The sequence below is a fragment of the Equus quagga genome, chromosome 17 (genome assembly GCF_021613505.1).
Source record: "Equus quagga isolate Etosha38 chromosome 17, UCLA_HA_Equagga_1.0, whole genome shotgun sequence".
Lineage (NCBI taxonomy): Eukaryota > Metazoa > Chordata > Mammalia > Perissodactyla > Equidae > Equus > Equus quagga.
The window spans coordinates 9188055-9321945 of record NC_060283.1 but is presented as its reverse complement, the minus strand read 5'-3'; the positions used below and the strand labels follow the sequence as shown (position 1 = coordinate 9321945).

Below are 133891 nucleotides of genomic sequence, written 5' to 3'. Positions count from 1 at the left end.
AATTCAAAAAGTATAAAAAGGTGTGTGACGAATAGGCCTTTTCCTACTCTTGTATTCTTGCCTTCGCAGGAAATATCTTATGCTTAAACAGGCATGTATGTAATCTGCCCTAACCCTCCAGGGGAAGAGATTTTAAGGCATTGTTGTTCAAGTTTCAGTTCCTACATTGTGACTGAAATAGGATCTAGATTCCAATGAATAAACTTGATAATCCCCATTTCTGCCAGCTCTCCAGCTGGGATCTGGCTTTTGCTTTAACTCTCATTTTATCCTTTAGCTCAGCTAACCCCAGGTATGACCTAGAAAAAAAGGCAAGCCTACTGAGAGAGTATTTGAGACCTGGTACTTTATTTCCAAGGCAAAAAAGGACCTTGTGAAGCAGATGACAGACTAATTCCGCTGAAAATTGTCTTCCTTTTTGCATTCTGGCTTAGAGCAGCTACTAGATGCTAGAAGCAGAGGGTCCCCAAACATATAACAATGCAGTAAAACCTTACTAAATGAATGGGAAAGCCAGTATGAATTGATAAAGATATAAAATGTGAGCCATTTGTTCATGTTTCTGACCTTCAGGTGCATAGATTCACTGCCACCCATGAATAGTATCTGTAGAGATTCTGCTATGACAATAGCTATTTCTCCAAACTGCTTTTCATTATTAAATTAGCAACCAGCCCAGTCCAGTAAAAATTCAAAGTACTATTAATGAATGAGATTTACCATTGCATAGAATAGTTGTGATGTATTCAGATCTTAGAAAGATTTTTAAAAATGGAAGTGTGTTGTTAACACTTATTATCTTCTCCTGCACAGAGGTGCGATTATGGTCTAACTATCTCTACTTGCCTTCTTCACCCTATACTAAGACGCCAATGTCCGGCGGTACCTCCAGCTAACACAGTCGGAACTCAGCAGCTACCACCGGAAAGAGAAGCAGCTCTACCTGGGCATGTTTGGTTAACAGAGAAGAAAGATGCTTCTCCACATGAACTTAGGTAAACCAGTAAAGAACCTGAGCCTCAGCAAGAGAAATTAATCCCATACCTCTGACCCAGGTGGATTTCTGTTTTATTTCTAATTCTGCACAAACTCTTTACCACTTACACAGTCTGTGTCTTTTTTTTTTTGTCCATCTGTGTATTTGTATAGCTTTCAGTAAGTGGTATGGGAGATATCTGCCTTGAGAAATACAACCAGAAAACATTTATCAGCTATGGGTGGAATTAATCATATTTATGACATAGATTTTAATGATAGATGTTGTTAGATGTCTTCATATACAGAGGAGAAGGCCAGCAGAGGATGAGATAATAAGGATAGACAGAAAGGAGTTTCTTCCTTTTTTTCCTCAGATGCCCAAAGCCAAAGCTGGACAGGCCACAAACTAGGAAATATATTTTTTTTGTGAAACTAGAGGATTATAAGTTGGGCCCGCATGGCTTAAAATGAAAGATTTGAGATTAACCATTTTTTTATTAAATTAATTCCTTATTCTTCGTAATAGTCCACCTACATTCAGATTCTTTTTTTCCTACAAAAGTTTCTCTTGGTGATTTCTAGTCTTTGATGGTATTCATATTCAGATCATTAACATGCTTATTTTTTTCATTAAACTCTTCTATCTTAAAACGTCTGGAGTCAAGCATTTTAAGTATTTATTTAATAACCCTTCAGCTCTCATGCCAAAAACCACCCAAGTAAACATTTTAATATTTAATAGGTGTAAATCTATAGTATGCTCGTTTCTCTAAAAAACATAGGGAAAACAGATTGCCAAGCCTTCTAGAAGCAATACCATAAAAGAGCAGGATAAAAACATAAATCTATTCTTTGCCTGTCTCCTTATATTTTGCAAGAGCTCAGTTCCTTATAGAGGAGGGAAATAATGAGGAAGGGTTCTACTTCCTTAGTGCCTTTTAAGCACCTGACAGAACTTTCTGGAAGCTTCGTTGGGCATGGGTGCAGGCTTCAGATCTGGTGCAGTTGTGGCTCAGTAGGAGGCTCCATCAATCAGGAGCTCCTTTGTTATTCTGGGTACTTGTTGTGAATAATGTCCACAGCGTATGAGTTCTACAGAGTAGATGATACCGTGAAGCACTGCCTCTACCTTTATGAATGGAGGTGATAAGAATGTATTATTAGCCATCAGATAACCACAGACAGATTTCGGAAAAGAAAAACACCTTAGTCTTGCCAAGTGCACATGAATTCTGCTCCGTTTGTCAGTAATGCCCCCCTCTCCCAATGAGCTAGACTCCTCTTTATTTCTCTGTACCCTTAAATAATACAACCAACAGCTTACAACAAAAAGTATTTCTGCCAAATAACCCTCTGAAGTCCAAGGACAGAACTAACAAAGTCAAATATTTTATTCCTCTTCCAAGCTTCTTGAATTTCTAAGCCTAGATTGTTGACAAAATTATGTCATGGTTGCATGTTTTGTTTGTTTGGGGCTGGCTTTGCTTTCTAATTTTCTTTTCTTTCAAAGACTTGATGTTATAGTAAGCTATCTTCTGCATCAATGAGTAAAAAATAAAACTGATATTTAAAAACATACTTTAGAAACTTATTGCACAAATCCTTTTATTAGTACTGCTAAGAGACAAAGGCTTACATTTCAGTCTTAATTTTGAAGGCCAGCTCCTAATGGAGATGTTAATGAACAGGAAGGTGGACAAAGATAGGCAGTCAGATGTGGGTCTGGAGGAGGTCTGGCAAGCCCACATCCTGAAGGCATCAGCAGGATGCCTAAATCTCTGTACTCAGAAGTTGGTGGAGGGAGAGGCTGCTCACCTTATCAATCCTTAATGGTTTCCACACAGAATTTGAGGGTTTGATTGAAGAGAAAGCATTCATGGTGAATGTGAAGGTTCATACTTTGGCTCATAAGGGACAGTTTAGAAGAGTGTTTCCTGAACTCATACCCGCCACGTTTACAATTTTGCCAAAACCACACACTACCTATACTACTGTTTCATCAATGTTTTATTTAAATTTATATATATATATTTTAAAGATTGGCACCTGAGCTAATATCTGTTGCCAATCTTTTTTTTTTCTTTCTTCTTCTGCCCAAAGCCACCCAGCACATAGTTGTATATTCTAGTTGTAGGTCCTTCTGGTTGTGCTATTTGGGACGCCACCTCAGCACGGCATGATGAGCGATGCCATGTCCACACCCAGAATTCTAACCGGCGAAACCCTGGGCCACCGAAGCAGAGGGCACAAACTTAACCACTTGGCCACTGGGCTGGCCCCTAAATTTTTATATATATATATATATATATGTATAATTTTTTTAATTATTATATTTTTTAAGATTTTATTTTTCCTTTTTCTCCCCAAAGCCCCCTGGCACATAGTTGCATATCTTTAGTTGTGGGTCCTTCCAGCTGTGGCATGGAGATGCCACCTCAGCATGGCCTTATGAGCGGTGCCATGTCCGCACCCAGGATCCCAACTGGTGAAACCCTGGGCCGCTAAAGTGGAGCATGTGAACCTAACCACTTGGCCACAGGGCCAGCCCCTAAATTTGTATTTTTAGAGGAACCTTTGGACAGAGGAACATGTTAAATGATACCATGGAGATGTAACCAACAAACTCCAGACTGTGAAACCATAAGACGAGTAACCCAATTTCTTCAATAAATAAGTTGAAAGGAAAAAGGGAGGGGAGCCTATAGATTAACAGAGGCTTAGGAGACATCAACCAAATAAATGTGACTCTATTTTAGATTCTGACTTGAGAAAAACAACTAAAAGTTTATGAGACAAGCAGGGTAATTTGAAAAGGAATTATTGTCAGTTTTCTTGAGTATGATAATGGTATTTGGTCTTTTTTTTTTTCCCCCAAGAGTTCTTTTAGTAGTGCTTACTGAAATTGCTTAGTGATAAAATTGGGGAGGGGACTTTAGAGCACTTCGTTACCATTTGCCAAAAAGACCCATAAAAATAAATGTATTTTATGATAAAATAGTATTAGTATATGTCCAAGTAAATCATCTTTGGAAACACTGGCTTTGGAGAAATTAAAATTGAAGTCCAGTGTGAAGGCCTGAAATGGTGAGTTCCGTGAAGCTAAGCTTGGTCAAATGTTTGGCAATTGAAGAGGTATTAGACGCCAAGTGAAGAATAGCCAATTAAGAAAAGAAATCCTAAACTAGAAATACATCTCTAGAGCTGAGAGCAGGGGCCCACCCGATGGCCAAGTGGCTAAGTTTGGTGCTCCGCTTCGGTGGCCCAGGGTTTCGCCTTTGGTGATAAAAAGGAAAAATAAAATCTTTAAATCACCAATCCCTAAATCTACCCTCTTTCTAAAAAAATAAAAATAAAAAAGCTGAGAGCAAAGGGTGGTTGTCTGAAAACTAAGTCAACTTATAGCTCAAAAGCAAATAAGCTCTCAGGGTGAAATTCTTGGCCCATGCCCCCCATATAGGGAGACCGATTTTGGCTCAGTCGAAGGAAGCGTTAGCCAACACTTAGGGCCGTCCAACAAGAGAACAGGTTGCCTTTGGGGGTAGTGAGTTCTCTTTCAAGCAGAGGTTTAACAACTGGCAAAAGGAGGATTCAGTGCTGGACTAGAAGTTAGATGAACTGACCTGTGGTTCCTTGAATCCCTGGATGGGACCACCAAGAGCAGCGGAAACTAGAGAAAATTCTCTATTGATCACACTTGTACAGACTGGCATAAACTGTTCCTGGTGTCCAGTAGATAAAGTGAGGCAACTGTGGCCTTAGTTGTGTTGGCTGCTGCTGCTTTTTTTTTTTTTCCCAAAGATTTTATTTTTTTCCTTTTTCTCCCCAAAGCCCCCCGGTACATAGTTGTATATTCTTCGTTGTGGGTCCTTCTAGTTGTGGCATGTGGGACACTGCCTCAGCGTGGTTTGATGAGCAGTGCCATGTTCGCGCCCAGGAATCGAACCAACGAAATACTGGGCTGCCTGCAGCGGAGTGTGTGAACTTAACCACTTGGCCACGGCCATGGGGCCAGCCCCTGGCTGCTTCTTTAAACATCTTGCAAATTCCTAACTGCCACCTCCACTGAAGAATGCATCTCCTGCTGGGAACTGAAAGCAAATGTTTGCCCGCTCTTCAGGAGAATCTCACCAAGTAACAGATCCTCTTCAGTTAGTAATTGCATGTGGCCCAGACAAACAATGGTTATCATGTTCTCCAGACTGTCTAAAGAAATTATATACATTATATATACATTTAGACACAGATATGATGCCTTGCTTTAAGGAACTGATGTTCTGAGGCAACTGATTTCTTTTTTTCCTTTATCTTTTTTTTGTTTATATATATAATCCACATACCATAAAATTCACCCTTTTAAAGGCAACCGATTCTTTTTTGACATTTTCTTTCTTCTCCCCAAAGCCCCCCACTACATAGTTGTGTATTCTAGTTGTGAGTGCCTCTGGTTGTGCTATGTGGGACGTCGCCTCAGCATGGCCTGATGAGTGGTGCCATGTCCATGCCCAGGATCCGAACTGGCAAAACCCTGGGCCACCAAAGCAGAGTCTGTGGACGTAACCACTTGGCCACGGTGCTGGCCCCTAGGCATTTTGATTTGATATTTACTCTAGGAAGCCTTTGGAAAAGTGCTCCACTCAGCTAGAATAGCTCTTATTGGATGTAGGTATATCTTGCCTTGTTTTACCAAGGAGTTAAGGCAGTAATGTATTTGCATAAATAAAATTAGCCACATGAAAGATAAACTAAAAGGTTATTCCAACACAAGGAAAGTGAAAGCCATAAAAGTCACTCTTTCAGCCATGAAAATGTTAAGCATCAATCTTAGCTTCCCATAATGCCCCAGGTAAGCTTTCTTTGGCCAATTTTTCGATGCTCAGCTCTGTCTCCTTTGTATAACTCAAAAACAGTAAAAGTAACAGCTAGTACAAGTTAACAGTGCTGAATATAACAGACAAATCCAAAAGGAAGAGAAATTCAGAAACTCATATTTTCACCTTTTTCTGTATTTTCCTTCCTGAGTTTTTTGTACTCAGTTCCTATGTGCCAAAAAGAGAAGGGTTTGTAGGGAGCTTTCTAGTCCATTCTACAGCACTACTCCTTTTCCCCACAGACTGGGCCAGACCCCTCTCATACATTCCTAGAACTCCTTTTATCCCCCAGCCCACATCAACACCCCAAACTCCCATTTCTCTGCTACCTCTAGTTAATAACCGCCTGTGTGACTGTAGAGAAGTAATTTGACCTCTCTAGGCTGTCGTCACACTTTTTAAGGGAGGGAGTTGGACTAGATGAACTATAAGATTCTCTCGTCTTGAGTTTCTTGCTCTAGTTTTCCCAAGCACCCATCATTTCCACACCACTGGCCCTCAACCCACCCCACAAACCGACCACCAGGAGCTTAGTATTTTCTGCCTTTCAATTCCTCCTCTTCAGAGACCTCAATTCATGTTTATGACATGTAGGCAAAAATTTCAAATCGTCAAGATGGTATCTGTTGTTGAAATAGTCAACCAAAGGTCTTTCTACATGGAAAGCAGAGGTAAAGGGGTCAGAGAGCAAAGCCCAACACCCAGAGGACGAAAAAGGAAACACCTTCTAGTCCTTGGTTAACCAGCTTCAACAATGTTTTAAACCAGCATAACACACACGGTGTTTGGAGTCACAAGCTATGGTTCAAATTCTGGCTTGCCCCTTGACTAGCTCTGTGACCTAGAACGAGTTAACTTTTTGAGTCTAACAAGTTGATTTTTGAGTCTCAAGTTTCCTTGTCAGTGGGGAAAAAAGGGGAGGGGGCTAATACATCATAAGGTTCTTAAGGATTAAATGAGTATTTATATGAAGTTCCCAATACAGCCCAGTACAATAAGCCATAATTGTGTAAGATTCCCTAATTTGTATACATTTCCTCAGTAAAATCTACATGGCCTTCTGCCTATCTCACTTTTCCCCTCATAAGCACCCTGACCCACCCCTACCCCAAGCACAGATGTCAGATTCCTAAAAGATCTGGAGGAGGGGTATGAAAGAATCAGGAGGTCTGAAGGTTTGCGGAAGAAACCAGCCAACACCAGTTCAAAGAGAGAACTTTCACTGCTGGCTTTATGGTGCAGAACGAGGGATGAGAAGCAACTACACCTCAGGAAAATTCCCAGTGCCCTTGGAGAGATGCTGACTGAGATGCTCTACCCCATAAAGTCCTGCTATCTGGCCGGATAAAGAAAAGGGTAGGAACCTTCAGCAGGGGCAGAATCTTCATTCTGTCGCCCAGCAGGGGAAACGAGATGCTTCCAGCCTTCTGTGCTGCCCCCTATCGATGGGAAGAGCAGGCCTAGCATCAGCTCATGCTCCCCCAGATGTTAGTTTTTGGGGCCAAGCAGAAAATCTTTTGGTGGCCCTCTATCACTGCTGTTCTGTCTGACTGCTGTAGGGGAGCCAGGGAGGGGCTGCACTCCTAGCAGGGGCTGGCCTCTGGATCCGGTTTGCTGCGTTTGGCCAGGTCCTCATTGTGAGCCTTGCGGATGTGGCGGTACAGGTCCCCTGACTGCGTGTAGCTGCGCAGGCAGTAGCGGCACTCATAGGGTCGCTCACGTGTGTGCACTGTGGCATGTCGCCGTAGCGTGTACGAGCATGAGAATGTCTTCCCACATGTCTTACAAGTGGGAACGTCTTCAATAGAAATGCCAAAGCTTCCTGGGGCTGCTTCATACTCAGAAGGCAGGTAAACTGGCTCATGCAGGGCCGGGGGAGCAGGCAGAGGTGAGGTCACCAGTCCTCGATGATACTGCCCTAGACCTGGCAGCAAATGGTAGGGCAGGTGAGGATCTGAGGGCAGGAAGTGGTCACTTGGCCCCACCTCCTCCAGTCCTGCTGCCCTTGGCTCCTCAAAAGCCTCTGGCTGGGGGGGCTGTCCACCATACATTGCTCCTGCAGGTGGGAACGGTCCTTCGGGACCCTGAGGCTGTTCCTCTGACACATCAGTCTCCTCGTCGGAAATCACAATAGCTTCTACTTTCACCTGGACCAGCTCAGCTTCCGCTGGGGCTGGGCCTGGGGCTGCAGCCGAAGTTGCAGGATAGAAGGCTTGCAATGGTCCTCCAGTACCCCTCGGTTCCACCACCCTCAGACCCTCAGAACCCACATCAAGGGGAGCCAGTGGTTCCACTGAAATTGTTGGGAGGCCAGAAGAAAAGTAGTTTGCAGGTATAGTCTCTGTGGAGCTACTGGGGCTAGCAAGAGAGACAGCAGCCACTGGTGGAGGCGGCGCCCGTAGATGAGGTGAATCAACCTCCACACCAGGCTGTGTAGTGTCTGCCCCACCGGGGACTGGTGGCTCATCTGGAGGACAGACAGTAGGTGAGGGAGCAGCAGGGCCTTTCCATTCCCCTTTGCCCCAAGGGCCTGATGTCTCAGGAGATGCCAGCGAAGGGTGGGGCCCACGGGAAATGGTGGAGAAAAACTCCAAACTAGGGGGCTGTGAGTTGGTTTCCTCCTCCTTCTTGGTACTGTCCGCTTCTGCTAGGGCCCGGGCTTGCAGCCGCCGCTTGCACACCTTGACGATGTCGTTCATATGCAAGTAGCTGGCAGCTGCCAGCACATCCTCCACAGGGGTATCCTCCCTCAGGACCAGCTGTCCAGCGTACATAAAGTCCAGAAGCAAGCCAAAAGCTGGGGCCGTGACAATCTCATTGTGGATACACACCAGATCCCTCTTGTCTAGTTCCCGCTCCTTGTAGAAAAGCTGGAAGAATGGGCTGCAGGAGGCCAACACAGCCCGATGGGCCAAGAACTGGGTGTTACCCACCATCACAGTACAGTCACAAAGGAAACCCTGGGACCGCTGCTCGCGGAGGCTCTGCAACAGCTGCTGGCTGTGCTCTGGGAACTCCATAGCACCCCACGAGGGGACCTAGAAAGGTCCCCACCAATGGCTCCCTGAGAAGAGAGGACAGTGAGTTAGGGCAGGTAACCTCCCCAGCAACCTTAATGTCAGCCCTGAGTTATCACTTGCCATCCCAAAGCCTCTGGCAACACCATCCCGACCTCAAGACGCTAGGTTAAATCACTATCCTTCGTTCTCCTAGGTCACACCCAGCGGTCTCCTTTTAGACCCGCCCCTCGCCCTAACCTTAGCAGTAGGCCCCGCCCATACGGCGAAGCCCTGCCCCCGGAAGTTCCGCCCCCTAGCCAGCCTCCGCTTCCTCGATGCCCACCGGATAGCTCCTAGCAGCTCCTCCAACTAGAAGTCTCTTTCGCTCCCAGGCCTTCCCGAGCGATACCTCTACGCCCTATTCCGGGAACTCCCTAAGCCTCTGTCTCTCGCATTCCAGGGGCTAAGAAGCCCCAGGGTGGGAACTAGCAGAGAAAGCTGATCCTTACCCACCACCGATCAGCCAACGAGCGAGCTCCGCCCCTTCCCACCTTCTCAGTTTTAATTGGTTCAAGTTTGCCGTCCCCCGTCCCGGATTGGTCCACTGCCCAGTAACCATCCCCCGCGCTCTGAGCGGCGTCCCCAGTGGGTGCTCGTGGCCGTCGCTCAGGCAGCTAGGCGTCGGATTGGTTGGCACTCCTGTCCTAAACTTTTCCTCCTCGTCCCGCCTTCTTTGCCTCAGAGCCCTGTGGATTGGCTGAGATTCTCCATCTACCTGGGGCCGGTTGTAGGACGGGGACAGGCTCTAGGGAGCAGAGCGCGAGGTACGCCAGCGCTCACAGTGTGTGCCTCGTCTGATAGCACGTCGCCTTCGCTGCAGGGTAACCGGGAAAAGGAGAACCAAAGAAGTGATGTGGTACCCGGGAGGCTCAGGTCCTAGACCGGGCTCTGCACTGTCCGTGAGCAATAGCCACAACTCTCTCAACTGCGGTTCTCTTTAAGGTCCCTTCCTTCCTCAAAAATTCCAGCATTCCCTACTGCTTCACTCTCCCCAGTCTGATGGTTCCGGGGTCCTGCTCAGTAATGGTGGTGTCAGAAAGTAGCTGCAGCCCCAATGCTGTGTAGTGTCTGTGCACTGAAATAAAGAGTCTAGGGGCCCGCCCCGTGGCCGAGTGGTTAAGTTCCCGCACTCCTCTTGGGTGGCCTGAGGTTTCGCTGGTGCGGATCCCGGGTGCGGACATGGCATCCCTCATCAGGCCATGCTGAGGCGGTGTCCCACATAGCACAACCAGAAGGACCTACAACTAGAATATACAACTATGTACTGGAGGGCTTTGGGGAGAATAAGAAGATTGCCAACAGGTGTTAGCTCAGGCGCCTATCTTAAAAAAAAAAAAAAAAGAGTCTAGGTGATGTTAGTGAAGGAGTTTGTTCACTAATCAGCGTGAGAAGTTCAAACCCCTGGGATACAATTCAACAAAGTGCTCTGATGAAACTGCTCCAAGGTGTGTGAGTTTAAATGCAGTTTCTCTCTCTTTCACAAAACAGTGTAGGTACAGGGAAGAGGAAAAGAAAAAAACTTACAACTAGATTTCATGTGTGTCAAAAAATAAGGGATAGAGTACATCTGGTCTTTTCTCTAGATTATACACTGAAGGTAACGTAAACAAAAATTTCTTGGTTCTACATCAAACAAGTTCAGAGATGCCCAGGTTATCTATGTGTGGAGGGAGGCAAGGCACAATGATTCCCTCAATCTCTAAGAAATGCAGCTGAGAAATATGGGAGCGAGCCACTCTTTATCTTTTCCTATTGTGGATCTATCCAGCTGGTGTCTTCAATCATGAGGTATGGGATTGCAAGGTCATTTTGACACAGGCTGAAGATTGCCTGCATGGCTGCCTCACAGCACAGCATGGATTTTATTGTACTGACTTAAAGCCTATGCAGTTTGCTTGTTAGATTCTCCTGTTAGGCCAGGCAGAGGGATCCCAAAAATCTGTCTACATGTCCTTAGCCTGAACCCTATAGTCAACTTCTATGACTGGAGCATACTGGGCACATGCTGATAGGAAGGGAGGGGATGGGATCAAGGGCCTCAAGTATGCTAGAACAGGAAAGTAAAGAGTATGGCTACTGCTGAAGAAATCTTTGAGAGTCCCTAGGCAACCAGAGGAAAGGACTATAAAGTGGGAGTCAGTGATAGCTGCCTCTTACCTGATCTGGGCAGTGTGTCGTCAGGGTTGCCAGAGGAGTAACTCCGTGCCCACTTATTCACCCCTTCACCCACCACCACACTAAGCATCTCCCCTTGTTCTGCAGTGAAGCCCACCAGTCAGACCTAACCAGAACTAGGGACAGTTCATCTACCTTCCATCCTTACCCTAGAGACATGCAGGCCACACTGGCCTCGGCTTGAAGGTGCCTACATCTTCAAGGTGGTCTTCCAAGCCATACAATATTTATGGTATAGAAATTAAAACTAATTTAAATAACATTTTCATATTTTATTAAAAATAACTGTATTTTCCCAAAAAAGTGTAGTGAAAATAGTGGCATTGTTTTACTTTTTTTCCTTAATATCTGGCTTAGTAGAAGACAGCTGGATTCTCGCCTCTTCTGTTTTCAATTTATTATGATACATTGCTTTGATTATGTGAAGACAGTCTGGCCTCACACAGATGAGTAGGCGTGGAATCCATTGGCCATGGTGAGGAGTTTGTATTTTATTCTAAGTGTAACGGGAAGCCATTTAAGCAGGGGAGTGTTCTGATATGATTCTTGTTTTTAAAGATTTTATTTTATTTTTCTTTTTCTCCCCAAAGCCCCCCAGTACATAGTTGTATATTCTTTGTGTGGGTCCTTCTAGTTGTGGCATGTGGGACGCTGCCTCAGTGTGGTTTGACGAGCAGTGCCATGTCTGCGCCCAGGATTCGAACCAACGAAACACTGGGCTGCCTGCAGGGGAGCGCGCAAACTTAACCACTCAGCCATGGGGCCAGACCCTGATTCTTGTTTTTAAAGGCTTATCATGGCTACTCTGTGGAGAAGGGACAGTGGGGATCAAAGTGGGAGCAGGGAGGAGGGTATGGAAATGTTCCAGCAAGATATGATGGTGGCTAGACAAGGGTAGTGGTGGTGGAGCTGGAGAGAAGTGCTGGGTCAACAGAATTTGCTAAAATTCAGGTAGGAGATGAGGGAAAGAGAAACAAGAAGTCAAAGATGGCCAGAATTTTAGCATGAGCAATGGTGTGGCTGACAGAGCCATTTTCTGAGATGTGGACAATGGGGAGGAAAATTGAGAGTTCTGTTTCTGACCCTTTAAGTGGAGCTTCTCCTCAGCCCGTTAGACTTGTGAGCCTGAAGATCAGCAAACGCTGGGGCTAGAGATATCATCAGCTCATAGATTATGTTTAAAGCTAAGGAACTGGAAGGAAAACCACCTGTAGGAGAGAAGGCTGCTGGAGTTGCTAAGCAGTAAGGAGCATAGGCTGTTTGGGAAGCTTAAGCAATTCTGTTTCTACAGGTTCAGAAGAGATCAGAATGAAGATGAGTCTGAGTTTGGGCACGAAGACTATGTGTGTGGCACACTCTGGGATGGCCGTGCAAAATTGACCTAGACTTCTTCAATTACAGTTCTTTTAACCTCTGTGCAAGTGTGAAAAAGGTGTCCTTTCTGGTCAGTGCAGCCTAGTAGCCACAAGAGCTTAATAAGCCAAGGATGTGCTATGCCGCGGTCCCGCCCCGGCGGAGTCCAGGTTCCCGAGGGATGGACGGCGTCGGCGCAATGAGGGAGGGGGAAAATAAGGGGACGTGAGACTTGGGTTGGTGTTAGCAAGTCCGACTTTACTGTGCACAAGTGTCGTTTATATATTTTTCAGGATTAGTACAGAAATGGTTCTACAAATATTCTCAGAGAGATAAGGAAGTAAAAAACGAGCACAAGAATATTTATTAGCATTCTATTCTATAGAGCATAAGGTTAATGGTAGTCTTCTCCGCAATTAACTAGTGTTTGTTGTCTCTAAGCTAAAGGAGATAGGTACCTAGGCATCTGTTGTAATTCATGGTAAAGTTAAATCAAAGAGAGAAGGTCCAGGCCTCCGGACAGGACAGCAGTCCATCTGGTTACATCCTGGTGGAGCCATCCCTGCCTCCCTCAATCATTTACGCCATTAGTGTAGATGGTTAATGGGAACAAAAGGCGACTCCAGGGTGTCTTATCCCCAGGGCTATCTGCATTCTCAGTGGGCAGTTAAACATCTTTACATTTTCGCGCCCTTTAGGGGGTGAAAGCATTCCTTTGTCTTTTAGATTGTGGAGCTAACAGTCCCTTAAACACACTGCCGGAGAAAGTATCACTTTGTTAGTAAAGTAAAGGGCTGAAAAGCTAAGCTAAACTATATATCTTCAAGAATGAAAAACAGAAATAAGTATAGACATAACCTTGCTAGAAAGCATGCATATAATTCAGAAAATATCAGGGGTGTCGGCCGGCCATTCTTCACCGAGGGGCATCCCTGCACGCCTCGGCCCTTCTACTCATCAATTATTTATTATTTATTGCTTTTGGGAGAAAACCTCTATAACATTTTAACAGAAAGCAGAAGGTCAAGAATAATATATAGATACTTCTTGATCATCCAATTAACCAGCAAACTTAGAAAGACGATGCATATGTATATTTAGACAAAAGAACTGGAGGGAGAAGGAAACATTAACCAGATGGAGGCTACGAACCTAATTCGACATCTTATCTGGGCAGGATTCCTTTCTGCTTGTCTCAAATGGGACTGTGTGCTCCTCCAATAAGTAACTGAAAAATATCTTGAAAGTTACCTGCAGGTGGTCACATTCTCTTACTATATCTAATTTTCCCAGGAGGTAGTGCCTCCCAAGCAGCCACCCAAAGGAGTGAAAACTGGAGGTTAAGAAAGGAAAAGGAATGAAGGGCAATTAGAAGCAGCACAGGTTTCAGAACTATGTGAGGGGCTGGCCGGTTATTCTTCACCAAGGGGCGACCCTGCACCCCTCAGCGTTAATCGGCTGGACCCTGTCAAACAGCCGATCAAATGATGTAGCCACGGCTCCCAGCATCGCTAGATTTCAGCCTCTCGAAACGTTCAGCTTCTTGAAACTGGGGTACGCATACGCCTACCCTGGGGTATACAGACTACAGGATAGCAGGACACATCTTTCTAGAGCATAATCCAAATTGTTGTTTTGGGGTTTTTTTGTTTGTTTTTTCTCCCCAAATCCCCCCAGTACATAGTTGTATACTCTAGTTGTGGGTCCTTCTAGCTGTGGCATGTGGGATGCCGCCTCAGCCTGGCCTGATGAGTGGTGCCATGTCCGTGCCCAGGATCTGAACCGGCGAAACCCCGGGCTGCTCAAGCAGAGTGCATGAACTTAACCACTCAGCCACAGGGCCGGCCCCCAAATTGTTTCGATAAAAGCTTTTATTTGGGGAATATGCTAGCGTTAAACTAGCACAGATAGATTATGGCACGTGAAAAAAATGTAGGTGAAATTTAAAGCTAAAACAAAAGTAATTTTGCACTTACAGCAGTAACTTTCCCTCAAGGAAAAAAATTGAAAGCTTTGCTTCTTAGCCTATTTATTTATTTATTTATTTATTTATTATGTTTTTGCTGAGGAAGACTCACTCTGAGCTAACATCTATTGCCAATCTTCCTCTTTTTTTTTTTTTTTTTTTTTGAGGAAGATTAGCCCTGAGTTCACATCCGCTGCCAATCCTTCTCTTTTTGCTGAGGAGGATTGACCCAGAGCTAACATCTATGCCCATCTTCCTCTATTTTATATGTGGGACACCTGCCACAGCATAGCTTGACAAGTGGTGCATAGGTCCATTCCTGGGATCTGATCCTGTGAACCCCGGGCTGCCGAAGCAGAGCATGCAAACCTGACTGCTATACTACCAGGCTGGCCCCAGTCTTCCTCTTTTTTTTTGCTTGAGGAACATTAGCCCTGAGCTAAGATCTGTGCCAATCTTCCTCCACTTTATATGTAGGTCACTGCCTCGGCATGGCTGATGAGTGGTGTAGGTCCATGCCCGGGATCCAAACCCATGAACCTAGGCCACTAAAGTGGAGTGCCCCAAACTTAACCACTACACCATAGGGCCAGTCCCTGAAAAGCTTTGCTTCTGTGTATCTGTGTATTAGTAGAAGTTAGAAAAATATCTACCATTTATTTAGCATTTGCTAAGTGCTAGCAATATGCTAAAGATATAGCCTCTAATTCCATAATAGCCTTTCTTAACCCCATTACACAGAAGAGACTGAGTTCAGCTTGGTTAAGTAACTTGGCCAAGGTCATACAGCTAATAAAAAGCAGAGCTGAGATAGAATCTAGGTCTGTCTATCTTCAAAGCCACACCCCTAGCCACTGTGTAGATCTGTCTTCCCAGAGTGGCCCCAAGGTGGCCCTTGGGCTTGTTGTAGGACCCGTGGCTAGAGCAGGATTATCCTAGCTGATGGAAGAGCTGATGGCACAGAAGGAGAAGCCCAGAATCAGGAAGAGGGGCAGCTGGGATGGATGATCCTTGCTCAGAGATTGCCCTCCAGGGAGTGGACCTCCTGCTTGTGTATGAATCTTTGGGACACAAGTGACAGATATTACACAGGGCTCCTCTCTATTGTATGTTGGCAAGACTATATTCTTGTGGCAGTGTTTTCTTTTCTTTTCTTTTCTTTTCTTTTGAGGAAGATTAGCCCTGAGCTAACTGCTGTGAATCCTCCTCTTTTTGCTGAGGAAGACTGGCCCTGAGCTAACATCTATGCCCATCTTCGTCTACTTTATATGTGGGACGCCAACCACAACATGGCATGCCAAGCGGTGCCATGTCCGCACCCAGGATTGGAACTGGCGAACCCCAGGCCGCTGAAGCGGAACGTGCACACTTAGCTGCTGCACCACTGGGCCAGCCCCTTGTGGCAGTATTTTCCAAGATGGCCTTCACAACCTCTTCCCTCCCACATACTCATCTTACAATATGACACTGATGCTTCTCCATCAGTGTCGACAAAAATAATCCATAACCAATCTATAAATGAAAATTTGGGTGAGTTTATTCTGAGCTGAAATCTGAGGATTATAACCCGGGAGAGTCTTTCCACAAAGGAACAGAGCACTCCAAAGAAGTGGGGGTATACAGGGTGGTTATACACCGTCAAAGAGTATGTTTCACATATGATTGAAATGTCCCTTTTACAATAGTCACGAGGCTGCTCTGTGAGCACAGCGGTTGATGGAAACGGCAGATAGGTCTGCTGTCTCAGTGAACGCCGCTGGGTGGCAGGAGTGTTGCCCTGGGCTAGGGGGTCACAGATGAGCGCTGCAATCAGTTCCCAGCCTAAAGAAAGATGCTTAATCTTTAAAGAGATGCCAAGGTTGGGAGGGGGAGAGAAGTTGCACCTTTATCTCAAGGGCCTTTGCTCTTGCCATAGGGAATCTCTAAAGCAGATATACAATGCATGCTCAACGGCCTCGGTCAGGCCCTTTTGGAAAGACAAGGTCAGGTCGAATTAGGTTTACGCAAAATGGCTTCCTCATATACTCCAATATATCCTATTGCTTGCCATTTTTATTTGTCAATCAGGTAAAGTCTCTCTCCTTGAATCTGGGAGGGATTGTGACCCCCAGGGGGATGTGATGCTATGTGACTTTCCAGGCTGTCATAAAAAGGGATGTAGCTTCCACGTGGTCTTCTTGGGATGCTTGCTCTTAGAACCCAGCCACTCTGCTGTGAAGACACCCAGGCCACATGAAGAGGCCATGTGTAAAGCTTCCAGCCACAGCCACCTCTGGAGTTCCAGCTAACAGCCAACTTGCCAGCCCTGTGACTGAGCCGTCTTGGAAGTGGATCCACTAGTCCCCAGTTGAGCTGCCCCAGCTGATGCTGCATGGAGCTGGAATGAGCCTTCCCCGCCGAGCTTTGCCCAAATTGTAGATTTGTGAGCTATATAAATTATCTTGGCTGTCTTAAGCCGCTAAGTTTTGGGATGGTTTATTATGCAGCCCAAGATAACAGAAGCAATCCTCTGATAAACTTTCTTTGCACTCTAAGTCTCAATAGATTATTCTCCATTGCTATTTTCTCTTTCTGTTCTAGCTTGTCTCCAATCCTGAAGCTTTGGAAGCAAGGGGATCAGGGCTTGGGGAGAATTTATCATGGCCAACCCATGCCTGGGGAGCTCGAAGAGATCATAATAGGTTCATTAGGAGACTGAAGTTCAATGGACCCATATTTGTTAAACTCCATCATTTGCTGAGCACTCTAATTAAGTGCGAGAGATTCCTTCACTGATGCAAATAGATACTGAGCATCTCTTGTGTGTGAGGGACTATTCTAGGCATTGGGGATACAGAAGAACACAACAGACAAGAATCCCTGCTTTCCTTGATGGGACACAGGCAATGTACACATATATAAATTAATAAGATGATTCCAAATAGGCTTAAGTTCTATGAGGAACATAAAACAAGGCAATGCAATAGCGAAGGGACTGGGGTGTGGCTACTTGAGCCAGGGTAGTTCATGGAAGGCCTCTGAGGTGGTGATATTGAGCTTATACCTGAAGGATGAGAAGGTGCCCACTAGGTGTGGATCAGAGCCAAGAGCATTTTTAGGCACCGGAAACAGCAAGTACATAGGTCCTGAGGTGGGAGAGGAGGCCAGTGTGGCTGGAGTGGAGAAAGCAAGAGGAAGAGAGGTGGAAGATGGAATTGGCTGGATCTGTCCCCTGCCTGGTAGGCCAGGGTGATGACTTTATTCTAGTGCCCCGGGAAGCTATTGGGTTCTTTTTTTTTTTTTATTAAAAGATTGGGGGGCCAGCACTGTGGCCAAGTGGTTAAGATTGTTCACTCCACTTCGGCGGCCTAGGGTTTTGCCCCTTCAGATCCTGGGCGTGGACATGGCACCACTCATCAAGCCATGCTGCGGCAGCGTCCCACATGCCACAAGTAGAAGGACCCACAACTAAAATATACAACCGGGGCCGGCCCTGTGGCTGAGTGGTTAAATTCTCGCGCTCCGCTCTGGCAGCCCAGCGTTTCATCGGTTCGAATCCTGGGCGTGGACATGGCACCGCTCATCAAGCCATGCTGAGGCGGCATCCCACATGCCACAACTAGAAGGACCCACAACGAACAATATACAACTATGTACCGGGGGGCTTTGGGGAGAAAAAGGAAAAAAATAAAATCTTTAAAAAATAATAATAAATAAAATAAAATAAAATATACAACCATGTACTGGGAGGATTTGGGGAGAAAAAGCAGAAAATAAATAAATAAATAAATAAAGATTGGCACCTGAGCTAACATCTGTTGCCAATTTTTTTCTTCTTCTTCTCCCCAAAGCCGCCCAGTACGTAGTCGTGTATTCTAATCATAGGTCCCTCTAGTTCTCCTCTGTGGGACACCACCTCAGCGTGGCTTGATGAGCGCTACTAGGTCTGCGCCCAGGATCCGAACCAGCAAAACCTTGGGCCTCTGAAGCTGAGAGTGCAAACTTAACCACTCAGCCACGGGGCTGGCCCCAGCTACTGGGTTCTAAGTAGGGGAGTGACATGATTTGACTTCAGTTTTGAAAAGATCACACTTGGCAAATAAGCACATGAAAAGATGTTCAACATCATTAGTCATTAGGGAAATGAAAAATTAAAACCTGGGGCTGGCCCCATGACCGAGTGGTTAAGTTCATGCACTCCGCTGCAGGTGGCCCAGTGTTTCGTTGGTTCGAATCCTGGGCGCGGACATGGCACTGCTCATCAAGCCACACTGACGCGGCGTCCCACATGCCACAACTAGAAGGACCCACAAAGAAGAATATACAACTATGTACCGGGGGGCTTTGGGGGGAAAAAAAAATAAAATCTAAAAAAAAAAAAATTAAGACCATAATGAGAGGGGCCAGCCCAGTGGAACAGCAGTTGAGTTCGCACGTTCTGCTTCCACTTCAGCGGCCTGGGGTTCACTGGTTCAGATCCCGGGTGCGGACATGGCACCACTTGGCAAGCCATGCTGTGGTAGGTGTCCCACATATAAAAAAAGTAGAGAAAGATGGGCACGGATGTTAGCTCAGGGCCAGTCTTCCTCAGCAAAGAGAGGAGGATTGGCGGCAGATGTTAGCTCAGGGCTAATCTTCCTCTAAAAATAAATAAATGAATAAAACAAAATAAAATTTATTTTGTTTTGTTAGCTATTCTAATAGCCAGGTAGTAGTATCTCATTGTGGTTTTGTTTGTTTGTTTTTTTTTTTGAGGAAGACTGGCCCTGAGCTAACATCCGTGCCCATCTTCCTCTACTTTTTTTATATATGGGACGCCTACCACAACATAGCATGCTCCCCAAATTTCCACGTGCTCACCAACCCAAAAGTTCTCCGAATATTACCCTTTTGGGTTTTTATAGAGACTTCATTATGTAGGCATGATTGATTAAATCATTGACTATTGACCAGCGATTCAACCTCTGGCCCCTCTATCCTCCCTGGAGGTCGGGGGCGGGGGGGTGAGACTGAAAGTTCCAATCACACACTGTTGGTCCCCTGGCAACCAGCCCCCATCCTAAGGTTCTTAGCAAAAGTCACCTCTTTAACATAAACTCAGGTATGGTTGAAAGGGGTTTGTTATGAATATCAAGACATCTTTATTGCTCTTATCACTGTTGACTCGAAAAGCCTCAAAACAAATCTATTCAGCAATAGCTAAAAGAATTGCAATTTGGGAAGTGCATGCTATGGCAAACCATAGGCAAATCCAACAGAGGGCAGGCCCCATGGCCAAGTGGTTAAGTTTGCACGCTCTGCTTCCGCAGCCCAGGGTTTCACCAGTTGGGATCCTGGGCGCAGACCTAGCGCTGCTCATCAGGCCATGCTGAGATGGCTGTCCCACATAGCACAACCAGAAGGACCTACAACTAGAATATACAACTATGTACTGGGGGGCTTTGGGGAGAAGAAAAAAAAAGAGGAAGATTGGCAACAGATGTTAGCTCAGAGACAATCTTTTTTTTTTAGATTGGCCCTGAGCTAACATCTGTTGCCAATCTTTTTTATTTTCCTTTTTCTTCTTCTTCTTCTCCCCAAAGCCCTCCAGTACATAGTTGTATATTCTAGTTGTAGGTCCTTCTGGTTGTGCTATGTGGGACAGCCATCTCAGCAAGGCCTGATGAGCGGTGCCATGTGGTGCCTGGGATCTGGACCAGGGAAATTCCAGGCCGCCCAAGCAAAGAGCATGAACTTAATCACTCAGCCACGTGGTGGTCCCAGGGCCAATCTGTAAGAAAAAAAAAAATCCAACCCAGAGGAGCAGCCTTTATAGAGAAAAAGGGAGTAGGGAGGGGCTATTCCAAAGAAAAGTCCATTGGGGGAAAGAAACAGCTCAGGGCAGCAAGGGCTTCTCAGTGGCTCTTCTAATTGGCATTTCTCATTGGCTGAGCAGCAGCATTTCTCTTTTGAGGGTTGTTGCTGGGTAGGGAGAGAAATCTCCCTTCAGTAGTAAGGTAGTTTTACTTCCTGTCTGTCTTTTCCTGCTTGGTGTCTCTGAGATGTGCGATAGGGTGTGAGAGCTCCCCCTACAGGCCTTCCTGACTCCAATTTAGTTAAGGTTTCTTTCGTGTCTTTCATTCCACATCTTGTGGAAATTAATGTCACTTAGGAAATTTCAAGGATTTCCTAAATTTTTCCTAAATTTCAGGAGCTCTGTGCCAGGAACAGAGACAAAGACCAAATATATGTTTCTTATTATAAATCACAATATCACAATTACCTTTGTTTTCTCCCAGCTTTTTATTATGAACAATTTCAAACACACAAAAGTAGAAGGAAAAGCGTAATAAACCACCATTATCCATCATCTGGCTTCAAAAATTATCAGTATATTGCCAAACTTGTTTCGTTTATATCTCTTTGTTTTTTCATATAATTCACTTCATTGTAAGTTAAAATAATTACAATTTTAATAATGGCTGTGTTTAACCACTGCCTTGGAAAATTCCTGAAATATTAACAATGGGTTCTTGTAGTCAGCTCCAGCACACTACTGTCAGCAGGTAAGGTTGCCCTTGCGGGGACACTGACTGGAAAAGAGGGGAGCAGGTAGTCAGGGGTATTGAGGCCCACTCATCTTCTTCCTTGCCTGGTCATGGGCAGAGGGGATCCTGATGGGGTCTGAGCCACTGAATGATGGCCTCAACCACTCTAGGAGACGGGCAGCATCAATGGGAGCTGGAGAGTGTCAGCTCTGAGGAAGCATGAGGTCTCTGTTCTTGCAGGAGGGGAGGACAGGCTCTTTTACTTACAACATACAAAAACTTACTCAGGCAACAAGGAGTTTGCTCAAGGCCACATAGACTGCCCTGGCTCTAGAACCAGCTGCTCTTCCCGAGCCTTTCTCACAGGTCTGTGTCTCATGGTGTTTCTGCCTCTCTCTGCACGGCCCTTTTATAAGTCAGAGTCTCAGGCGGGAACAGTTGCATACTCACTCTTGTTAATTGAGGTGAGTTTAATAAAGGGACTATCTACAAAAATGTGGGCAGAGTTGAAGGAATAAACAAGGGCTTACAGGTTCTCTAGATCCCTTGTGTGTGTGTGTGTGTGTGTGACAGGGGGCCTGGGAGGAGGAGGAGGAGCATAATGACGTGGTTCTCACACGGGGAGGGAGCACTACCCTCTGGGCTCTGACTTTGGCTGCTTCATCTCCAAACTACCAGCGCCCTGACAAGGAATGGATGCTAAATAAATGTTTGTTGAACAAATTAGTGCATGCATAGTATCTGGTGATGGGGTCCAGGCAGGCCACCCCAAGATGCGCCACTGTGGTATGCGGATTATTTCGAGCTGAAGACAATAAAGGCTCAGACTCAGCAAGAACATTCGACCTTTCCCTCCTAACTGCCTAAAATAAATTTAAAATAAAGGCCTGTCTCCAGGGCAGGCTGTCACCATAGATAACTCTGGGTTTTGGTAGACTGGGAGGATCCTTGCTAAGACCACTGTTATCAAAGTTCTATTTACCAAACATTTGCTTTTCCCTTTCCACGTCGGTTGCCTTCCTCCCCTTTGAAGCCCCAAATCACTACCCCACATGTCCTCCTTGTCTGTAGCTGAAGATACTTAAACAGGCAGCCTCAGCCAGTTGGCTGAGTTACTCAGTGTCCCCTGAGTTTCTTCCATGTATACACGCTATTAAACTTTGTTTGATTTTCTCCTGCTAACCTTCTTTTTAAATTGTTTGACCAGCCATAAGAACCTTAAGGAAAAGGTGGGGGGAATTCTCCCGCTTCCCTGGCACCGGAATGCCTGAGTATGCAAGAGTCTTGGAGTTAGACATCCTGAATCTGAATCCCGGCCCTGAGTGACCTCAGCCCTCTGACGCAGCGCGCGACCTCCTGTGTAAATGGGAATAACAGTAAAGCCTGCCTCATGAAGTTGCTGGATGGACTAAAGGAGGTAAGAGCGGCTACTTACTATTCTTACTTGTGAAAGCAGTCTGCAAATATTTGCTGAATGAATGCACTGTGCTAAAGCGCTTTACTTATGCCAGCTTCCATTAATTAACTAATTCTGTTTGAAAGTATCTACTGAGCATCTATTCTAGGGCAGGCACTGTTAATTTATGGGAGTTGGGCTCTTCGACCGCGGGTGGGCGGGGAGAAGGGGGCGGGGCTTCGTGGATTCCCCGCCCACGACAGCGAGGCCCAATTGCGTCCGCAGAGGGGGCAGACCCGGAAGTGGGGATGGGGAGGCTGCGTGTGTTTCCGGTTGGTCTGGAGGCACCGCTGCCGCGGCAGTTACAGGTGCTGCTGCTTTCCCGCCTTGTCCGGGAAGATGTTCTACCACGTGAGCAGGGCGCGGGGTGGCGGCGAGGGCAGGGTCGAGGGGAGGAGCGAGTCGGGGCGCCGGGATGAGGGGCCACTTCTTCCCCCATATCCCTGCCGAGCCTGGCTTGGTCTCTATCCCCCTTTCTCCGCAGATCTCCTTGGAGCACGAGATCCTGTTGCACCCGCGCTACTTCGGCCCCAACCTGCTCAACACGGTGAAGCAGAAGCTCTTCACCGAGGTGGAGGGGACCTGCACCGGCAAGTAAGTGCGGCGCCCTCCGTGCCGCCTGATCACTGCGCACACGGAGCCCTATGCCTGCAGCCCCTCCCCAACTCCTACTCATCCTGCAAGGGCCTGCCACCTACTCTGGGGAACCCTCTCACCCTCCCAGGCGCCCCACGCAGTCAATTGCTTCCTTCTTTGGGTTCCCACTATGGCCTTTGCAAAGCTGGATTACAGGACGTCCTTCCCTCAGCTGAGATTGGTCATTCATTTACTCTGCAAACATTCCTAAAGCTCCTGCTGCGTGCCAGGTTTTGTGCTGGGCCCTGGGAACAGTGCAGCGAATAAGACAATGAGGGCAGCCCTCCTGGAGCTCACAGTCTAACAATGTTCCTGTGTTTGCTCTCTCTCTGTGATTCTGCTGATTTTCTCCATCCCCCGCGCCCAGGGACCTGGCATGGCAGTCTCTGGGCTCTGCACAGAGGTGCCTCTGACACTGTGATGTGAGTGAGCTGCGATGAGCCCAGGGCTATGGAGTACTTGGGCCTCCATCATCAGAATAACCTGGGGTGTTTCTTGAACATGCGGGTTCTTGAGCCTCATCTCACCCCTACAGAATCGAGACTGTCTGCCGACAGGCCTGGGAATATGCATTTTATTAAGTTCCTGCCAGGTGATTCTGAGGCATCCCAAAGATTGTGGTCTCTTGGCTCGAGGACTGCCGCCTTCTTGTACATTTATCATGAAATTACTACAGCAGCATTTGGCAGCATAGATACTGATCAGTGTCCGGTCTTCTGCCTTGGTCATCAAGCTCTCTGGGGGCAGGGGTACCCCTACTTCCCTTTTGTGCTGTCCCCCAACCCTCAGGCTCACTGACTCTTGTTGTAGATGGTTTTTAGAGGCTCTTCACACACAGTGCCTTTCTCTCTCTCATCCTCCTTGCAGATATGGCTTCGTAATTGCTGTCACCACCATCGACAATATCGGTGCTGGTGTGATCCAGCCAGGCCGAGGCTTTGTCCTTTATCCAGTGAAGTACAAGGCCATTGTTTTCCGGCCCTTTAAAGGGGAGGTTGTGGATGCTGTTGTCACTCAGGTCAACAAGGTGAGACCACACACAGGGGAGGCAGTGGGGTGGTCCCTCAGAAGATGTGGGATGGGTCCCAACTGCACTTGCTAACTCTGTGTCCTTGGCCAAGTCACTTCTTTGGGCTTCAGTTTCCTCACCTGTCAAATGGTGTGGTAATCTCGCCCTGCCTCACTCAGGGGTATGTAAGTCAGTATTCATAGTCATAACGACAGTAACCTCCATTGCTTGAGTAGCTACTGTGGGCCGAGTATTGTGCAAAGCTTCATAATGACTCTGTGAGGTGGTTGGTTTTATCCCTTTTTATAGATACTTAAGCTTAGAGAAATTAAGTCTACTGGCCAAGGTCATGTGACAATTTGTTCACATCCCAGACTGACAAGTGCCAGGCCTCAGCTCTTTACTACTACCCTGTATTTGTGTAACGTAAAGTGAAAGCTTGAAAAAAGAGAGAAATAAAACAAATGCTACAATTCAGAGTGGTTTAAAAACAGGAAGAATATTATTAGAAATCAGATAAAGATGGGAAGCTTAGAGGACTTTAGGGGCAAAGGAAAAAGCAAGGTCACTCATTTTCTTTTTTTATTTTATTTTATTTATTTATTTTTTTAAAGATTTTATTTTTTCCTCTTTCTCCCCAAAGCCCCCCAGTACATAGTTGTATATTGTTCGTTGTGGGTCCTTCTAGTTGTGGCACGTGGGACGCTGCCTCAGCGTGGTTTGATGAGCGGTGCCATGTCCGCGCCCAGGATTCGAACCAACAAAACACTGGGCCGCCTGCAGCAGAGCGTGCGAACTTAACCACTCGGCCACGGGGCCAGCCCCTAGGTCACTCACTTTCCTTGCAGGTTGGACTCTTCACAGAAATTGGACCTATGTCCTGTTTTATCTCTCGACATGTAAGTCTGGACATGCTGGGTGGGGCCAAGGAGGAGAGACACCCATGCATGACCATCTGTGGAAGCATCTATTTAAAATGCTGACCCAGTCCCCCTTTCCTTTTAGTCCATCCCGTCAGAAATGGAGTTTGATCCTAACTCCAACCCACCATGTTACAAGACAATGGATGAGGTGAGTGGGGAGGAAGAACTCAGCGAGAGGGAGGAGGGAATGAGCCACTCTCGGGAGAGTATTGGCCTGGGGGTGTCTGAGTACACTGTTCCCTCATCCCCAGGACATTGTGATTCAGCAGGATGATGAGATCCGCTTGAAGATTGTGGGGACACGTGTGGACAAGAATGACATTGTGAGTCTCTTGCCTGCCTCCCTGTCTGTACCAGGCAGAGCTGGGAGTTCCAGGAGGGTTTGTGCTCTTCTGCCAGGAAAAGGGGTTGGGTGGGCAGAAGGCCTATGGCTGGGGGTTAGAGGACAGTTCTGTGCTTGCTTTGGCTTCATTTCCTTTTTACCTTCCCTTGTGCAGTTTGCTATTGGCTCCCTGATGGACGATTACTTGGGTGAGTGCCCAATCACATGTGCCAGGGTTGTTGCTTGGAAAAGGGCTTTGTTCGTGGCGGTGGGTGGATGTGGGCTTTAATACCTGAGTCACAGGTGAAAGAAACTCGCTGTCTGCTTGGAAGATCCAGGCCATGCGCCCCTTGGGATGGGAGGTACGTGGTTATGGCTGCCCCAAGCTCTGAGTCTAACTGATGTGCTTTTCCTGTTCTCACAGGGCTTGTGAGCTGAGCCCAGGGCCTCCTACCTTGTTTGGTCCTTATCTAGAAGATCTGACTGTCACACTTCCATGTTGTCCAGAGGCCCCATGTCGCTGGTGTGGGGGAGACAAGGAAGGTTCCTTGTCCCCAGAAGACATCTGGCTTTTCTTGCAGCTTAGCAGCCACTGCCAGACTTTTGACTCTATGTCCTAACCATAAAAGGTCCTTGATTTTCATGGAAGTGTTAGCTCCTTTTTTCTTTGGTGAGAACAACTCTTTTTTTAAAAGGCTGGGGGCCAGGTGCTCACTAACTAGCCCCTCTTTTCTTGGCCTGATGCCTCAGCTAGCCACAGCCATCCACGGGTCTCACTAACCCTTTTGCCAACGTCTAAAGTTGACGTCATTGAACCAAAGGCACTAATGTTGGATCTTTGGCTTCTAGCAAATGATAACTATCATTGAGCCACTCTGAGGCCCAATCTTGTTTCAAAGTATTCGCCCTTCCCCCACCCTGAAAAATAACCAAGGGTACAGCTGGGAAAGAGGGGAGAGGAAACAGCAGATGGGAGAGGTGAACAAGGGGAGAGTAATGACACGATTTGTGGGGTCCCAACGCAGTTCTTCCTAGGATGGGTATATAAACAACAGAGGCCTTTATTTGCTAATCAATCACTATGCTAAGCTCAGCTGAAGATGTGAAAAGCTCATAATCTTGTGAAGGTAACACAACAAAAATACATAAAATGTCTATAAGATTGAACACACATTACCCTCCTCACACTATGCCTTCGCAATACTATTTGTCTACCTTGGAATGCACTTTCCCAGCCTGTGTGCTTCTGCCTAGCAATCTGTCACATCTCAGTCAATTCTTTTTTTTTGTTGTTCCAGCTTTCCTGACTTCCTTGGGAAGCAGGGCTATGTAGTGGAAAGCATGGTATTTGGACTGATACAGAACTGAGTTTCAGTCCCAGCGGGGCGACCTTATGCTCCCTCATCGTAAAATGGGCATACAGCCCTCTTTGCATAGTTGCTGCTGGGTTCAGATCCTTTTTTTAAAAATCCTTTAAAGATTTTTTTATTTTTTCCATTTTCTCCCCAAAGCCTCCCGGTATGTAGTTGTACATTCTTCGTTGTGGGTCCTTCTAGTTGTGGCATGTGGGACGCTGCCTCAGCGTGGTTTGACGAGCAGTGCCATGTCAGCGCCCAGGATTCGAACCAACGAAACACTGGGCCGCCTGCAGCGGAGCGCACGAACTTAACCACTCAGCCATGGGGCCAGCCCCTGGGTTCAGATCCTTATGTGCAAGTGGCTGGTATAGAACCTGGCCCATGCTAGACACTCAACTGTTAATTATAATCAGGTAATTTCTATAATGTATATAAAGCAGTGATTATCAACTGGTGGTTTTGGTCCCCTGGGGACATTTGGCACTGACATTTTTGGTTGTCACAACTGGGTGGCGGATGCTACTGCTTTCTCGTGCGTAGAGATCAGGGATGCTGCTAAACATCCCACAGTGTCTAGCTCCCCACAACCAAGAATTATTTCGCCCCAAATGTCATTGTGCTGAGGTCCAGAAACCCCCATATGAAGCATCCAGAATAGTACCTGGAACATGGTAAGAAAAAGGCGCTTGAGGGGCCAGCCTGGTGGTGCAGTGGTTAAGTTCGCACATTTTGCTTCTTGGTGGCCCGGGGTTCGCCGGCTCGGATCCCAGGTGCAGACATGGCACCGCTTGGCAAGCCATGCTGTGGTAGGCGTCCCACATATAAAGTAGAGGAAGATGGGCACGGATGTTAGCTCAGGGCCAGTCTTCTTCAGCAAAAAGAGGAGGATTGGCAGTAGTTCGCTTAGGGTTAATCTTCCTCAAAAAAAAAAAGGCACTTGAATGTGGTTCCTTTCTCCTCACTGTCACCACTCCTGGGCAGACAGGCTCTTCCACTCACACCTCTAGAGTGTTTCACAAACATGCTATTTTGTTATTGTCCCTTTTGATTTTTTTTTTTTTTTTAAAGATTTTATTTTTTCCTTTTTCTCCCCAAAGCCCCCCAGTACATAGTTGTATATTCTTCGTTTTGGGTCCTTCTAGTTGTGGCATATGGGACGCTGCCTCAGCGTGGTTTGATGAGCAGTGCCATGTCCGCGCCCAGGATTCGAACCAACGAAACACTGGGCCGCCTGCAGCGGAGCGCGCGAACTTAACCACTCGGCCACGGGGCCAGCCCCCCTTTTGATTTTCTTATTATGTAGTTTCAAGTATTTTATTGAGATAATTATAGATTCACATGCATCCCCTTTCACTTTTGTATCTCCAGCTCTCAGCACTGTGCCAGGTTTTCCAAATTTGTTGAATCCAGGAAAGTTTCTTTGCTGGATTTGCAATGAATTTTCCAATGGAAACAAAGTGCGATATCACTTCACCATACTGTGAGTTGATTAAATAGCTTGTAGGAATTTCCTTGAGGCCATAAACACCATGTGTTTCACCAAGAGTAAAACTCTTTCCAAGTTCTCAAATGGAACCACCCATCTGTAAATTATGTCAGGATAACCTGGAAGTAACACCAGGCCTAGAAGGCAGAGATGGATAGAGAAACAGCTCATGGAACAGCATATGGATGCTGGTGAGGATGTAGAGTGTGGCACCCACCAAGAGTGTGGCACTGGGGGCTGGCCCTGTGGCCTAGTGGTTAAGTTTGCTGCCCTCCTCTTTGGCGACCCAGGTTCAGTTCCTGGGCACGGACCTACACCACTCATCAGTGGCCGTGCTGTGGCAGCAACCCACATACAAAATAGAGGAAGATTGGCACAGATGGTAGCACACACACACACGGTGAATTTTCCTCAGGCAAAAAGAGGAAGACTGGCAACAGATGTTGGCTCAGCACAAATCTTCCTTAGCAAAAAAAAAGGCTGGCACTGAGTAGGGAAGGGCATAAGTAGGGATGGTCTGGAGATGGTCTCCAGGACTCTTCTGGTCTTTTAACGTTTGCGACTAGGGGAGTCTGAAAGTTACAGCCTCTTATTGGTCATAGGCCAACAGAAACTAGAATATCTGCCTGGTATCATGCTGAATCCTTTACACACTTTACTGAATTTTTACAACTGTCCCATGACATAGGTTCTGTTATCCCACTTTATTGTTGATAAAACAGGTCAGAGAGAGGAACTAACAGGCCTAAGTTCACACAGCTAGTGAGTAGTGGAGCTTTGCCTTTTTTTTTTTTTTTTTTTAACTGTCAGTTCGACTCCAAAGCCATCACAGCTCTTCTTGCCAGGCCCTGGGTGGCTGAGGAGTGACTGGGAACCACCTTTCTCCCACCCGTGGCCATGTGGGTCTCACTACCGCTTTCCCTGGCCCCTGTCTTCATTCAAGTTGGGGGCATATGAGCCGCAGACAGCTTGATGCAATTTCACTACATCCCATACAGCCCTGGGCCTGCCTTCATTGTCTCATGCCTCCGAGGTTGCCGATGGCTGTCCAGACCAATATTCACCTTAGCAAGGAGATCTGCCAGCGGCCCAGATCCTGCTGAGCTGGTCTCAGACTCAGGACCTTAGAAGAGCCCCTCACCCCTTCCCTTCATGCATAGGTGGGCAGACACGCCAGTGTTCAAGCACAGTACTGAAACGACTCCACATGTCATCCTGATTATGAATGAAAGAGACTCAGCAGGGTCACAGTCTCCTTAGGTGGTGTTGCCATGGCAACCCCAGTCACAGCCATCTGGCTTTCCCAGCGCGGGTCTCAGAGGATCTTTTCTAGAGGCAGCAGCATCTCACCCCGAGAGGGAGGAAAGGTGAGGATGTGTACATTTATGCTCTCCTGCAGGAAGCTCCTTTCTGTAATGAATAGCCCATTGCAATCCACTCCATCCTGGATGAACATAAAGGAATTAATTCACCGCCTGCCTTGTGGTGTGTGAGTGAAAGGAAGTTCAGCCACCAACTCTGTCAAATGCTTTCACAGACATTGTCTCATGTAACCTACTATAACCTTGTGAGGTGGGTAATCTGACCCCATTTTGTAGATGGGGGAAAATGTGGTCAGGTAATTTGCCCAAAAGCATTGTTAGAATTTCAACCCAGGTTAGTCTGACTCCAAATACCATCCTTTACTCACTAAGCCCACTTGCTTCTCAGTTGAGAACTGCTCAAGTCTGGGAAAGTGTGCGTGTAAAACAGTCTCCGAGGCAGGTGAGGGCTCCTATTTGGCTTATCGGACACAATGGGAAAGACATGAGGTAGGGTGACCAAATGAGCAGAGCCCTGGACTCTGGAGCTTGCACGTGGGTTTAGCCCAGTGAGAAGACCCTTTTACCCGCCTGGAGCCCCATCCATCCTTCGGGAAGGGGAAGTGGCAGGTCATGTTGGAGAGGTAAGTTGAGCTTCACCAAGTGGGCAGGAGAAGTGAGCTAGACACCAAAGTCGAAAGCATCACTGCCCTCACGTAAATACAAGTGCTGGAAACTCAGGCACAAACAAGACCAAGGCAATGGGGACGCTTTCCTTGAGAACATGGCTATTAAAAAGCACACCTTGAGCCAGCCCTGATGGCTTAGTGGTTAAAGTTGGATGCGCTCTGCTTGGCAGCTCGGTTCCGGTCCCCGGTGCGGAACCAGACCACTCGTCTGTCAGTCGTTATGCTGAGCAACAGCTCACACAGAAAAACTAGAAGGACTTACAACTAGAACATACAACTATTTACTGGTTGCTAGGTAGGGGCTCATATAGAACTAGAAAAACAACTAGAATATACAACCATGTACTGGGACTTTGGGGAAGGAAAAAAAAGAGAGAGGGGAAGATTAGCAACAGATATTAGCTCAGGACGAATCTTTCACAGCAAAGCAAAGAAAAAAGGAATCATCTTTCTCCCTTTCCTTCTTGAAAAAGCAAAGCGAAGTACACCAAACCACGCACACCTGCTCGCAAAACTCCCAAGAGCTGCTGCTTTAAGAAGCCCGAGTCTGGCGTCACGTGACCCCTGCCGCCTTGGGGCTTTCACTGCCCCTGCCCAGTGGCCAATCCCGTGGCGGGAAGCCTCCTCGGGGGCGGGAACTTCGCAAGGCGCCCTCCGATTCGCTGTGCTCGTGGAGGGCAGGGTCTGGGCGCCGAGAGAGGGAATTAGTGTGAGCGGGGTGAGTAGGCACTGTCGCCTCTGTCGCCGCCGCCCTCTCGGTAGCAGCCTTCGCCGCGCCAGAGCCCCCAGGTGAGCAGGCCCTCGTAGGGCCAAGGACTCCCCGTCCCGCTGCGGGCCGCGCACTCACCGGCCTCGGAGCCCGCCCGGCAGGGGGCCCGCCCCTTCGCTGCCCACGTGACCCAATTCGGTAACCCCTGACCTCCCCCACCCCCCCCCGCCCCCGGATCTGGGTTGAGCGAGACTGGGTGGGAGGATGCGCAGCACGGAGGCCCGTATAAGTCAGTTCCCACGCCTCCTTACCAGTGTGGCGTGTGGCTGGTGGCTGAGGATGTGGAGGAGAGGAGGTTGAGGAGCGGGGGACCTTGGTCAGAGCCCGGGCTGTGCGGGTCTGCGTGTGGGCACACGATAGGGCAACTCCCTCCGCGCCTTCCGCGGCAGGACTTCATCCTCCCATTTTACAGACGGGAAAACGGAAACTTAACAATTATCCTTTGGTGGGTCTCTAACGCCAAGGGTTCGGGCTGGGAATCCAGGCCTTCTTCCCCCCACAGCCCGCTGCTTCTGGTGGTTAGGAGCAAGAGTTTGACTCTGCTCCCTAGTTAGTGCCCGCTGGATGTTTTTGGACAAATCATTTAACATTTAACCTTTCTGACCTTTGATTTCCTTGGCTGTGAAATAGACGTGATACTTACATAATACTTATTTCGTTGTTAATGAGGATAAAATGAGGAATAAGACATATAAAGCACTTAGCTCTGTGCCTCAGGCATAATGTGTGCTTAGAAAAGTAGCTATTGTTTATTGGTTTTTCCAGCAAGTGTTTATTGAGGGCGTATTATGTGCTGACACTGTGCGGAACGCTGGGGATGCAAAGGTGGGCAAACAGGCATGATTCACGCCAGCACGGAGCTTACAATCTAGTGGGGAGGTAGGTGCTGCTAACAAAGTTACACGAATATGTAATTATAAACTATGATAACTGCTCTGAAGGCAAAGTACTGGGACATTGTGGGGGTTTAAGAAGACTTCCCTGAGCAAGTGATATTTGAACTGAAATCTGAAGGAGAGACTGGGAGTTCACTAGACAAAGGGAGTGGGGGTGGAGGAGGAGAGCATTTCGCTTAGAGGAAACAGAATCTGTGAACATCCTGGAATAAGGTGTTTTTGAGGAATTGAAAGGCGGCCACCGCCAGGAGTGCAGAACACGCGAGAGAGCGGAAAGAGGTGTTGCAGAAGTAGGCACAAGTGCAGGGCCTTGGAGCCATGGTATGGGTTTGTTCTTTATTCCAAAGGCAATAGGGAGCCATTGGGAGAAATGCTGCTGCGAGGCCAGGTAGGGTACCCATTGAATTAGGGACCTGGAGATCACTGGTGGCCCAGTGAGCCCTTCCAGAGAGGAGCGGTGGCACTGTCTGGGTGAGTCACCATGGAACTGGGCTTGCTGCCCATGGTGCTGATGCCTCGCTTTGACCCCTGTGGGCCTACCTTCTAATGGCGGTGTGTGTTGTCGGAGTCAGTCATCAGCCGCTGCTTTTGTTGGGTTCGTATTTTGCCATATCCTGTGAATGGAAGAGCAGGTTCCTGCTTTTAGGCCTTGCAGCCAAACTGAGGAAGACCAGACACATGGGCAAAAAGCCCAATTACTAAAAGTCTGACAGTCCCAGATGGCATATAGGACAGGAAGACCTTGAAGGAGAGACTGGATTTGTCTTAGCAGAGAGGAGGGAGTGGGGGCCTGGAGCAGAAGGGGAGACGGAGCAGCCTGAGCGGTGGTGGTGCGGCACAAGGCAGGCTGGACGACACTGGGCAGGTCTTCCTAGGAGGATGGATCAGCTTGCACGGCTGTGGAGATTTGGGACCAAACACAGAATGTCAAGCCGGAGAGTTTAGACTTTCCTTTTATAAGCAGTGGGGAAGTACTGAAGATTTTTGAGCAAGGGAATGTCAGGATAAAAGTAGTGTTTTCATCAGGATTTAGTAGATAGTGGTTGTAGCAAGAATTAGAAGGAAGACGTAACATTTTTGTTTATAATTAATGATGGTAACATCTTCCATTTGTGTAGTGTTCTAGTCACTGATTTTCTCATACATCATTGCATTTTATCGTCATAGCAACCCTGTGAGTTGGGGAAGGCAGGGATTACTGCCTCTGTTTTTCAGTTTAGGATGTCAGGGCTCAGACTGATGAAAGTCTTGGCGAAATTCACATCAGAAGTGCTAGGGCAGGGCTGGGACCCAGAGCTGTGAACCCTAAAGCCAGGCACTGTTTCTCAGGCGTCACTTTCATCTGCCCTCTGACCCAGCTGAAATCCGTTTCTTGCTCTGAGCCTCAGTTTCCTCATCTGGACACTCAGAGCCTTTGTGACTTATTCAGAGATTCCAGAACAAAAGTGGCATGCTTGGGTTTAGAGGGCCTCCTGGGCTCTGAGGGAGACTGGGGCGGCTTTTCAAAGCTTCCCTCCCCACTCCCAGCTCCCTCAGGGCCATGTCAGAGCGAGAAGAGCGGCGGTTTGTGGAGATCCCTCGGGAGTCAGTCCGGCTCATGGCAGAGAGCACGGGCCTGGAGCTGAGCGATGAGGTGGCGGCCCTGCTCGCAGAGGATGTGTGCTATCGTCTCAGAGAGGCCACCCAGGTACACTCCCAGCAACCCCCCTGCAACGCTCCTAGTTCCTCCCTTTGACTCCCCCGCTCCCATAGGGATTTATTCAGCAAGTATGTATCAGGCGTCTACTCTGTGCTTCAAGGTAATATAGTGCAGGCAGTCCCTGCCCTTTCCAGAACTCCCCTTCTGGCCACCTGGACGTCTTCCCACGTGCTTCTCCCAGCAGCCCCACTGGACAGGCCAGACAGGTTCATATTCACGTTCTGCATGTGAGAAACTGAGGCACAGAGAGGGAGCATGACATTGAGGGGGTATTTGCATGAGAGCAGAGCTGGAATCCAGGCTTTCTGGCCGCTGGTCTGGTATCCTTTTTGCCTCCTCCCCAGGCTGCCTCTCTTCACTGGGGGCCCCCCACTCCCTGCTCCCTGTCTCCTGACTCTGTTCCTCCCCTCCCAGAATAGTTCTCAATTCATGAAACACACCAAACGGCGGAAGCTGACCGTCGAGGATTTCAACAGGGCCCTGAGGTGGAGCAGCGTGGAGGTGAGTGGGGAGCAAGCTGCAGAGGGCTCAGCTGGCATGAGCCCACCTCTGTGCCCGCTTCAGACCTGGCAATGTAGTGAGACATGAAGACCAAATACACACACGAGGGAAGTTTACAGCAACCGCGGGACAGGTGCTGGGCCAAGCCCCCAAGGGCTGTGAGTTCAGAAAAGAGGGAGAGATGGCCGCAGGGGCCAGGAGGTTAGGGAAGTCTTCTTGGAGAGATGGGATTTCAGCGGCGGCTTAAAGAGAGGCTTGGGTTAGACTAAGCGGAGAGGAACAGAGAGGGCATTCTGGGTGAGGGAGGGGTCTGAGCACAACTGGGGGTGTTAGAATGTCCTGCATAGTTGTTCTGGAGCAGGGGGTGGGGGGAAGAAAGTCGTGTTTAGAAGAGAGTGGTGTTTTCAAAGTTGGGTGAGTGTGAGGAGGAGGACCAACAGCCTGGGGGTAGGGCTCAGAGCCCCTACGGATCTGTGAGGAGGAGCCACATTCTGTTCCTTGACCCAGTGAACACTGGTTGCTCTGGCCAAGTTCCCAGCGATGGCTCTGAAGTTCCAGGCTTCCCTCGCTTTTCTCAGGATTTCTGGACTTCTCTCAAACGTGGGCTCCCTGCCCTCCTTGGTAGAGTGCCTCTTCCCTCCCTGGATTCAGCCTGCCCTCCGATCCTCTCTTTGCTCAGGCTGTGTGTGGTTACGGATCCCAGGAGGTGCTGCCCCTGCGCCCTGCCAGGGAGGGTGAGCTCTACTTCCCTGAGGATCGAGAGGTGAACCTGGTGGAGCTGGCCCTGGCCACCAACATCCCCAAAGGCTGTGCTGAGACGGCTGTGAGAGGTGACTGCCAAGGTCCTACATAGGGTGGGGACAGGAGCTGGGTTGTCAGAGGAGTGGTGATGGGCTGGCTGGTGGAAGGGGCTTAACTCAGAGGGTGGGTGGTGCTACAAGGGGCAAAACCCCAGACTGACCCATCGCTCTGCTCTGGTTCTAGTTCATGTGTCCTACCTAGATGGCAAAGGGAACCTGGCACCTCAAGGATCGGGTAAGGCGGAGTGTGGGAATGGGCCCTCTGGTTGGACTTTCCTCCCTGCTGGTGCCTCTCCCCCTCTAAGTCTTTATCTGACAAGGATTTACTGATACCCTGTTCTGAGTGGACACTGGTCCCTGCCCAGAGGGCTCAGAGTTGGAGATGGGAGCCCAGACCTGTAACCAATCCTGATACTGGGTGTTGGATGCTAGCACAGAAGTCTGGGCAGCATGCTTGGGTCCCTGAGGGAAGGTGTCTCACGTCCAGAGTCTGCTGAGCAGAGCTTCCTAGAGCCTGAGGCTTGTGAACTTGGGGCTTGAGGACTGACTGAGCAGAAATCTGCCTGGCAGATGACGGGTGGGAGGCAGCGTGCAGAGCACAGAGGTGTGGAGAGCCTGCAGGTCAGGGCTGAGCAGGCTGCTGAGAGGGGTTGGCAGCTCTGTGCTCTGAGAATCCTGTCCGATGGGCTCCTCGCGAGGGGTGTGGGGATGGTGGTTGTGGGGAGCAGGCTGGGGAAGCCAGGAGAGGGCCAGGCTTTCCACCCTGACCACCTCCTGCCCATCATCTCACAGTGCCCAGCGCTGTGTCTTCACTGACTGATGACCTTCTCAAGTACTACCAGCAAGTGACTCGGGCTGTGCTGGGGGATGACCCACAGCTGATGAAGGTGAGCAAGGGGGCCTGAAATGGGGCACAAAGTCCAACTTTGAAATGCCCGTGAAATTCGTTCAGATGCCTACTTCCTGTCCTCTCCACGCTGACTGACGCGGGTGGAAGGGTTCTCCGGGTGGGAGGGGGGTGCTCTGAGGCTGGCCTCTCCCAGCACTGACTCCCCTTCCTGCTCTAGTAAGAACCCTTGTTCCTTAGGGAATGAGCAGCTCAGTAGGGCCCTTTAGGGGGCTCGGGTGGTCAGTCTCCCGACACCTTAATTCCAGAGTCCACTCTTTGGGGTGTCTATTGACCTGGGGCCAAGTGGGACATCCAGATCGCAGCCTTCGTTTGCCTGGACTTGGGAGGGAGAGGGGAAGAGGAAGTTGAGGGAGCCAGGGCAGGTTGAGGGTTTTACATCCTCCACGTCGGCTCCGGTCTGGGTGCTGCTGGGATTTCCCTTGCAAAATTAGGAATGTTACCACTACACATCCTCCCTTAGAAACTTGGCTCCTGTTCCCCAGGCACAGTGCCTGTGGCCAGGTCGGGGGCCTGGGAGCTGAGCTCCCTCCTCACTAGCCTGTTGTCTGCTTTCACTGTGCCTAAGCTTGGGGTCTTTATCCAGAGCAGCGTGGAGGGCACAGGTCGTGGAGCTTCAGGGCTGTGATGGTTTTACTCGTTTACTTACTCTATTTTTTCTGCTTAAAAAGTAATACCAGCCTATGTTTATTATACAAGGGCCGTAATACAAAAATATACAAAGTAAAAAGTGAAGGTCTCCTGTAAAACCACCCACTCCCCTTTTTCTTCTATGTATAAACTATGATTCCTCTATATAAACCAAGATGGTAGTATACTAAACATCTGGTTTTAGAACAACTTCTTTTCTCAGTTAAAAATATGTTGGATATTTAGTTTGTTTTCAATTTTTTAATATTAGAGACACTGCTATGTGTGAGTATGTGTGTGAGTGAATTTCTCACTATTTATTTATAGTAGATTAAATTTATAGAAGTGTAATTGCTGAATCAAACAGTATGAACATTTAAAATTTTATACGTAAGTGCGAAACTGTTTTAAAAACTGTCACTTTAGGGGCCAGCTCAGTGGTGCTGTGGTTAAGTTCCCTCGCTCTGCCTTTGTGGCCTGGAGTTTGCAGGTTCGGATCCCCTGCTCGGACCTAGCACTGCTTGTCAAGCCATGCTGTGGTGGCATCCCACATAAAGAAGAGGGAGATTGGCACAGATGTTAGCTCAGGGCCCATCTTCCTCACAAAAAACAAAAAAAGTCAGTTTATACTTGGGGCTGCTGGGTCCAGTGCAGTTTGGCTCTTTCCTTTTCAGATTGCTCTCCAGGATCTGCAGACTAACTCCAAGATTGCAGCACTCCTGCCTTACTTTGTTTATGTGGTCAGTGGGGTAAGTGCCCAGGCTGGGGCAGGGAAGAATGTTTTGAGGGGAGGAGATGACCCAGCCGTGTGTAGGGCTCATGGCAGGTCCTATCAGAACGGCAGGCTCCTGCCTGCACCCTCATGTCCCCCTGAGATGCCCTCTTCTCCCAACAGGTGAAATCTGTGAGCCACGACCTAGAGCAGCTGCATCGGCTCTTGCAAGTGGCACGTAGCCTGGTTCGGAACCCACACCTCTGCCTGGGGCCTTATGTCCGCTCCCTGGTGGGCAGTGTCCTCTACTGCGTCCTCGAGCCACTGGCTGCCTCCATCAACCCCCTGAATGACCACTGGACACTGCGGGATGGCGCTGCTCTCCTGCTCAGCCACATCTTCTGGTAGCCACCGGGCCTAGGGCTGAACAGGAGGTGGACTAGCCGCAGGGCTGAGTGGGCGGGTTGGGGTAGGGAGATGGAGTGGAACGTCTGGCTTTCAGGCCAGGGGAGCTCCTTTCCTCAGAGCTTCCCAGTTGTTGTGCTGTGGCACACTGGGGGCTACAAATGGATGACAAGTACACCAAGGGTTTGGTCCTTCTGCCCTCTGGTCCCAGGCCACTCTGCCGTAACCACCTCGTCACTTTCCCCAGTGCGTCATACCAGGACTGTTTTCTCTTTGTGCTGCAACTTGAGTCCAGTTGGGCAGTGCTGTGCCTCTGACTGAATGTTGCTCCCACAGGACCCATGGGGACCTTGTAAGTGGCCTCTATCAGCAGATCCTGCTCTCCCTGCAGAAGGTCTTGGCAGACCCTGTGCGGCCTCTCTGCTCTCACTACGGGGCCGTGGTGGGGCTGCACGCCCTTGGCTGGAAGGTGAGGACCCTGGCCCTGCTCACAGACAGAGCCATAAGAGCTGCCATTTGTATTTAGAAAAATAGTATTTGTGTCTCTTTTATCTTAAAAATGGTATCTGCTTGCTGCTGCCATGTGTTAAATTCTTGCCTTCGGCCAGGCTCAGTGATAGCCTGACTTTCTGTATATAAATATCCTTTCAAAAGTCCTTCACCGCAAATATTAATATATCCCCATTTCACAAATTCTTGCCTGTTCTGGGGCAGGCCCGGTGGCGCAGCGGTTAAGTGCACACGTTCCACTTTGGCGGCCCGGGGTTCACTGGTTCAGATCCAGGGTGCGAACATGGCACCGTTTGGCACACCGTGTTGTGGTAGGTGTCCCACATATAAAGGAGAGGAAGATGGGCATGGATGTTAGCTCAGGGCCAGTCTTCCTCAAAAAAAAAAAAAAAAAAAAAAAATTCTTGCCTGTTCTGTTTTATCCTGTTAAGGACCTGTGTCTCAATTTCTCTTGTATTGAGTATTTTAAACATGAATAGATATTGAGCTTTGTCAAATATCTTTTTAGCATCTGTAGAGATGATCAAATGATTATGCACTTTGGTTCTGTTAATGTGACAGGTTATATGAATGGGTTTTTCTGCTGAACGCCTCTTGCCTACCCAGAGTAAATTCTGTTTGCTGCTGTTGAGATTTTTATTGGAATTACATTGACATTGTTAATGATATTAAGTCTCCTTGTCCACGAACATGTCATCTCTCTTCATTTTTTTAGATCTTTCACTGTCTTTCAGGATCCTTTCATAATTTTTCTTGAAAAGAACCTACACATACTTTATTAACTTTATACATAGATTCTTGCTATTCTTTTCTTTGTATTATTTTATTGCTAGGACCACTAATACCATTTTACATATGATGATACTAGGCATCCTTACTTCATTTTAATTTTAAAAGAAGTGCTAATAACCTTTTCCATTAGGCTGATGTTTACTTCCTGGGTTTATAGATAACCTTTCTCAAATTAAGAAAATTACTTTATGTTCTTAGTTTTATTAGTTTATGTTGAACTTTTATCAAATGCTTTTTCTGTATCTTTTGACTTGATCCTAAGGTTTTTCTGCTTTTATCTGTTAATGTGATAAATTGAATATATAAACTTTCTAATAGTAAACTATCTTTACATTTCTAGGGTAAACTCATTTGAATGGCCTTTGAAAAAAATCCAAAACTTTTATTGGAATATAATGCATTTTTATATAGTTTTATATATGCTAATTTATGTATACTGTTTATATATACTATTTTTTTGTACTGTTGGGCTTACTGAAGTTTTTAAGGATTTATCTGTGTTCATGAGTGGAATCAACCATAAGTTTCCTCTCGTGTACTGTCTTTGTATGGTTTTGGTATCAGGGTTATACTGGCCTCAGAGTGAGGGAGGATTTCTTTTTCATATTTGTTTTTATAACTGAGATACTCTTTTCCTTTAATGTCTGTGGACTGTCTTTGTAAATTTTGGCATACTGTTTTATTTGTGGTTAGACTTTTAACTACTGTTTCAATCTTTCATAGTTACAAAATTATTCAAGCTTTCATATTTCTTCTTGAGTCAACAGTAAGATACATTTCTTTAGGAATTTGTCAGTTTTGTCAACATTTTCAAATCCTCAGGCTATGGATGACGAACTAAAGAACTCTTATCCATCAAAGCCTATCACAAATGTCACCTCCTCTGTGAAGTCTTAACTTCTTTCCCCCAAATTAGTCACAGGATGAAAAATTATATTGTCAGAGTCCAGGTCTCTCTGATCGGTTGTTTTTGTGTAGGTGGTTTGAACCGAGTCCCAGTTTACATCTAAGCGAGGACAGTACTTGCCTATTGACTGTATAGGGTAGCAGTGGGCAAACTCAATTTCTGTTAGCAATGGGCATTACGTACTTATAACCTCATAGCCCTTGGCACATGGCAGTGATGGTGCGGTCACTTTGTTTGTTTCTCTAACCAATCTTTATTCCTGGTGCTTAGTGAAGGTTTGGGTATACAGTAGGTTCCATAAACGTTGGCTGAATATGCCAATCAGGGAATTTATGACGATTGAGCCCTGTCCAGCATCAGAGATAAAAGTAAGTCTTTCTTGGGAAAGGGTACTTGAGAGGCAGTAAGCAACAAAGAGGTGCTTACTGCATGCCTTCTCTCCCTTCCAGGCAGTAGAACGAGTCCTGTACCCACATCTGTCTACTTACTGGACAAATCTGCAAGCTGTGCTAGACGATTACTCAGTATCTAATGCCCAGGTTAAAGCAGACGGGCACAAAGTCTATGGAGCCATTCTGGTGAGTACCAGCCCCTTCCAGCCTCCCTTCCCTGCGGGAGCTCAGCAGCTCAGCTGGCTTCCTTTGGAATAGTTGATGGGCCCAGGGTCCTCCTAGTTCTTTCTTATCCTCGTCCGTCTGCTCTTACAGGTGGCCGTAGAGCGACTGCTGAAGATGAAGGCGCAGGCAGCAGAGCCCAGCAAGGGTGGCCCAGGCGGCAGGGGGTGCCGGCGCTCGGACGACCTGCCTTGGGACAGCCTTCTCCTGCAGGAGTCTCCCTCCGGGGGCAGCGCAGAGCCAGGCTTTGGGTCTGGCCTCCCGCTGCCGCCAGGAGGCGCGGGGCCGGAGCATCCTTCCCCTTCAGTGACCTTGAGGGACATCTACCGGGAGCTCTATGCCTTCTTCGGTGACAGCCTGGCCACCCGCTTCGGCACAGGTCAGCCCGCCCCCACGGCCCCGCGGCCGCCCGGGGACAAGAAGGAGCCGGCGGCCGCCCCGGACTCGGTGCGGAAGATGCCGCAGCTGACGGCCAGCGCCATGGTCAGCCCGCAGGGCGACGAGAGCCCCCGGGGCGGCGGCGCCCCGTCGGCCTCTGCGCCCGCCGCCTCGGAGAGCAGGCCGCTGCCGCGCGTGCACCGGGCGCGGGGGGCGCCCCGGCAGCAGGGCCCCGGCGCCGGCACCCGCGACGTCTTCCAGAAGAGCCGTTTCGCCCCGCGCGGCGCCCCCCACTTCCGTTTCATCATCGCGGGACGGCAGGCCGGGAGGCGGTGCCGCGGGCGCCTCTTCCAGACCGCCTTCCCCGCGCCGTACGGGCCCAGCCCCGCCTCCCGCTACGTGCAGAAGCTGCCCATGATCGGCCGCACCGGCCGCCCGGCCCGCCGCTGGGCGCTCTCGGACTACTCCCTGTACCTGCCGCTCTGAGGCGGTACCGGCCCCGCCCCTGTGAATAAACCTGCGCCCGGAAGTGACGTCTCCGCGCTCGTCCGTCGCGCCGGAGGAGGCGGGGTCTGGGCGGTTGGTTCCCGCGGCGGCGGCGCTTCCTAGGGGCGAGGGCGCCATGGCGCTGCCCTGGCTGCAGCGCTTCGAGCTCGCGCTCTTCGCGGCCGCCTTCCTGTGCGGGGCCGTGGCGGCCGCGGCGCTGACCCGGACCCAGGTGCGGCTGCGGGGCGGGGCCGCCGCGGGGGCGGGCCGGGGCGAGCGGGTAGGCGGGGGGCAGCCGATCCTGACACGGAGAGACCACTTCTTTCCCGGCTCGCCGGGTCCCGGCGCCCTGCTCCTCGGAGCCGATGGGCCGGGTGAGGCCCGGTCTGCGGCCGAGGTGCATCGGCGCTAATCGCGCTCTGTGGCTCCGTCCGCCCAGGTGATACTTGGACGTCATCCCCTCGCCAAAGGGAGGGGTCCTCAGGTGTGCCTTACGGCGCCAGACACAGCCTGGCCTGGTGGCTCCCCCTGGTTCTGAAACAGAAGTCGGCCCAGGCCTGTCTTCCTCCTCGAAATCAGACACTGTTGTGCTGTGCTACGCCAAGACATAAAGCATAGTGTAGTGAAGATGATCAAGCTACTATATGATTGCAACACAGTGACAAAACAGCGACGTAGGAAACGCTTATGTAAACCAGAAGCCAATAATGAGTGTTTGCCCCAGCCACGCAGTCTTTTTAATAAATAGGCGTACTTAATCCCTATGAAGTAGACGCTCTTATGCCTGTTTTACAGATTAGAAAACACTGGAGATGATAGTTGTTGAAGGTTACAAGTTCTGGTTTTATCTAGGATTTCTGCACAGAGGGGAGACCAGAACTTGTGAGGCATCTCTGAAGCTCATTGTATTTTATAACCACCACCCATTTCCTGATCCTCCTGGGCACAGCAGGTTTGATTTCTGCAGCAGGCCCTCTCCGTCAATCTACTAGCCCAGAAACAGGAACTGACAATGCACAAATAACTTCCTGGGATGGCCCTGGCCTAGGTTATCCTTAACACCTGCCACAAGCCTGCATCCAGAGGCGTTAACTTGAAGTCTAGGATTCAGCAGCTTCTCTTCACAGGCCTCCTTCAGCGGCAGCTGTCCCCTATATGGTGTGGCCACCAAGAATGGCTCCTCCCTGGCCTTATCCCGACCCTCGGCCCCATCCCTCTGCTACTTTGTAGCTGGGGCCTCTGGTCTCCTGGCCCTCTACTGTCTCCTGCTTCTGCTCTTCTGGGTCTACAGCAACTGCATCGAGGACTCCCACAGGTGACTGCCCCGCTCTGAGGGCCAGGGGCTGAGGTGGGAGGAGTCCCGTCTTAACCACAAGTCTCCTTCTCTCCTTCCTCATAGAGGGCCGGTAGGGCTCCGCATCGCACTGGCTGTCTCAGCTATAGCCATCTTCCTGGTCTTAGTGTCTGCCTGTATCCTTCGATTTGGCACCAGTTCTCTCTGCAAATCCATCATCTCCCTGAATGTAACAAATAGGTAATGGGAGAGGGAGGGTCACCTGGCCAGGGCCGACTCCATCCCTCTGCAAAGAGGATCCTGTAATGCCCTTTTTATCCCCGTTAGTTCTTCTCATCTCAAAGGGCAGCTGGGCACGGGGGTGTTTCAGCTATATTCCCCCTCCCTGCCCTTTCTCACAACTGTCTCTTTGACCTCACAGCTGCTCTGAAGCCCAGAAAATTCCTTGGACTCCCCCTGGAACCGCTCTTCAGTTTTACTCCAACCTACACAATGCTGAAGTGAGGTCCTGGGATATGAAAGACTGGGTAGAGATCCAGGGATACAGATTCGCATAAGCATCATAAGCATAAGGGAGCTCACCCATGTACTCTGAGCTTGGCTCACCAGTGAGAGGCTGAGGAGCTGCAGGGCTTGTCAGCCTGACAGCAGTCCGAGTGGTATGTGGGTGGAATTGGATTTGAGATGGCCCCACTCCTCACACTCCTGTTCCTGTCTCCCACAGACCTCTTCTTGGGTGAATCTGGCATTTTGGTGTGTGGTCTTGGTGCTCCAGGTCGCGCAGTGTAAGTCGGAAGCTACCCCATACCGGCCTCTGGAGAGGGGGGACCCTGAGTGGAGCTCTGAGACAGATGCTCTCGTTGGGCCACGCCTCTCCCGTTCCTGAAGAGTTAACCAGAGTGCTTCTGCAGCTAAAGACTCCGCACCCAAGTGTCTGCGATCCTCTTGCCCCCACACGGCCCTGTTTATGCTGGGAGCCTGTTTTCCCTCCACGAGGGAAACATGATGACAGGCCCCCTCCACCTCTCTTCCTACAGCTGTTTTTGTACCAAAATATATTACTTTCTTCCTTCATCGTGGTACCGAGATCTTGGTGTTAAAGCACTGTAGGTAGGTGGATGGGAGGAGGAGTGAAGGCTAAACAGACATGGACCAAAACTTAAAGGTACTGTCAGGTACCTGCACTTGGGATGGCTGCCCTTTTATTTGCCGTTAATGAATCTAGGGCCACCTTGTGTGATGCTGGCTGTCACCCCATCCCTAAGGTTCAGTTTTTATTCCCCTCTGGGAGGAGTAAGTGACTCAAGGTGGTTTCTTCACAAACTACGGTAGGCACCTACAGTGTTGTCAAAGAGTTTGGTGTTGGGGAAATGTCCAGCTTTGTCCAAAAGGAAGTAGAAGCGCCGGCCTTTGACTTTCAGAGGCAACATGGCAGGGACTTCACCCCGGTGGGCCATGCAGGATACCTGGTTCAAGGGAACGGTGAAATGGGCCCCCAAGCCAAAGGGGGCATGAGTGGTGAGGGTCACCTGCTTCCCTCCAGCCCGGAGCATCACTGAACGCACGGAGCGGAGGGAAAAGAGAAGACCAGCACCAAGTACCAGGGTACCTGCAGGAAGAGCAAAGATGGGGGTGAGGGATTTTCACTGTAGAGAAGCAGCAACCTTTCCAGTGCCCTAAATAAAAAACTGTGACGATAGTAACATTTATTGAGCTCCTCTTGTACCCCAGAATCTTGTGGCAGTCATTTCTCTCAACAACCGTTAATAGAAGTCCATGCCCATTTCAAACACGAGAAAACGGGTCCAGAGCTTAAGTGACTTGCTTAAGGTAGCAGAGTGAGAGGACCTCAGCCTAAGCCTGTCTGAGGGCCTGGCACTGGGGGGTGGGGATGGAAGAGGGGGACTTCCCACTCCAGGGTGCCGCGCTCCTGTGGGGGCGGCCTGCCCACCCCTCCTCCTCATCCGGGAGGGTCGTGCCCAGCCTCCCACGTTCCCGCGGCGGGAAGCCAGCCCGCGCCTTACCGATGGCGCCGCAGCCGACAGCCAGGCCGTAGCGCCAGAGCGTGGGGCGCACGTCCGAGCGGCCGCGGGCTGGGAGCTCCGCGTCCGGGGGCCGTGCCGGGACCGGGGGCCGGGCCAAGGCTGCCACGGCCAGGGAGGCCCAGAAGACGCCCTGGCCCGCGCAGAACAGCCCGAGAACGGCGAAGAAGCGGCCCCGCTCGTGCTCGAAGAGCAGCACGTCCCGCGACGGGGCCGTATCCTGCAGGAGTCGGCGCTCTGGCAGGGCCCGCAGCGCGACGAGCAGCCGCACAGAATACCGCCGCCCAGGCACCGCCATGGCCCGCGCGGCGCCGCTTCCGGGGCGGGACTTCCTGCCGGCGGGCCCCGCCCCCTCGGAGCCCCTCCGCCCCGGGCTGGGAGGGGACCCCGGCGCCTGGCCCCGCCGAGAGCGCTGGGCGGCCTAGGGAAGGGGCCAGGCTAAACAATCCATTACGCACGACACAAAATACAATATCACTCTTTTATCTTAAAAAGTGGGGAGGATTCCGGGGTTAAGTACACAAAGCACCTAGGTCCTTCGAGTAGTTTAGTGTCAGTTCTACAAAGTAAGCTTTGGCTTCCTGGCACCAGTGAGGCTCAATCTTCCAGAAGTCTTCCAGAACGCAGGTGAAGAGACGGAGCCAGCAGCCCTCCCTCCTCAGTCACAGTCACGGGGTGGCCTCGGGGCCGGAGAGGAGGTGGTGACAACCATGACAAGGAGACATCAATATTCAAGGGCTATTTACAGGGGGCTTCTTCTGGGGCATGACTTCGGATCACTTCATGAACGCCACTTCTGGGATCTCGCCCTTGGCCTTGGAGAAAAAGGAAAGGTCAGTGAAGCCAAGCAGCCTACACCCCACGCACCCATCCCACCCCCTGACCCCATCCCCCTATCTTACTTGACCCTCGTTTTTCTGTCTTTGGCAGGGAAAGAGTGACCCTGAGCTAACATCTGTTGCCAATTTTCCTTTTTTTTCCCTCCCCAAAGTGCCAGTACATAGTTGTATATTCTAGTTGTAAATCCCTCTAGTTCTATGTGAGCCGCTGCTACCGCGTGGGCTACTGACAGACGGGTGATGTGGCTCCACACCCAGGAACCCAACCCCAGCCGCAGGAGTGAAACATGCTGCACTTTAACCACTAGGCCATAAGGGCTATCTCTATTTGACCCTCTTGAAGTCCCACAGATCCCCGTCTTTCTGCCACTGTATTCCTAAACCTCACCTTGAGATGAGTGAACGCCTGGGCAGATCTGGTGTAGTCCCAGTTGTTGTCCTGAAGGCACCTGGAGTGGAGGAAGACAGGCAGTCCCATTAGAGCCAACACGCACTCATCCTGGCCACTAAATGCCACTTCAAAATCCATTCTGTAGAAACACTCGCCAGAGTTTGCCAACAACTGTATATACTTTTGCACTATTTATACAAGTAAAAACATCCAACTGTCTATCAATGGTCTACTGATTACAAATATTAAATAGTTATCAAGAAAACCAAGGTAATTTTTATACAAATAGGGAAAAACATTTATGGGATAAGTAATAAAAGTTGCAGAACAATATATAAAAAGGGATTTCATTTTGCCTTTAAATTTTGTTATGCTAATTTATGCATAGTACAAATTTTTTTATGGACAATCCTTTTTATTTAAGCAATAAAAAGAGTTTTGGCTTTTAAGATTTCAGGAGCACTCATCATTCACTACCAGCCCTACCTCAGTTTACCCCTATTCCTACACATGCCCAGCACTCACTTCTGGGACCACTCGAGGTTCATGCCAGACTGGGTCGAGAATGCCTGCAGCATTTCCTGCTGCTCTGGGGAGAGGGTGGGCACTGGGCTGGAGGAAGGTGTGGGTGCAGGCATGGCAAAGGCTCTTTGGATCTCGTCGGGGCTGGCATTCCGCACAAACAGCTCGTCGTTTACGATGCACAGCCTTGGGGACAAAAAGCACCTTAGACAGCTGGACAGACAGACCTCATACTTGACACACAGATTCTTTCAATACCCACCAAGTCCCCCTCCCGCTCTTAGCTATCACCTTTTATCATCTACCCCGTTTCCTGTGGACTCCAGGTATGGGGGTACCTACCAAACACACTAGAATTATACATTCTCCCCCAACTTATGGACAGTTCTTAGCCCCCGTTTATCTTCACAACAGACTGAGGAAATGAATAGTGTTATATCAGTTTTCAGATGGGGAAACTTGCCCTTAGCTAGAAGTGGTGGGGCCAGGATGAAAACCCAGACAGTCTGACTCCACAGCCAAGCTCTTAGCTACTATGTGAGCCTGCCCCTCTGATTGCCTTGCCTTTCTAAAATGCTGAAAATACTCTGAAGACTGACTCCACCTCCCCCGACCCCAAATTCCTAGAGTGCTGGCCATGGATTGGGACTGGGACCCCATGTGGTAAGCCAAACACTTACCCTGAATTGCTGGCAGGAACAGCAACGAACGTCCGGGTGAAGGCTCGCAAAGAATCCCGAGACTTTCCATCCACTGCAGTGATAACAAGGGCAGTGACCCCTTAGGGTTGCTCATGCTTTCTGTTTACAGTCTGCTGCTCAGATCACGGTCTGATCTGATACAAGGAACCCTAAGTGGGCCAGACAGGGGTGATTATGTCTGTACAGGGGTGCAGGGGTGGGAGGAGTGTCAGAGTCAGGGAGGACAATGATAATTAACCGCCAGCACCCCACTGCTAGACCATGTGTGTGCCACATCCTGTGCCAAGCACTATATAAGTCGCTTCATTTACTCTCCATAGCACCACTACGAGACAGCTCTCATTAACCCCCTTCTACAAATACAGAATCTGAGGCTCAGAGATAATGTAAATTGCCCATAGACACAAAGGACCAAGGTTGGGGTGGCAGCTCAGACCTGTCTGACTCCAAAGTCTGTGTCCTAGCACTCAGGCTTTTCCTATGTCCCAGACAGGAAATCCATGTAGAGAGGGTAGGCCAAATGAAGGTGGCTTGGGGGCAGAACGGGAGGAAGTGGTCAGGGAAATAGAGGGAAGAGAAGGTAACTGAGAGTGTAGCTGAGGAAGACTCTAGCTGGGGGAGGGACCACTCTGCAAACTGAGGGCTCCAAAGAGTCTCACCTTCCTTGAAGACCCCATTGACAGAAAAACACAGCAACGTGCTCTGAAAGAGAAGCAGCACCAGTTACCATGTAGGCTCCCAGTCAGACCCTGAGCCTCCCTTGTCTCTTAACCGCCCCTTCCCCACTTCCAGGCCTTTGTCAGTGAAGAAGTGCGTGCTTACTGTCTGAGCGCTTATGTCTACCACGAAAGAATTGACGTCATGCTGAGTTTTGGGCAACTCATTGAGGAAGGCAACAACGTTGAGACGTGTGTGTTTCAGCAGCCGGAACCGCAGGGCTGTAGTAGGTGAAGGAGAACCCAAGGTTAGGGGCTGCCGCAGACCCCTGACCCCTACGACTGATTCCTTCTCATCCCCTTCTTCCAGCCTGTTTTGCTCACGTCACACACTTACTAGGGTCTTTAAGCTTCTTCACATTCCTGCTGTCCTTGAAATACTCGGCCAAGTTGCTTCTGAGGGAACAGGAGGAAAGGAGGCAGTGGTCAGAGCAGTGTGGATGCCAGCAGGTGCTGGCCTGCATTTGCCGAGAAACTCTGGTCCTGGGCAGGCTCTGGGATGTGAGACTCACCGGGCAGGGTTCTGGGGGATGAAAGGAATGCTCAGGGAGCAGCAGGCTCCATCATGATAGGCATCCAGGAGCCGCTGCCGGTCTCCAGAGTCATAAATTGCATAGTACCTGTGGGGACAACAGAAAAGGTCTGAGCTCCATGGTCTGGATCCACAAAGGGACCCAAGAGCTCTCAAGAATGAGTCGTGCTGGGACTAACCCACCTCTCCCCAGCCTCAGGGGCCCTACAATACTTACTGCTGCAAGAAGTGCAGGACCAGATTTTTCAGGGTCTCTGTTCCAAAATAGCTTCCCTGGAATCAAACAGATATTAGGACCATGTAACCCACAGCCTCCTCCCAACACAAGTTCTAACTCTGGCCCCGCTTCTCACCTTGCAGGGTGGTAACATCGTGGGGGCTTCAACATCAAAGGCAATTGGCGGGGGTAACTCATGGCCATCCTGCAGAAAGAAAGTGAAAGGTGACAGTGTAAACCAGAGAAAAAAGGCTAAATGAATAATTAGATGGGAGAATTAGGAGTGAGGGGTCTGAGGTCAAGTGTAAAAGATTCCTGGCAAAGGTCCAGGAATTCTGAAAGATGCAATTGTGTCTACAGGCATTTTTCTGGAAAGAAGGATTATAGCATTTGTCAGATTCTCAAAGGCCTCCATGTCCCCAAACTAGTGGTCATATGAACACGTGTTAGGCAAGATCTTGGGGGTGGGAGACGCCATGCTCACCAGAAGAGAATGAAAAAAGTTATGGACTTACCAGACGTAGCAATTTGGGAAATCGTTCACGAATGGCGCTGTCAAGAACGGGACAGAAGTGAGTGATGCTTCAGAGCCACCGTGCCTCCTGGGCTGCTCTAGGAGCAAATACAACACCCGAGGGACAGCCCAGCCCATCCTGCTCATCCTCTCACTCCTTCCCAGCCTCTGAGCTCCAGGAAAAATGGCCCCACTCCCCACCTCACCCGGGGCACCCAAAAATGACTGCCTTGAAGGCTGACTCTCTCCTCTCTGCCTGACCCGAGCGCCACAGGAGCAGCGCTTCCAGCCCAGGCCTGAAGCCCAGGACCTCCTTCCCTCCCTGCCCCCCTTACCTTCTACCTACTCACCTGTGCAGCCCCGGGAGGAGGGAATGGGGTGGGAGCCCAGGGGCTCCGCTGCCTCAACAGGTATCCATCAGTTCTGCCAGGTCTGGCTGTGGCCAAGACCAGAACACACCACAGGGATGGCACAGGATGTTGGGGCAGGGAGATGAGCAAGGTGGGACTCAGGAAAAGCAAGGCAAAGGAATCAGAGAGGGAAGGAAGAGGAGAAGGGAAAGAAAGAAAAGGCAGGAAGGAGCCAGAGGCAAGGGAGAGATTGGGGGGCGATACAGGGGAGCAGAGAGAAAAAGGAAAGAGAAAGCAGAGAAAAAGTGGAAGAAATATGAGGCGAGGAGGCGTTCGGAAAAAAGAGGGAGAAAAGAGGGAAGAAGGCACCTGACATAGCCCTTTCCTTCCGCTGCCCCTTTCCCACTGGTCCAAGGTAGAAATGGAAATGAATTCTTGTTGCGGCAAGAGAGCAGATGCTGTTGGCCAGGTCTCTGTCTGCTACCTGGGTCCCGATCTGGGCTGGGCGTGGGAAAGCGAAGCAGCCATGGGGGCAGGAGACCTCCCTCGGAAGGGCTGAGGGTTCAGGCCCCTGCAAAGTTGGGGGGGTGAGGGTCTTTGCCCCACCTCTGTTGGCCCCCAAGTTCTCTCCTGATGGCCCCTCTGCGACTGTGCCTGTCTTAGGTTGTTCCTTCCCCGAGGAATCTTACCCGTCTCTGGCTAACCAGCCATCCTCCGGGGCCAAGCAGGGTGATGTGAGGTGTGCGAGTGAGCAAGGGGCAGTGCCCTCCGAGAGGGTCAATTCTCTGTCTCCTTGGTAGCCTTTGCCCCCGTGGCCTCCACGCCCAGCACCTGCCTTGGGATTCCCTCGCCTGCTGGCGGGGCCCCGGCTCTGGTCACATGTCTTGGGGAACCCAGGGTTCTTCTCCAGGGAGGGCCCAGTGCACAGCACTGGGCAAGAGAGACAGACTGCATGGCACCAGCCCCCAGGAGGCCTCAACCTCAGCATGGGCTGGAAAGTCCAGGCAACAGCCTTAGGCAAGTGGATCTTGAGAAAATCGTCCCTCTTGGCAAAAGGGCAAGAGGGCCCATCACAAGACAAAGGAGGGAAGGCCCATCAGCAGGAACTCCCAGAGAGGGAGGGCTTTCTCAGCCCAGGGATACCAGGCTCTTGGCCCAAGGCAACTCCACACATGGGGCACATATAAGATACCCCCGGTCCTGGGGAGATGCCCTTCCTGGAACAGTAGGGTAGGGAGGTTCTAGAAAAGGCTGTGTTCAGGAACGAAGCAGAAAAGCCACAGAACCAGCAAGGTCAGGTGAGAAGGAAGGAAAGGAGAACTCAGGGCAAAGCTGGGAGAGACACGGACAGACAAAAGGGAAGAGCACGTGATCCTCCCAAAGGATAGGTGGTTCCAGCTCAGGGCTGCACATCTCCTGCAACGGCCACTGGTCAGGGTGCATTACCTCAGCCTCCCAGGGGGTGAAGGTCCCCAGGAGGGGAGACAGAGGCTACAACTGACCTGATATAAGTGGACTGGTCTCGGAAGGTGTCACACAGGGGGTTTCCGTCAAGCCACAGCTCTTCTAGCTTCAGGCCTTTTACCTTGTCCAACTCCCTCTCAGACTTCAACTGCAAAGGAGGGGGAGAAAAGACAAGAAGACGCCTTGGTAAAGAGAGCCAGCTAGATCCCCATACCCTTAACCCCTACCCTCATGTCTTCAATCCCCTCCCAAGCCCTCTCCACCCTTTGCCCACCCCATTCAACACATAAGTGGGCTCTCAAGTCTCACCTCATTTCCAGAGAGGTTTAGGATCTTTAGGTTGGGCGCTTTCTGCACAATGCTGGACAGGTCATCCAACCTGTATAGCTTATTGTTGCTCAAGTTCAGGGACAACAGCTGTGGGGAGAAAAAGTTTAGAGGAAGTACCACCAGCAAGGAGATCAGAGACAAACCTGCCTCCCAACCCCATCCAATCTATCCCACCCTGTTTCCTCCCAACTAATACCCGGACAAAGGCCTCACCTCGGGGATGTTCTCTTCAATGATTCGCAGGGTAGCCACCATACAGCTTTTACGATTCAGGACAACATCAATGTTCTGGGCCACCAAATCTTTAGGAAGGAAAGGGAAGTCTGACAGGGCTTGCCCAGGCTAGAGTTAGCACCAGACCACTCTCCAACTTTCCCTGCCTGACAGATGCCCCTGGGGCCCCAACTGTCTGAGAATTACTGCTGTCAGCCATACCTGGGTCTGAACGGAGGCCTTTGAGGTCAAGTGCTTGTTGGGAGCCATCGTATCGTTTGCTCATGATCAGCTACAGAGGAAGAAAAAGGGTTCAGTGGTCCCTAGGGTTGTGTGTGGGGTTGGGAGAGAGAAGTGGTGGGACTGGGGTGGAAATACACGTTACTTGAGCTTGCCTCACCTTTAGCTGCTCTACTTGTTCTGGTTTCAGCTCATTCTGCACAGAATGGGGCGGAACAGAGGCGTTGATGATGATAGATATCTGCAGGGCAGACACAAAGCACACAGTGAACTCTAGGGAAGCCCAAGCCCCAGGCCCGAGACCAGTCTGTGCCCTGAGCACCAATCCCCAGCCCTGCCAAGCCAGGCCCTTCACACACACCCTTCGGTTCTCCTGATCCAAAATCTTATAGTTGACAGCCTTCAATGCAGAGGCGGTACTGGCATCCTCAACGAAAAACTGGGCCCGTGTGTTTTCATAGTGAAACTGCAAGGAGAGGAAACAAGAGCATTAGACTTAGAACCCGGAGCCCCTGGTCTAGCTGGCCCCTCTGCCTTCCCTGGTGCCTAGGCAGCCACTCAGGCCTTATCTTACCTCAACAGGGGTGAAAGGGACACTGCACTTGCTCTGAATCACACTTAGGAGCCACGCCTTGTCATATTTTCTGCCATAAGGAATCTAAACGAGAGAAAGAGAAGGGAACAAATGTAACTAAGGCTGACCAGCAGGGCCAATCCAGTGCTCACCTGTACCTTCTACCAAGCTTTCAAAGATCTTCTAAGGAAAGGACCAGTTGAAGGTTTTCTACTTAAGCCAGACATGGATTCCTTAACCTCCTTTCTCTTCATTTAGACTTATTATTCCTCAAAAGAATCAAATCATCTGATATTATTTATTCTAAACAGTTCCAAGATATTATTTATACCTTGTCTGCTCCTCAGAGAACTTAAGGGGCCCCAACCCCCACATTTGGCTTGGTCAAATGGAGACATCAAAGGAATTCTCCCCTTCCCAACGCAGTTACCACGCTTCCCTTCAGATGGCCTCCCCATCCTGCCCCTCCTGCCTGTCCTCTTCTACTCCTTCTCTGCACCTGCTCATAGGTGTTCTAAGACAGTGATTCTTAGGAGAAAGGATAGATCCTTGATTGCGGAGTGAATAGCTGAAAAGACTGATTCTTGTGGAGTGAAAAGTAAACCACCTTCCCTCTGAGCCCGGCCTCTTATCTCCCCTCCACCATCTATCTTCTAAGATACTCACTGTAATCTTAAACCAGTTCTTTGCCGTCCCATCCTGGCTGGTGCCAGCCCCTCCTCTTTCTTGAGGAGGTCTGTCTCTCCGCACAGTAATATGAATTCGGTCGCGATCATGCCAACCATCACCCCGACGGTTGGGTCGGGCAGCATAGGGGTTGCTGTGGGAAAGAAGAGAATAAAACGTCCACAGACATTAAGAATGTCTTCTCAAAGACCTTCCTAGACTGTTACCAGGACTACAACTAAGACTGTTCAACCATTAAGCCGGTCCTGGCATTTCTCAGTCTTCCAGGTGGGAAGAGAAATGACATGGAGAGTAAGCAGGCTGGTGTATAAACAAATGAGTCACTAAATTCAAACCAGATCAACTGGTCACTTACTATCTTACTCGGGGAACATCCTGGGCATCACTCATTGCCACATCTCTGTCATCGTCCTCAAGGCGGGAAGACCGAATGCCAGAACCTCCTCTTCCAGACCTACGGTTCCCCTCACTAGACTTCCACCGGAAAGGACCCCGGCCTTTCTTTCTTCTTTGAGGGAAACTAACGCGGTCATCGTGCTCTGGGGTTGGAAACAGAACACAAATCAGAAAATACATCACTAGTCCAGCTACTCTGGTGTGCTAATCACAGTATCCAGCACCCTGCACTGTAGGATGAGATATACACTAACAATAGAGACCACCTCCATGCAAACTCCTCTGCTTGTCCAGAGAAAGAACCCTCTCCATGAGATGGCAGCATCAGGGAAAAATTATTGGAAAACTGTGTACGGCTTTTGAAAAATGAAGCAGAATCTAGAACTACAGAAAAGAAAAGTAGAATGTGGAAGTGTGAGTGACGCAAAAGCGTAACTGGATACAACTCAGAGACCCTGAAAGTCACCTAAAATCTACTTTCTCTTAGCCTCCCAAATCTACTTAACCCCGATCAAAATGTGGATGGTGACCTTTCTCACATCTCCTAAAACCAATCAACCACAATGACTATGTCAGCTTTCAGTAAACAATCCTTCTCTTGCCTATACAGTACAAACGTCAGGTACAAATATGGCCAATTTAAGGGTTTCTTTAAAAGTCTTGTTCTCAAACTGCCACTCTGAAGTTTTGAGAGTGAGCTCTTCATTTCCTTGGCCAGAAATGCTTTTTAACTCAGGAGACAACACCTAGACTCAGGCTCTAGCGGCAACCAGGTAGGGTGCTTAACTGAGGGTCCTTGAATGCTCTCCAGGAACATGAGCCTCTGAATCCTGGTGTGTAGCAACGGCTTCTTAAAAAAAAATCCATGACTCCCGAAAAAGGTCTGCCTAATGCCTAGTACTCTGCAATAAACCTGAAGAAATTACCCTAGAAAGAAAGAATAAATGAATAGAAGGCGCAGCTAACGTTCACTGAGAACTTTCTCCAGCAGGTACTATGCTCCAAGCACTTGATAGGAATGATGCCATTTTAACACACACACGGACACAAACTTAGGAGATAAGTACTGTTTCTACCTTCATTAAGGGGGTGGAAAATGAGGCCTGAGTAACTCACTCAAGCTTCTCGTAGCCAACTGAGGAGTGAAACCTTGGCTGTCATGTGCTCCTAACCACTACTCAGGACTAAAACCCTGTGTGTATTTGGTCTAGCACATCGAGTTGGTGTGTAGATCTAATATATTAAGCCAAAGCCAAAGTCGCAGGGGAGGTGGGGCAAGACCGACTGGACGCCGTAGAAAATAGGGCACGGGCAGCCCATGAGCAAGGAAGGAACTGACGCACATTAAAGGAAGAGTCTGGACGCCAAACTGAATTGACAGGCACCAACCAAAGTTCAAAGGAATCTCGTCCCCCCACCACCGAGACCCCCGCTCCGAGACCCAGGTCCTCCAAACGTCAGGATTCGGAGTCAACAAGTCGGGCGCCCGCCCTCGAGTCCAGTCGGGCCCCCGGGCTGCCTCGCCCCAGCCCGCGCCGCCGCCACTCACCGCGGACGCCGGGCCCCTCGCGGCCTCAGGCCCCGAGGCTGCGGCCTAGGCTGGCGCCACCCACTCGGGCCCCAGATCGCCCGCTCCCTGGCCCGGAGGCTGGCACTGACCGTTGTATGACTTCCCCTCGTCCGCCATGGTACAGCGAGACACACGGGCGAGCTCAGGCGCGGCCCGCGACGCCACCAAACGTCCGAAAGCCCAAGCGCTCCGGGCCGAAGCGCTCCTACACCCGGCACCACCGCATTTATCCAGCCGAATACGTCGCGCGCAGCCGACGTCCCGGGCGGTAGGCGGTACCGCCGGAAGGGACTGCGGCCCTCTGCGCGTGCGCACTCGGCGAGCAGCCGAGCGGGGGGCGGGGCCCGGCCGCGCTCGCCCCGCCCAGGACCTGAGCCCCGCAGGGCCCCCGTGCCTCGCCGCCTTCTTTCATCGTTCGTCGCTATGCTAGTCCTTCCAGGGTTAGCGCTGGACCAGAGAACGGGCAGGTGAAGCCCAGGACTCCTAGAGGAACCGGGAAGAGGCCACACGAAGGGCTTCCGAGGAGCGGGAGACCCAGGCCTCGGAGTGGAAGTGACCGCTCATAAGCCCCTGGCGAGGTCCAGCCAGTGTTTTAAGCCTCAGCTTGACCGTTTGCCAGCTGCGGACCTATGCCTCCCTTTCCTCGCCTGTAAAATGAATTATCAGGAAATAGAAAACTAGAACGTAAGCCTCAAGAGAGCAGGGACCTTGACTAATTCATGGCTTTTTTCTCCAACGCCTGGCTCAGTAGCATGCCTGGCACATAGCAGGAACTCAATAAATATTTGTGAAATAAATTAATTTCTGATGTATGCATCCCCCCACGAAGAGTTGCCGACTTAAATGAGAGACTGCATGTGTCAGGCTTTGGTGAGCAATTGTCTTCACAAACCTCCCCACCCACCACTGATGGGCTTTGCTAGGCTCACATAGTGTGTCAACTGGGCAGTGAAGGTGCCAGCAAGTCCACCTGCTGAAGAGAGGTCAAGGAGAGAGGAAATATTAAAATGCCAGGGCTAAAAAAGACATGGGCTTTCCCAGACCCCTCAGAGTACTAGGGCCAGTCCAGTGTATGGTGATTGTTGTCTCTATAGTTTGAGCTTCCTTTGGGGTGTGAGATGGGGGGAACTGAGTGTCCTCAGAATGGAGTTGTGGGTCCTGGTCAGGAATGACCAAGAAGCATATTAACCTCCCCGGAGGGTGTGTACTCCAGGCGGCTCTCTTCCTCATTCTCCTGTGATTGGCTTGGATTTGGTGAAGTGCTTGCAGGGGACCAAGAATCTCAGCTGGAGCTGGGAACAAATTCTTCACTTTGCCTTTCGCTCCTGGCAGCAGGCAGAGCTCCTGCCTCATCCAACTCAAGGAAAAACTGGGACCAACTGGTTGGAGGATGCAGATGAAACAGGTCCAAATACTGCTGGAGATGGTCCTAGAAGTTGCCACCAGTCAGGGACCCACTCTGGGACCCTGCTCTCCGTTTTGAAGGGAAGATTCTATGCTGATGAAATGCTGCAGCACTTGGTTATCCCCTGCCTAGAGACAGCTGTGCGTGCAGAGCCCAAAGCCTGGCCCTCAAAGCCATCAGCCCAACCCTTTCAGGTCTGCTACTGGGCAGTGGGCTCACTCTGCTTGCCGCCTAGGCCCTTCGACGCTCCCACCCAGAAATGACGACATGGCTAGTGAGGCTGACAGTCTTGCTGTAATTGGGAGAAAACGGGCTGCAGCGCATTTGGCAGATTGAGAGTCACCAGCAGCCAGAGTTGGGGTTGTACAGGCAGCCGAGGGGCTCAGGGCCCCCTGCCTCACATGGTGAAGAGGAAGAAGAGGTCAAATTCTAACCCAGATGGGAAAGTTGGTCCCTGGGGCAGTTTCACTTCCTCTCCTCGCTCTGAGGAAGGTGGGGAAGGACATCATCTCCCCTTGCTGCCGAAGTTTCCTTTGGGAGAGGCTGGGGAGGGTTTATAAAAATCTCCTAGCGGAGACAACCTCCCCCACCGGCCCCCTAGTTGGCCTCTGCTCCCTTCCAGCCACTTCACAGCAGAGTCCAAATCCAGAACCATTTGTGTTTCATGGGCCTGAGGGTGGTGAGGGGAGGACAAGGTGGCCAGAGGCAAGGGGTGGGGGACCAGGGGCAGTGGCCATTCCTACCAGTTCCAGGGAAACAGGGCCTTTCTCCCAAGCACCCTGCACAGGCTCAGCGGCAGCACTGGCCACCTGCCCTCCCAAAGAGGGTTCCAAACCCCCACGGAGTGCCTCAGAGTGGAGAGGGTTCAGGCAAGGAAGACCACAAAGATGATGAAGAAAACAATGAGGATGAGGAAGATTTTGACCATGAGCCACCGGTTGGAAGTGACCGATTGGAAGTACTTGAGGATCTCTGAATGGGCGGCCTCAACATCCAGCTGTGCTCCCAGCACGTTCTCGTCGATCCTGGGGATAGAGCCGGAAGGAGAGGAAACAGAAGGACACCGGATTAAAAAGAACGCTGTCGAAGCGTATTTACTGACACGGAAAGATGGTCACAATATGTGGGAGTAAAAAGTGTTTACATACAATACGATCCCATTTGGGTGCATATATATTTGTGTATAGAAGAAGTTCTGGAAGGGTAATATAAACAAGTCATGGCTCTGGTTGGAAAATCAGCTCTGCCACTTATTAGTTTATCACCCTAAGCCAGTTATTTAACCTCAAGTCTCCTCTTCTTCAACTGCAGAGGAAGGGAAAATGAGGATAATACAAACCCTGCCTCTCTGATTGGTGTCAGTCTTAAATGAGTTAACAAACATAAAGTGCCCAACACATACTAAGAGCCCCCAAAATGTTAGCTATTATAATTTCTTGTTCATCGCTATTTACTGATTTTTATCTAACAAATAGTATTGCATTTGTAATAAGGGGAAAAAGTTCATACACCATTATAGTCAGGAACTCTTGGTTCCGAGTGAGCCAGGGAAAAAAATTTAATGATATGGACAGGAAGTCAGAGAATAAGAAGAGCCCTGAATTAGGAGAACAATGTCTCTCCAGAGTACAGAGAAGTCTTCAGAGGAAGGGCAATCTCTTGATAGGTTGCTGAGGAAAATAAAGCATTTCCCAGCCAACCTGCATAGGCAATCCTAAAAACGAAACACAAACCCTGGTCTTTACAAACGGAGCCCCTGGGAGCAGAGATCTTTGCGAGCTCTGAGGATACAGAAGTAGGTGGAGGCTACCAATCCAGTTGGAAAGTGAGAGGAGGGGCTGGGCCATTGGCTGCAAGGCCAAGGTCCTGGAAGTTGGTCATGACGACTTCAAGATATCTCTGTCCAAATACAGAGAGCCTGGGTTGTACATGATTCCCTATTTATGTCAAAGAGGCTAACTAAAGTAACACGTTTCCCAGCTTTAGGCTGTAACTATATTTCTCGATGTAGGTGCATATGTCATCTCATACCCAGTAAAGCTCATACTGGCTTTGCTTAACAAAAACAAAAAAGCCATTTGAATTATGAATGGCTTTGCTTAACAAAAATGGAAAAACAATAATGCAAATCTGGCATATAAAAGACTCATGGGAGTCCATGAATGAAAACTGATAGAAGGGAACTCTGGTGGTGAAAAAATTAGGAAACAATCGGCTATTTTGAAGAAGTGCCAGGGGAATTAGAAAACAAAAATGAATGAGGCAGAAAAACATGGCTTGAGAAAGAAAGGAAACCGAAAATGGATGAGGCATAAAAAAATGACTTGAGAGGGGCCAGCCCTGTGGTGTAGTGGTTAAGTTCTCATGTTCTGCTTAGGTGGCCCGGGGTTCGCCAGTTTGCATCCTGGGTGCGGATATGGCACCGCTTGGCAAGTCATGCTGTGGCAGGCGTCCCACATATAAAGTACAGGAAGATAGGCAAAGATGTTAGCTCAGGGCCAGTCTTCCTCAGCAAAAAGAGGATTGGCAGCAGATGTTAGCTCAGGGCTAATCTTCCTCAAAAAAAAAAAAAAAGGCTTGAAAAGGAGAGGAAAACCAAAAGGGGAAAAGTTTGCAATGGAAGGAGGGCAAAAGAATATCTGATGGAGAGGGGAAAAAAACAATTACAGAGGGAAGGAATCAAGCGATGAAAAGCTGGAGTCTGGCTGAACAGAAGGACAGACAATGAAATTGATGTGAGAGACACAGAAACCAGAAGACTAGAAGGTGAGTCTAATTTGGGAACACCAAAAAAATGCAGTTGAACCGAAGAAGACGGTCAGCCCAAGAAGTGGAAAGATTACTTGAACATGACTAGGAGATCTGGGATGTTAGTTTTCTGAGTTTCATTTTGCCCAAAACTTCATAATGATTGAGAGAAACTGAGTCATGTTCAGGATACAGAAACTGTCTTTAAGTAGCTCCATATGGCCAGATTAGGAAATCTGATTGTAATAAAGAATAACAATGGTAACGCACTATACTATATTGAATAAAAAAAAAGAAATTACTATTATTCCATAGTAATATTAAAGAGAGAAATCTCCTTCTTTACAGGAGAATGTTAGCTAATGAATGTAGAAGGAATGAGAGCATTAGAAAATTACCATTTTGCCACACACAATCTCACAAATGAGTCAGGCCAGGATCATCAAAGGGCTGAGGAGCTGGCCATTCACATGGACTCAAAGTATGACTCCACAGATGACTCAGTCTGATATCACCACCTTCAACAAGCGACCAAACCTGGCATCACCAATAAAGGGGTGACTTCACCAAGTGCCAACTGATGGGATTACCTACGTAGCTGCCAAAAGAAATTCAACCTTAATCTAATCATGAGGAAACACTGGACACATTCACATGCAGGACTTTCTACAAGAAGCACTGGCCTCTTCAAAAAAAGACAACGTCACAAAAAACAAAACAGAAAGCAGACTAAAGAGACACAACAATCAAATGTTGTCTTAAATTGAAGGGAAAAAAAAGCTAACAGCATTTTGTTAGGACAGTTGGGGAAATCCAAATATGGACTGAGTCCTGGATAGTGCTGGAGAATTCTTAATTTTCTTAGGTATTGTGGCTGTTCAGCAGAATACCTGTTCTTGGGAGACACAGGCTGAAGTATTTAGGCATAAAAATGTCATGACATTTGCACTTACTTTCAAATGATTCAGGAAAAAAAGAGCAAGAGAAAGCAAATGTGATAAAATGTTAACAGTTGGTCAATCTACATGAAAGGAATATACGTGTTCATTGTGCTATCCACCCAACTTTTCTACAGTTTGAGATTTTTTAATTTACAAATTGGGGGGAAAAGGAAAATGCCTCAGTAACATTAAATCAGCAGTTTTCATACCTTAGAAAAAATAAGAATCACCTTTTGAAGGTCCCCAAAATGAAAATTCCCAGGTCTCACATCCAGAGAATCTGGGGTGGGGCCTAGGAATTTACATACTGGAGAATTTTGGACTAAATCAGTGTTTCTAAAGAGGGAGCTCAAATCCAGATCCACTGGCATCCAGGAAACAAATGAAAGAAGGTCTACTTTTAAAATTTCATCCTTTCAAAATTTCAATTTCTTATGCATATGGTTGTTCACAAATTTTCTCTCTTTTGTTATCTCCCTTTTATGTTTCAATCTGCTGTAAAATTGCTTCTGAGCCATTCAACTGAAACTGCTGGCACTGGTCCAATTAATCCTAGCCCGGTGATCCAATTAACACCTCAGGATCCTTACCTCACACTTTCTTACTTCAGGGCACCGAGAAATAGCCACTCCTTTCTTCCTAAAAGCCCTTCCATCTCAGCTTCCAAGAGTACATCTCTCTGCACCTTCTTCCCTCCTCCTAACCCTTCCTTCTCAGTCTCTTGGTCAGAACTTTCCCTTCTCTAGAGATCCCTAGAATCCACGGAGATCTGTCCTGTCCTTTTTCTCATTTTACCCAATGTCCCTGGATGGTCTCATCTATGCTTGTGGTTTCACCAAGAGGCCACTGACTCCCAAGTCCTTAGCTCTAGCTCAGCCCTCTCTTCTGAGCATCAGACCACGAATCAAATGCCACTTGGCTGTCCCATGGAGTCTGAAACTCCGCATGGCTGGAACAAACTTCATTCCCTTCACCCAGCATCAATCCATTTCCTCTGTGTTCTCTCCCTGAGAGCAAACTTCTTGCTGTGGCAAACAGGTCTTCTGTGATCTGGCCCTGCCTCTCTAGCCACTCCCCCAGCCACAGGGAATACATCTGCATTCCTGGAATCCACCTGCATTCCTGGAATCTACTAAACTCTTTTTCATTTCTGACTTGCTTTTTCCCCACATGGAATGCCACTTCCTTTCCCCTTCTCTGGCTGGCATTCCCCTGAAGTCTTAGCTTGGTATCACTTTCAGGAAGGCCCCCCGCCCCCATCTAGGGGAGGTGCCTACTCTGAGTTTCCTCATTCTCCTCTGTCCCTGCCTTTATCATACTGAACTGTAATTGCTAGTGTATGTCTCTCCTACTAGACATTGAGCCCCTTGAGGGCCAGAACTGTCTTTTACCTTCCTATCCCCAGATCCAGCAGGACTAGCTCACACCAGCAACAACAAATGTTTGCTGAACCAAAGAACAAATGAATACTAACACTGAAAAATACTTAGGACACTTTCAATGCAGACTAGAATGTAAAGTTGCAAATACACTATAATGCTACAATTCTATTTAAAACACATATGCATTTGGGAAAGAACTCAAATATCTTTTACAATTCTGTTTCACTGAATCTATAATAACATTCTAATATTCAAAATACATCGTAGCCTGAAGAGCTGTAGTGTTTATGGCTTAACTTAGCAAGAGGTGCCTGAGGTCTCAGCTGAACCAGATAAGCATCAGTCAATTCTCCCGATGCTAGGATCAAGACAGCTGTACTCACAGTACTTTATAAATGGCTGGTGCTTAATGCATAGTAGTTGAATAAATAAATAAACATCCTTTTAACCAGTAGTTCCCAAACCTGGATGGTCATCAGAACTCCCTATGAGCTTGTATAAAATGAAGGTTCCTGGTGGTCCACTCCACTCACCTCTATGTACTCAGAATCTCCAAGTGTGAGGCCAGGAACCTATTTTCTTTACCTTGACCAGTTACATATGTGAGGCTGCATAAGGGATCAGTGTTGGGAAACCTGCTTTAGAAATGTGTGTGCTCACTCCCTTTCACTTGCTCAACAACCTAGGGGAAAAGCCCTCTGCTGGGTGCTGTAGGAAATAAAGATCAACCAGGATTGGACATGGCCTAAAGGCCCAGAGTGAGTGGGCTGGGCCTGCAGACCTGTGGATACCTCAAACCTCCCACTCCTCCTCTCTCCATTCCTTCCACTAATGGCCTTTCTTCTTCCTGAACTGAGAAGACTGCAGTAGTCTGAGGAAATGGGCAGGTAAAGAAAATAGGTTCCTGGCCTCGTATCTGGAGATTCTGATTCCACAGACGTGAGTGCAGTGGCCCTCCAGGAATCTTCATTTTTTGTAAGTTCCACAGAGGGTTCTGATGAGTATCCAGGTTTAGGAACCACTGGTTGAAGGATGTTTATTTATATATTCAACTACCATGTATTGAGCACCAGCATTTATAAGGTGCCATGAATATAGCTGTCTTGGTCCCCTGGCCCAGCATCTAGACATCATGACCCACTTTTCCACCCATCACCAGCTCCTCTGAAAGCCAAGCCCACCCCTTACACACTGGATTCCACATCCTCTCACCATCTCAAGAACATAATTTTAAGAATTCTCTCCCCTTGCTCCTATATCAATTTTTATTTCTCTTTTGGATTATTCCTATCAGCACACAAACATATTTGTATTTTCTCCCATGCTTTAAAAAAATAAGAACAAAAACCTCTTGGCTCCCACTAGACAAATTGAAAACAATCTGAACATTGAAAATAATCATTATCTGGGGCTGGCCAGGTGGTGGAGTGGTTAAGTTCATGCACTATATTTTGGAGGCCTGGGTTTCACTGGTTTTCACTGGTTTGGATCCCAGGCATGGACCTATGTACCGCGCTCATCAAGCCATGCTGTGGCAGGTGTCCCACATATAAAGTAGAGGAAGATGGGCACGGATGTTAGCTCAGGGTCAATCTTCCTCAGCAAAAAGAGGAGGATTGGCAGCAGATGTTAGCTCAGGGCTAATTTCCCTCAAAAAAAAAAAAAAAAGAAAATAATCCTTATCCTAACTGATTATAATTCAAAAAGTAAATAAAAACCTTAAGCCCATAATCATGCCCAAAAGAGAGGAAGAATTGAAAAAAATAATAATAAAAAGTCCTTGGCCACTACTTGTGGCAACTGCCATCAACTATTTACTCTGAAAATGTAGAAAAATAATTAAGGTTTTGTCCAGCCCAATTAAGAGGAACTTGAGCTCATGCAGTTACTAAGGGAAAGCTCTTCTTTACAGAAAAGTGTATCCCAATGAGATAAACTGACTCACCCAAGCATCATAAATGGATAGAAACATTAGGTAAAAGGTTCTAGGGGAATAGGATACCATAGGTATTCCATAAATTACTTGGTGACAGCAAAGAAGAAAACCTACTTTTAAAAAGAGAGACTATCTGTCACCATCTTAATCAAGTGATCATATTATTCTCACTGATCTAGGGACAATCTGACATTAAATATCTCCCAATGAGATGCAATGTGATATAAGTGTGTGTGCGTGTGTGTGTATAGAGATAATCCCCAGAAGGAAAGGATAGAAAAAATATTTGAAGAAATAATGCCCAAATATTTCCTAAAGTTTGTGAAAGACATAAATTTTCAGATTCAAGAAGCTCAGAGAACTCCCAGCAGGATAAATTCAAAGACAATCACATGCAGATACATAGTCAACTGCTGGGGCTGGCTGGATAGTGTAGCAGTTAAGTTTGCATGTTCCGCTTCGGGAGCCCAGAGTTTCACTGGTTTGAATCCTGGGCGCAGACACAGCACCGCTCGTCAGACCATGCTGAGGTGGCATCCCACATGCCACAACTAGAAAGACCCACAACTAAAATATACAACTATATACTGGGGAGATTTGGGGAGAAAAAGCAAAAAAAAAAAAAAGATTGGCAACAGTTGTTAGCTCAGGTGCCAACCTTTAAAAAAACAAAAAAGAGTGAAAGTGAGGGCCAGCCGCAGTGGCCTAGTGGTTAAGGTTGGCATGCTCTGCTTCAGTGGCCCAGGTTCGGTTCCTGGGGCAGAGACCTACACCATTGTCTGTCAGTGGCCCTGCTGTGGCAGCGGCTCACATACCAAAAGAGGAAGATTGGCAGCAGATGTTAGCTCATGGAGAATCTCCCCGAGCAAAAAAAAAAAAGAATGAGGGTTGGCCCCATGGCCAAGTGGTTAAGTTCATGCGCTCTGCTTTGGCAGCTCAGGGTTTTGCCAGTTCGGATCCTGGACGTGGACCTAGCACCACTCATCAAGCCATGCTGAGGCGGCATCCCACATAGCACAACTTGAAGGACTTACAACTAGAATATACAGCCTTGTACAGGGGAGGCTTTGGAGAGAAAGGAAAAAAAAAGCTTGGCAACAGATGGTAGCTCAGGTGCCAATCTTTAAAAAAAAAAGACGAATGAAAGTGAAATAAACAAACTTTCAGATAAAAGGAAAGTAAAAGAATTTGTCATCAGCAGATGTACTCTACAAAAAAATACTAAAGAAAGTTCTTCAGGGTAAAGGGCAGTGATACAAGATGGAAACTGGATATTCCAGAAGGAATGAGAATCAATGGAAAGGGTAAACATATGAGTAAATACAAAACACTATTTTTTCCTCTTAATTTCTTTAAACTTTAAAGCAAAAATTATAATATGTACTGTGGGATTTATAAAGTATGTAGATGCAACAAATATGAGAACTAGAGCATAAAGGATGGAGGAGAGGGTTGCCAAGTTCTTACACTGTCTATGAAATAGACTGTGAAAAGTAAATGATGCATATTGTAATCCTTAGAGCAACCGCTAAAAAAAAAGACACATAGCTAAAATACCAACAGACAAATTTAAATGGAATTCTGAAAAGAATTTCAATCGTTCAAAAGAAGACAGGAAAGGAGGAACAGAGGAACAAAAGACAGAAGGGAAAACCAGAGAACAAATAGTAAGATGGCAGGCCTACATCCCACCTTATCGAAAATTACATTAAATGTTAATGAACTGAACACTCCAATTAATTCCCAGCTCTCATCTTGCTTGGCCTAAAAGCAAACTTTGTTACAGCTGATCACTCTTTCCTTGACTCACTTTCTTCTCTTGGCTCCTAGGACAGCACATCCATTTATTTTTCTTTCCACCTCATCAACTGTGCTCTGTTCAGTCTCTTCCCAGGACTGACTTGGGTTCAGAAATGGTCCCAGGACTCAGTGCTTGATCCTCCTCTTTACACACACTCCCTTACCCAGTTGCAAAGTCCAATTCTGCCCACCCTTGGCCCAGACTTGTCTTCCAAACTCCATATATCCATCTGCCTGTTCATTATTTCCACTTGGATGTCTAACAGACAACTGTCCACCTCCTGCTGGACAATGTGTCCAACACTGAACTCATTTTCCCCCTAAACCTACTCTACCCACAGTAACCAATTTCAAGCAAAGGCCATGAATCCCTTCCGCTGCTCACATCAGAAGCCTGGAATTATCATAAACTCCTCTTTTTCTCTCACAGCCTACACTCAGTTCATCAAGGAATTGATTCTGGGGGCCGGCTCCGTGGCCAAGTGGTTAAGTTCGCGCGCTCCGCTGCGGTGGCCCAGGGTTCAGATCCTGGGTGAGGACATGGCACCACTCGTCAGGCCACGTTGAGGCGGCGTCCCACATCCCACAACTAGAAGGACATGCAACTAAGATATACAACTGTGTACAGGGGGGGTTTGGGGAGATAAAGCAGAAAAAAAAAAAAAAGGAATTGATTCTGTTGATTCTACCTTCAAACCTTCAAATTATATTTAGAATCCAACTACTACTCACTACCTTGGTCCCAGCTACCATCACCTTTTTTTTTTTAAGGAAGATTAGCCCTGAGCTAACATCTGCTGCCATCTTTTTGCTGAGGAAGACTGGCCCTGAGCTAACATCCGTGCCCATCTTCCTCTACTTTATATGTGGGATGCCTACCACAGCATGGCGTGCCAAGTGGTACCATGTCGCACCTGGGGACCGAACCAGCAAACCCTGGACTGCCGAAGCGGAATGTGTGCGCACTTAACTGCTGTGCCACCAGGCCAGCCCCATACCATCACCTCCTGCCCAGATTACTGTACAGGCCTCTGCACCGATCTCCTTGCTTCTGTCCTAGGCCCCTACAATCTATTCTGACTACAGCAATCAAATGATGTTTTTAAAATAGAAGTCAAATAGAGGAACCTTTCATCAAAACCCTGCAACTGCTTTTCAGGTCACTCTGAGTAAAAGCCAAAGCCTCACATGACTTTAAAAGGCCCCACGTGATCTGGCCCCTCAGCTCCCTCTGACTTTACCCGGTACTACTCTCCTCCTCACTCTTCCCCAGTTGCAGTGGATTCTTTGCTGTCCTTTAACTCATCAGACACATTCCTGTGTGAAGGCCCTCACACTGGTTCTTCACTCTGCCTGGCAAACTTCCCCAGATCTCTACATGGCAAACTCCCTTATCTTCTCCCAAATCTTGGTCAGATGTCACCTTCTTAATAGGGTCCACCTTAACCATTCTATTTAAAATTACACGGGGCTGGCCCTGTGGCCAAATGGTTAGGTTCGTGCGCTCTGCCTCGGCAGCTCAGGGTTTCGCCAGTTCGAATCCTGGGCGCAGACATAGCACTGCTCATCAAGCCATGCTGAGGCAGCATCCCACATGCCACAACTGGAATGACCCACAACTAAAAATACACAACTATGTACTGGGGGGCTTTGGGAGAAAAAGGAAAAATAAAATCTTTAAAAAATAATAATAAAATAAAATAAAATTACAACTTGCTCCTCCAAATCTAGCATTCCTGATCAGTGTACTCTACTCTACCTTTATTTATAGTATTTATCAGTGAGCAAAAATATATACTGGACAATTTACTTATTATGTGTTTTTTTTTTTAAAGTTGGCACCTGAGCTAACAACTGTTGCCAATCTTCTTTTTTTTTCTCTTTCTTTTTCTCCCCAAAGCCCCCCAGTACATAGTTGTATATTTTAGTTGTGGGTCCTTCTAGTTGTGGCATGTGGGACTCTGCCTCAGCGTGGCCTCAGTGGCCATGTCTGCACCCAGGATCCAAACCAGTGAAACCCTGGGCTGCCAAAGCGGAGCGTAGGAACTTAACCACTCAGCCACAGGGCTGGCCCTATGTGTATTTTTAATAATCTATCTCCCCTACTAGGATGTAAGTTCCACGAGGGCAGGGATCTTTGTCCATGGCTGTATCTCCATAACTGGTTGCATGAACACTAACTGCCAAAGAAGAGGAGCAGATAAAATGCCTCTTTCAGGGGCCGGACCAGCTGGTGGTGCAGTGGTTAAGTTCGCACATTCCAATTCCGCGGCCCGGGGTTTCACCAGTTCGGATCCCAGGTGTGGACATGGCACTGCTTGGCATGCCATGCTGTGGTAGGCGTTCCATGTATAAAGTAGAGGAAGATAGGCACTGTTAGCTCAGGGCTGGTCTTCCTCAGAAAAAAGAGGAGGATTGGCAGTAGTTAGCTCAGGGCTCATCTTCCTCAAAAGAAAAAAATTGCATAATAGCAAATATCACACACAAAAAATAAAATTGTTTAAAATAAATAAATAAATAACATTTTAAAAAATAAAATAAAAAAGGTTTAAAAAAAATAAAATGCCCCTTGCAGTGGCAGGTGGCGCTAGAAGAGCAGGTCTTCCCATCGCTGGGCTCTGCCCACCTCCCTCTAGTCTCATCTGCACCTCTGTTCCTGTCTCTCTTTGCATGGTTAGATCCCTCTCATCATTCAGGTCTCTGCTTCAATGTCACGTCTTTTTCAGAACAGCCTTCCCTGCCACCCAATCTGATATTCCTACTCACTCATTCTCTTAACGCATCACGCTACTTTAATTTTCTGTATAGTCCTTATCGCTACCTGAAAATTTCTTGTCAATTCTTGTTAAAAGCTGTCCTTACCCACTCTATTTTTTTTTCTTCTTCTCCCCAAAGCCGCCCAGTACATAGTTGTATATTCTAGCTGTGGGTCCTTCCGGTTGTGTTATGTGGGACGCTGCCTCAGCATGGCTTGATGAGCAGTGCCATGTCCGTGCCCAGGATCCGAAACGGCAAAATCCTGGGCCGCCAGAGTGGAGCGGCAAACTTAACCACTTGGCCGCAGCACCAGCCCCTACCCACTCTATTGAATTCCATACATACACTACAAAGTAAGCTGCATGAAATAGACTCTATTGTTCTACTCATCGCTGGATCCCCAACTCCAGGAACAGTGCCTGACATGGAACCGGTGCTCAATAAACACTTGTTGAATGGATGGAGGCAGGTGAATTGGGCCCTGTGGGTGGGTAGGACTCACCCTACTCTGCCAAAGGGCATCAAGGTGTCCCTGGGGATCTTTAGGATGCCAACCCACAGGGAAGAAAAGGCTCCTCTGTTTGGGTGAGAGAGAAAAAGAGTCTCACCTCTGAATGGTTTCTTCCTGTTCCTTAACCATGTGTGCCAACTGCTGAAAGATGGAGCCGAGCTCAACAATTGTGGACTCGATGTTCTGCATGGTGTCTGCCCGACTCTGGATGTAGGAATCCTTCAGAGGAGAAAGAGCACACATGAGCACTGCGAGCTTCTGCAGGGTAGGGCCTGCCTCTTTAAGACCCTCCTAGGTTGCCATTCCACCCATGGCACATTCCAGACACTTGACTGTGGCCCACAGAGGAGGACAGAAGAGCAACTCCTCCCCAGTTCAGAGTCTGGGTACCTGCTCGTCAATGAGCTGCAGCTGCTGGCTGGTCCGAGAGTCTATCATGTCGATGGCCACATCCCCGGAGGCACGGGACTCTGCCCCCAAAACCACAGCACCACCCCCTGGGCGAAGAAAGAAGACATGGCACTTCTTAGTAGTTAAAAGGAGATTCAAAGCCCACATGCTCTGGATTTGAATCCCAGCCCTGGCACTTACTAGCCTTGTGACCCTGGACAAATCATTTAACCTCTCTGAGGCTCAGTTTCCTCACCTGTAAAATGGGGAATAATAATAGTTGCTTTCTCAAAGGGTGTTTGTGAAAATTAAATGAGAGAGTGTGAATAAAGTGAGTAACTGCACACAAAATATTAGAAACTATCATTTTTCCAAACATGATTGAATTCACCCCCAACAGTGAGAATGTGGAAGACTATAAATGTGGATCATGAATCCCAGCAATTAGGTTTGACCTCTGAGAGATAAAGCCTAGCCACTTCCTTGCTCCTCCATTCTCCTAGCCACACCTGCCTTTAGAGGATGCTGTCACAACCAAAGTAACTAAGGTTTACCCCTCAGGGCTCCCTGCATTGCCTGTAACTTACCCAGGTGGTTGGGGGCAAGGGGCAGGGCTGACACGGGTGCCCGGGAGAACTGCTCCCGCCGGCTCCTCTGCTGCTTCAGGTTCTGGGGTTGGGGAAGAAATGCAAAGGTCCTGAGGCCTCTGGAAAGCGGGCATGTTCAAGAGATCCTCCTGTCAGCCCATGACCCTGATGCCCTCACCCTTCCACCTGTCCCTGTCCCATTTCCCTCTTGGGCCCTTACCCCCAGATTCCCATCCCTCCTACACAGATTCTTCTCACCTCTGTCCTCACTTCCAAAACTGATTTGAAGTCATTGGACATGGAGGCCAGTTTCGACTAGAAGAAAAGGAGAGTGGGTCAGCCAAAGAAGACAACACCTTCCTCCCTTTTGTCTCCCCCGTAGCCTCCCCCAGGTCCTACCTGCAGGGAGACCACGATAGTGTTGGAATGGGTTTGCAGGTGCCGGCCACTCTGGCTGCCCTTGGCCCTCACGAAATCCTGAAGCTGGGCAATTTGTTTATTGAGGCTATTGATATCCTGGTGGAAGAGCCAACAGAAAAAGGAGTGTCAACCAAGGAGTCCTCAGCAACCATCTATCTATCTCTCCCACATGGACATCTCCGGCAGGGACGTCCAGAAGGAAGTTATTAGCAGGGGTGAGGGTATCTCAGACATCAGACCAGAGCGGCCTGCTGAGATTTCCCAAGCTCTGGCTCAGTCCCTACAGAGTAGAGCCAGAAAGAGGTGAAATATGGTCTCATCCATTTGTAAACAAATGACGTGTTTACCCTCTGCACCCTGCTGCCCTACTCCACCTTGTGAGGCCATGCTCACGGCCACAGAGCCCCTTAAAAGGCCAAAATCTTGAACCCAGGGCATGTTGACCAAAAAGCACCTGTGTAGCACTCAGGAAAAGGGAAGAGTCAAAGGCACACTGGTTTTCCAGAAGCATCAATGAAATGATTTTTACATACAGAATTCTGTGACTTGTCCAAGGTCATACACAATGAGTGAGTAGCACAGCCAGGCTTTCTACACCAGACCAATGCATCATCCACTCCCCAGTCCAGCCTGCCAAGGGCCACGTGAGACAAGGGAAATGAAGGAGGTGGCCAGGGGGTGGCAGAGAAAGCTTGCCCCTGGGCAGCCAGAGCCAGGGAGGGATCAGAGGAAGAGGAGAAGGGGGAATGGAATAGGGTCAAGAATAGTGACTTCAAGAAAAAGGACAGAAGAAAAACTAGATGAGACAACTTCTAGAGACCCTTCAATAGTCCCTTCAATCAGTATCCCAGCCCCAACCACTGAGATCCCTGGACGATGTCCACTGCTGACTGGTCTGTCCTTTTGGAGTTGAGGCAGCCTCCCCACAGCCTAGTGCAAAACTGCATTCCAGGTTTTTACCCCATAAAAATCTTCTCTCCCAGGTTTCTAGCTTAGAAGATGGCTCCACTTCCCACCTAGGCGCCCAAGCTAGAAGCTTCTAAGTCACACACACACATCTCTTTAACCTACCTATATGCCACAACATAACCATAATCTAGTGAGTGCTGACTGGGTACTCGGCCCCGTGTGAATACAACAGCAGCCTCGTATTTGTTTACCGTGTGCCACACAACACTCTAAGCAGCTTACAACTTCCCCTTTGCCCTTAAACTTCATATAGAAAACAACTCAATTTCCCCCCAGAAGTCATTCCTCCTTCTTCCTTCCTTTCCATTTTGGTAAATGGCACCACCATTCATCAGTTGCTCAGACCAAAAACTTAAGAGCCATCCTCAATTCCTCTTTTCCCTTAATCCACATGGAACCTAAGCAGGAACTCACAAAGAACCTAGCTGATTGCAACATAGACTCTGAATCTGTCCACTCATCTCCTCCTCTTCTGAACACACCCTAGTCCAAAGAGTCCTCTTCTCTCTCACTCAAAAATCTCCAAGAGCCTCCTAAATGACCCTCCTCTTAGAGCTTGCCCTCCTACAATCCACTTTCTACACAGCAACTAGAGTGATCTTTTAAACCAAAATGTCATCCTCCTGCTTAAAAATCTTCTAAGAGGTTCCAACAAATTTAGAATACAACCCAAATTCCTTACCTGGCTAACAGACTCCACAGGGTCTGGCCCCACCCATTCCTCTGACCTCATCCCCTAGCAGTCTCCTCACTTGCTATGCTGCAGCCACATTGGCCTCTTTGGTGTTCATCAAATGCATCAAGGGTGCCCACACTTCAGGACCCTTTGCTTTGCTATTCTCCCTTTCTAGAAAGTGCTCCCACCAGATCTTTGGATGATTCACCATTCAGGTCTCAATGATCCTTCTTCAGCCAGGTCATCCTAGACCACCCCATCTAGGGTGGGTCCCTACCCTCGTAACTCACTCCCTTTATTGCTTTAATAGGATTTACCACTATCTGAAACTGTCTTTTCTGTTTACTTGTGTAGGGTCTAGTCTACCCATTGAGAAAGGAAGTTCCCAAGGCCAGGGACCAGGCTGAATCCCTAGAACCAGGGAGCAAAAAGTCACTCAGAACATGAGTGACTGAATAAATAAACAGATGAATCTTCACAACAACCTTATGAGGTAGATACTGTTATCACCCTCTTATTATTTGTAAGGGAACTGAAGCTCAGAGTAGTTAAGCAGCATATCCAAGGTCACACCATAAGTGGTGGACATAGGATTTGAACTCAAGTCTGCCTGAATCCAGTCAGTGGTTTGTTTTTTTTTTTCCTTTTTGAGGAAGATTAGCCCTGAGGTACCATCTGCTGCCAAACCTCCTCTTTCTGCTGAGGAAGACTGGTCCTGAGCTAACATCCATGCCCATCTTCCTCTACTTTATATGTGGGATGCCTACCACAGCATGGCATGCCAAGCAGTGCCATGTCTGCACCCGGGATCCGAACCTGCGAACCCTGGGCCACCAAAGCGTAACATGCGCACTTAACCGCTGCACTACCAGGCCGGCCCAAGTCAGTGGTTCTTAAATGCCTATGCACTAACGCCCCAAGAGTTCATGGAAACCTCCCTTTTCTACCCAGCACAGCATCTCTTCAATGTGTCTGCCCTTTGGTCTCTGCCATAACCATCTTCATACTGAACAACTGTAGCAGCCTCCTCCCCAGCCTTTCTGCATATCTATGCTCCAGGAGTTTTTTTCCCCATGGTCATTCAATTTCACGTTTTATTCTCATTACATTGTGAGGGAAAAGAAGGAATCACAACTGTATAGAACTGTGCCATACAGGTGTCTTTCAGACAGAACTGGGATCCAGGTTCTAACCGTCTCTGTAGCCTATGGCATACAGAGTGATTTCACACTCCTTAACAAGGGCCACGATGACCTTCACAACCAGCCACCAATCTACCTTTCCAGCCTCATCTCCTGCCAATCACTTATTCAATCAACAAATATTGACTACCTACTATATGTCATACATCGTTACAGGATTTAGGATATATCTATGAACAAGCAGAAAGAAAAAACCCCAGCTCTTCTAGCACTTACATATGTGTGTGTATATATATTTTTTTTTTTTGAGGGGGACAATGTAGGTGGGAGAGAACAAGAGACTAACAAGAAACATAGTAAGTAAGTTAATTATAGAGAACGTTAGAATGTATCAAGTGCTATGAAAAAGGAAACATAGCAAGATAATGGAGATCAGAGTTTTGGGCAGTGGAATATTAAACAGCACGATCAGGATATGCCTTCCTAAGTAGGTAATACCTGAGCAAAGACTTGAACTTTCCCTTTTACAAGCCATGCCTCTGCACACGTTGTTTCCCCTATCTGGAATGTTCTTCCATTGCCTCTACACAGGCCTTGAAAGTAGCTCAGATTTCACCTCCTCTATAAAATCTTTCCCAGTGTTCCTGGACTGTCTCATTCATCTTTTTGTAAGATCTTTTCTGGACCATTTGCCTCCTACTCATAAGTATGAGTTTATGGGGCTGGATACCTATTTTAGATAATAAGCCCTTGAAGGCAGGAATTTTGCCTCCTGTTTGTGAGGCAAGGGCTCAGCACACTGCTCTCTATACAGTAGATGATGAATAAGTGTCCAGTGACCCAATGCATGAGCAGCATGTTTGGGGCTGGCTCTAGAAACTTGCTCTGGGCCTCTATGGCAATGGAAAATGATGGAAGCAATCTGATTGGAATGCTAGGCTCTATCGATAGCTAGTAGCTCACCTGTTTAATGATATAAGTTAGCTCCTCGATTTCCACTGCTTTATCATCAAACAGGGACTTGCGCTTTGCCACTGCAGAGACAAACAGGAAGCCACCACAGGTGAGGTCAGAGACAAGGCTCAGGGGATACGGTTCCTCGGCCCTCTTTGGTTCACTGCCCCACTTCTGAAAGACCCCAAGAACACTCACAAATTGTCAGCTTCTCCAGCTTGGCAAATGTGTTGCTGAGGTCTTTCCCGATGCGCCTGCAAATGAGCATGTGTGCGAATACCATGGGAAAGGGCAGGAGAGGGCCTATTCCCACACTAGCTCCAGCACCACCACTCATAGCCCTCACGGCCAAGGCCACCACAGGCAAGCCTACTTCTCAGCCACTATATCACCCCAGCACCCCTGTATCTCTCAACTCACTTGGCCATGAGGGTGAATTCACTGCGCTGCCGGACAGCACGCAGAGCTGGCTTGTTTGTCTGGATTCCATTCTGAAAAGCAACATCAAAACATGAGACTTCAGCTCCCCCTCCCCATTTCCAGCTTTCACTGTTCCTAAGGCGTCCACTAAATTCTCTCTCTAGTACTAGTGGCATTCTCCACCAGATGGTCTAGATAGCTTGACCCAGGTTCTTATCTTGACTTCACCATTTACCAGCTGGGGGATTTGGGGGCAAGTTACTTAAACCATTCTGAATCTCTGTTTCCTCGTCTATAAAATGAGAACAATCCACACACCTCCTGTTGTTGTTGCTAAGATAAAATGACATAAGGGCCGTAAAGTATTCCAGCCAAATACTCAGTACACTGTAAGCCCTAAATAAATAGTAGCTGGTATTACCATTTTACTCCTTGAATCAGGGAATCAAACAGGATAACTGGAAAGCTCTTGGGGATCATATAGAAGAGCAGTTGTTAACAAGAGCTGAGCAGTAAATATATTTTAAAATAGTCACTTAGGGGGCCAGCCTGGTGGCGCAGTGGTTAAGTTTGCACGTTCCGCTTCGGCGGCCCAGGGTTCGCTGGTTCGGATCCTGGGTGCGGACATGGCACTGCTTGGCACGCCATGCTGTGGCAGGTGTCCCACATATAAAGTAGAGGAAGATGGGCACGGATGTTAGCTCAGGGCCAGTCTTCCTCAGCAAAAAGAGGAGGATTGGCAACAGAAGTTAGCTCAAGGCTAATCTTCCTCAAAAAAAAAAAAAAAAACTAAAAGAAAAGAAAAATAGTCACTCAGGTCCCACTTAGAAGAAAGTCTGGACTGAAAGAAGGGAATCTAATTTTTTAAAAAGCACTCCAAAATGATTTTAGTAAAATTAAAATGATTTTAGTAAAAATTAATTATCTAGGGCCGGCCAGAACCACTATGTGCGTTCCACTTCAGCTGCCCAGAGTTCACAGGTTCGGATCCCGAGTTCGGATCCCAAGTGCGGACCTAGCACCACTCGTCAAGCCACACTGAGGCAGCATCCCACATAAAGTAGAGGAAGATTGGCACAGACTTTAGCTCAGCAACAGTCTTCCTCAAGCAAAAAGAGGAAGATTGGAAACAGATGTTCGCTCAGGGCCAATCTTTCTCACGAAAAAAAAAATTAATTCTCTAGGAAACTTCATTTTACAGATATAAAAACTGAGGCCCAACTACAATAACTTCCTGTGGTCACAAAGCAAACTTGTGGTAGAACTATATTCAAGAGAACTACACTTCAAGGTGCATGTCTCTAAGCTAAAGGCTCTTTCTAGAACCTGTTTCTTATCCAAACCAAATATATAGCAGCCACCTCTCACTCTCAGGTATTCCTTCCAGAATAGCAACCCTAGCCTCCGTGGGATTCCTCCCCCCAAAAAGTCTAGATCCTTGCCCCTAGACAGCTAGCCTACCTCTTCTCTATTTCTTAGTAGATCCTACCGCCCCCTCCAAGACTGCTCAGTGCTCTATCTGGTTCCCCCAAGAATGACTTCAATCAGCAGTGCTGGAGCACAGCCTCTCCCAGATTTGAGTGAGGCTCACTCTTGCCTTTGCCTCTCCAGATCCTTACCTGACGGCTCTGCAGGGACTTGCAGGCGGACAGGAACTCCTGGGTCCGATCCCGGCAGGACATGGTGTCGGGAGGGGGAGGGGCCAGGGCCACTGGGGGGGGCAGAGGGGCGATGTCGCTGCTGCTACTGCCAGCAGTTGCAGGGGACAGGACCTGTGTCTTTGAGAGACCCAGGTAGACACCCTGATCCGTGTTCTTAGACCCGTAGCGTTTCCGCGGGATCATTGAGACGCATAACCTCGGACTGTTGTGGAGGGGAGAGTGTCATTCCCCAGGCAGCCTTCTTCCCCACAAATTCCCCCCCAACCAGCAAATCCTCGGGCCCCTTCTCTCTAGGCACGGACTTTCGCGCCCAAAGCCACCCGCAGATCCTGGGGCCGGCCCGCAGCGGGCAGGGCCCCGCTTCCTCTCCGGCGTCGGCCGTCCCCCTCCTCGACTCTTCTAACTTGGCCCTGGCGGCCAGAGCGCGGGCTGGGGGCCCTGAAGTGGAGCCAGGGCCAGAGCCACGTCCCGTGGCCCCGAGGCTCCAGCCCGGCCTGTGCAACTGCCCCAGGCCCTAATTGGGCCCTCACGTCTCCACGGGTTCTTTAGACTCCTTAGGGAGAAACGGTGACGGACCTCCTGAGGTGGACACACTTCGGTGGGCGGAGGGGGGAACCTCTAGGTGTTTATTTGAAACAGGAAGTCCCACCCCCGCCAAAATCCCGCCTGCTGGAGGATTGCAGCCGCTGATTAGCTAATGCTGACGTCTTTCTCAACAGGGGTCTTCCTGATTGGACAGCGAGGTATTCGCTCACCCCCGAGCTAGGCCGGCTGGACTTACCCGCTTGCCCCTGGTTCCCTTCCCCCCGCCCGTCGCCGCCCCCAGCAAGCCGCTGCTCGGAGCTGACACGGCCGCCAGACCCCTGTTGGAGCCAATCCTACCTCCCCTCTGACGCCTGCCGCCGCCGCCACTGCCACAATCTCCCGGGTCGTCACCGCCTCCTCCCCGGGAGCCGAAGCCGCGGAAACCAGACCAAAGACTGGAAGCCGCCACGTCACCCACACGTAACCCCACCCCCGGTGACGACAGGGCAGTGACACGCCTATTCGAGCCCGGTGATCCAAGGGACACGCCCCCCACTCAAATGCAAGAGCGACTGCGCCCTCCCATTGGCTAGGCCGCCTCCGTCACCCCGCCCCCAAGGAACTAGAGCCGGAGACCCGGGGGCTGGATCAGCCTCGGAGGAGGAGCCTTAAAGAGCCCGCAGCCCCACTGGTGCCCAGGCCCAGTGCGCCCGGAGCCAGCAGCGGAGCAGTAGCGCTCGGGCAGGTACACGTTAGAAACTTTATTTTCTGGAGGCTGGGGCGGACTGAGAGTAAGGCTGGGGTCACCCCTTCTCTGGCTCCTCCGGGATCTCCTCGTTTTTGCCCTCCACGACCGCACACCCATGCTTTTGAGTTTGATTTGATAGCCTCTTGGTTGACCGCGCGGAGCCCCGACGACTGAACAGGGATAGCCGCCGCCACACCACGGTGATCAGAAGGCTTTCGTTCGACTTGCGATTCCGCTGCTGGTCCGGAGAGTCCACATCGACCCTTCCGCTGCCTGCGGGGATGACCAGGCCACTAAGCTCCGCTTTACCCTCCCCGGTCCAACCTCCTGGGCAGTCCCGTGGGGACAGTCCCCTCTCCCACTTTCTAGGCCCCCCTGGTGTTTTTGTCGTCCCACCTTCCTCGACTTCCTCCGATTCCTTGCCCTGCTCATCGGAGGTGTGAGAGTCCTTGTCTTGGCAACAGCCCATGGCCCTGCACGGCCCCCAGAGAGGCCCCGCACTACGTGCCACCCACGCCAGCCCTCCCCACTGCTGCCGGCTTTGTGACGTCAGATATCCCTCAGCCCCAGCTCTGGAGGCAGCCAGCCCTCTTTCCTTTCTCCCACCACAAAAGGCTGAGAGTCATAGCGGTGTTGAGCTTTTTATTTACAAAGTGAGCACAGGCTCTTCAGGGGCTAGTGGACCCAGGCCGCTTCTTCTTTCTCCGTTTGGTTTGGAGAACCCCTTGGGTCTGCTCCAAATCAGGGAGCCTCCGCTTGGCAGCTGCCTCCAAGGATGCCCAAAGTTCATCTGTCTCAGTGTCTTCTGGGGGCACCTTCTTGGGCTCTTGAGGCTCTTGGGGCTCATCCTGGTGAGTGGGAGAAAAGCTTAGGAGTCAGGGGCACAGCAACAGACTCAGGGAAGGAGGCTCTAGCTGGAAATAATCTCTCCAGGCACCACCCCTTTTATGTCCTGCTCCCAGAAACCATTCTCATCCATGCTCCTTGCTCACCCTTGGCAGTAACACTGTCAGGATTATAACTATTAACACCCCTCAGAGAAATTAAGTAACTTGGCAGGTCGATGGACAGTGCCAGGTCTGTATTCCAACTGCTTCCTTTTTCTCTCCACAGGGAAATCCTCACATCTATGCCCTTGGGTCCCACATTCCCAGACCCAACTGCTTACCTCCCAGTTATCCCTGCCTGACAGGAGGAGGCAGTTCAGTTGAGACTTGAGATAAACCTGCAAAAGATGAGGGGTCTTAAGGAGCCAAGCATGCTGAAACAGAAACATGAAAGGTGGGAACAGGAGGCAGCAGGCTCTCACCTTATGCTCCAGGCCCCGTGGGTTCCGGATCCTGTGTACCCTCAAGATTCTGTCCAAGCCACAGGAGGCTAGGAGGGGCTTTGAAGGGTGGCACTGCAACCCTCGGACACTGCCCGCCAGCCCCTTCAGACAGCCCAGTAGGCGCCCTGGAGAAGAGGGCAGACATCAGTGCTAGCTGACCAGCCAACGACCATTTATTGAGTGTTTACTATTCAATCACTTTATGTTTCAATATTTAATCCTCAACATAATGCTGAGAGAGGAGTTTTATGGAGGATATTAATGATATCTCCATTTTACGGGAGAAGGAACTAAGGCACAGGGAGATGCAGTAATTTGTCCAAGGTCAAAGCTTTTGGTGAAACCAAGATTTGAACCCAGGCAATCTGCACCTGAAGGAGGGCTCACCACTCCATTGCACCCTCTAAGAGTGAATCCTGCCCTTCCTCCCACCCCTTCCCCTCCCCCAAGGCTCCCTAGTCCACTCACCTTGCCGAAGGTCAATTTCTGCCAGCTGCCCATGAGTGTTCCCCACGATCACCGAACTGAGGAGGAGAGCAGAGGCAGGTGGGGTCAGCAGGAGCTTTCTGGAGTCCTTCCTGAGCCCCACTCTTTACCCTCTAAACACTCACTTGCCCCCAGGAGTGAGGGTCATCGCTGTCAGTGGGTACTCTCCATAGGTGGCTTCTAGGACTGGCCGGCGTTGGGGGGAAGCTGGATCATAGACACGGACCTGGAAGAAGACTGAGGCATCACAAGAGTGCCCTCACCCCACATACCCACCTCTGGCTTTTCCACATCTTCACCCCTTCCTTCATACACTGCTTTCTTGTTATGACCCACTCTTAGAGAAACTTTCTCATTTGAAATGCATCCTTCTTCACTGAGTGTTGAGGGGTGGGGAGAGCTGCTGTCCATTCAGGGCTGAGGGGAGAGGTCTCCCAGGTTGGGGGGTGGCACATTCCTGTAGTCTGCATGTGTGAGCATTCCATTCCCCCATACTCCCATCTTGGGATGGAAATGCAAGTCCATCCCATTGTCAGGGTGCTACATTTCAAGCAGAGAAGTTTAGCCTCAACAAGGAAGGAGAGGAAGTCCGCACGTGTTTTGAGCAGAGGCACTGATCAGACTTCAATATGCAGGAGCAAAGGAAACAGGGCAAATAGTGACTCAGCCTTGTCTGGGTCTTAGGACTTCAAATGAGACCAGCTGTCAAGATCCCCAGTGGGGCTCCTCCTGTAAAGTGGAGGAGCTGAGGCCAGAGAGGGGAGCATCAGGCCTGGGTCCCAAAGCAAACCAGAGGCTACATCAGGACCAGAACAGTTCTCCTGACACCCAGTCCAACGTCCTCTCTTGACACCTGCACCATGTGATTCTACTGTGAAAGGAACACTCCCTTCTTCTCCTTTCTTCCAGGTGGGAGGAAAAGGAACAGTCATAGCTCAGGAAACTCCATCGTAGAATGCAGTAAGAGAAGGTCACTGGCTCAGCCACAGGGTTGGAACGGATGTGGGAGTGCTCCCTCCTCTGAGAGCTCAGGGAGAGAAGGACGGTGAGAAAGGCAGCTGTGCCAAACGACGGGGGCTGAGCCCGCACAGAGAGGCTGTTTCTCTAGGAGGATGCTTAATACCAGGAGGAGAGAGGGGTAGGGCAGCGCCTCACCTGGTGGTACCCTGTACAGGTGACAAGCTTCTGTGACTCTGGGAGGAACTGTATGTCCTGGTCCCAGATGGGAACCCGCAGGTCGAGCCAGTCATTCCGTACCTGGGATAGGTGGAGGACAGAGGTGTGAGGGGCTCATTGTGGCCCTTCCTTCGGCCCTCCATTATCATCCCTTAAAGCCCACCTGGTCTCTGACTCATAGTCAGTGGCCTCAGCCTCCCTGGACCTCAGACCCAGCCCCTCCCCAACCCCACCACTCACATTCTTGGCCCTGAACACAGGCTCCTCAGACCCCTGCAGATCCCACACCTTCAAAGCATTCTCCTTCCCACCTGTGGCAACCACATGGGGATGTGCTGGGTCTTGGCGCATCCTACACACCCCAGGGCCCACCCTCAGCTCCAGGAGCTGAAAAAAAAATGGGAGATGAGAGTCAGTTCCAGAGTCCTTAATCCTCTTCCCCAAAGCCCTCATTTGGCTCCTATGCTGGCCCCTGCCTTCCCCAACCATCAGGATCAGGGAAGGGGAGCCTCACTGGGTCAGAGGATGCCTCTTTGTCATTGTCATGCCAGACTCGGAGAATCCCAGAATCCACACATGTGATGAGGGTGCTGCAGGCAGAAAGAATAGAGTTAGGTTAAAAAAAAAAAAGTCTAAGAGTTTTCTAGGCCCCAGTCAACCCATCCCCAAATTCATATTAACTAGATTCCTTGTTCCTAAAGAAGACTCTAAGTGACAAACGTCTGGGCAGGGCTTGACAGCTCCCAGCTTCCCTGTCTGTTATCTCAATTTCCTCAACAGGGTGAGGGTTTACCAGTTTTATAAGTGATGAAACTGAAACTCTGAAAAATTAAAAAATTTGCCCACTCAGCTATAAATGCCAGAACCAGAGCTGGAAATCAAGCCTGTGACAGTGAAGAGTAGGACACCTTTGCTATTCCACAGCTACATCTGGGGACTCTGACCCTGATAGTCTTTCTGAATCTTGAGTTGGTCACAAGGGGTCAGGATCAGTAGCTCTGAAAGCATTGAAATGGGACTGGTCTGGATTTAGGGTTTGACCAAAGTAAATACCAGCTTCTTCTCTTGAGTTCCCTATTCTGGGTTCCAGACACTAAATATCACACTCTCTCTCAAAGTACCCCTCCCAGGGACGGCCCTACCTATGGTATAGTGGTTAAGTTTGGCGCCTTCCACTTTGGTGGCCTGGCTTCAGTGGCCCAGGTTCACAGGTTTGGATCCTGGGTGTGGACCTAGACCACTTGTCAGCCACACTGTCGTGGCAACACACATATAAAGTAGAGGAAGATTGGTACAGATGTTAGCTCAAGGCTAATCTTCCTCAGCAAAAAAAAAAAAAAAAAGAAAGAAAGAAAGAAAGAAGAAGAAGTAGTACCCCTCCCTTAAAGCCCAAGCAAGTCTCTCCCCAGGATGGGTATGCCTGAGCCTATGCTCTTTCTCACATCTGCCCACCCTCCCCACCTTGGTTCAGGCTCAGTATTGCTTGCCTGGGCTGTGGCAACAGTCTCCCAGATGCTCTCTCTCCAATCCATCCTCCACAGTCCCACAGGCTCACAGCTCTGACTATAGCACTTCCCACTCAAAATCCAATAACACCCCACCACCTACAAAACAGAAGTGCAAATCTCTCAGCGTGCCACTTAAAGCCCTTTACATTTTTTTAAAAAAGATTGGCACCTGAGCTAACAACTATTGCCAATCTTTTTCTCTTTTTCCTGCTTTTTTCTCCCCAAATCCCCCCAGTACATAGCTGTATATTCTAGTTGTAGGTCCTTCCAGTTGTGGCATGTGGGAGACCGCCTCAACATGGCCTAAATGAGCGGTGCCATGTCCATGTCCAGGATCCGAACCAGCGAAACCCTGAGCCGCCAAAGCAGGGCGCGCTAACTTAACCACTGGGCCATGGGGCCGGCCCCAAAGCCCTTTACATTTAATCCCAACCTACTTTGCCCGTCTTGTATTAAAATGCTGCCTTGGCTTCAACCCCCAAATGCTATTTATCTTCCCCGAAGTGTACCCTTTAGCCTGACACCAATCCTTGGCCTCTGCCCTTTCTAGAATGCCCTTACCCCTTTCTCCACCTGTCAAAATTCTACCCATCCTTTGAGGCCCAGTTCAAACATCTCACCCCCAAAGAGCCTTCTTCAGATGTGACCTGTCAGAATTAACACCACCAAACCTACACAGCCTGTTCACAGTCTTCTCTCTCCGTCTTTAGAAGAAAACTAGGCCAGTAACCTAATCTCTCGCACTTTCCTATCCAACATTGGGAGCTTCAGCACCTTGGTGATTGTTAACTTTCCATCTAAAAACATATTCTAGGGACTGCCCCGGTGGCGCAGTGGTTAAGTTCGCACATTCCACTTCGGAGGCCCAGAGTTCGCCAGTTCGGATCCTGGGTGGGGACATGGCACCGCTTGGCAAGCCATGCTGTGGTAGGCATCCCACGTATAAAGTAGAGGAAGATGAGCATGGATGTTAGCTCAGGGCCAGTCTTCCTCAGCAAAAAGAGGAGGATTGGCAGCAGATGTTAGCTCAGGGCTAATCTTCCTCAAAAAAAAAAACAAAAAAAAAGATAAATAAAAATAAAAAATAATTTTAAAAAGCATATTCTAAACTATTAAATGACTTGCTCAGGATCACCCAAAAGGTTATGGAGCCAGGAGAAAAACGCTGGAAGATGCAAACTCTAGGAAGGCTTGTACTATGGGTGTCTGGTTTACCTGTAGCCCTTGCATTTCGCCCAATGCCTATAACTCAGTAGGTGTTCAATAAATGTTTGTTATGAATGAAGGAAGACAGGACACAAGTCCCTGTCACCCAGCCCAGGCCCGTCTCACCTAAGGGTTGATGGCTATTATTCGGCCGTCCTGTGGGAGCCTCAACGTTCTCCCTACGACCTGAGCGTTCGGCGAGGGGCTCAGTCTTACCCGTCCACCTGGGCGAGCCCTCGGAACGTGCCCTCCCCTCCGGGACAGTGCCTCTGGCCCTGGAATCTGCCCTCTTCGATGCTGAAGTGCCTCACTGTCCTGTCGGCGCAGCCCACCAGGATCTGCGGGCAGAAGAAGGCAGGATGGCGAGGAGAGCGAGGCCGCCGTGCCCCGACCCCCCAGCTCCGGCCCGGCCAGCGGCCGCTCACCTGAGTCTCGCCGCCGGCGCCCCAGCACAGGGCGCTCACCGCCTCCTCGCGCCGCGGCTGTCCCGTCGCCGTGAAGTTCGCCGCCTGTTTGCGCTGAAGGTTCACCCCTGCGGGTCGCAGGCGTCAGTCGCGTCGGGGACGCGAGAGGACGACCCCCACCCAGCACTTCCCGACGCCCGGCCGCGCCACGCACCTTTCAGAATCCCAGTCTCAGTGCCGACCCACACATGGTTCCAGCGCGCCCCAGCAGCCGCCATCACGGAGCCCGAGGGCCGGCAGCGCGCACTTCCGGCGCAGCGTCTGCGTCACCGGAGCGCGCCGAGAGCCATCCTCGACGAACGCCGTTCCTGGGCGTTTAAAGAGCTGGAAGAGCGAAGATCCCTTGCCTGTTGCGGCTGGTTTTGCTTTACGAGAACGAAGTCTGGAGACGCTTGCAGATTGACAGTGGAGAGTTGAGGAGTAACCTGACCATTTCATACTTGAAGTGGAACGCCTCCTAACTGGACCGCGACGCCGGTCGAGCCAGGCCTAGTCCCTGTCCGTCCTCCAAAGCATCGCGGAAAACGTTTTCTGTGCAAGACAAGCGCCCCCTTCAGAAACGATTCAGATCACTCATGAGGCGCATGGCTTCAACCTCGAGTATAAAAGACACGGATGAAGAAAGACGGGGAGGGCATCGTTTTTATTTCCTCACATTGAAGTTTGGTGATGGTAAAAAATTAGCTCAAACTGAGAGTGAAAATCTTCAAAGGTAACAAAAACAATATTTCTCCCAAGCATAAGCTGCAACTTTAAAATGTAAAACAGGCCGGGCTGGTGGCGCAGCGGTTAAGTACGCACGTTCTGCGTAGGTGGCCCTGGGTTTCCCCGTTCGGATCCCAGGTGCGGACATGGCACTGTGTGGCAAGCCATGCTGTGGTCGGTGTCCCACGTATAAAGTGGAGGAAGATGGGCACGGATGTTAGCTCAGGGCTAATCTTCCTTGAGAATAATTAATTAATTAAAATGTCATAACGGCCCCCTTCTTGAGTGAGTACTGTTTTCTTACTGAGAGGTTGTGTTCTCTGAAATCAGAGACTATCAGAAACTTCTTCATTTCAAATTATAGCTGTATGAATGAAGCATCCCACTCTTGCCTGGCGGATCTAAATCCTCCACGAAGCAGTAGCCTTGATTTCCAGCTCAGCTGCAGAGCTGCCGATAGGAGTTCTGAGCATAAACATTCCACATTCTCTAAATTTTGTATTACCAAGGAAACCGCACCCTCGCTCTACTTCGCAGTCCAGACCTGATGCTGACCTCTTTCTACACAGCCCTGCTTTGTGTTGAGCGTATCAACAAGCTATTTATTTTCTTAAAAAAAAATCTTTCTTATGTAACATATCCCATCTTTTTTTTTTTTTAAGATTTTATTTTTTTCCATTTTCTCCCCAAAGCCTCCTGCTACATAGTTATATATTCTTCCTTGTGGTCCTTCTAGTTGTGGCAAGTGGGACGCGGCCTCAGCGGGGCTCGATGAGCAGCACCATGTCCGCGCCCAGGATTCCAACAAACGAAACACTGGGCCGCCTGCAGCAGAGCGCGGGAACTTAACCACTCGGCCACGGGGCCAGCCCCTCAACAAGCTATTTCAATTAAACCTAAACTCTGTATTTCTCTAGAATCCTATACCTCTGTATTTCCCTTTATTTTTGAGACGTCCAACCATTCATTCCTCTGCTGGAAGGTCTACCCTTGTAAAGTTGGGAACACACCCGGGGTTCTAAGGTTGATGCGGCTAGACCAATGGTCTCCCGTTTATTATTAGGGGAAAACTGAAAGCTGAAGAACGACAGAAGGACCAAGCACTTTCTTACTTAAGACAAAATAAGGACTTTAGAAAGGAGTGCACCCTTCCTAGAAGTATAGTAGTAATGCCAGTGGATGCACCGCCAAAAAACCTAGCTGGCGTTCGAGTTTCCCTTTCGAAAGCTTTCTTAGAATGAACTATCCTGCAGTAAAGAACGCACAGACACGCTGGAAAGTGTAAACACTGACCTAACGCTTAAGAAATACCTAAAACAACTTTTTTCCGTAGCTGAACACTTTCCCTACCTTTTAATTACGCTAACTACACTGTAGCATCACTTCATCCAGCGTTATTACCAAATGCCCCCAAACCGAAATTAATGCGCTTCGCAAAGTGAAAACTAATGTTACTGATGACTTCCTACTCAATATCGTAACTAAACACATTGTAGCGTAAAGCTCTGCGTTAGCGGCAATGGGCTTCTAATTCTTACTTTCAAACCACAGTTATTCCCCCAAGAGGGGGGTGCACCGTTCCTGGAAGTACTGCAATACCAGATCGATGCGTGGAGTGGACGGAGCAAGCTCCTATTCCATCTCCTAATTCCAAAAATCCATTTAATATATTGTCCTCGGATAGAGGACGTATCAGATATTAAACTGATAAGAACAGATACTACACTTGATCTTAGCCAAAAGGCCGAGAAGCGATACTAGTCGAACTGTCTCCCAGCCAGCCTTACCCTTACTTTAGCTTTCGCAGTTGTGGTGACTTTTAGGGCATAATGATTACATTACCTTTCAAAATGTATTCTTTCCTAAACTCATTTCCTCATTATTTTCCCTTCACCATAATAGCTAGATTTTGGGAAACAGACCTTAAATAGGGTTCTTTACCGCTTCGCCTGCCTGCTCACGTTCGGTGGCTTTGCATAAACCCGCCTCTCCACTTTTTTGCATTCTCGGGATTGGTTCACACATATGCTGTGATTTCAGTGCCCGTGTGGTCTCTATTTCTCCCAGACTGTGGCGTTAGGCTTCCATCCTGAAGACTGGGACGCTCCCTAGGGGCGGCTGGGCGGTGGTCTCCAATAAGCGATTGCAGGGACGGCGGGGGGGGGGGGGGGGGGGGGGGGGGGGGCGGTGCCCCATCCGGGACATTTATTTGAAGAGGCCGCAGTTGCGAGCGCGAGCTTTGCAGTCCAAAGAACTGAGTTGGGATCCCGGCTCGCCAGTTCCTGACTGGACGTGAGGCGTGTTGCCTGGGCTCCTCTCCCTTGTTAAGTGCGGGAAGGATAACACGCGTTTATGGAGTGGTTGTGCAAACCGAGGGCACCTTGTGCGCTGGGCCCAGAGCTGACGGCGAAGGTTGGCCTTTAGGACTGCGTTCCCCTCGCATCCTGGAGCTCCAGGCTCCCTTCTGCGCCTCCCCTTGACTTGTAACATCCCCCTCCCCACCCCACCCCCCCACCACCCACCCCCTGTTGCATCTTGCCGTTGTACCATCCGTCACTCACCCTTGGCACTTCACAAAGGGGAAAAGACGCACCAAGAAAAACGTTTTGGAGGCTCCTTCGTCCTAAATCCAAGATCCAGCGGCGGGAGGCAGGGGGTGAGATCCGTGTAGGTAAAATGTAAATGAAGCAATTTTTTTTATAGGCTCAAAGCAAAGACCGGCTGGATGAAAGGGATTAATATCCGGCCCTGGCTGAGAACGGATTTGAGGTCCTATTTCCTTGAAAACACTATTAATATAAATGTGGAAGATTCTGTTCGAAACCTCTTTAGCTGAAGCTCTACTCTGAGGCCGGAAATAGAGGCCACGTCTCTGTGTCAAAGCGCCTGCATTGTATGGAAAAAAAAAAAGAGGCGGGGGCGCGGCCAGGTGGCTAAATGGTTAAATTCCTGGGCTCCGCTTTGGAGGCCCAGGGTTTCGCCGGTTCCGATTCTGGGCGCGGACACGGCACCGCTCATTGGGCCATGCTGAGGGGGGGTCCCACATGCCACAACTAGAAGGACCCACAACTAAAATATACAACTATGTACTGGAGGGATTTGGGGAGAAAAAGCAGAAAAGAAAAAAAAAAGCGCTTGCAGAGGCATGGCTGAGGTCCTTTAGGCAAGAGTGGGGCCTTCCATTCTCATGGATATGATTTCAACTAGCAGAGTTTCTGGTAATCTATGATTTTAGAGAACAAAATTCTCAGCACCGTGTCCCTTATGTTAATAAACAGAAGCAGTTTCTACAGGTTCCTAAGTAAAACCGGAGGCTGCAGGGAGAGGCTGAATCAAGGGGGTCTGGTGGGCAGAATGATACCCCCACAAACATGCCCCTGTCCTAATTCTCAGAACCTCCGAAGGTGTTACCTTCCCTGGGAAAGGCACTTTGCATTTACGGTTAAATTAAGGATTTGAGAAGGAGAGATCGTCTTGGATTATCTGGTGAGCCCTGTATAATCACAAAGGTCCTTATTAGGGAGTAGAGGGAGACAGGAGGCTCCGTCAGAGCATAGCGGCAGGAGAAAGATTTGATGCACCGTTGCTGGCTTTGAAGATAGAAGGGAGTCATCAGCCAAGGAGTGTGGGCGCCTCTAGAAGCTGGAAAAGGCAAGGCAATAGATTCTTTCTTAGACCCTCCAGAAAGGAATGCAGCCCTGCTGACACAGCTTGATTTTAGCCCAGTGAGACCCATTTTGGAGTTTTGACATCCAGAACTGTAAGATAATAAATTTGTTTCGTTTCCAGCCACTGAGTTTGTGGTAATTTTTTACAACAGCAGTAAAAAACGAATACAGGGGCAAATGCAAAATTCGTTTTCTTTCTTTCTTTTTTTTGAGCAAGATTAGCCCTGAGCTAACATCTGTTGCCAATCCTCCTCTTTTTGCTGAGGAAGACTGGCCCTGAGCTAACATCCGTGCCCATCTTCCTCCACTTTATATGTGGGACGCCTACCACAGCATGGCTTGCCAAGCTGTGCCACGTCCGCACTCGGGATCCAAACCAGCGAACCCCAGGCCGCCAAAGTGGAACGTGTGAACTTAACCACTGCACCACTGGGCCTGCCCCTCAGTTTCTTTCAATCCCAATCTGCTCCAAATTCTGCGAGATCCAACCTGGGGAAGGCCCCAGCTGCCCAGCTGAGCAGGCTTCAGTCCTTCTGCCCAGGCTGCAGCCAAGGGTCCTGGAGCACAGATCTCTTGGTGGGCAGCTCCCCAATTGGGTCTCAGAGGTCAACAGTAGCCCTGTTCCTCCTCTGAAGCAAAGGCAAGTGGGAGTGGCTCCCTCCCTCATTCTGCTATTATCCCTGCCTCTTGCTGTGTGGATACAGAAGGCTGGTAGTAAGGGTCCCACAAGAACTTGTGAATACATTTGCTCCTTGGGAGGCCATTTGTCTATTTGCTTATGCTTACTGAGCAGACACTCTACAACGATAAGCAAAATCAGACATGGACCTTGCCTTCATGATGTTTATAGTCTACTGGGGAAAACTGAGAGATGGCTCCCGTGATCCTCGCGGCAAGAGATGAAGGTGGCTGTGATGGCAGAGATGGAGAGAAGTGGAAGAGTTCACAGAGATTCACTGACCTTGATGACAGGCAAAGTGAGGCCAAGGGAAGAATATTCTTTCCATGTGGGTACATTTAAACTTTGTAACAATGTTTTATTTTCATGAAACTAATATAAACTGTCAAGTAGTGTGCAAAGGCTTATAACAACCTCCTCTCCAATTTACACCCCCCTTTTAACTCTTTAAACTTTTTTTAATGGTACTTCCCTCTATATTTATAAATCGATTAGACAATTTTAGACTTTCCTTTTTTTTGGCATTCTTGAGAGGAAGATGTTATAAACTTGAAAAACAACACGCTATGAAGCAGATCAAAGAAATGCATTGTCAACTTGAAGAGGTTTTTAATTTTTATTGCATTCCCCAAATCTGTTGAGAATCTGTTGTAGGCTTTCCCCAAATAAACATATCTGCCTTACATAATTTTGCGTACAATTTCCAGGGGGACTTGTAGAGCCCCCTGAAGGCATTCACTAACCTAAAAGTTAACAACCACAGCCCTAAAAAAGACAGAAGAACCTGCCTGAAGGAGTCCAAACACCTGAAAAGAGGCCACATCAAGTGAAGGAAGAGGATCTGGAGGTCCTGGGGGCCCTTGTGGGCAGGCCTGTCCAAGGGCTGTCCGAGAGAGCCCTGGCTCCAGGACTTAAGAGTGGCTATCCTGGGCCCATTTTCTTTTCTTTTCTTTTCTTTTTTTTAAATTTTTTATTGAGTTAATGATAGGTTACAATCTTGTGAAATTTCAGTTGTATATTATTGTCTGTCAGTCGTGTTGTAGGTGCAACCCTTCACCCTTTCTGCCCACCCCCTACCCCGCCTTTCCCCTGGTAGCCACTAATCTGTTCTCTTTGTCCACAGGTTTAAACTCCTCATGTGAGTGGAGTCATACAGAGATTGTCCTTCTCTATCTGGCTTATTTCACTTAACATAATTCCCTCAAGGTCCATCCATGTTGTTGCAAATGGGACGATTTTGTTCTGTTTTGCGGCTGAGTAGTATTCCATTGTATATACATACCTCATCTTCTTTATCCAGTCATCTGTTGATGGGCACTTACGTTGCTTCCACATCTTGGCTATTGTAAATAATGCTGCAATAAACATTGGGGTGCATAGGACTTTTGGAATTGCTGACTTCAAGCTCTCTGGATAGATACCCAGTAGTGGAATAGCTGGATCATATGGCAGTTCTATTTTTAATTTTTTGAGGCATCTCCGTACTGGTACTGTTTTCCACAGTGGCTGCACCAGTTTGCATTCCCACCAGCAGTGTGTGAGGGTTCCTTTTTCTCCACAACCTCTCCAACATTTGTTACTATTTGTTTTAGTTATTTTTGTCATTCTAATGGGTGTAAGGTGATATCTTAGTGTAGTTTTGATTTGCATTTTCCCGGTTGATCAGCGATGATGAACATCTTTTCATGTGCCGATTGGCCATCGTATATCTTCTTTGGAGAAATGTCTGTTCCTGGGCCCATTTTCCCTCACGGCAACTCTGACCTGGAGTTAGGCAGGTCCTGGAAAAGAGGCACCAACTCTCCTCTTGGCCATCAACCCCACCCTCTTTGCCAATTTGTTTTGACTCCCTGGCTCTCTAGGAATTCAAATTTTCTACTCCTACTTACACTCTCTGCTGAAATGATCTCATCCAGTGCCTTGGGTTTCCCTCCCATCCATTCCCCGGTGACAACCGATTCCCTGTCTCCACCCTGACTGGTCAGTGGTGCCCGGCACCCTTCCTGGTGCTTTACGTGTATTAACAACCTTAAAGGATAAGCGGGTATCATCATCTTCCCTCTTCTGCTGATGGGGAAATGGAGGTGCAGCAGGTGAGGTGACTTTCTTAAAGTCACATAGCTATTAAGTGGCAGAGACAGACTCCAAACCCAAGTGGCCTGGCTTTGGAGCCCACATTCCTAAACCCTATGCCATACCGTCCTCACTTGACTCTCTCCTTGGATGTCTGGGAGGTATCTCAAACTCAGTACAGTTGGCCCTCTGTATCTGTGGTTTTGGCATCTGCGGGTACAGAGGGCTAACTGTATTCATTGTACTACTACAATTTTATACACCTAAGGGACTTGAGCATCCTTGGATTTTGATATCCGTGGGGGTTCCTGGAACAAGTCCCTGCAGATACTGAGGGACATACTGTATATCCAAAATGATTCCCTCCTCCTCCCACCAGGACATCCTTTATGCTCCCTTCACCTCACCCCCACATCCACTCCATCAGCCAATCCTGTTGCTTCTACCTCCAAAATACATTCTGAATCACTCCATTTCATTCCATCTATTTCCTAGCCTGGACCCTTCTGCCTCCAGCTCTCCTCATCTTCTCTTTTAGGTTTCAGTTCAAATGCTATGTCCTCAGAAATGCCTTCCCTGACCACCTTTCTTACCACATCACAGATTTGTGTTCTTTGCTGGCATTTATCATACATCTCAGGGTGTCTGAAACTCATCGCTGTTGACACTTGGGGCTGGGTAATTCATTGTTTGGGGAGTGGGAGAGAGGGAGCTGTGCTGTGCATGGCAGGGTGTTTGGCGGCATCTTTGGCCTCTACCCAGTAGATGCCAGTAGTGTACCCCCCCAACCCCCTAAAGTTGTGACAACCAAAAATGTCCCCAGACATTGCTAAATGTCCCCCAGGGGCAAAATCACCCCTGGTTGAGAACCACTGTGCTATTTCAAATGATCTTATGTGTTGACTGTTTTATTTTGCCACTCCCTCTTCTTCTAGAATGTAACCAAAGAGCAGTCAACAAAGACAGGAGCAAGGCCTTGGTCTCCGGTGAGTATGTAAGTGAATTTAAGTGAGGTCGTCTTGTTACACTAAATGGCCCCAGCCCCTCCTCTGTGTGACTGCTTGCTGCTCTGCACGTACTCTAAAATAATTCACATGTTCTCCTCATTTTTGGCCTCCACTTATGCACGTGCTCCTCCGTAGCTTGATAAATTAAAACTTTGTTCTATGAGTTTCTATCCAGGAACAGGCTGACCACGGGTGGGAAACACACCTACAAGGTATCCATCACAGCTGACAGAAGAATGAAACCATGTGATACCTGGAGCCCATCATGTGGGAAGACTAACATCCCTGGAACACTCCCTCACTGCCCATTTTTCCTATATAGCTACCTCAAGAGTCTGTAATTTTTTTGTGTGTGTGTGAGGAAGATTGGCCCTGAGCTAACATCGGTGCCAATCTTCCTCTATTTTGTATGTGGGATGCTGCCACAGCATGGCTTGAAGAGCACTGTGTATGTCCACACCCAGGATCCAAACCTATGAACCCTGGGCTGTTGAAGTGGAGTGTGTGAACTTAACCATGACACCAGTGGGCTGGCCCCAAGATTCTGCAATTTTTGAAGATTTTGAGATAGTAGTCTACTGTCTTCCTGACTATGCTGGCTAATTGAATTAAAACTTCCTTTCTGGATCCCTAACTCGGTGTGATTAATTGGCTCAGATGGTGGTGAGCAGAGCAAGCCCATTGCTTCATATCAAGTACATTGCTATGTTTGGGATGGAGCAGGTTGTGGGCAGTGTTACCACTTAACACAGTGGAGAGACTTGGGGAGGAGCGGACGTGAACAGGACAGGGAATCAAGGGTCTGAATCTCTGACTGGCTATCAGCTGGGGAGGTCAAGGGGTGGTTGGATGTACCAGGAGCTCAGGGAAGAGGTCCAGACTAAAGATATCGTAATGAGTCACTGGTGTACAGAAGGAATGTGAGGAGCTGGGGCTCACTCATTCTGGCACTCTCCCCCATTTCCCCATACAGTCCCACTCTCATTTCTTAGCCTAAATAGTCAATAACTCCAGGCTTAATTCGACTTCCTCATTTGCCAAATGGTGAGTGTTGGGGGAAGGCTTCATTCTCTGCCAAACACTTCCAGTGCATCTTGCCTGGCCCCTTCGCCAGCCTGTCTAGCTTTGGTTCCATCACTTCCTTGCTGTTTCCCAGGTCTGGGTTACACTCACAGCGGCCTCCAGACTCCCAGCGCGAACAGCGTGGTCTGACGGTTAAGCCCCTGGGACTTTGGCAACTGATCCTCCCCTGCTATCCCAACTCTGACAGCGGGCAAGTTGCTTATCTTTTCTTTGCCTCAGTTTCTTCCTCCATCCAAGGATGCTTCTGGCACGTGCCTCCCGGGGTTGGAGAGAGGGCGAGATGACCTATTGCACATAGTCACCTGCTTGCAGTTACTTTCAGTTCCACGTGACCTTTTTTTTTGTGAGGAAGATTAGCCCTAAGCTAACTGCTGCCAATCTCCCTCTTTTTGCTGAGGAAGACTGGCCCTGAGCTAACATCTGTGCCCATCTTTCTCTACATGTGGGATGCCTACCACAGCATGGCTTGCCAAGCGGTGCCATGTCCACATCCGGGATCAAACCAGCGAACCCTGGGCTGCTCAAGTGGAAGGTACCACTTAACTGCTGGGCTCCTGGGCCGGCCCTTCCATGTGACCTCTTTATGGCTTTAACACCAATTCATCTGGGGTGTGTGGGCGCTCTTGTCCCCGTTTCCAGATCAGCACTCTGCAGGTTCTCCCACTGCTTACAGTGCCTTTCTGGGTTTCTCCTCTGCTGTTCCTCTAGCCTTTAAAATGCTGGTGCTGCCCCAGGGGCCTTGGGTGGGTCCTCTTACTTGATCCCCATTCAGTGCTGGCCTTCCCATTCTTGTGGCTGTGATTACTGTGTGGACAACTCTCAGATCCATACGGATACCATTTAATGAGCAGAAAATACATTTCCTTTACCTTGCCCTTATTCTATAGTTCTGACACAAGATGTCTGTTCTAAAATTTGCATGTGGAAATGTAGAAATATGTGGGAAACCCTTAATTCATCACCATTTGGTATCCATTCTTTCAAATATTTTGAGAAATCTAAGGGTGGTCATTATCTGCAAACTTACATCAGAATTGTTGGGTGGGTTGGGGTGTTTATGGGGGTTAGGGTGCATGTTAACCATGTAGATTTGAGATTCCAAGTCTGAGAAACTACTTACCTGCTCTGAAGGTTGAATTATTAACCTAGGCATACACATATACCCACCAATGGTGCCACTGCCCTTACCATACTTCATTTAACCCCAAGTCAAAGCCAGCTTGCCCAGAGCCAACTAAAACATTGCCTTGGGTATGTGTAGGGACAGGCCACCTGTTCACATGAAGACTAAATTTTCAAGTACCCTTTCATCTATCTTAGGAACTTTAGGAACTTTTTCATCTATCTTTAGGAACTCCACTTCCTAAATTTATACTCAGATGTTTAATAGTACATGTAGATCAAGATGGATGTTCAATGCGAATTGTATTATTCACCCAACAAGTATTCACCTGAGTAGCCCTGCCACATGTTGTAGAAGGTGCGCCTATCTAGCTGAACGTGACATAAATCCATTTCCCATGGAAAGAACAGGCGGTAGGAGACAGACAAAAGCAGGCCCATTTCAATCAAGTTAGTTAATTTACACCAACAGCATACCACGACTGATCAAGGTAGGCCTCTCAGGAGTGACTTCCAATGAATCACCTACATTGAAGAATCCAGGGAATTCCAGAGAGGGAAGAATAAATGTAGAGGCTCAGAGGCTTGTCAGAGAAACAGAAATGCAAGAGTAGCTTCAGTGAGGCTGAAGTGCAGAGCTGAAATTAAGGAGAGGCCAATCAGTAGTGGCCCACTTTACACTCAGTGACTGGGAAAAACATGGAGAAACCAGGTACCCAAATGGGTACTGCTACAGGACTTCTAACGTTCAGTTGTAGGCCTGATCTTAAAGAAGTGCAGTTCGATTCCACAGAAACCATGTTGGAGCATCATGTACAGAAGTGGGACAATTAAAACACTAAATTTTGAGTCTAAAGGATCTTAACTGCCATGCCTCACTGGCTCCTAGTGCCTATACCCAAGTCTGCTGAAGTCGTTTTAAGGCACAGCTGGAAGATCACTCAAACTCCATCACCTTTTCATGCAGGACTGCTTCAGCAGAGCACATACAGGTGAAAAAAAACCCTTCAAGGTTTAATAGGGAGGCTTCCTGAATGCTTCCCTGGGCCAGACAAAGCAGCATCAGGCCAACTGCCAGGCTAAAGTGGGTACAGACAGTAACAGCAAATTCTCCAAGGTTAATTCCTTCTCAGCTAGACCCACTCAAACACACAAATCAGTCACGATTAAAAAAACCCTTTTTATTTAGAAAGGCTGAAATGTTCCTATATGCCAATTTGAATAGCTAGGTTGTACAAGAAACAACTTGAAAATTCCCTTTCCGATGTCCTCCAAGAGCTGGATTCCTGTACAAAGAAAAAAGTGAGTTTTCTTACTGGATGGGAAAGAATATATGCACTATATGAATTTATAAGGGTCTACACTCCACCAGTTAACATTACAAGTGTTTACCTCCTACCAGGTAAATTTATCATAGTCTATTAAATACTAAACACCAATATATGAACAGATACCTACCATTTTATGCGCTTTGATCTTTCTTCAGTCCTGAAAGAAAATTATACAAATGATTTTTTAAGCAAGTGATTTACTCTTCCTTTCCCAATGTTTAGAAATCCTTATGATCCCTCAGACAGTTCCTTCTGGAACAAGCTTTCCTCTTTTCCCCCAACCAGCCCCAGTGGGTTCACCTTTACAGGCTCTGGGACTAGGACAGGAGGTAAGACGTGTGAAAGTTTCTTCACTGGGAAATTTTAACTTGGCCCACCTTGCGTTTAAATTTACTTACCTCTAACTTCAGACTGGAGTTGAGCAGAAATATGGCGTATGCTTTCGCTGCAAAAGAATGATTGGGAACTAAGTGAGCATCCCCAAGAGGCCCTGCTGCTTGGAGAAAGACACATCTATATCAGCTATGTAGGTTTCAACAGACATCTTACAGAAACTACCAGCTAGCCCAAAAAATTTCTTATTGGCTGTAAATTGTATTCAACTCACTTCTTTTTGTTGTCACTTTCCCCTCCAAGACAAGCTCACAGCTCAGAGAATACCTTTCAGTCACAGTAATCAGACTGGGGCGGTATTGAACTCATCACTGGTGAGTGGGAATTTGTCACAGGTGGTTCAGGAACGGCTAGACTTTGGGTTAAGCCAGTATGTCTGAAGAGCCATCCAGACCAAAGCACCGCACCCACAAAAACGGTGGCAAATTTTATATAGCAACCAGATAGTGCTGTGAAGGCATTTACCTCAAATCATTCTTGGGCTCCCGACAAGGTGCTGGACCTGAAAGAAAAGAGACTGAAGCAGTAATGCTTATCTCCTGCATTAAAAGTTGTTCCCACCGAAGCCACTGTTCCTAGAAAATCAGATTTCCGAGTCTCAACAGCAAGTTATCAGCCGAACGAGATTCCATGTAAGTCATCACATATACAGGCCTAAAAAGGCGCTTTTTTCAACCCAGTATGCTACATGCACCAACATATGGTGATTACTCACCTTCGAGCAAAAAAGCAGGTTACTGGTAACAGCACCTGGGGAAAGACAAAGCTGTGGGTGAAGGCATCTTACACATAGTACCCCACACTGTCTCCCCCGTTTCTCAGGTGTTCACTTGTTTTCATTGTAAGTCATAGTGAGCTAGTTTGCTTCATCATAGAAACTGTCTACTTGGTGGCACAAGACACAGACATTTATCAACTAACCTTTCAATTCTGGAGGCTTTCCAGTAGTATACACAAACAAGGCGCTCCTAAATGAGAAAATCATGTAATTAGCAAAGCATCTACAACAGCCAAAGCTATTTATTCTACCTACAGTTAATGGAGGGGCCAAGAAAAGCTAAGCAAATGCTCTCGACAGGCACCTGCTGTACCTCGGACCGTTCCTTATGGAACAAGTTTTCATCCTCTCTCCCAGTTAGCCCCAGTGGGTTCACCATTACTGGCTCTGGGGCTAAACAGGGGTTAAGACAGGATGCTTGCTCTCCTCACTGGCACTGGACTCTGGGGCAAGCTACAACCAGCAAAGTCACAAGCACTCACCACTCTCCACTCTTTACAGGAGTGGACCTGGGGCAGATCACAGGGCATCTAGAAGAGGCACGAGATCAAGAAACATCACTACAAGGAATAAGAGGAACCAAAAAGCTATACGGGCCAGCCAGAGCTTTGGTAACAAAAAAAGAAACCCAGTGATAAGATTATCCCTTGGACGAGTTCACATATACGCTAATCTACCACAGTATTGGGAGAAGGAACTTACCGGAACACAGATGAATTTATAATCTGGACAACCTGTGAAAGGGAAGCACATGGTTATTAAAAAAATAAACAATGGAATAAATCTCTCCATTAACAGAAACTGCCATCAGAACTCTAACATGCTATTAACTGTCGTACCTCATGGAGGATCAGCATATCAATTCAAATCATCTGACAGTGACATGTGGATGAGGGAAGAGCACACCCTCACAAGAACCAACTGTGCTGCCGGGTTGCTCTCTCTCCCCAGGAAAATCATTCCAAGAACAAGCTGGAAGGAGCAAAAAGGCAACACTGCTCCACTGACCATTTGCCCTCCTGCTTGTGGGGAACACAGGAGATGACACCCCAATCTGCCATTTTAACAATTACCTGTATTCATCATCCTGGGAGGCAGCTGAATTCCTCAGAATTGGTGAGAAGATGCTGGAGAGAAAAGAAAGGCATTATATGTACCTAAGAGTAGCCATTCAAACACCCTTGAGTACTCCTGGCCCACTTCTCAGTAGTAAGATGACATCACTTTTGAGGTCAGTCATATGCTTGTCTTTTTACGTTCATCATGGAGTGGCCAATGCAAATTGTACGAGCAAGTCCCACAGAGACATTGTGCCCCTACCCATAGCTACATAAACCACGGGTACCCACCTGGAGCATCACAGCGGTGCTCGATTCGCACAGGAGTAGGTCTTGTCCCATCCTCCAACCCGCAATCTCTTTTGAGCTGAACCACCTCTGAAAACAACGTATTTTCCATTTAGTTTTAACCTGGGACAATCTTACCATCCCATGATAGTGTCTCAACACCTTAGAGCTAAAAAACCCAAACCTCTGCTGCGGAGGGTGCTACTCAGAATTTTTACGTTTTCTCCACTAAGCCATCAGAAAGAGAGAGTTCAGTGCTTGAAATCATCCCCGTAGCACATCCCACAGGACATCCACACTCAACAATGGAGGAACAGTGGGGAAGGATGACCGGAACCACTTACTCTTAACAACAGGAGGGATCTTTTCGAGTCTTCAGCGTTCAATCGGGCGCCTGAACCCTGCAGACAAGAGGATATTAGATCAGCGCTGGGTTTTTCGCTAAAGCCTCGTTTCCCGACTGCGTTGGACGTCGGCTGGGCACGGCCCATCTCCTCAGAGTTTCTTATCCTCACGGAGCTCAGTACAGGTCTGTGAAAAGGCTCTCATCATGGAGACGGCCGCCGCCACGGCCCGCCAGCGCCATCTTGTCTTTCACAAAGCCCGCTGCTGCTTCGAGACCTCGCCCAAGATCTCTTCCCCCTCTCCCACCAACCAAACAGGTGCAGCACAGAGGGAGGCCTAAGACGTGCCATGCTCACGCAGGCATGCCTCCCCTCTTTTCTACCTAAGCAGTGAACACACACCTACCCGGTGCAGCAGGAAGAAAACGAGGCCGAAAGTGCACAGCTAGACACTTAAATACCACCTCGCAGGGGCCCACGGGATTTTGGGGGCGGGACTATAGCGGGCGCACGCGCATAAGAAGAGGGAGCTCGGGCCTGGGGAGTTGTGGGTAGGGAAGGCGGGCGTGGAGTGCCCGCCCCCAGAAACTGTGGCGCGAAAAAGGTGCGCATGCGTATTAAGGAAGTGCGCTGCCCCGGGGGTCTCTACCGCCGGTTTCCATTGAGGCTGGAGCATTGAGGCCCCGGCTTCGCGCCGATCCTGGACTGACGCTCTGTCTCGGTCACAGCCGCCTGTCCCCCACACTCTTCCCTGAGCCCCACTTGCCCACACACACCTTAAACTCGTGTGCGGGGTCCGCTTCCATGGATCCCGAACCTCCTGAACCCTCGACCGGCGTCGACTCGGTTCCGCGCCAGCCGCCCAGCGCGCATCCCGGGCCTGATGCTCAGGCTCCCAGCGCGGGGGGCGCCTCAGGTACTGGGCCCCGGGCTGAATGCGGGTGGGTCCTTTGCATGGAGCCGTTTCGAGAAAGTGAATCAGGACGTTGGTGCTCCGTTTGAGTCTTAGGACGGGTCTGATTTTTCCTGACCTGCCGCAGGTCCTGCTGTCTGGCCTGGTTTCGCTAGGAGCTTGGCTTGTAGTAGGGCTAACGTTGGCTGAGATTTGGAGCACCATTTTAAGTACGGTACATGAATCAAGTACTTCGGTCCTTCCAAATCCCCAGAGGTGGATACAGTAACTACCCCTATTTTATAGATGAGGGACCCTAGGTGTAAAGGGCTCTTGCAGAGCAGCCTACAACTCCGGCCTGATTGTCAGAGTGGTTCCAGGCACCTCTAGCTGTTGTTATTGAGACCAACCAACATGAGTCCAGTCGTTTGTGGAAATCACCTAGCGCATGTGCACGTGGAGGAAGGTATTAGGTAATGTTCTAGAGGAGGAACCTGAGGCCTAGAGAGGTTAAGTAACTTGCTCGATGTTACCCAGCTAAGAAATATCAGAGCCAAGATGGAAATCTAGGCAGTCTGATTCCAGCCTGCTCTTTTGACCACTATGGTTTATTGCTGTCCTCACACACTGTTCTCAAGGTAGTCAGGGAGCAAGCAAATACACAGGGAACGAAGGGAATGATCCCTGGGTACTTTCTCTCGATCTTTTTTCAATGTTGTCTCCCCCTCCCCAGGAAGCTTAAAAAGACATTTTCCCCTCTAACACCCGCCCGTGAAATTTTAATACCGCTGATGGATTCTATGTCTGCTTATATACTCTGGCCCTTTGGAGGGCCAGAGACCTTTTCAATATCTAAGATTTTTCTTCAGGAATTGTCATTTCAGTCTAACAGAGAGGGCCTCTCTGATAAGGGTGATGTTTGTGCGGAACTCTGATGGAGATGGAGGAGAGAGCCAGGTGGGGTAGATACCAGAGTTCCAAGTAGAAGGACCGGAGCACTGGACTGTGCTTACTGATTAGTAGGGAAAATCATTACAGGTGGTGGTTAGGATCTTAAAAACAAAATTGGGGAGATTTTATGTGTGTTGAAGAGAGTTTGAAGTTTGGTGGAAATAATACAAATTTCGTTATCCGTGGAATAAATAAATGCTGAACATTTTTTCCTTTGAATAAGGTAGAAAGGGGATGTTCCACAAACGAAGAGTGTAATCGTCAAATTAAATGAAACGTGTACGCGTGCGTAAATGTCTTTGCTTGACTGGTGCAGAAAAGCTGGGGTGTCAAGTAATGAGAAATGAGAAAAACAAGGTGAAACAATTGGTGGAAGGTGTTGAATGTTAATATGTTAACATCTTGTAAGTGCTTTCCCTGGCACTTTCCAGACACTGTGCTAAGTGCTTTTATACGTATTACTTCAATTCAAAAAATAGTTATTGTTACCATCCCCATTTCACAGATAAGAAAATTCAGTTATTACTTACCCAAGCATACATAACTAGTATGGCAGAGCTGTTATTCAAATCCAGTCTCTACTTTTGTCCCTATTAAGAAAATTATCTAAAACTTGGAGCTAGACACAAGTGATTACTACGTGTCCTTTTGATGTAAACCAGGCCCACCCAGCTTCAGGATTATCTGATTTTCCAGGGAGTGTGTACCCTTGTTTGACATCCTATTATTGCTTGGGTATTTTACAACTCTCTTAGGTTGCCTTGTATGACATTAGCCCTTTTTTTTTTTTTTTTTTTTGAGGAAGATTAGCCCTGAGCTAACTACTGCCAGTCCTCCTCTTTTTGCTGAGGAAGACTGGCCCTGAGCTAACATCGTGCCCATCTTCCTCTACTTTATATGTGGGACGCCTACCACAGCATCGTGTGCCACGCGGTGCCATGTCCGCACCGGGATCCAAACCAGCGAACCCTGGACCGCGAGAAGCGGAACGTGTGAACTTAACCGCTGTGCCACTGGGCCGGCCCTGACATTAGCCAGTTTTATATCTACCTTTTAGCAAATTCATATCAGCATTCTTTTTTTTTTTAAAGATTTTATTTTTTCCTTTTTCTCCCCAAAGCCCCCCGGTACATAGTTGTGTATTCTTCGTTGTGGGTTCTTCTAGTTGTGGCATGTGGGACGCTGCCTCAGCGTGGTCTGATGAGCAGTGCCATGTCCGCGCCCAGGATTCGAAGTAACGAAACACTGGGCCGCCTGCAGCGGAGCGCGCGAACTTAACCACTCGGCCACGGGGCCAGCCCCTCATATCAGCATTCTTGACTGATGGACTCTACAATCCTTTCCTAAAATTCTCTTTTGGACCAGTCTTAAATCTTATTTGTTTTCTTATTAATTAATAGGTCGAATAAAATCTTTGACATGCGTTATTTTACATTTTTATGAGTTGTGTTTTAATTTTTTTAAATATTACTTTAACAACCTCTGGGGTATGCTGCCTTTCGTTGGTCTGCTCATTTATTCATTCAATAAATATTCATTGAGAGTGAGGATTTAAACTCAGGAAGTCTGACTCCAGAGTTGGAGCTTTTAGACAGCATGCTAGTCCTTTAACACCATGCCTCCTCCCAGCTAACATCATATCTTGCCTCTTCTTTCCAGCAAATGTTTTTAACTTTTAAAGTGCTGTCTACACCTGCATTGCTTGGGAGCCTGTTAAAAATGCTGAATCTTGGGTCTTTCCACAGAACAAATGAATTCGAATTTGTATTTTAACAGGATTCCAGGTTATTTGTATGCACACTAAAGTTTAAGAAACACTCCCTAGGGCCTGCCTGATGGCACAGCGGTTAAATCTTCGGCATCCCGGGGTTTGCTGGTTCAAATCCCGGGTGCAGACGTGGCACCGCTTGGCAAGCCATGCTGTGATAGGCGTCCCACATATAAAGTAGAAGAAGATGGGCACGGATGTTAGCTCAGGGCTAGTCTTTCTCAGCAAAAAAGAAGAGGATTGGCAGTAGTTAGCTCAGGGCTAGTCTTCCTCAAAAAAAAAAAAAAAAGAAAAGAAACACTCCTTTACACGATGCCGTCCACTTTTTTCTCAATACTTTTCAGTCATCCTACTTGATCTCTCAGCAGCACCTTACCCTGTTGACCCATTTCCCGTTTCTTAAAACATTCTGTTCCCACAGCGCTTAGGACACTCCTTTCCTAGTGTTCCTCTTATCTTCCTGATAACTTCTTAGTGATCCTTTGAGGTATATCTTCTGGCCATTCCTTAAATATTAGTGTTCCTCCAGTTGTGTGCTAGGCCGGCTTATTTCTCCCTCTGCTTGGACCACCTTATCCACTCCCATGATTGTCATGACCACCATTATGCCTGTAACTCCAGCACAGGATCTTTTTCCTGAGCCTCGGAGCTATACATCCAATTGCCTTCTGGATGAACATTATCACCTGGATGGTCCACAAACCTCAACTTTTCCAAAACGGAATTTAACCCACTCCTGTTTCTCCCGATTGTCCCAGCCCCCCATTGCCACTACTCTAATTCAGGCCATTGATGCTGAGGTTTTTGTAACAGACTTAATCTAGCTCCCTGGCTCTGGCTTCCTCCCTTCTAGTCCATTCTCACACCTTGTAGTGATCTTTGCAAATAAAATATTCAAGTCTCACGTCTCAGCTCATAATCCTTCAGTGCCCCTCCATAGAATTGAGGCTAAAGTCCAGACCGTCAGTATAGTCGTTAGGACCCCTGCTTCCTTTGCCAGTTTTCTTACCACCACTCTCCCCAAGCCTGGTCCGCCCTGCCCGCCCACTGTAAAGTCCCTGACGTTCGAGATCATGTCTGTGTAAATCATCATTGTATCCCTGTTGCCTAAGAGAGTATATGACACAAAGTAGGACTCAATATATATTAATTTATCTCTTTAAGTTTTTGAAGGATCTTTCTCCAGCCTCAATTCATGGGCTACCCTACTCACCGAATGACCTGATTAGAGATGTCTGGTGAGTTTGCTCAGGGAGCAACCCTGCCCCCACCTGGCAGCAAGAGGCATTGCCTCCTTTAATGGAGGAGGAGGCTATGTAAATAACCAGTGCTTTGCCAGGACCTGGGAGACAAGACAGTAACCTAAGTGGAGAACAAGGCTCCATTTGGTAACAGAATTTCCTGGATTGTGGAGAAGTGTGATACTGGGGAAGATTATCCTCATCTCTGGGGAGATGAGGACGTTGAAGATTGTAAGGATGGGCTTAGAAGCTATATTTGTGGACCTGAGGGAGGAGGGTTTTGGACAGGAAGGGATGATGAGGAGTTGATACAGGGAATATCAATTCTCTGCCTTTTGGCTAAGACCAAGTGTAGCACCTGTTCTTATCAGTTTAACATCTGATATTTCCTCTATCTGAGGACAACATATTACGTTGATTTTTGGAACAGGGAGATAGTATAGGAGCTCTGTCTGCTCCACGAATCAACCTGGCATTGTGGTACTTCTAGGACTAGTGCACCCCTTTGGGGATAGTTAGTTGTTTAACAAGAGATTAAGAGAGAAATCTCTTGTAGGGTGTTAACCTTCCACACTCAGGTCCTGGCTCAAGTCAATGGGTTCTTATCCAGGGAGCATTTCCCTGGTCCCCAAGTGTTTAATGGGATTGATATACTTGGAGTTGGAGTCACCCCCACAATGACACCACAGTCCACAAACACCCCACAGTGGGTCTTTGGCCTAGGGAAAAGGCCTCTTACACTGGGAACGACAGGATCTCCTGAACTGCAGACGCTTGTATCTGACTGCCAGACGTCTTCACTGAGATGGCTCATAAACATCTCAGCTTAATTTGTCCAAAACTGAATTCATCATCTTTCCCCACAAATCCATTCCTTCTCTACTGTGCCCTCTTTTACTCAATCGTCTAAGACACAGATGTGGTCATTATCCCACTGCTGCCATACTGTAAATGTCCTCCAGCCAAAGACTGCCAGGAACATATTTGTACTGGAGCACGGTGGGTTTACTACTTGTTACAGCAAGGAAGCACACACCGTGGGGAACCATGGATGTCTCAGTAAGAGGGGTTAGAAAGAACTTACAGGATTTGGGCTTGTGTTAGGTGATTTTGTGGAGGGTTTAAGCAAGTGGGGCTTTACTCTGGATGTTTTCAGGAAGTGGGATCATATTATGATTGGATTTCTTTTTTTTTTTTTTTTTCAGTTTTTTTTTTAAAGATTTTTTTATTTTTTCCTTTTTCTCCCCAAAGCCCCCCGGTACATAGTTGTATATTCTTCGTTGTGGGTCCTTCCAGTTGTGGCATGTGGGACGCTGCCTCAGCGTGGTCTGATGAGTAGTGCCATGTCTGCGCCCAGGATTCGAACCAACGAAACACTGGGCCGCCTGCAGCGGAGCGCGCGAACTTAACCACTCGGCCACGGGGCCAGCCCCTATGATTGGATATCTTAATAAGTCTTATCTAAAGGAGGGAAGACCAGAATGAGGCTAAAGCTATAACTGGTGAAGACACAGCAGTCCCTCCTATTAGCCAGGACAGGGAGATGTTAGGACTTTTGTGATTTGGATAACGTTCACATGTTTATCTGCGTTCACACATGATTATGGAATGGGCTTATGTTGCCTTGATCCTTCGTGATCAGAGTGGCCTGTCTGATGCTGATGTTGTGTGAAATTATGTTCAACATGAGAACACCAAGGCCTGGCTCTGAGTGCCAGGCCAGCTTCTGGAGGTCAGCAGCTGCTCTTCTCGTCCTCGGTGCCCTACTTCAAGCCATTCACCCCTGGATTTCTGCTGCAGGTCCTCACCTGGTTCCCTGGCACGGACTTTACCCCCTTGTAATCCATTCTCCACTTTGTAGCAAGAGTGATCTTTCTGAATAAAAAATCTGATCTTCTCAGCGCAGAATCCTTAGTGCTCCTCCTTTGTGCATAGGTTAAAGTCTGTGCCTACCGAAAGAGCCAACATGGCCCAGTTTCCTTTTTCAGTTTCAATACCACCACTCTATGCCCTCCCCTGTAAACTCCCCGAGCTCAGAAATCTTGTCTGTATAATTTATTATTTTATCCCCATCCTGTAAAACAAGGTATATCACTATAATTCATTGATTGCTTGCTCTATGCTATGAAGTAAGCTCCTGAAGAGATTGTTAGAAGAAACACTTTGCACTGTAGGCGGCTTCCTCTAACAGGAATCTCTGAGGATGGAAGCTGCATTCAGGCATTTTCTCAGGGAATAGCTCTGCCCTCTCCTGGCAGCAAGAGGCACTGCCTCGGTTCGTACAGGAGTTGGGATATGCAAATGAGCAGCACTCCGCTGGAAGCTGGGAGTAGGACGTTCACCACTACGGCAAAAATTCACTTTGAGAACAGAATTTCCTTATTTCCTGAACTGTGGAGGAATGTGCCATTCGGAAGCTCTCCCAGCGACAGAGTAGACTGTTTTTTGGGAGAGTTGAAGATGTGGATTTTTTTTTTTTTTGGAGGAAGATTAGCCCTGAGCTAACATCCACCGCCAATCCTCCTCTTTCTGCTGAGGAAGACTGGCCCTGAGCTAATATCCGTGCCCATCTTCCTCTACTTTATTTGTGGGATGCCTGCCACCTTTAGTTGCTCAGTATCAAAAACATGATTTTATATTCTTTAATCACAACTTAATATTGAAAAAAGGAAGGGAGGGGCTCTCCTGAGTTTCCTTTCCAGTCTGAATGCTGTTCTCTGCTAGGGGGTCTGATTAGTATAGAGTCGGCCCTCTCTATCCCTGGGCCCTAACCAACTGGGGATCGAAAGGCCTACGATGGTCGCGTCTGTACGGAACATGTGCAGACATTCTTTTCTTGTCATTATTCCCTAAACAATACAGTATAACAACTATTTATATAGCATTTCTGTTGTATTGGGTATTGTAAGTAATCAAGAGATGATTTAAAGTATATGGGAGGATATGCATAGGTTATATGCAAATATTACATCCTTTTATATAAGGGACTTGAGCATCCTCAGATTTGGGTATGGAGGGTGGTCCTGGAACCAGGATACAGAGGGACGACTGCATTTAGAAGTGAGATAAATACTCTGACAGAAAGGAATGGTCTACCTTTGGTGTGGTGGTGAGGGAAAGCTTACTGGGAGGGAGTGAGGCTTCCATTGTTTTCTCAAGGATGAACAGAAGCTGGGTTGAGGTGGAGGTGGTTTTGAGGGTGGGAGAAAAAGCAATCCAGAGAAGGACCAGCATACATTGCAAGGACCCTATGGCTTGAGGGACAATTTCAAGGAACTAGAAGAAGGCTATTGTGTTGGGAGTGCAAAGCGAGGGTGTGAGTGAGGAAATGATGTTTGAAACATTGGGGTAGAAAGACCTCTCGGGACCTTGTTGATCATGTTAAGTCTATAAAAACAAAGAAAATCAACTGAAAGATTTTAAGAGCGGTGCCATGATCAGATTTTTTTTCTTTTGAGGAAGATTAGCCCTGAGCTAACATCGGCTGCCAATCCTCTTCTTTTTTTTCTTTTTTTTTTAAAGATTTTATTTTTTCCTTTTTCTCCCCAGAGACCCCCGGTACATAGTTGTATATTCTTCGTTGTGGGTCCTTCTAGTTGTGGCATGTGGGACGCTGCCTCAGCGTGGTTTGATGAGCAGTGCCATGTCCGCGCCCAGGATTTGAACCAACGAAACACTGGGCCGCCTGCAGCGGAGCGCGCGAACTTAACCACTCGGCCGCGGGGCCAGCCCCCAATCCTCTTCTTTTTGCTGAGGAAGACTGGCGCTGAGCTAACATCCGTGCCCATTTTCCTCTCCTTTCTATTTGGGACGCCTACCACAGCATGGCTTGCCAAGTGGTGCCGTGTCTGCACCCGGGATCTGAACCAGTGAACCCTGGGCCGCCGAAGCAGAACGAGCGCACTTAACCACTGCGCCACCAGGCTGACCCCCATGATCAGATTTTTATTAGAAAGGATCACTTGAGCTGTGGTGTAGAGGATGACCGGAGAGGAACCAGTGGATGTGGTGGCACAGAAGGTGATGTCAAGTTCAGGCAAGATATGGGCAAGTCATATCAGTTGTATTTCTGATGTTCAAGAATATTTAACAGCTCTAACATATATTTGCCGTCTGCCCACTTTATAAAACAGGATTAGAGATCCTGAATGCAGGAGTAAGAACTGGAACATTTCTAGTCTGGGTCGAGACTTGGAACTGTTTCCAACTGGTTTAAAGAATTGTGTGATGGCAGGCAGTGGTAGTTTCTGTTTTTCTTTAAGTGGAGATACTCTAATTAAATTAACGAGGTTTATTAGAGTTTATATGAGCTCCTAACTGTATAGGGAGAGGTAAGAGCCAAGAAAATTGCCCATGTGCTTCTGGCCTAGAAAACTGGAAGAATGATGCTGTCACTCTCTGCACTGTGATATCTGAGCAGGAGATTGGAGAGGAGAGGCTATAGGGGGTTGTAGGGATGGCATTGATGACAACATTAATTTTGGATAATTAGAAATAAAGAACTAAGTGAAGATGAACAATTGGGGTTGAGCACTTAGGTTTGGGGGTCATTTTAATAGATTTGAGAATAAATGGGCTTGAGGGACTGAGAGCGTGTAGAGAAAAGCAAATGTGCAGTGCAGTAAAATAACATAGACAGATTATAAGCATATAGTTTGGAAAGGAAAACATAGAGCTGCCATTTGTTGTAGATAACATAATCACTTATATAGGAACTCCCCTCCAAAGTCTACAGACAAATTCTTGGAAATAATAGAAGAGTTTAGCAAGATAGCTGGATATAAAATTTCATGTGCAAATGTCAGTTGCACTAGAAAACATATTAAAGAGAAGACATCATTTATAATAGTTTCACAAACTTGTAAGTCCCTAGATGGGGCAGGCCCTGTGGTGCAGCGGTTAAGTTCACACGTTCCGCTTTGCGGCCCGGGGTTCGCCGGTTCAGATCCCGGGTGTGGACCTATGCACCACTTGTCAAGCCATGCTGCGGCAGGCATCCCACATAGAAAGAGAAAGACGGGCATGGATGTTAGCTCAGGGCCAGTCTTCCTCAGCAAAAAGAGGAGGATTGGCGGTGGATGTTAGCTCAGGGCTAATCTTCCTCAAAAAAAACAAAAAAGAAAAGAAAAGAAAAGCATTAAAAAAAAAAGTCCCTAGAAATCTAATAAGATGTGCAAGCCTCTTGCAGGGAAAGTTGCAGAATATTAAGTGATAGTAAAGAAGACCTAAATATGTGGAGAGATTATGCCACATACATGGATCGAAAGACTTACTATCACAAGGTTGTCAGTTCTTCCCAAATTGATACATGATTCAATACAATTCCAAGAACAGTCCAAACAGGATTTTTCATGAACTTGTTAAGATATTTCTAAAACTCAAGGGAGAGTAAAAGGACAAAAATTAGCTGAGACACATCAGAGAAGAGCAAGGAGGGGAGACTTGCCCTGTTGGGTATGACTTGTTATGAAGCTCTGGTAATTAACACGGCATGGGATAAACAAAATTGAGCAATAGATTAGAATAGAAAGCCCAGAAAAATCCATGTACATATGGCATATGAAGTGGTGGCATGTCAGATCAATGGGAAAGGAAGGACTGTTGTTCAGTATATACAACCGGAAGAAATGGGTATCCTGAACTGTGTTTACTCACACTTCTGACACCAGATGTGTGGGTTTTTCCTTCACCCAACAACCAATCCTTCAGTTTTCCAGATCCCAACTGGGTGCCCTACAATTCAGTTCTGATGCTAACTACTCGGAATAGCACAGACCCCACAGGTTAAGGACTCGGTCCCACAAGACTGCCCCCACTTCAGAAGCCAGTTGCAAGTCCCAGGTTGCCGCCTGTACTTCTGACCAACTGGCCAGAAATCAGGAGTTCCCACGACCTCCCTTCTCAGGTTCAGTAATTCCCTGGAAGGACTTACAGAACTCAGGAGAAAGTACCATGTAGGTATGATGGATTAAGCCGTTGCTGTTGGTGATTAACTCAGTCTCCAGCCCCTCTCCTCTTTGGAGCTGGGGAGTGGAACTGAAAGTTCCAACCCTCTAATTATGCCTTGGTCTTTCTGGTGACCAGGCCTCATCCTGAAGCTATTTAGAAGCCCACCAAGATGGCCTCATTACAACAAAAGACATAACTATCACCCAGGAAATTACAAAGGATTTAGGAGCTCCCTGTCAGGAACCAGGGACAAAGACCACATATATATATATATATATATATATATATATTTTTTTATCATATCACAGTTATCCATTTGGAAAAAAGATGAGATTGGCTCTTTACCTTATACCATAAATAAAAATCAGGTAAAGATGGATTACGGACTTTAATGGCAAAACCAAACCTTACATTTTTGCATAGAAAATATTGATGAATATCTTTAAGGCCTTGAAGTACAGAAATATTTTTTAAAATAAGACACCAAAAAAAAAAAAAAGAGAGCTATAAAAGACATTTTTTTTCCTTCTTCTTCCCAAAGCCCCCCAGTCCATGTTTGTATACTCTAGTTGTGAGTGCCTCTGGTTGTGCTATGTGGGACGCCGCCTCAGCATGGCTTGATGAGCAGTGCCATGTCTGCGCCCAGAATCCAAACCGGTGAAACCCTGGGCCACCAAAGTAGGAGCACACAAACTCAACCACTTGGCCATGGGGTTGGCCCCAGAAAAGACATTTTTGATGGATACGTTTGTTCATCAAAAGACACCTGTGTCCATATCTTGGTTTCTCATCCATTCTCCAATAAAAGGAACCAGGGCTTCTTGGAGAAATGGCTGTTTCTAGGGCTGGGGCCCTAGTGAATATACAAGGTGAGCCTGGAGGATCGTGTAGTGCCAGAAAGTAAAGAAGTGCTTGGGGGGTTGGGGGTGGGGGGGGCGCGGTTGGGGAAGAGAGGAGCAGGCGAATGTATTAAAAGGACACAGAAGCCAACCTGAAAGAGCTCACAGTGGCCAAAATTTGAGCAAAAAGCCAAATAGTATAGTATTGGATTCCAACCCAAAGTATAAAATAAATATCCAAGAGTCTATACTGATATAAATATAAATAAATGAAGAGATAAATAAATGAGGGAGAAGAGACAAATCTCCTGTATAGAAAAATCCCAAATAGTATTTGTAGATACACTCCTCTCTGGGAAGCTGAGCTTAACTCCATACCTTCTGGGTGTGGCTGCACTTAGTGACTTTCTTGCAAAGAATGTGATGATAGAAAGTTTTGAAGGGCACAGGGGGTGGGGAAAACGACGATACCCACCAGTATTGTGTGACCATGACTGCAGAAGGAGCTGATGTTAGAGGACTCCATTAATCATTTTAAGGACAATTTAATCTCTTAGTACTTTTTTTTTTAAAGATTTTATTATTATTATTATTTTTCCTTTTTCTCCTGAAGCCCCCCGGTACATAGTTGTGTATTTTTTCAGTTGTGGGTCCTTCTAGTTGTGGCATGTGGGATGTCGCCTCAGCATGGTTTGATGAGTGGTGTCATGTCTGCGCCCAGGATTCGAACTGGCGAAACCCTGAGCTGCTGAAGCAGAGCTCACGAACTTAACCACTTGGCCACGAGGCCGGCCCTTAATCTATTACTATTTAGGCTTTTTGGTGAGATCGGTATTCTGTCTCTCATCTCTTAGCTGTCTGATGTCATCTATCTCAGGGTAATATGTTAAAAGTGAGGGGCCAGCCTGGTGGCATAGTGGTTAAGTTTGTGCACTCTGCTTCAGTGGCCCAGGGATCATGGTTTAGATCCCGGGTGTGGACCTAAACACCACTCATCAAACCATGCTGTGGCGGCCATCCCACATTCAAAATAGAGGAAGACAGCCATAGATGTTAGCTCAGGGACAATCTTCCTCACCAAAAAAAAAAAAAAAAAGTACTTCTCTCTCTCTTTTATAAATATTGATCTGCTCTATCTGGTGTTTCTCTTTTAATACTTGGTTGCATCAGAGAGAATGGCTTGCTGCAGTGTTGTTCATTTGTCCAATATATTTGAGTACCAGATATTTTTCAGATGGTGCATTTATTTCTCTTACCCTAAGAGATGGTTTTGGTTGCCTTTCCTTTACTCTCTGGCTTTTATCCGCCCTCACATTTCTCACCCTTCAATAAGACAATTTTGAAAGTTCTCTTCGTCAGCAGCCAGTTTCCCTCCTGCAGGATTTGGAATAAAAATTATATTATTCCAACATCACTTCTTCAAATAACAGCTGCCAAGTGAGCCCCTCTGGTTGGGGTCAGCCTCCGTCTCTGCTTTCATCTCAGCTGCAGTTTGACTTCTGAATGCTCAGTTCCTTAACTTCAGCCATCTATTTTTCAAATGGCTAAACCCTTCAAGGCTGATAGGTATTTTAGATGCAGAGCTTGGATGCTTTTTTTCTGGGCCTTTGGAATAATGCCTCGGGCTCTGGCAGAGTCGCAGGCTGTTGTTGGACAGAGGCAGTCTCCTAACTTTCTAACTATCCTCCTATCTCTGCGCTGTCTTTGGAAATCCTTCTTTACACATTGGGGGAAAAGTATCTTCCCTATCATTTGGTTAAGATCAAGTGATCCTCATCTGTTGGGAAACATGTCACATGGATTTTTGCAACAGGGAGTTAGAAAGGAACTTTCTTTGTACACTTGGCCCTCTGCATTTTAGGGCCCCACCCCCATCTGCCTGCCTCAGTGTAAAGTACCGAAGACTCGTGGCCTCCTGTGGTCTTTACTGGCCTCTGAACTGTTGAATTGCCCTTTTCTTTGCTTTGTCCCAGCCTTTTCTTAAAGGCTGAATTCGTTTTGACAAATTATATACTTTGCATTCCTACAGTAAATACTAAGTTTTATATTTATCAGCATACATTGTAGGATCTGAGGATCTCTAGCTACCTTCTGCTCTTTCTCTAAGTCTTTCCCTGTTGCTTTCCTAGCCTCTCCTTTCCCCAGATTTATTACTTTGTTAAATTATTTTGGTTGAACAGTTACAAGTCTTGGTTTGTTTTCCTGCATTAACAGCTTAATCTTTATACAATACAGTGTTTAAATTCCTTTTCACTTTTATCCTTTTATCTTCACATGTTACTTTTGTTGAATTGTTTCTAAGAATGGAAGTATTTGGGTTTGATACAGTTCATCTACCCATTTACCAAACACTTATAAAGTGGCTACCACATGGTACCTCTGAGCAGGCAGGATCATCCACAAATAGCACAAGGTGCCAGCGACTTGTCTTGAAGTGCAAACAGACACTCAGACAAGGAAATGTAATAAACAAATGGAACATGAGTTGTAGCAGAGGTGCGTGCACAGTGGAGAGAAAGCAGTTCTTTCCAGGGAGTTGAGAAAAACTGTCATTTGAGCTAGGTCTTGAATGAATACGAATTTGAGACAGAGTGGCAAAACAGGAAGGGAAAAACAGAGGGAATGGCATGTACAAGGCCTGACTAAGCCCGGTGTGTTGTGAGACTGGCTGATGTGGCTGGAGGGCAGTTCCTGGAGGGCAGTTCCTGTGGAAGGCTCGGAGGGTGATAAGCTTGGAGAGGTAGGTTGTTAGCTTCTTTACTAAATGCGTAAGGGACTGACTTCATCTGTCTGGAGTTGTGAGGAGCTGTGAGTGAGATACTGTGTTCCTGGGGGGTGTTATGTTGGACCATTGCAAGGAGAGCTTCTGATCCCTGTCCTCAACCTTGAGTTTTCATGCTGGGGATAAAGTCTGTTTAGAGCCCCTGGTTGGCACTTATCTGGCATGCCCAGGGCACCTTGGACTTCTTATCATCATTAAGCACTGGTCTGAACTCCAACCTCTACCCACTTGCCTGCCTCCCTGTAGGAGTTGGTTCCAGCTTTCCTAGAGTGGGGGTGGGGTATGGGCTTTGGGATGAAAAAGGGGAATGGCAGAGGATGAGCCTTTTCATACCCGTGGCACTTCTTTCTCTCTGCTATTTCTTCAGATCTTGGCTTCCGCTCTCCTCCAAATACACAGCCATCCTGGCTTCCAGCCCAGGTGGGAGAGGGAGAAAGAACTCATTTCCTTAAGCTCCTCTCTGAAAATAATCCAGCTGGCACTACTCAGGAACAAGACGTTCCGGAGAGTGTTGGCCCCTCATGGTGTTGATGTCCGGCAGTCCCTGCTCTGAACCTTGTCTCTGCCCCACTTACACGCAATCCAAGACCCCTGTAGAGGGAAGCTGGGTGGTCTTCAAGGCCTCTGCAGTACCAGCTGTCTCCAAGGCCTAGTGTAGTGAAAGGATGGGGAGGTAAGGGAACCCTGGCACCCTGGGGAGACTGGGATAATCTGTGGGAGGCCCTGCAAGGTGGGGAAGAGTCTAGCCAGGGCATCTTTTGGTCTGTTGTAGGAAAAAGGTGGATGCCTCTAACTGAGGCCCAGCCCAGTTTGCTACTGCCCCCAGGTCACCGTCAATCTCTTCTGCATGTTGAATTCCTTGCTGCCCGACATGCTGGCGCCAGAGACTGGGGTGGGGTAGGTTAAGATGGGGAGTGTCAGCCTCAACTCCTGTCCAAACAGATTCATCTTAAAACATCAAGGAAAAGATTGCATTAGAGTTAATTCAATAAAGTTAATAAAGCAAAATATTGTAGTGGGCGGTCAATAAATAGTTGCTGCATGATGAATTCATTGAACGGAACTCAAGATGAGTCTTGAAGGGCGAGTGGGAGTAAGCCCTGCGGGGAAGCGGAGGTCTAGCGCCAGGTCCCAGAGGCCTGGGAAAACAAGGCCTGGTGAAGGAAAGAGCTGAGCGCAAGGAGCCTTGAGAAGTTGGGAAGACCAGGCGGTGGCCTGAGCCCTGAGCCCTGGGCCAGGGGCAAATGGAGGATGGGGCCCGGGGAGGCCACCTTCCTTCGGAGTGGGCGAAGAGGGGCCGCGGGACCCCCGCCGGGCTGCATATCCTCTTTCCGCCCACTTCCGGCGGAGGGACATATCACAGACTCCACCTACCTAAAGGTGGCCCCTTGTTCAGCCTTCCTAGGGTCCGGCTCGAAGGAGCCTCAGGGGTGGACAGGTTCGAGATGAGGAGTTGGATCACGCAGCGGTCGGAGGCCTGTTCCGGACACTTTTCCTCCTCCGCGCCCCCCCCCCCCCCCGCCCCCAGCGGTCCCACAAAGAGCAATCCCGGACGTTTCACTTTAAGGGGCGGGCAGGCCGGGGCGGGCCGAGGCGGGGCTCCCCTGCCAATCCCCCGCGGCGGGCCCAACCCGCGGCAGACAGTCGTCGGAGCGTCTCGGAGCCGCAACCGCTGGGGAAACAGTCCAGGGGCCGGGAGGTCGGGGCACGTGTCCAGCCGCCACCTGACCGCAAGGCTCGTTGTGTCGCCGGTTCCGCAGGCACCATGAGCCAGGACACCGAGGTGGACATGAAGGAAGTGGAGCTGAACGAGATGGAGCCCGAGAAGCAGCCGATGAACGCGGCGTCGGGGGCGGCCGTGGCCGTGGTGGCGGCGGGCGGCGCCGAGAAGAACGGCCTGGTGAAGATCAAGGTGGCCGACGACGAGGCGGAGGACGCGGCCAAGTTCACGGGCCTGTCGAAAGAGGAGCTGCTGAAGGTGGCGGGCAGCCGCGGCTGGGTCCGCACGCGCTGGGCGCTGCTGCTGCTCTTCTGGCTCGGCTGGCTCGGCATGCTGGCGGGCGCCGTGGTCATCATCGTGCGGGCCCCGCGGTGCCGCGAGCTGCCGGCGCAGAGCTGGTGGCACAAGGGCGCCCTCTACCGCATCGGCGACCTTCAGGCCTTCCAGGGCCGCGACGCCGGCAACCTAGCGGGTGAGCGCGGTGCATCCTCCCCCCCCCCCCCGCCCCTGGTTTAGCTGGTCACCGGCTCCGACCCTGTCCCTAGATTGACTCAGACGGTTGTCCACCCCCCGGTAGCGGGGACCGCTCCCTGGGACGTAGGTCGTCCTTCCTTTTTGAAGGAAACCGTCCCCCCTCCCTCCTTCACGGGGGTAGCTGACTCAGCATCCTCCTTTCTTCCTGTGGCGCCGGGAGCCAGTCACAGCCGGTTTCTGAAGTAATGTGTTAGGCTTCTTACATCAGTTCCTCCGAGTCTCGTGGTTCAACCTCACCCCCGACACCTAGTCGCGGGGAGAGGAGAGAATAGGGGATGTTAGAGGGACTGCGCTTTAATCCTGCTTCTGCGTTTCAGGCCTGAAGGGGCGTCTCGATTACCTGAGCACCCTGAAGGTGAAGGGCATTGTGCTGGGCCCAATTCACGAGAACCAGGAGGATGACGTCGCTGGGACGAACTTGGAACAGATCCACCCGGCTCTTGGCTCCAAGGAAGATTTTGATAGTCTCCTGCAATCGGCCAAGAAAAAGAGTGGGTGTCCCGGAGTTGGCAAGGAAGGAGCTAGGAAGGGGTTGGCCTTCTGGCCAGAGGGAAGGCAGGATAGGATTTTTGTCTGGTTTACACCTGACTGGCTCTGAGTTTTCCTAGGGCAGATAACAGGGGAGGTTTGTTAGGCTTCAGCCTAAAATGGATTCATCAGGTGATTTAGAAGCTTTCTACTTGGCAGTGCAATCATTTAACTTTTGGGTTTCAGTGCCCTTATCTGCAAAAGGTAGGCTTTTTACTAAGTCAGTGGCATTTAAACGGGTAAGAGTGGGTCCTTTTGAAAAAAAATCCAAATAAAATCTTGTCTTACTTTAAAAGGGTTCACTTTGGGAGTCGGGAGCCTAGGGCCCCATAGCTAAGTCTTCTCTGCTACACTACGCTCTTCTACCCTGTGAGATCTTAAGCCCCCCTCCCTTCTTCATAGCTCTGTTTCAATGCAATGAGTTTTACCAGGGTTCAAATCTAAGCTTTTGTACCGAGTAATATATAGGAAATACTCTATGGACTTGTACTTGTTGATTTCCTCCTTTCCCCTCACCCAAGTTTTTCTCATGACTGCCTCTGCCTCCATTGTTCTAGGCATCCGGGTCATTCTGGACCTCACTCCCAACTACAGGGGCCAGAACCCATGGTTCCTCCCCGATGAGATTACCAGTGTGGCCACCAAGGTGGAGGTGAGTGCTGATGGCAGGTGGGAGCCGGATGCTGGGGCTGTGTTGGTCCTTTCACAGCAGCCCTGTAAACCTTGCCCGGCTTCAGCTGAGGGGCCCCTTGCTGCTTGGAGCCAGGCAGGCACGCTCCTCCCAAGGCAGAAGGATAAGCCAGCAGTGTACCCCTTTGACGCTTGTTCCTTTTCTTTTCTGTCCACTCGTTTTTCTTGTTTCCTTGACTCTGATGGTGACAGTGCCAGGAAGGAATTTCTCAGATGTCAGTCTGGGTTTGATTTTTCTTCCTTTTGGGAGAGGAAGCCCTTTCTCTGTGGGAGTCCCGTCCTGTCTGGTTTCCTGGTTCTCGTTGGATGTGTTTTGGAGTGGAGCCCAGTCTGCACTGGGGTCTTCCTATATGTCTGGGACAATGCCAAGCGTTTCATATATGTTTTCTAATCCCCTGTATAACCGCACAAAGTCCCTGTCATCCCCAGTCTGTGAATGAGGCAGCTGAGGTTCAGAGGGACTTAATGTGCCTGGGATTTGAGGTCCTGAGCAGTCTTATTTCTCTAGTCTACCTTCTCTGAAGAGGTGTATAGGCTCAAACTCTATACCCAGCAGCTGGGAGTGGGGCACCCCTGCTCCTAAGCCGGGGTTGTAGGACACTGATCAGTTCAGAAGAGGCAGAACAAGATGGAGACAGACCCTGACACCTTGCTGGCAGCCATGATTCTGAGGTAGAATTGAGCATTTCCATAGGACCCTTGGGGTCATCCAATTCAGCCCTTGCTAATTGCTGGAAGACCCTTTAAAGTGGGCTGGCCTGGTAGCATAGTAGTTAAGTTTGTGCACTCTGCTTTGGCGGCCTGGGGTTCGTGGGTTCAGATCCTGGGCGCAGACCTATACACTGCTTACCAAGACATGCTGTGGTGGTGTCCCACATACAAAATAGAAGATTGGTACAGATGTTAGCTCAGGAACTATCTTTCTCACCAAAAAAATAAGTAAAAAATAAAGTTAAATTGTTAAAAAATAAAATAAAATAAAAGTCACTGATAAGGGAATGTTTACAGGTGGCATGGCATGAGGAGTGGTGGCCTCAGATGAACGTGGAGACGAGGAGAGAGCACATGGAGCAGGGAGAAAAAGGGAAAAAAGGGGGCAGTGGGGTACCATGTTTCATGCCCCAAGAATGCCAGGCCCTGAGGCCGGTTCTGCAGAGCTGGCGCCTCTTTTCAGATCTTCTAAGCTGCCCTCGGGCTGTGCTTTGAATTGCACTGTTTCATTTTTGCCCTTGCTGAGACCTGCTGTTTGACTCACACCCTCCCCAGGCCTCAGGACATTGGGAGAGGAGTAAGTACACTTGTCCTGGGCTCTTCACTAGCATTTTGGGTCCTCTCTCTGCTGCTCTCTGATTCTGGTCTTGGGCGTGCCTCTTTGCTTCTCTGAGACTGTTTACTCATCTCTAAAACGAGTCTACTAGCCTACCACACATGCTAAGGGTTGAATGAAGTTATGTCTATGAACATACTTTTTCTCTTGGGCCTGTTCTGTAGGGATCAAAGGTGAAGCTGTGTGATTTGCCTTGGGGAAGAATAGAAAAGTAAAATGCTACAGCACTAAGAGAATCAATGATAGGTTAGAAAGGAGGGGACCAAAGGCTAAACTTTTGTAACAGAAGTGGGAAAGTGAGACCATTCAAGGCAAGTGACTCTCCCAAGGTCATGGCAAAGTGCTCGGTAGGCAAGGTTTAGTGTGGGCTGGGATTTTCTGAGCCTTTGCATCAGAGTGTTGATATATTTCCTCTGTTCTTTTGCTCTCCTCCCTATAGGATGCCCTGAAGTTTTGGATGCAGGCTGGTGTGGATGGCTTCCAGTTTCGGGACGTGGGGAATCTGACGGTGAGTTCCCTTTCCATGTGAGAGGCAGAGCCTGGGCCAGAACAGAGTGTCTTGCCAGGGTCTCATAGTGTTTCCTGTTCCTCAACTCTGCTTTTTTCTTTCTAGAATGCGTCTTCATTCTTGGCCAAGTGGCAGGACATGACCAAAAACATCAGTGAAGATAGGTGGGTGACAGACCACACCCCCTCCCCAAGTCGGCTTCACTGTGAGAACCCCTCAGTGGAATGGTAGGCCCAAGGAAGGGGGAAGTTCCTCGTCCAGAGAACCTTCTTCACTTCCAGTTTTCCTTTCTTGTCCTATACCAACCTTGTGCCCTGCTCTACTCCGTGCAGGCTCTTGATTGCAGGGACCGAGTCCTCTGACCTTCACCAGATCCGGAGCCTACTCGAATCCACCAAGGACCTGTTGCTGACCAGCTCCTACCTGTCAAACCCCAGTTTCACTGGCAAGCATGTAGAATTCCTGGTCACCCAGTATTTGAACACCACTGGCAGTCGTTGGTGCAGCTGGAGTGTGAGTACTACAGTGGTGGGCGTAGGGCAGGAGGCGTTTTGGAGGAAAGGGGTTTTGGGAAATGGAGGCAGGGGTGGGCTTTGGGGCTCACCAGTGCATCCGTTCCTGCAGTTGTCTCAGACGGGGCTCCTGACTTCCTTCGTGCCGGCTCAACTCCTCCGACTCTACCAGCTGCTGCTCTTCACCCTGCCAGGGACCCCGGTTTTCAGCTATGGGGATGAGATTGGCCTGGAGGCAGCTGTCCCACCTGGACAGGTATTGCTTGCTGCCTCCCCAGTACAGTGCTGGAGGTGGTGTTCCTCCATCATGATGGCTCTGTGGATGAGAGCAGACAGATATGAGCTTTGGGTGGAATTGCGTTTGATTCCTAGTCAGCCACCTAGTCAGAAGCTGTGTGGCCTTGGCAAGTTACTGCACTTGTCTGAGCCTTGGCCATCTCTGCTATGATATTGCATTTCTTGTAGGGTAGTTAGGATTAAATGAGGGCATATTTTAAAATGTGATGCCTGGTACCTGGTAGGTATTCAGTATGGTAGCCATCACTCACTCACTTAGTCATTCACTCAGTGGACAGTGGATACCCTGTGCCCTCCAGGAACTCAAAAGTTCAGTTGGGGAGCCCAGTGAGAAGTGCACAGCAGCGAGGGCTGTGATAGGATAAGACTGTGAAGACACTCACTTAGTTTTAGCTGACACCTGAGCTGGTATTTACAGAACCGGTCATCAGTTTTTTCCACAAACTTACTGAGTAATTCCTATATGCCAATCATGGAGGATACAGCAAAGCACAAAAGAGCTAGAGATGGTGAAATTAGATAATAAATAAATATAATATAGATGGCAGGTGCTGATAAGTACTGTGCAAAAGAAAGCAGGGTAGGAGGCCTAGAGACTAGGGCATGGAGTGTATTTTACGTAGAATGGCCGTAGAAAACCTGGTGAGACAACTGAGCAGGGATGGGAGGGAAGTGAGGGAGCTAGCTGGTGGCTGTCTGGGAGAAGGGCCCTCTGGGCTGAGGGGACAGTGTGTGCAAGGACCTGAGGCAGGAGCCTGCCTTGTTTGTCCAGGAGAAGTTAGATGTGGGTGGGGGGGTTATGCATCAATGGGGGTGGGAATGGCAGGAGGAGCAGGGAGTGCAGGCCAGGCCTCTTCCAAGTCCTATTTTCCCCACTTTTCAGCCTCTGAAGGCCCCAGTCATGCTGTGGGATGAATCCAGCTTCCCCAACACCTCAAGATCTGTAAGCTCCAGCAAGACTGTGAAGGTAAGGGATTTAGATGGGCAGGGCCTGACCAGCAGTGGGTGGGCAGGTGGCCCGTAGGAGTTTGCACCCAGGGGAGCCCTTCATCCCTTCCTGCTCTGTCTTCATCGTCTGCAGGCTCAGAGTCAAGACCCTGGCTCCCTCCTCTCCCTGTTCCGGCGGCTGAGTGATCAGCGGAGTAAGGAGCGCTCCCTGCTGCATGGCGACTTCCACATACTCTCGTCCGGGCCTGACCTCTTCTCCTACGTCCGACAATGGGACCAGAACGAGCGTTTCCTGGTAGTGCTCAACTTTGGGAATGTGGGCCAACCTGCCAAGTTGGGGACCTCCAGCCTGCCCACCAGCACCAGCCTGCCGGCCAAGGTGGATCTGATGCTCAGCACCCAGCCGGGCCGTAAGGAGAGTGCCTCTGTTGAGCTGGAGCACCTGACCCTGGAACCCCACGAGGGCTTGCTGCTCCGCTTCCCCTACGTGGCCTGAACAGGACCCACCACTCACACCTTCCCTTCTCCAGGCCCTTTGGCTTCTCGTTTCTCTTTCCTTTTTTTTATTTTTAACTGTCACAGATCACAAGTGAACCCCCAAATAGGGTGTTTTCTGCCTTCAAATAAAAGTCACCCCTGCCTGGTGAGGGTTTGTCTTCCCTCCACCCCTCTGTCAGGGGCAAGAATTTTACTCCCCTTCCTCCCCTCCCACCAAACCTGCTGCACAGTGATCAGGGCCAGAGGGTTCCATGCGTCTGCTCCAGCGTGAGAGGAAGGGGCCTGCCAAGCATCCAGGCCTCCTCACCCAGGCTGGGCCAGGTACTCTCCTGGAAGTCTCTGGTCTTGCTGACTGTTTCCTCATCTCCCTCAGCAATGGTCTTCAGCCAAGTGTGGTCAGTTTTCCTATTTGTGCAGACTTTGCCTTTCAGGGAGAAAGAGTGGGAGTGGGGTGGCCGGTTTTCTAGGAGGTTCTTGTGAAGGATACTAGAGGTTACTCATTCAACAGGAATTTATTGCATACTTAGCATGTGCCAGAAACTGTTTGTTCTAGGCCCTGGGGTTACAGGAGAGAAGAAAGTACAAAGGTCTCCATCTCCTTGGGGCTTATTCTAGTAAGGAGATGCAGAAGACAGCAGATAAATAAAATCTAGAGTTGGGTGGCTATGGTGTAGTGTTCAAAGATCAAAAAGGAAAGCAGGGAAGGAGGTCGGTGTTTGGGGTGGGGGCTACAGGAGGCCTCACCCAGGAGGTGACGTTTGAATAAGAGACCTGAAATAAGGGAGAGAGTTAACTTGCCAGATATCTGGGGAAGGAGCTTTCCAGTGCCCTGGGGTGGGAGTGTACCTGACACTTGTGAGGAATGAGGAGAGCAAGGGGGGAGGGTAAGGGATGACATCTAGCTGCCAGGGGGGTAGATCAGGAAGGTCATGGTAAGGTGGCCATAGCAGGGTGTGAAGAGTTTGGCAAATAGCACAGTCCCCACGAGACTGCCCTCACTTGAGACACCAGCTGCAAGTTTGGGGTTCCCATGACTATCCTTAGCGGGTAATCACTAGAACCACTCACGGAACTCAGGAAAGCACTAATATTACAGTTTTATTGTAGCAGAAGGATACACATTAGAACCAACCAATGGACAGGATGAATAGGATGGAACATGGGAGGGGGTCCAAATGTGGAGCTTCCCATCCTCTCCAGTGGAGTCCTGGACACAAGACCTCCTGGTGTGTAACACGTGCAGTGTGGCCAAGCAGGGAAGCTCACCTGAGCCTTGGTGTCCAGAGTGTTTCTTGGGGGCTTAATCACATATTGCCCATGTGGCTGACCTTTAGTCTCCCTCTTCCAGAGGTCACATGTCCCAAAGCCCTCAGGGTAAATCACATTGTTGACTGTCTGAAGTCTGAAGCCCCCAGACAGCAAAGACTCTGCCATTAGGCAGGGTGTCCCAGGGTGTCCCAGGGGCCTGGTGATCACCACCCTGTAGCTGAGGGCAAAAGCCAGACTTCAGGTAGGATTAATTCCTCACTACACACATGGTCTGAGGGAGTGGGATGGGAGTTGGAGGGTTTGGAGTGGAGCCACATGGTCTGACTTTGATTTTAACTGGCTCACTGGCTGTTTGACTAGCAGGGAAGCCGGTTAGAATAATTGTTGCTGCTGCAGCTTGGAAGACTTATTAGGACGTACCAGTGAAGGTGGTAAGAAGCCTTTGGATCCTGCATTTATGTTGCAGGTAGATCCCTAGGATTTGCTGTCACTCCTGTTGCAGTCAAGTGATTGTTAGGTTGGCCCTCCTAACTTTCTCATGGGAAAGAACACCAGTTCCTGTGGGATGGGGTGTGGGTTGCGCCTGGGCCTCTAAGAGTGTCTTCTATAGGGGACAGATCAAGAAATTCCACATTAAGGCCCAGTCCTTGTTGGCTCACTTTTGCTTGCCTTGCCCTGCAACTGCCTGAGGGCCATGAGGGAAGGCGTGCCCTGAGCCTATACTCTGAGGGGCTCCAGCACAATTCCTGAGAAGACCAGTCAGCCACCTGGACCTGGCTCCCCGCTGCCTACAATTTCCCTTCTTCCTCCTGACAGCCCTTCCCCTCTGGCTCTCGTTTAATCTCAGCCTCTCCTCTTCCTGAGGCTCCCCTCCCATTCCCTCCTTGGCCTTTCCCAGGGTCCCAGCTCCAGCCTTCCCTCTTTCATTCTTCCTCTGCCTCTATGCTTCCCCTCTGACCTTCAGTCTGTATCATGGTGTCGCTACAGATGGAGCCTCATCGTGATTGCATGCTTTGAAATTTACTGTGGACTTACTTTTTAAAAAAAAGTGAAATTGTTAATTGTAAAATTTACCTAACAAAATTTGCCATTTTAACCATTTTTAGGTGTATAGTTCAGTGGCATTAAGTAGATTCACACTGCAGCCATCACCACCATCCATCTCCAGAACTTTTCTCATCACGCCAAGCTGAGACTACCCATTAAACAGTGACCACCCCCCATATTTGTTTTCAAAATAGGAAATGAATTAACCAAAAGTCAAATCAAAGACACTCAAATTTCCAGTGATGCTGAGTGGGGTCGTGGTGACACCCTACCTCTGTGCTGTGGGGGAACAGGTGAGAACAGTAACTTGCAGGCCCTCTGCAATCTGCAAGAGCTAAATGTGCCATTAACTGCCATCACTTCCCACGTTAAAGAAGGAAGGGAACTTACGAGCCAGATGCAGTCACAGAAGCCACCTCAGCTCCCAACTATCCTATGAACGAATAATTCTCTTACTGCAGATGAGGAAAGAGGCCAGAATGCCTCTCCCCAGGGCACCCTGAACTGACAGCACGACTCGCCTGAAGCAGAGGGCAAGTGGCCCCCACAGGAAACGTACCTCTGCTGTTCCTTCATTCACTCAACAAACATTTTTTGAGCTATTGCCCTGTTCCTGGTAACATCCTCAACTTTCTGGGTTCAGGGTGAACAGGATCCTGCCCTCACGGTTTCCAGTCTCCAAAGGATCAAATGCTTGGAATTCTAAGCGCTGAAGGCCACCTCTTAAGGGTTAAGGGCACTTTTAAATGAGATAATTGTTTAATGAGACTCACCTTTTTCCCCCCTTAAGTCATGTGATAAACCTCTGAGGACTGTGGGACCCTGTGTACAGAGGAGGCTGAGGGCTCAGAGAAATAAGGGACCCTGCTGGACACAGCAGTGGGGCTGCCATTTGCACCCAGGCTTCAGCACTGGTCAAGCCCCCTGCACCACTGGACTTGGTCTTTCCCCAGGGCCCCTGGCCAATTACCTGCCCTTGGGTTGGGGAGGGGACCGACCTCTCCATCGGCCTGAGTCATTCTTCTAGTACCAGTCAATGTTCTACGTGTTGGGCCATAAAGGGATCTAAAATACTGCCACCCTCTTCCGGCCTTCACTGATTGGGCGTGGAAGCAGATGTTCGAGTAATTGCAGTCCTGGGATAAAGGCTGTGGGGCAGCAGTGAACGAGGCCCTGTGGAGTGCAGAGAAGGGTTTAACCCGGGAGGGATCAGGGGAAACTTCTTGGTGCCTTCATGTGATCTAAGGCTGAGGCACGAGTATACATTCGTGTGATGCACTTACAGGACAGGATCACCTGTGTAGAGGAGACATTATGTACAGCCACTCAGTTGAGACAGCACGGTGAGTGTGAGGAACCATAAAGCCTGGTTTTTGGCAATCTGGGAGGGTAGTGAGAGCCAGCCAGGGGCTGAAGCACAAAGGGCTTTAACAGCCATGCTCAAGTGATCTACACTTTGCCCCGTATGTAGATTAGTGGTTCCCTCCTTCGTTGCGCAGTATTCTCTGGGAAAATCTCTCCCATCCAACATCCACTGAATCGGAATCTCCAAAGGGTGAGCCTAGGAGTCTGTTTTTTTTTCTTAAGATTTTATTTTTTTCCTTTTTCTCCCCAAAGCCCCTCAGTACATAGTTGTATATTCTTCATTGTGGGTCCTTCTAGTTGTGGCGTGTGGGACGCTGCCTCAGCGTGGTTTGATGAGCAGTGCCATGTCTGCGCCCAGGATTCGAACCAACGAAACACTGGGTCGCCTGCAGCGGAGCGCGCGAACTTAACCAGTCGGCCACAGGGCCAGCCCCTAGGAGTCTGTTTTTAGCCACCTTTCTGAAATGGTTCTCAGCAGTTTGGGAATCACGAGGTCCATGTTCCCCAACCTTGCTTTGTTATGCCCGAGGACAATGATTAGAAAAATCCTGGTTTTTCTTCTGGATGTTCTGTTTCAGGAGGTCTGGGTTAGGACACCAGCATCTATGTAAGAAGCTCAGTTAAGAACGAGAAAGGAACTTTGCTCTCGTTGGTGGGGAAACCACTGAAATGTGCTTGGTAGGAAATGATGTGGTCAGGTTTGAGGTCCAGAAAGATCACTCTGGCTCTGCTGTTGTGGAGGAAGAAGTTGAGGGTGTCAGAGAGCCTTTTAGGGGGCTGCTGGAATGGCCCTGGAAGATTCAGAAGTTAAAGAGGCAGAGGTGGTGGAGTTGGAGAGGAGAGGATGGCTTGGAGAGATGTCTCAAGAGAAGAAACTCCAGGATTTCATGATCGCCCAGGTGAGATGGATGTGAGGGAAGAAGTGAGCTGTGTGGTGATTCCTGAGTTTCCAGCTTAGGTGATTGAGGGGGCAGGCTGGCGCCATCAAGCTGAGTGGGGGAGGCAGGGAGAGAAGCAGCTGTGGGCAGAGAGGTGATCAGCTCCATGTAGACGTAGTGGGTTTAGATGCCCTTGGACTTGCAGGTGGAAGATTCTAGCAGGGGAGGGTCTATAGCTCAGCAGAGGGGAAGATCTGGGAGCCCTCGGGGTAAGAGAGAGGGTTACATACCGTGAGTGTGAATGATGCTAGGGATTGTGTGGGGTGAGAAGGGTGACATTGGAGCCCTGAGGACTGGCAACATTTACAAGACTGAGAGTGGAAGAGAGACCCACAAAGGAGGAAAAACAGAAGAGAATGGAGCCCAGGGGTTGGGAATGGGAAAGCAGGAGGATGAGACCAGGTCAGTGTCAGATAGAGCAGAGCTGTCCCAGGTGCCTTCATTTTGGTGACAAGGACATCATTGGTGGTCTTCTGGTAGTCTTCTCCAGAGCACTTCCAAGGGATGGTGGAGAAATGGATTTTTCTGATTTTAATAGTGGGAGGGACTTGTACAAGTTTCTAGATAGTCAGTCGGAGTTCCTGGTTTTCTTAATCAGGTTTCTTAGGTTTCAAAAGAATTTATTGAAGGGCTATTAGGAACTGCCAGGAGGAGCAGGACTGGACTTGGAAAACGGGCAGGAAGCAAGTGCCAAGCAGCAGGAAGTACAATTGTCTTTTAACTGGAACAGCCTGGGAGGCTGCCATGGGGAACACGCTGCCAGTGCGTGTGTGGTTGGGCACAAAGCCATTGGTTGCTGAGGTGGGGTGTGAGTGATGCCGAAATTCAGAACGTGCTCCACTTGCCATGGCCTTGGTGTGTCCTGAGTCCAGGAATGAAGGGGAGAGGGCTCTGTCCAGTTGCTGAGTCATGCATGTGGTACTGTGCCTGCACTGAAGGGCATCCTTTTCCACTTCACACATGGGTGTTCATTGGCCTAGGGTGGTGCTAGATACAGAAGAGTCAAGGATGATTTTAAGGTTTTCGGCCTGAGCAGCTAGAAGATTGGATTTGCCATTTATTAAGGTGGGGAAGACGTCCGGAGGGACGGGTTTAAAAGGCGAAATGAGCAGCTCAGTTTGGGCCTTGATTCCTTTGAGTCTAGTCAACATGTAAGTGGAAATGTCAGGATGTTAGCTGGACATACTGTTCGGGCTTTCATGAAGAGACCTGGGCTTGGATGCAAATTTGGGAGTTAGGTGGACTGCTGGCATTTAGAGCCACACGATGACAGGAAGTGACCTGGGGAGTGAGTGTAGAGAGGGAAGAAAAGAAGACCAAGGACTGAGAACCAGTCCTTCAGAGGTGGGAGAGATGAGGAGGAGCCAGCAACAGACTGAGAAGGAGGGGCAGTGAGGTAGGTGGGAGGGTGTGGCCCTGGAGACCAAGCGAGGAGGAGATGGTGGACTCTGTGAAATGCTGCTGGAGGGACAAGTAAGAGGACAGAGGCTTGGCCGTGGGGCTTCTCATCATGGAGTTCTTTGGTGACCTTGACAAGAACAGTTTTGGTTGAGGCTGGGGCAAAAGCAGACTGGAAGAGGATCAGAGGAGAGAATTGGAGTTCAGTGAGTATAGACAGTGTAGCTGTTAAGGAAGGGAGAGATATGAGGCTTTGGCCAGAGGAAGAAGGGGGCCAAAATGCTTTGCTTTGTTTTAAGATGGGAGCGATAACAGCATATTTGCTGTAGTAGAGAGGCGGAAGATGCCAGGCAGAGGAGACCTGCTGGACAGATGCTGGATGGGGAGGAGGGCCAGCCTTAGCTGGGAGCTGCTCACAGCAAAGGTGGAGCACATGAGTCTAGAGTTGCCCATGTGTAGGTGGGTAGACACGGTGGGAATTTGTGGAGTTCCACCCACAGATTGCTTTTATTTTCTCAGTGAAACAGGAAACAAGGTCATCAGCTGAGAGTGAGGATTGGGGCCTCCTAAGTGTTGGAGGTTTGAGGAGAGGGGAGAAAGTATGAATAAGCATCCAGGAGCTTCCTATGCAGTGTCTGTTTGGGAACTAGTAGCACCCACATCGCCAACTTATTAGAAATGCAGAATCTCAAGCCCGCCCCAGACCTATCGAATCAGAATCCGAATCTGAATCTGCATTTTAGACCCAAGGTGACTCATATGTACGCTCCAGTTGGACAAGACCTGATGGAGGAGAATGGTAGAGCCACTGTTTGACAGAAATGGAGATGGATTGCCAGGCAGTGTGAACAACCTGCTTCAGACCTGCCTGTTTCTCTTGGTGCTAACTAATGGAATTTCAGTGGTTGGCCTTGAAAACCCCAGGTCTCTTTAACTGGTGATGACAAAAAAAAAAAAAAAAAATCTGGGTACGATAAGGAGAAAATGTTCCCTCTTTTTCTGAAGCCTCAGAAATGAAAGCAAATTCTTTTCTGCATCATAAAACCATCGTTGCAAATGTTATTTCTAACAAGGGAATTTGTCAGACAATCAAATATAACAGGCTGTTGCTTTGTCCTGTGAAAGTAACATTTAACTTTTAAAAGGCTCGTGATTCTGATTGCTCGTCTTCCTTAATAATGCGTTGCCCTGGCAATATTTAAATCCACATCTCTGTTTTCTAGAAGGTATAAATACCTGTGAGTCTTTTGTTAAGCCAGAAAGGGAGCGTTGACACATCCCTCTTCTCCCACATGCGTGACATGAAATAATCCCAGTGACTGCGAGATCTCTTGAACAAAGAGTTTGAGAGTCTTGTCTCATTTAAATGAACACACAGGAGGCAAGGACACCTATGTGAGGTGGAGGGTTGGGGGCATGAGGAGAGGGGTGAAATTGAGAACAGCTTTGGGAATAAGGCAAGGGAGCTGACTGGGGACAAGGGCAAGCGTAGTTAGATGGCACGATGACGCCCATTGGCTGAGGTCAGGAGCCCTGCACTCGTCCTGGTGCCAACCTCCGCAGTAGCAGGATTGTTTTCCAGTGGTGCTTGACTGCCTATGTGTAGGATCAGGGAAGATGGATGGTGGAGTTGATCCAGGGTGGTGAATTTGCAGTGGAAAAGGGGGCACGGGATTGTGAATATTTGTGGCGTGGATGAAAGATTGCATGGTTCAGGATTCTCGGGGAAGGAAAAGTGACAGCAGGGGAGGAGGCTGAAAGAATGGGAGAAAAAGCAGCGGTCCTAGAGGAAGATGAGGAAGCCTGGTGGGACTGGGGAGTTAGAGGGATGACACTGGGATTTAAGCTCTCGTCAAGGAGCAGTTGAGGACTCTGGGTGTGGCTGACGTGTGGTGGAGAGTGAGGTCACTGGGACTGAAGAGATCACGACACTGACTTTGCCACTTTGAATGAGTCACCCAGCCAGGGTGGCAGCCAGGGTTAAGAGGAGGAGAGCATAGGCTTGGAGATCCTTTGGGGATGGAATCCTTGCTCCACCTCAACTAAGCCTTGACAAGCAAATGGCAAGCAACAGGATGTATTGGAGTACATAAGGAAGCCATTTGGTGTAAACCTAATTCGGCCTGAGCTTGTTTGTCCAAAAGGGCCTGACATGGCCGTTGAGCATGCATTGTAATCTGCTTTAAGCATTTGCTGTGTCCCAAAGACAAGAATAAATGCCCTTAAGATAAAGATGCAGCTTCCCCCACATTGGCATTTCCTTAAGGATAAGCATCTCCCCCTAGGTTAGGAACTGATTGCTGCGCCCACCCAGCTCGAGACAACAGACCTGCTTCCTGCTGTGTCCACTGAGACAGCAGACCTCCTACCTGCTGTGTCCATCAGTCACTGGGCCGACAGAGCAATCTCATGACTATTGTAAAAGGGACATTTCAGTCATATGTGAAACATGCTCTTTGAGGGTATATAACCACTCAGTACACCTCACTTCTTTGATGCCCTTCCTTCCTTGGGGAAGGAAGGCCCCGGGCTAAGCTAGTTCTCAGATCTGGCTCAGAATAAACTCACCTCAATTTTCATTTATAGATTGGTTATGGATTATTTTCGTCGACAGTCTCTTAACCTGTTTCCTCATCTGTGAGATAGTCTGAACTCTTTTTACTCACAACACTTCTAACGCTAAATGGATTTTTTTTTTTTCTCACACCAACCAATTCTCTGATTCTCTAGACACTGACTGCGTGTCTTACAATTCAATTCAATTCTGACACTATCTACTATCTACTTGGATCGGATCCCACAGGTTAAGGGTTCATTCCCACAAGATGCTCCCGTTTGAGATGCCAGTGGCAAGTCCCAGGTTGTCACCAGTACTTCTGACCAACTGGCTGTAAATTCAGAGGGTTCCCACAACTCCCTCCTCAGGTTTGATAATTCTCTAGGGCGACTTACAGAACTCAGGAAAATGCTTTGCCTGCTATTACCAGTTTGTTATAAAGGATACAACTCAGGAGCAACCAAATGCAAGAGATGCGTGGGGTAAGGTTCGGGAGAGGAAAGGTGCTTGGAGCTTCCATGCCCTCTCTGGGCGTACCACCATCCCAGCACCTCGATGTGTTCCCCCACCTGGAAGCTCTCAGAACTCCAAGGGTTAGGGTTTTTTTATGGAGGTTCCATTACATAGGCATGATTGATGAAATCATTGGCCATAGTGATTGAACTCGATCTCCAGCCCCTCTCCCTTCCTGACAATTGGGTGGAGCTGAAAGTTCCAACCCTCTAATCATGTGCTTGGTTCCTCTGGAAACCAGTTCCCATCCTGAAGCCATCCAGGGGCGCCCCTCCCCCAAGAGTCACCTCATTAGCCTAAATTCAGGTATGCTTGAAAGGGGTTTATTGTGAATAAGAAAAGACACTCTTCTCACCTCTGTCACACAGGAAATTCCAAAGGTTTTAGAAGCTCTGGGTCAGGAACTGGGGACAAAGACCAATAATATTTCTTATTATATCCCAGATAGGGACAATAACATCCATCTCAAAGCGACTTCATCCACATGTCGGAGGAGGAAGAATGCTAGTAGGAGTCCGTCTGGTTCCCAGTTGTCCAAGGCAGCAAAGATACAATAGAATAATGATCCTTTACTGTCTACTATGTTGCACCGTACCCGGTGCTTTACTGATCCTGAGGGGCCGTGGTCCGACATGTGCTTCCCCTGGACTTGGCTGGGCAGAGGCAGAAGGGCATGAGAGGGAGAAGTCAAGACCTTTAGGGAGTGGGGAAGGAAGCCAGTGTTTTCTGAGTGTTCAGCATGTAACAGACCCAGCATGATTCTCTCCCTTTTACAGATGAGGAGACGGAGACTTGAAATAATAGAGTGACTCGTTCAGTTTCACAAACTCTGGCTCCCAAACTCTCGCCTTGTGGTTTCCCGAGTGATAGGGGTGCTAGGCATGTCTTTCATTCTAGTATTTGGTCTTCCATCCTGGTTCCTGTCACAGAGCTCCTAAATCCCTTGGAATTTCCCGGTTGATAGGAAGGAGCATCTTTTGTTTTAATGAGATGTCTCTTGATAGGCTCCTGGATACAGGATGGGCACTGGTCATCAGAAAGAGAGAGCCATGATTAGAAGCTTGGAACTTTTAGCCCCAACCCTCATCCTCCAGGGAGGGGAGAGGGGCTGGAGATTGAGTTAATAATTGATCACACCTACAGGATGAAGCCTTCATAAAAATCCTTAAAGTACAGGGTCCAGAGAGCTTCTAGGTTGGTGAACACATCCATGTGCTGGGTGGTTGGTGCACCCCGACTCCACGGGGAAAGAAGTTCCTACGCTTGGGACCCTTCTGGACCTCACCCTATGTACCTCTTCATTTGGCTGTTCATCTGTATCCTCTATCATATCTTTTATTATATAATCGGTAAATGTGTTTCCCTGAGTTCTGTGAGCTGTTATAGCAAATTATTGAACCTGAGGAGGGGGTTGTGGGATCCCCCAGTTTGTAACCAATCAGATAGAAGTGTGGGTAGCCTCAGGACCCACTACTTTTGACTGGCATCTGAAGTGGGGACAGTCTTGTGGGACTGAGCCCTTATCCTGCAGGATTGACACTATCAGATAGATAGTGTCAGAACTAAACTGTGGGACGCCTAGCTGGTGTTGGAGAATTGATTGGTGTAGGAAAACCCCACACACATTTGGTTTCAGAAATTTTGTGGGTAGAAGAAAGGAAACAGAATTTTTTCTTTTTAGTAGGGCCAGAATATTCCAAGAGGAGAAATCAAAAGAATAAAAAGCATGAAGAAGTCAGTCTGGGGCCTGTGTGAGGACCAGGAGAATTTCAGGGGCTGGGACTAGGGTCTGTGCAGTGAGGGGTCAGAGAAGCTAAAGAAGTAGGTAGGGCTGAATGGAAGGCTTTGGACGCTAAGGAACTTGCATTTTTATCCCAAGCTGTTGACTTGTTGTAAGCAAGGGATTGACAGCATCAGATCTATGTTTTGACTGCTTCATGGAGAATGGATGGGAGTGGGACCAATTAAGGCAGGGGTTGGCAAACTACGGATGATGAGCCTGTTTTTGTACCCACTGTGAGTTGAGTGGGTTTTGCATTTTTAAATGGCTGAAAAACAAATCAAAAGAAGAATGATGTTTTGTGACACGTAAATTCAATGAAATTCAAATCTCCGTGAAATTCAAATAAAGTTTTATTGGAACACAGCCATGTCCATTCACTTATATATTGTTTATGGATGCTTTTGTCTGCAAAGACAGAGCTGAATAGTTGCGACAGAGACTATAATACATAAGTACATACGTAATATCCTTAATTTGCCTCTTGGTCCACAGAGCCTAAAATATTTACTATCTGGTCCTTTACGGAAAACATTTGCTAACCCCCGAATTAAGGGATTATTTTAGCATTTCAGGCAAGAGGCCTGCACTGGGATAGTGACAGTGGGGTTGGAGAACACTAGATGAATTTGGGAACTATTCAGGAGGTAAACTGACTGATGGGTACAGGGAGTGAAAAGAAGAAGGAGTCTGCGACAACTCCCAGATTTCTGGGTTGAGCTCTGTGTGACTGTGGTGCTAGCCAGGCCAGGAATACGGAGAGGGAGGGTGGAACTGGGGGCAGGGGAAGGAAAGAGGCGGGGAGTGAAGAGAGTGAATAATTTTCAGGCCTATTTTGTGTGACAGTCTGATTCCTGGAGTTATGCCGTTTGTGTGTGTTACCAGAGATGCTGAGAAGAAAGACATCACCTCAGACTCTTTGGAGCCTGAGGCTGGTATGGGGCATCTGACATTCTGAAGGCGTTTTTCATACTGTAGAGGCGAGCAGGTGCCTGTCTGAGTTTCCAGTTGGGTCAGCCTCAGTTCTGTAAAATCAGAGCCAGGCTCCAAAAAATGAAACTGAGGATCCCAAAAGCCTGGGGGAGGCACTGGGAGAATGTGGGATTTCCCTACACGCCAAGTCTCCGCTTGTCCATCTCCTAGTTGGGTGTGAGGTTGACTTACCGGAGAGAGGGAGGGCTTGCCTCTGCAGGTTAACCTAGTAGCCAGGTGAGTGGATCCTTCAGGGACCTTGGGTTCCTGTTGAGGTTTGGGGGCAGGAGCTGAGGTGGCCAAGACCATCTACTCTATCATATGTCCTGTGGTCCTGTTCTCTGGGAGCCGCCCAGGCAGGTTCTAAGCAGCACGTTTCCGGCAGGGCTATTCCCTCGATTGCCTGCAGATGGCGCTAAAGCGACGCGCTGGGAACGGAGGGGGTGGGGACAGGCAGGCAGAGAGAATGCTAAGTGGCGCCCCTTCTCTAGGCCTGCCCCGGGAAGGGGAGGAGGTGGCATTCACAAAGCCACCTTATTCTTTCCCTACTTCCTGCTCAGGCACGCAACGGCCCTTTTTCTGGGGCTGAGGAGGACTCCCTCAGAGTGGGAGGGAGTGCAGCGTTTGGGGTGGACTGAAGCCATGTCCAGCCACCCTCTCCTGTCCTGCTCAAGCCATTTCCTCCATCTTCTGGCAGCTGGATCTGCAGGAATCTTGCTTCAGAGGCTTGTGGGCACAGTCCCCATCTCCAAGAAGCCTTCCTGGACCTCATGCCCTCCCCTCCCCAGGCTTGCTCCTTGAGACTCCTTTCTCCAAGTCCTGTTTCTTCTCCCTGGGCTGGGGGAGGGGACTCTTTAAAGCCAGGGCTGGAGGAGGAGGGAAGGGTGTGGGTCTGAAACTACGATTTGTTCCCGGCCTTTCCCTGTGAGCGGTCCGGTCCTGTGGTAACACTTATCATAGAGCCATAGGGGGGTCTTCCCTACAGTCTCTCTCATCCTCTCAACTCTTCCTGCAGGGGCTCATTCTCCTTTGAGAGAGGAGGACACTGAACTTAAGAGGCATGCCTAAGGTGGTGTGGTGAGGGGCACGGGCAGGCAGGACCTGCCTCTGGGACCAGGGACAAGATGAACTGCCAGCCCCATTCCTGACCCAAATACCAGCCTTGATCCCCACTCCTGGCCTCCAGGAGAGGTCAGGCCGATTTGATTCCAAAGCTCCTGTTCTCCCAACACAGCTCAGCTTCTGTAGTCATTCCACCTCCCAGGACCAATGCCTTCCACAAGAGGCAGGACATTGAGCCCTTGAAGGAGGTCAGGGCTAAGCGGGAGCAGTGGCCATGAGGGGTCCTCTCTGGGGTCTTGAGCTGACAACCCAGGAGGCTGTGCTGGTGGGAGAGGGGGAGGGGGTTTGTATCCTGGGGTCATTCTCCATAGCGCTGTGCTCTTGCCAGCCCCTGGCCAGCCTGTCCGGTCCACCTCTTCAGTGGATTGCCCCTGCCCATGGTGTTGGAAGCTTCCTTCTCAAAGGATTCTGGGAGGGTAAGGTGAATCTCGCTCCCTCTCTCAGAACCTCATTCCTCTGGGCCAGCATTTCTTAACTTTAGCCTGTATCACAGTCTCCTGAAACAGATGGCTGGGCTCTGCCCCTTGAGTTTTGGACTCAGTAAATCTGGGGTGACCCCGAAGCTTGTATATCTACCAAGTTCCCAGGTGATACTGGTGCTGCTGTCAGGACCATGGGGCACCAAAGGATTAACTCAGCAGATCTGGCTCGTCCAAACCTTGCACATTCCAAAGGAAGGTTTGACTCTTGCCTGGGTCCTGGGAGATACCCCTAAGCCCTTGGAATGTCCTGCCTGATAAGAGTGCCCTTGTTTACCTGGAGGCCTTGAACCACACTAGACAGTCTATGCTAACAATGGAATTTCTAGTGGGGGCCTCAGGCCATGCGGTATCAGTTTAACCTCTGGAGGGGCTGGAGACTAACTAAGGTCAGCCACATGGGTGGTCAGCTATGCCTACATGAGCAACCTCTAGGTAGAACGCTGGACACATGTCATTGCTGGGAGAATTAAGTGCTGTCCCCATGACTCTACTGGGAAACGACAACTGGAAGCTTGCACCTGGTTTCTCCTGGACTCTGCCATATGCACCTTTATCCTTTGCTGATTTTAATTGTATCCTTTCACTGTAATAAACTATAACTGTGAGTATAACAGCTTTGCCGAGTTCTGTGTGTCCTTCTAGCAAATCGAGCCTAAGGGTGATCTTGAGGACCCCCAACAACCACCACACTTTGAGAACCACTGCTCTATTCTGTGGGATTATCCTCTCTAGGGTTCTTTTGCTTTAAGCCTTGGGGCCCTCTCACCAATGAAGTGCCTTATAACCTAACCTGAGGGTCACCTTTATGGTGTGCTTTGGCCTGGACTCCAGCCGTCGTATGTCCATAGTCAAGGGGTCACGAGGCTGTGAACTGCCTGGAAACCTGGGTGTTGCTTTGTGGGGTAACCCTAAACAGTCCCCTGGGTCACTGGGCCTTCGTCTCCCCATTTGTAAATGGGGCTTTGGAGCAGTTCTGTTCTCTCTGGGGGTGACAGGGCCCCAAGAGCAGCTACACTGGCAAAGCTGATAGAGAATATGCTGGGCTATGGACATGGGTAGTCAATTTCACCTAGCCTCCCTACCTCCAGTAGTCTGGTCTGCCCACTACAG

The 133891-nt window shown here is 48.7% G+C and overlaps 11 protein-coding genes, 2 long non-coding RNA genes and 10 other non-coding genes across 41 annotated transcripts in view; 7 read left to right on the top strand and 16 right to left on the bottom strand.

Annotated features, from left to right (window-relative positions):
- TTC9C (tetratricopeptide repeat domain 9C) overlaps positions 1–2556 on the top strand; it is an 11526-nt gene extending 8970 nt beyond the window's left edge. For all 4 annotated transcript variants that reach the window (XM_046643385.1, XM_046643386.1, XM_046643383.1 and 1 more), the window contains exon 4: positions 867–2556. In XM_046643385.1, the coding sequence (XP_046499341.1) occupies positions 867–961 (95 nt within the window). In that variant the 3' untranslated portion in view covers positions 962–2556. The remainder of the gene's footprint in view (positions 1–866) is intronic.
- A 4503-nt stretch (positions 2557–7059) lies between these two features.
- Positions 7060–9400, bottom strand: ZBTB3 (zinc finger and BTB domain containing 3). The gene is made up of 2 exons (XM_046643025.1): positions 9355–9400; positions 7060–8910 (listed from the first exon to the last, which is right to left on the bottom strand). Exon 2 carries the CDS (start codon positions 8864–8866, stop codon positions 7430–7432), a length of 1437 nt encoding a protein of 478 aa, XP_046498981.1. The 5' UTR covers positions 8867–8910; positions 9355–9400; the 3' UTR covers positions 7060–7429.
- Positions 9401–22609: 13209 nt separating this feature from the next.
- Positions 22610–25894, top strand: POLR2G (RNA polymerase II subunit G). Its single transcript, XM_046643965.1, has 8 exons — positions 22610–22712; positions 22846–22955; positions 23865–24024; positions 24855–24905; positions 25012–25077; positions 25181–25252; positions 25427–25460; positions 25676–25894. The coding sequence occupies exons 1-8, from the start codon at positions 22701–22703 to the stop codon at positions 25687–25689; spliced, it is 519 nt and encodes a 172-aa protein (XP_046499921.1). The 5' UTR covers positions 22610–22700; the 3' UTR covers positions 25690–25894.
- Positions 25895–30720: 4826 nt separating this feature from the next.
- Positions 30721–41168, top strand: TAF6L (TATA-box binding protein associated factor 6 like). Of its 5 annotated transcripts, none has more exons than XM_046644598.1 (12): positions 30754–30874; positions 31620–31733; positions 33278–33437; positions 33864–33950; positions 34630–34780; positions 34935–34985; positions 35543–35637; positions 36962–37036; positions 37183–37403; positions 37741–37873; positions 40063–40191; positions 40321–41167. In XM_046644598.1, exons 2-12 carry the CDS (start codon positions 31672–31674, stop codon positions 41089–41091), a joined length of 1935 nt encoding a protein of 644 aa, XP_046500554.1. In that variant the 5' UTR covers positions 30754–30874; positions 31620–31671; the 3' UTR covers positions 41092–41167. The 5 variants fall into 5 exon arrangements, with proteins under 5 accessions (XP_046500557.1, XP_046500554.1, XP_046500555.1 ...); XM_046644599.1 differs by lacking the exon at positions 30754–30874 and adding an exon at positions 31056–31299; XM_046644600.1 differs by lacking the exon at positions 30754–30874 and adding an exon at positions 31152–31170 and having other exon boundaries at positions 40321–41168.
- On the top strand, positions 41167–43457 carry TMEM179B (transmembrane protein 179B). 3 transcript variants are annotated; one of them, XM_046644604.1, is made up of 5 exons: positions 41167–41323; positions 42219–42406; positions 42491–42625; positions 42807–42885; positions 43110–43457. In XM_046644604.1, the coding sequence occupies exons 1-5, from the start codon at positions 41228–41230 to the stop codon at positions 43269–43271; spliced, it is 660 nt and encodes a 219-aa protein (XP_046500560.1). In that variant the 5' UTR covers positions 41167–41227; the 3' UTR covers positions 43272–43457. The 3 variants fall into 3 exon arrangements, with proteins under 3 accessions (XP_046500560.1, XP_046500559.1, XP_046500561.1); XM_046644603.1 differs by having other exon boundaries at positions 42807–42912; XM_046644605.1 differs by lacking the exon at positions 42807–42885 and having other exon boundaries at positions 43110–43274.
- An 81-nt stretch (positions 43458–43538) lies between these two features.
- TMEM223 (transmembrane protein 223) lies at positions 43539–44734 on the bottom strand. The gene is made up of 2 exons (XM_046644606.1): positions 44410–44734; positions 43539–43994 (listed from the first exon to the last, which is right to left on the bottom strand). The coding sequence occupies exons 1-2, from the start codon at positions 44723–44725 to the stop codon at positions 43702–43704; spliced, it is 609 nt and encodes a 202-aa protein (XP_046500562.1). The 5' UTR covers positions 44726–44734; the 3' UTR covers positions 43539–43701.
- Positions 44735–44894: 160 nt separating this feature from the next.
- On the bottom strand, positions 44895–54941 carry NXF1 (nuclear RNA export factor 1). 2 transcript variants are annotated; one of them, XM_046643982.1, is made up of 21 exons: positions 54773–54937; positions 53073–53256; positions 52697–52850; positions 52031–52114; positions 51818–51922; positions 51617–51697; positions 51439–51508; positions 51217–51305; positions 50983–51090; positions 50712–50821; positions 48861–48897; positions 48482–48550; positions 48346–48401; positions 48109–48216; positions 47934–47992; positions 47703–47818; positions 47540–47582; positions 46860–46932; positions 46183–46365; positions 45655–45715; positions 44895–45242 (listed from the first exon to the last, which is right to left on the bottom strand). In XM_046643982.1, exons 1-21 carry the CDS (start codon positions 54798–54800, stop codon positions 45204–45206), a joined length of 1857 nt encoding a protein of 618 aa, XP_046499938.1. In that variant the 5' UTR covers positions 54801–54937; the 3' UTR covers positions 44895–45203. The 2 variants fall into 2 exon arrangements, with proteins under 2 accessions (XP_046499938.1, XP_046499939.1); XM_046643983.1 differs by lacking the exons at positions 44895–45242; positions 45655–45715; positions 46183–46365; positions 46860–46932 and adding an exon at positions 46950–47029 and having other exon boundaries at positions 54773–54941.
- Positions 54942–56363: 1422 nt separating this feature from the next.
- On the bottom strand, positions 56364–76422 carry STX5 (syntaxin 5). Of its 2 annotated transcripts, none has more exons than XM_046643893.1 (11): positions 76265–76422; positions 75341–75584; positions 73722–73792; positions 73500–73555; positions 73311–73381; positions 69540–69656; positions 69399–69455; positions 69141–69222; positions 68554–68660; positions 68261–68382; positions 56364–57113 (listed from the first exon to the last, which is right to left on the bottom strand). In XM_046643893.1, exons 2-11 carry the CDS (start codon positions 75563–75565, stop codon positions 56954–56956), a joined length of 1068 nt encoding a protein of 355 aa, XP_046499849.1. In that variant the 5' UTR covers positions 75566–75584; positions 76265–76422; the 3' UTR covers positions 56364–56953. The 2 variants fall into 2 exon arrangements, with proteins under 2 accessions (XP_046499849.1, XP_046499850.1); XM_046643894.1 differs by having other exon boundaries at positions 75341–75432; positions 76265–76359.
- Positions 76423–76710: 288 nt separating this feature from the next.
- On the bottom strand, positions 76711–77158 carry TEX54 (testis expressed 54). The gene is made up of 2 exons (XM_046643895.1): positions 77052–77158; positions 76711–76928 (listed from the first exon to the last, which is right to left on the bottom strand). The coding sequence occupies exons 1-2, from the start codon at positions 77122–77124 to the stop codon at positions 76711–76713; spliced, it is 291 nt and encodes a 96-aa protein (XP_046499851.1). The 5' UTR covers positions 77125–77158.
- A 124-nt stretch (positions 77159–77282) lies between these two features.
- On the bottom strand, positions 77283–83121 carry WDR74 (WD repeat domain 74). Its single transcript, XM_046643892.1, has 11 exons — positions 82980–83121; positions 82787–82893; positions 82578–82699; positions 80162–80237; positions 79888–80034; positions 79627–79728; positions 78597–78697; positions 78454–78509; positions 77965–78110; positions 77824–77880; positions 77283–77503 (listed from the first exon to the last, which is right to left on the bottom strand). The coding sequence occupies exons 1-11, from the start codon at positions 83041–83043 to the stop codon at positions 77324–77326; spliced, it is 1158 nt and encodes a 385-aa protein (XP_046499848.1). The 5' UTR covers positions 83044–83121; the 3' UTR covers positions 77283–77323.
- A 122-nt stretch (positions 83122–83243) lies between these two features.
- On the top strand, positions 83244–91350 carry LOC124228899 (uncharacterized). The gene is made up of 3 exons (XR_006885810.1): positions 83244–83537; positions 88049–88205; positions 90886–91350. It is a non-coding gene; the product is annotated as an uncharacterized LOC124228899 (long non-coding RNA).
- LOC124229662 (U2 spliceosomal RNA) lies at positions 85096–85286 on the bottom strand. Its single transcript, XR_006885925.1, has one exon. It is a non-coding gene; the product is annotated as a U2 spliceosomal RNA (small nuclear RNA).
- Positions 91351–94322: 2972 nt separating the features above from the next.
- Positions 94323–97835, bottom strand: LOC124228861 (uncharacterized). Of its 2 annotated transcripts, XR_006885803.1 has the most exons (13): positions 97761–97835; positions 97355–97411; positions 97014–97100; positions 96738–96791; positions 96504–96636; positions 96367–96398; positions 96147–96194; positions 95808–95854; positions 95602–95636; positions 95352–95388; positions 94892–94938; positions 94621–94650; positions 94323–94448 (listed from the first exon to the last, which is right to left on the bottom strand). It is a non-coding gene; the product is annotated as an uncharacterized LOC124228861 (long non-coding RNA). The 2 variants fall into 2 exon arrangements; XR_006885802.1 differs by lacking the exon at positions 96504–96636.
- On the bottom strand, positions 94727–94852 carry LOC124229675 (small nucleolar RNA SNORD22). The gene has a single exon (XR_006885938.1). It is a non-coding gene; the product is annotated as a small nucleolar RNA SNORD22 (small nucleolar RNA).
- On the bottom strand, positions 95137–95205 carry LOC124229673 (small nucleolar RNA SNORD31). The gene has a single exon (XR_006885936.1). It is a non-coding gene; the product is annotated as a small nucleolar RNA SNORD31 (small nucleolar RNA).
- LOC124229672 (small nucleolar RNA SNORD30) lies at positions 95465–95534 on the bottom strand. The gene has a single exon (XR_006885935.1). It is a non-coding gene; the product is annotated as a small nucleolar RNA SNORD30 (small nucleolar RNA).
- LOC124229666 (small nucleolar RNA SNORD29) lies at positions 95700–95764 on the bottom strand. Its single transcript, XR_006885930.1, has one exon. It is a non-coding gene; the product is annotated as a small nucleolar RNA SNORD29 (small nucleolar RNA).
- On the bottom strand, positions 95974–96100 carry LOC124229676 (small nucleolar RNA SNORD22). Its single transcript, XR_006885939.1, has one exon. It is a non-coding gene; the product is annotated as a small nucleolar RNA SNORD22 (small nucleolar RNA).
- LOC124229668 (small nucleolar RNA SNORD28) lies at positions 96467–96541 on the bottom strand. The gene has a single exon (XR_006885932.1). It is a non-coding gene; the product is annotated as a small nucleolar RNA SNORD28 (small nucleolar RNA).
- LOC124229670 (small nucleolar RNA SNORD27) lies at positions 96863–96934 on the bottom strand. The gene has a single exon (XR_006885933.1). It is a non-coding gene; the product is annotated as a small nucleolar RNA SNORD27 (small nucleolar RNA).
- On the bottom strand, positions 97211–97286 carry LOC124229671 (small nucleolar RNA SNORD26). Its single transcript, XR_006885934.1, has one exon. It is a non-coding gene; the product is annotated as a small nucleolar RNA SNORD26 (small nucleolar RNA).
- Positions 97836–98143: 308 nt separating the features above from the next.
- Positions 98144–119487, top strand: SLC3A2 (solute carrier family 3 member 2). Of its 7 annotated transcripts, none has more exons than XM_046643974.1 (10): positions 98144–98270; positions 113537–113968; positions 114348–114521; positions 115116–115210; positions 117015–117083; positions 117189–117247; positions 117416–117596; positions 117708–117851; positions 118776–118859; positions 118974–119487. In XM_046643974.1, exons 1-10 carry the CDS (start codon positions 98159–98161, stop codon positions 119334–119336), a joined length of 1713 nt encoding a protein of 570 aa, XP_046499930.1. In that variant the 5' UTR covers positions 98144–98158; the 3' UTR covers positions 119337–119487. The 7 variants fall into 7 exon arrangements, with proteins under 7 accessions (XP_046499930.1, XP_046499926.1, XP_046499931.1 ...); XM_046643970.1 differs by having other exon boundaries at positions 117189–117310; XM_046643975.1 differs by lacking the exon at positions 98144–98270 and adding an exon at positions 111594–111734 and having other exon boundaries at positions 117189–117310.
- Positions 102526–102712, top strand: LOC124229674 (U2 spliceosomal RNA). Its single transcript, XR_006885937.1, has one exon. It is a non-coding gene; the product is annotated as a U2 spliceosomal RNA (small nuclear RNA).
- Positions 119488–133891: the final 14404 nt, after the last annotated feature.

What these genes read in the sequence shown, in the direction of transcription:
- STX5 (XM_046643893.1), bottom strand. Translation starts at nt 75,565, where the DNA reads ATGATCCCGCGGAAACGCTACGGGTCTAAGAACACGGATCAGGGTGTC. An exon ending in TAACTTATATCATTAAACAG is followed by an intron (nt 69,657 to 73,310) that starts GTGAGCTACTAG and finishes CTCTTCCACCAG; the next exon opens with GATATCAATAGCCTCAATAA. An exon ending in TGCAGCTCATTGACGAGCAG is followed by an intron (nt 68,383 to 68,553) that starts GTACCCAGACTC and finishes TCTCCTCTGAAG; the next exon opens with GATTCCTACATCCAGAGTCG.
- POLR2G (XM_046643965.1), top strand. An exon ending in GAGGGGACCTGCACCGGCAA is followed by an intron (nt 22,956 to 23,864) that starts GTAAGTGCGGCG and finishes TCCTCCTTGCAG; the next exon opens with ATATGGCTTCGTAATTGCTG. An exon ending in TTGTCACTCAGGTCAACAAG is followed by an intron (nt 24,025 to 24,854) that starts GTGAGACCACAC and finishes CTTTCCTTGCAG; the next exon opens with GTTGGACTCTTCACAGAAAT.
- TAF6L (XM_046644600.1), top strand. Translation starts at nt 31,672, where the DNA reads ATGCAAAGGTGGGCAAACAGGCATGATTCACGCCAGCACGGAGCTTAC. An exon ending in ATGACCCACAGCTGATGAAG is followed by an intron (nt 35,638 to 36,961) that starts GTGAGCAAGGGG and finishes TTTCCTTTTCAG; the next exon opens with ATTGCTCTCCAGGATCTGCA. An exon ending in TTGTTTATGTGGTCAGTGGG is followed by an intron (nt 37,037 to 37,182) that starts GTAAGTGCCCAG and finishes TTCTCCCAACAG; the next exon opens with GTGAAATCTGTGAGCCACGA.
- TMEM179B (XM_046644603.1), top strand. Translation starts at nt 41,228, where the DNA reads ATGGCGCTGCCCTGGCTGCAGCGCTTCGAGCTCGCGCTCTTCGCGGCC. An exon ending in TGCATCGAGGACTCCCACAG is followed by an intron (nt 42,407 to 42,490) that starts GTGACTGCCCCG and finishes CCTTCCTCATAG; the next exon opens with AGGGCCGGTAGGGCTCCGCA. An exon ending in CCTGGGATATGAAAGACTGG is followed by an intron (nt 42,913 to 43,109) that starts GTAGAGATCCAG and finishes TGTCTCCCACAG; the next exon opens with ACCTCTTCTTGGGTGAATCT.
- TEX54 (XM_046643895.1), bottom strand. Translation starts at nt 77,124, where the DNA reads ATGGGCTGTTGCCAAGACAAGGACTCTCACACCTCCGATGAGCAGGGC. An exon ending in ATCGGAGGAAGTCGAGGAAG is followed by an intron (nt 76,929 to 77,051) that starts GTGGGACGACAA and finishes TCATCCCCGCAG; the next exon opens with GCAGCGGAAGGGTCGATGTG.
- ZBTB3 (XM_046643025.1), bottom strand. Translation starts at nt 8,866, where the DNA reads ATGGAGTTCCCAGAGCACAGCCAGCAGCTGTTGCAGAGCCTCCGCGAG.
- SLC3A2 (XM_046643969.1), top strand. Translation starts at nt 113,021, where the DNA reads ATGGAGGATGGGGCCCGGGGAGGCCACCTTCCTTCGGAGTGGGCGAAG. An exon ending in GAGAACCCCTCAGTGGAATG is followed by an intron (nt 117,311 to 117,415) that starts GTAGGCCCAAGG and finishes TACTCCGTGCAG; the next exon opens with GCTCTTGATTGCAGGGACCG. An exon ending in GTCGTTGGTGCAGCTGGAGT is followed by an intron (nt 117,597 to 117,707) that starts GTGAGTACTACA and finishes CCGTTCCTGCAG; the next exon opens with TTGTCTCAGACGGGGCTCCT.
- WDR74 (XM_046643892.1), bottom strand. Translation starts at nt 83,043, where the DNA reads ATGGCGGCTGCTGGGGCGCGCTGGAACCATGTGTGGGTCGGCACTGAG. An exon ending in TGAGACTGGGATTCTGAAAG is followed by an intron (nt 82,894 to 82,979) that starts GTGCGTGGCGCG and finishes TGCGACCCGCAG; the next exon opens with GGGTGAACCTTCAGCGCAAA. An exon ending in GGGCTCGCCCAGGTGGACGG is followed by an intron (nt 80,238 to 82,577) that starts GTAAGACTGAGC and finishes TTCTGCCTGCAG; the next exon opens with CACCCTCATCACATGTGTGG.
- TMEM223 (XM_046644606.1), bottom strand. Translation starts at nt 44,725, where the DNA reads ATGGCGGTGCCTGGGCGGCGGTATTCTGTGCGGCTGCTCGTCGCGCTG. An exon ending in TGTCGGCTGCGGCGCCATCG is followed by an intron (nt 43,995 to 44,409) that starts GTAAGGCGCGGG and finishes CTCTTCCTGCAG; the next exon opens with GTACCCTGGTACTTGGTGCT.
- NXF1 (XM_046643982.1), bottom strand. Translation starts at nt 54,800, where the DNA reads ATGGCGGACGAGGGGAAGTCATACAACG. An exon ending in TTCCCAAATTGCTACGTCTG is followed by an intron (nt 48,551 to 48,860) that starts GTAAGTCCATAA and finishes TTCTTTCTGCAG; the next exon opens with GATGGCCATGAGTTACCCCC. An exon ending in GTTCCTGCCAGCAATTCAGG is followed by an intron (nt 46,366 to 46,859) that starts GTAAGTGTTTGG and finishes TTTGTCCCCAAG; the next exon opens with GCTGTGCATCGTAAACGACG.